Source organism: Podarcis erhardii (genome assembly GCF_964252035.2).
Source record: "Podarcis erhardii genome assembly, chromosome: 6".
Lineage (NCBI taxonomy): Eukaryota > Metazoa > Chordata > Lepidosauria > Squamata > Lacertidae > Podarcis > Podarcis erhardii.
Genome location: NC_138510.1, coordinates 41,619,268 through 41,732,647, shown reverse-complemented (window position 1 = coordinate 41,732,647; position 113,380 = coordinate 41,619,268). Strand labels below are relative to the sequence as shown.

The 113,380-nt window shown below is 43.4% G+C and overlaps 1 protein-coding gene and 1 long non-coding RNA gene across 6 annotated transcripts; one reads left to right on the top strand and one right to left on the bottom strand.

Annotated features, from left to right (window-relative positions):
• The first annotated feature begins 322 nt into the window (after window positions 1-322).
• Window positions 323-87,868, top strand: CDK18 (cyclin dependent kinase 18). Of its 5 annotated transcripts, none has more exons than XM_081865255.1 (17): window positions 323-373; window positions 28,406-28,530; window positions 57,307-57,461; window positions 68,906-69,003; window positions 70,848-70,973; window positions 73,415-73,471; window positions 74,207-74,321; window positions 74,844-74,938; window positions 75,807-75,869; window positions 76,704-76,827; window positions 77,829-77,949; window positions 78,471-78,568; window positions 79,331-79,436; window positions 79,962-80,004; window positions 83,217-83,307; window positions 84,421-84,498; window positions 87,265-87,868. In XM_081865255.1, exons 3-17 carry the CDS (start codon window positions 57,338-57,340, stop codon window positions 87,297-87,299), a joined length of 1,374 nt encoding a protein of 457 aa, XP_081721381.1. In that variant the 5' UTR covers window positions 323-373; window positions 28,406-28,530; window positions 57,307-57,337; the 3' UTR covers window positions 87,300-87,868. The 5 variants fall into 5 exon arrangements, with proteins under 5 accessions (XP_081721381.1, XP_081721380.1, XP_081721383.1 ...); XM_081865254.1 differs by having other exon boundaries at window positions 324-373; window positions 68,906-69,045; XM_081865257.1 differs by lacking the exons at window positions 323-373; window positions 28,406-28,530; window positions 57,307-57,461 and adding an exon at window positions 61,734-62,050 and having other exon boundaries at window positions 68,906-69,045.
• An 898-nt stretch (window positions 87,869-88,766) lies between these two features.
• LOC309343596 lies at window positions 88,767-95,300 on the bottom strand. Its single transcript, XR_014157347.1, has 2 exons — window positions 92,784-95,300; window positions 88,767-91,832 (listed from the first exon to the last, which is right to left on the bottom strand). It is a non-coding gene; the product is annotated as an uncharacterized lncRNA (long non-coding RNA).
• Between the last annotated feature and the right edge of the window lie 18,080 nt (window positions 95,301-113,380).

Below are 113,380 nucleotides of genomic sequence, written 5' to 3'. Positions count from 1 at the left end.
TTCCACGAAAAGCAGCACCTGTTGAATTTCCGCCTTGCGCGCCGTTTTGCCGCAGACAACGCAGAGCCGGGGGGGGGAGGCAGCCCCGCCCCCTCTGCAGCCTCAGCAAAAAACCCCAACACCCCAAAGCTCCCCACGCCCGATGCCACAGAGCGACGGGGGTGGGAGGAGCCAGCGCCGCGCGAAGTCGGATTGGTCGCTCCCTAGCCGTGGCTCCGCCTCCTCCTGCCTCAGGTTGTCGCTGGAAACCAGAAGCCGCCAGTTCTGCTTTCTGCTCTCGGCCGGCCGGTGAGGAAGACCCGGGAGTCCCAGCCGGGGCGTGGAAGCGGGGCTCGGGCACTTTTCGAAGGGGAGCCCCTCGAAGCCGGAGCCGGTAAGTCCTCGCCGGCTCGTGCCCTGCGTGGCGCGCTTCTCTCTTTCAGTTCGGCGGCGCGACAGTGTAAACAGAGCAAAGGTGGGGCGAGGAGGAGGCGGCTCCAGGAACAAGCGCCTTTTCTTCCAGCGCCCCCTTGGAGCTAAGCTCTCCAGCTTGCTCCTTCTCGGCTGCTCGCCTCTCAGGGGTGCGATCGTCGATGGCTGTGTGTTGTGGCTCTCGAAGGGAAGAAAGTTCAGACCCCGGAGGAGACTCGGGCAACTAATTCGGTTTTGGGGAGAAGGCAGCAGCCCAAACAGACCCTGGGATTTGAAGGTGAACCTCACCTCTGACCTCCCTGGGTCTAGGTTTTGACATGGCAGAAGGAAACTGTGAGCTCTCCCTCCATGAGGACTGGTGACAGATTCCTCCACACAGAAAGCTAGCCCGTTACTAAGGTAATACAAGGACCAGCCTTCTCTCTAATAGCTGGCTTTCTGTGTGCATGGAGTTATTTTGTAGGGAGCTTGCAATCTTGTGCAGGGCCCACTTGCATTTTGGAGCGTTCACAAGTTTATCCCCGTATCTTGTGTGTTTAAAAACCCAGGCCATGCCCTGTGTTTATCTTTAGGCGCATGCTGGTTTATCTGAAATCTTTGATGCCTGCAGACCATTCAGATAGTGAAGTTGGACATTATGTAACCTGAGGAGTCTTGTGTTCACCTGGAAGCCTCCCATATCTTTTAAACCATATTATCCTGGCCTCCAGACCCCTTGAGGTGAACTTGTCAGGTACAAGCATTGGCTTTTGTAGGAGAGGAGGAGGAGGAGGGAAGGGAAGGAACTCTGCTTTGGAAATCCAGCATGAGATTCTTCAAACCTGTTCTTCAGAGGTTTCTGTTTTTCTCTGCTACCTGATGTAATGTCCAATCAGGAGTTAATCTAAAAGATTAAGCACAATCTTTTGCTCATACAACATTTTGGATTCCTCCAGCATCTCCATTGTTTTTCTGAGTTCATGGAGCAACTGTCTTTAAAATACTTACTTAACATGGTTTTCTTCCATAGAGTTAAGAGATTCCCTAAGCAAGATGAGCTAATGCATAAGACTGGAGCCACCTGCCTTGCCAGACTAGAATTTGTGCCAGGGGTGTTTAAACTGACTGTTCTCTCTAAGAAAACAAAAGGGAGAGTGACTTTTGCAGATGGATGAGCACAATACTGGCATTAATTGTGAAGGGGAAGACCTAGTACCTTGATACTTCAGGCTTCTGGCATTGATTTTTAATTTTTAATTTCTTCCAGCCAAGTGAGTTGGAGTTGATTGGCATGTTGCTTTAGGGGTGATTAAATTGTTACTGTAAGGATGATGGGCTCTAATAAAGTTGAAGACAAGTATATAAGTATTAAGGAAGCTGGTGGAGCTGCTAGGCATTTTTAGCAGCTGACTTATAAAAGGACAGTGGGGGAAAAACCATGGGTGGCAGAACAGGAATTCTGTTCAAATGTGACCTTCCTTCCATCACAAAGGTTGTTTTTTTTAATAGTAATATTAGACTGCAAGCATTTTCTCCAGTGGACATTAGTATGTTCTGTTCTCATTTGTATTCATCATTCCCTTCAACTGGAAGTAGATCTAGAGGAGGAAGCTGTGCCATTCAGAGATGGGGATGGTTCCACTTTCGTATAATCTTGGAGCGAGCACTTCATATGAAAGTATTCTGTAAAGAGCCAAGCTGTGCTGTTGCAAGCAACACCTTTTTCACCACTGTTGCTATGCTACACAGGTTGTCTAAAAGACTGTCTCCATTCTATTCCATCCCTTTCGTACATTTATCACAAGTCCTGAAATGGGAAGGGAGACAGCAGGTGTTTTCAGTTTCTCCAAGCATTCTATGAAGCTCTGACCCTTCTCTTGGCTTGTGCCTCTTGCAAGAGCGCATATTGCACGACGTTCCCAATGCCTTTTATACGTCCTTAAACTTTTGACTAGTCGGCTATTCATAGTGCACCAGCGTTTTTGAAATTTTCCATGAGTAGGAGCAGCTGCGACATTTAGTGTCTGTGGGGAAGAATCCACTTTGAACCTGACTAACTTGAAGGAAGGAAGTTAAAAAAACAGAACCGGTGGCATTTGTTAGTACACTGGAGGAATGTTGTTAGTCAAGGCTTATTGACACAATCAAATAGCAAAGGTTGTTCCATCATAACTGATATCTTGGGGTGTTCATCCCTGCTTACTCATTCAAAGAATTCCAGGTTCTTTTAGGTGTATTACCCACAGAGCCACCTTTCTGACACTAGCATCATGGCTGCTTACCTAGACAGTGAGGAGTGAGGCAGGCCAACAGAGAGGTTGGTCCTATGGTGGCAGCACCAGTTTGGCTTTGCCAAGACTTCTGTTCTACCCTGACCTCGCCATTTGTACCATCCAATGACAGTGGTACCTCGGGTTACATACGCTTCAGGTTACAGACTCCGCTATTACCTCAGGTTAACAACTTTGCTTCAGGATGAGAACAGAAATCGTGCAGCAGCGGCACGGCAGCAGTGGGAGGCCCCATTAGCTAAAGTGGTGCTTCAGGTTAAGAACAGTTTCAGGTTAAGTATGAACCTCCGGAACGAATTAAGTACTTAACCCGAGGTACCACTGTACTTCAGGTTAAGAACAGTTTCAGGTTAAGAATGGACCTCCGGAACGAATTAAATACGTAACCAGAGGTACCACTGTAAATGCCAGTGGTGCCAGTGTCAGGACAAGGGCACCACAGCACTGTGTTGGCCACTCTTGGGTCACCCTGCTTCCTATTCTGACAGAATTGTTGATGCTACTGTGTTTTTCTGTGAATGCTACATGACGTGGAATCTCTCTTGTTAGAGATTATTGGGTGGCCACCTAGTCTCTGCTCATCAGATATCTCACATCGAATGTAACTGATCTGTAGAAAAGGCTCTACGGCCTGAAAATGCACATACTTCTGGAACCCAAGAAAATCTTTAATAATTTGTTTTTAAAAATACGCTGCAGTAGTAATAAGTTTCTTGAATTAGCAAGGGGTGGGACTAGATTAGCGTTTCCAAACCTGTGTCCATGAGCTTCTTTCAGGTGGTCTGCGATGTGTCTGTATTAAATATTCATAATGATTTTTAATTGAATTTTTATTGCTTCTTTTCTTTGCTGTAATACAATAAAATGCAATTTGAATTCAGGTTGTAGAACAACAAAATACAATATAAGAAATAAAAGAAGCAATAAAAATTCAATTTAAATCATGCGGCATCTATTACCGCACATTACAATTGCTACAGTAGGCAGGCAAATCATTAAGTGGTCTGCCAAGACGCTTAGCAATTTTCATGTTGCCATTGGAAGGGGGGAAAGTTTGGGTACCACTGGACTAAATGAACTTTAAGGTCCCCCCAACTATATTATATTATTATTGGTGTGGGTACAAAAGATCTTTCTGGGAATTATGGGCTTTCTGCCAATTTATTTCAATCTGCAATTCTTCTCTTGAACGTGGCAATAAAGAAACTGAAGTGAGGTGAGTCCAGAGACTTTTATATCCCAGGGTGGTTAATTCCATAAGATACTGTTCTTGGGGTATGCCTTTAAGAATGTGGATTTGAACCTGCAGCCCCTCACTGATAATCTGCATTGTAGAAGAGGCATTTTCCATGTATAATCTATCTGTGTGAGCAAAAGTAAGAGAAGGGCAAATTGGGGAGTTATCACTAGTTATGGGGGGGCAGATCGATATATTGGGTAGAGATGCAAATAGTGTGGGTTAAAGGTCCTAAGAGAGAATCCCTGTTCTTCTGAATAAATTCAGAATTGGACTACAGTGCATAATATATCAGCTGGCAGTCTTGCTCTTGCACATCTATTCAGGCAAGATTGAAAACTTACCCTGGGGGCTACTGTGCTACATCCAGTTACAGTGCTTTCCTTATATTAAGAGAGCTGTGGCTGCACATTCTTATGAGCAATTTAGAACATGGCAACCACTTGTGCCGCTTTAACTTATTTTAGAATCTGGATTGTTTCAGTTTCTGACATTTTAGCTGCCACAATGCAAATTTGATTGGTTTTAAGTATTGGTGGTAGCACCCTCTAGCAGCTAGCTCCAAGGTCCCTCATGCAAGGCAGCTCATCCACTCTAAACCACAAAGGGAAATTACTGCCCACAGAATAAAAACAGGGCCCTGAGGCATATGAATTTGCTTGAAGTTTCAAGTGGCGCTTCAGAATAGAGATAGAAGTCGAACGCTAACCTTGCCAGTCTTAGGGCAGTGTTGTGTCCTTCAAACTCTTTTTTTCCTTGTGGCCTGTGACCTTGGACCCTTTCCCTTTCTCTTTTGAAAAACTCCAAATGGCAAAACATTATGTACCCCTGATGAAAGAAAAACTTTGGTTGTTCCACTGAGTTTAATTTATAATCAATCTATGGAGGTGTACTTCAAAGCTTTAGCTGTAAAACCCGTGCTTGCAGTTTGAGAAAAGAATATTATCTTTTTCATGCAAAAAAATAATAATCTCATTTTTGTCATCTTCAATGTCATTTTGCCTTCCTGGAAACAGATATTTTAGCACGCAGGACACTATGGAAAAGCACATTTTCCTTCTGGCTTTGTTACACACATCAGACTTTGGTCAGCTAAAAGGCAGGACTTCCTGAAGTTCACAAAGCTCTCAGTGGAGCAAAATATCCCTATCATGGTCGAAGTTATTCTTGATACCTTCCAGGTGCAGTACTGTAATAACATTGTTCATAAGAACACTTGCTTGAGTTATGTGAAGAATTGTAGGGAGAAAGCTTCCCCTTGTCTCCTTCAGTACTTTCAAAAAAAATCCTATTGAGAGTCCCTTAAAAGTAGTTCCTGCTAGCCTGGCTTTCTTTCACAGTGCCAAAATTGAGTTATAGGGAGAAGTCAGAAGTAAAGCCAGGAAGTCAGACCCAAAAAGCAAGGCCTAGAGGAATGAACACAATGTGGCCTAGATCACACTAAGCCAAATCTTACTTAGTGCAAGTGTGCATGTCTCCAGAGAGGAGATAATGGATGCTTTGCTTCATCCTTGGCTGCCTTCCTGATATGCTGCCATGAGCTAAGCCAGGGGTCAGCGACCTTTTTCCGCCGTGGGCCGGTCCACCGTCCCTCAGACCATGTGGTGGGCCAGACTATATTTTTTTTTGGGGGGGGGGTGAACAAATTACTATGCCCCACAAATAACCCAGAGATGCATTTAAAATAAAAGGACACATTCTACTCAAAGCACGCTGATTCCTGGACCGTCCGCAGGCTGGATTGAGAAGGCAATTGGGCCGCATCCAGTCCACGGGCCTTAGGTTGCCTACCACTGAGCTAAGCCATGGTTTATTGAGTTGTCTGAGCAGATGCTCTCAGTTTGCTCCAGACAAACCTTGAGCTATAAAGAGCAAACCTTGGTCACAGCTCATGGTTTGTCTGGAACAGCAGCATTCTAAGTTAAGCCATGGCTTAGATCACAGTAACATCACAAGAGGAGGGCCAGAGAAGTAGCAAAACAACTGCAATCACCTCTCCAAGGACCACACACTTGCACATTTGTACTAAGGTTTGGCTTAGCATGGCTTGATTTGTGTGATTGTGATTGTGTGAACCAGACCAGTATAGATTCTTTATTAAGTGTGTTGGGCACCCAATACCATGTACTTGACCCCATTTTTCATCTAGTATCTATCTAGTAAAAAAAAAAGAGCAAATGATTGAAGTGCTCTTCTGGTTCCCCCCACCCCAGGAAATTGGAATCTGTTTGTGCAATCTGCCTACTGAATCTGTCCCTTATCCCCTTATTAATGTGCAGTGCCCTTTTTTTGCAAAGGGAAATGAGAAACAGAAAACTGCCTGGTGGCTGCTGTCGATGAAAGTGCCTGGATTTCAATCCTGCAAGCAATTAGGCTTTGCAGAACTGTAGGTAATCATCTAAAAATTCCAATCAAGATTCCTTTTTAAGGTGGCATTCCCCCCCCCCCTTGTCATGTCTGTTGCATCCTCCACTTGCTCCAACCCTACAGCCTTTGCTCTGGGAGAGCCAGTGTGGTGTAGTGGTTAAGAGCGGTAGTCTCGTAATCTGGGGAACCGGGTTCGCGTCTCCGCTCCTCCACATGCAGCTGCTGGGTGACCTTGGGCCAGTCACACTTCTTTGAAGTCTCTCAGCCCCACTCACCTCACAGAGTGTTTGTTGTGGGGGAGGAAGGGAAAGGAGATTGTTAGCCGCTTTGAGACTCCTGAAGGGGGAGTGAAAGGCGGGATATCAAATCCAAACTCTTCTTCTTCTTCTTCTTCTTCTGGGGGCATTGTGAAGCTGTTCTTACCGAAGTATAACATCGACATTGGATATTTGAAAGAAGAAATGCACTAGAAGCCTTATCATTTGTACCAGTTCCTTGCAATATCTCATTATCTGCATTAGACATCTACTTTTGGAATGTCTAACTGTTTTGAGACCCCAGTACTATGAATGATTCTGAGCAGACAAAGAGTAAAATTTGGCTTGGTAGTGAATGGCTGCATCATCACTCACATATTTGGCAATAGTCTGAGGGTGCTACTTTCAGAAGTCCCTGAGCCCTGAATTGGAAAGCTAAAGCCAATAGAAAGGAATTTGCTTAAGCCCTCCATATGAGCCTGAGCACTCTTGAGTCTCAGGGGGTATGTGGACCTTGTCCCAGAAATATGAAACCCAATTCAGATCTTAGGGGTATTTCTAGATGGTGGACTTGTCACATATCATGAATGCTCATTTGGTTTGTCTTGCCCTCACAAGTCACACAAGGATTATGCCAGTCGTCCTGCTGAGCCTTGCTACTTTGCTACTCCTAGTAGCAGAACACAGACTTGCAGAATTAGGTGGCACAATCCCAAACAGCACTAGTTGCTCCAAAACTCAGCAGGGATGAGTGCCTCTTTCTTTTTGCGCCTCTCCACAAACACACACACATATGCACATGTTGTTTGGGGGCACAGTCTAGGGACCCCAAATTCCAGGTCTTTTGCACTGAGCCCCATATTTTCTTTCTCACCACCTTTTTAAAAAAATGCTTACAGGGTTGCTGGGCATGACACAAAGTGCTGTGACCCCCAGCCACAGACACCCCAAATTAATTTTCTCAAGAGACCTAAATCTGCATCTATACATATAAGTTAGTACATGCATTTCCCCACCCCCACCCCATCTTCATATTTGTGTCATGGGCCTATGCTGTGAGACTTTTCAGTATCTAGCAATGGCTCTTTGTGTACACACACATGGACTCTCTGACTCTCTAACACACACACACACACACACACACACACACCAAGAGAGAGAGAGAGAGAGAGAGAGAGAGAGAGAGATTATTGCTTAGCAATACAGTTAATTTATTTTCTAGATTTCCACAAGTGAGTGGGAGAAACTGGTGTTCATAACTGTCTTATCTTCTTGGCTTCTACAGGGGCCAGAGGGCAGCAGATGCTTTCTTTCACTATCCCTGCATTCTGTAAACAATGAAGCAGTCAATATGCTTCTCTGCCACCTGCCTCCCTGCACAGACATTCATGTTGTATGGATTATTTCCAGAGCATGTCTGGAACTAAGCACACTCAGGCAGAGAGATGAGTAGGGCCAAAGTTGTGACAGTCTCTTTTTCAGATGTGGGGAGTGGGCATTGGAGGGCTTGTGAGGCAAAGCAAAGGATGCTGTGTCCTGGACTTGGCTGTTTCATATCTGCACACCTTGATGCACTCAATTCATTTCAGACAGACAGGGAAGTAAATCTAGATGTACAGTCAGGACTAAGGAATTAGGTAAGGTTTTGATCTAATCTTTCTGAAAAAAGCAGAAGTGAGAAAAGGCATGTGGATCTTGAAGACAGCAGCACATCAAAGGCATCCACTAGAGAAGCACAATAGAGAAATGTTCTTATGAAACAGGTGAGAGATTAGATAAAAGAGGAACAGAGGGAATTGTGATGGGTGCACAGAAAAGGCTAGCCTAAATCAGTCTAGCTATTACATACAATGTCAGCTGCCAGAGTATTGCCTGGTACAATTGAAATAGCTCCAGATGAGACATAAGGTCAAATGATATGTGATGGTGTAGTTAGGTTTGTTGTTCATGTGCCTGCTCTATTCATCTACAAAGCAGTGCACAGGGTCTATTTTTAATATAAAAATGGATATTTGGGTGAGGGGAATTTAATTTTCCTGTGCCTTAGCTGCTGTCTCCCCAGACACTCCCCCTGCCCACTAGATGTCAATATCATGTGCTTTTTGGAACATCAGCATTTGCATTATAGAAGCAAGGAGCTTTGTGTCCGGCATAGAGTCCAGCATCCTATGTTGCTCCATTTCATCTTTCTCCTCTTAATCCCTGTTTCAAACCTGTATTGCTGCATAGATAAGTTTGAAAACATGTCTGCAGAAGCCAATCTCAATTCACAAACTGCAAGGAGACTGAGCAAGACTTTTGATGGACTGGGCAGAAGGTGGAGCTCAAGTGCTCTGCTAGGTCCTCATTTCAGCAGAAGACTGCAGTGGTGGGGGTGTGAGGACACCCAATCAAACTCACTGGTGGAGGTGGTGAACTTTGGAATTTGCCATTCAGAGAACAATCCAAACCCCTGACCAGCAGAGGGATGGTTCAGTGAAGTGGTGGGTCCATGTCCACAGCCCTGCTGCAAGGCTGGTTGCAAGGAGGGGGGAATGTCTCTTTGCCACACCAACTCCCAGGCTGCTACAGTCTAGGGGCCCAAATCATAACAGAAGGATCCAGTGGATCCTATGCCAACCCCATAACACCTGGTTCCAGGTCTGTCTACTGGCTGCTGCCAGCAGGGATACCATCGGCAGTAGTTTCCACCCACCATTTGGATGGGTGCCTTCCTCTTCACCAGAATTTCTTCTCCAGCAGCAACAACAACAACAACAACAACAACAACATAGCCAGGCAGAGCCTAATCCAAACTCTCTCCAGTATGACAGGTTGTGGAGGTTTGAATACTTTGTCACCCAGTTCCGAATATTTTCTGCCTAGATGGGAAAACAGGAATTGGCTTAATATTTCCATCCTTTCTCGGGGAGTGGGGAACTGGATCTGGCCAGCAGTTCCCCCACTGTCGGTGGACCACTTTGTCAGGTGGGCAGGGCCAAGTTTAAGCAAAAGTATGTCTGGCCTGCTCTCGCACCTAATCTGACCCCAGCTGCTTCTGTAATCTGGGTGTCAAAGGATCCTACCTTATGCTTTGTCACCTTCTCTCAGGATTACTTGGAGCTTACTCAAGTGTTCAGGAAACACATGGGCATTCCTCCTCAAATCGTGCTGCCACTCAGAATGCATGTGGGAGATGACATGTTCAAATGTTTCCTTAACGCAAAACCATCACTTGCTTCCCCATATATGGAAAGCTTGCATGTCCAAGAAAAGGTAATCCAAGACCTTTATCCCAGTGTGTTAGCTTTCTACCTGCAGGGATTTCTTTATGCGGGAAAATCTGGCATTCTTAACTATGAAGTACCAGTGAGCTTCTTTCCCTGCTTTCCCCACCACTGCTGCTTGCATTGGAACCTCTCAGAAATAAACCAAGCTATTCCCCAGAAAATAGCTTGCCTTATTTCTGAGCTAATCCTCCTTCTACCTAACTCCATCCCTGTGAGCTTCGACATGCCCTCCCCTTTCCACTTAAATCTAGAAGCAGAAATGATTCTGGAGCAGAGGGAGGAGAGGCAGGCCTACAGCAATGACTCTGGGAGGAAATTACATTTCCTTAGGGCAGGGGTAGGCAATCTAAGGCCCAGGAGCCAGATGCGGCCCAATCGCCTTCTCAATCCGGTCTGCAGATGGTCTGGGAATCAGCATGTTTTTAAATGAGTAGAATGTGTCCTTTTATTTAAAATGCATCTCTGGGTTATTTGTGGGGCACAGGAATTGGTTGTTTTTTTCTTTCCTTTTTTTCAAAATATAGTCCGACCCACCACATCTTCTGAGGACGAGCCCACGGCTGGAAAAGGTTGCTGACCCCTGCCTTAGGGCTACTTCCTTAGAAGTAGAGGTAAAACAATTTCTCTAAGATGTGTGATAGGATCTTAGATGGAATTGTGTCTCTCAGTGCTCGGCTTCCAACAACCATCTCTGTGCCAGATCCACAGCTTGTCTTCCTTCCTTTGGAGATCTCCCCAAGCCCTAGCCTGAGTATCTTTCAGAAACAGTGTAAAATTATTCTCTTTGCTTTGGAGAGGGGATATATAAGCTGGTAAGAGGACTCTAGGTTTTGGCATTTGTTATTAGCGATGGTGGTGTTTGCTGATTTTTAATTCTGTTATAATGAACTAGCTTAATTTTTGTTGTTATTGATTATTGTCAGACAGTTTGTTCACAACTAGGGAACCACTTCACTATGCTGAAGATTATTGGGGGGGGGGGGACAACTAGTTAACGGATGTTTTCTCTAATTTAAAGAACGAGGAGTGCATTTTAACCAACTCTCTCAACATGAGTGGAAATATGTTCACATCTGAAAATATTTAATGCAGATTTCTCTTGGTGTGTTAGTTTTATACCTAACATTATAGTCTCTCTTATCCTTTTATGATCAAGGTAAATAGCATCTGGTGTGTGTGATTGTTCTTGCTAGGATGTTTTTGAGTGTGTGTGTGTGTGTGTGTGTGTGTGTGTGTGTTCGGGCTATTTCTGTACACTGGAAGTGATTTTGAATTTGCTGTGGCAAAAGACTCCTTCACACTTCATGCATATCCCTGGTATACACAGTTTATAGGTGTGTGTATCTCCTGTGTACCTCTCAGTGTGTTAGAGTCATACCATGGGTACACTGTGTATTCATGCCAAAGAAATCAGTGAATGATCCTGAATTTCCACAGCGTGTGTATGTAACACATAGATAAGGGTAAACAAAAAGGGTGTATGCCTCTTTCCACTTGAAATATACAGCATTACAGACATTTCACAAATTTATGTAACGTGGAGCATTCCTAATATTTGGTCAAAGCCAGGGGCGCAGCTGAATCTCTTGTTAAGTGATTAATAATTGTTGCACAGGACTAAGGAATTATTAACTGTGATTTGCTGAGCATGCCCAAAGCCCCCTTCCCACTGTAAGATGCATGTTACAGTATATTGACTTCTGCCAGAAATTGGTGTAATGGCTCTTATCAAACCCAGTTTGTACATTCAGTTTATGTTACAGTTTACATATAGGACTCCAAAGATTTCTCAAACTACTTAGGCTGGATTAGTCCTATTTTACTTTAGAAGAATTTTTTTCTTTACAAAGTCCCAACATCTTGTGTATCATCATACAATAGAGCAATTGTGCAATTTTGGTAATGGAATATAGCTTTTTGTGTGTTTGAGCTACGGAGAAAGGGGTGTGCGTGCTCACCAGTAATTGTACAGTTGTGTACAGTATTTGTAAATAGCATTGGTTTCAGTGGTCATTACTGCAAATAGAAAATTCAATGGGACCTAAGAAACTCATTTGTTTAGCTTTTGTGTTTCCCAGCTTGTGTATTAAAGACGTGTGTCAGGAAGCAGCTGCAATATGACCAAAGTCCATCATTGTAATGTTGAAAAAACTAGCTGCAAACCTTTATGCATTTATTCCTCTCTCCATGCCACCAACACTTGTGCTCCATCTTTCACTAATGAAAACTGAAAGCAGCTTGCAGTGCTTTTTGTAAAACTAAAATTACAGCTAAGACCAAGACCAAGAACAAATATAATAAAAACAGGCAATTAAACAACGTATCATTACAAGATCCTTGTAAATTTCAGTCCAAACAATCAAACATAACAAGAAGTCAAAAGATAACAGGAAAAGTATCCTGATCATTGAAGGATGGGTACAATGTAGCCAGAATGGTTGCAGAAGAATTGATACTTAGAATTTTTGCAGGGATGCGGTTTTCTGAAAATTTCCATGTTGAGCTTATCCTTAGCAATTCCCCCCGTAATTATCATTTTTCTCTTTGATCTGCACAAGAACTGGATTTTTTTATTATACCCCTAAAGTAAACAGCTGCATATAACAATACATATAAACTGTATACAAACACCTATTAATACTTACAAAATTACCGTCAGAAATATACAACCATGTAGGGCATTATTTTTTCATATGTATTATACTTCTAATATACATAATATATATATTTGTGCCTGTATGACAATAAGTGAGCAGCTCTTTCATAAGTGGGTGATTCAAACAAGGGGCAATTCAATCCAGTCAAAACTTGATTTCCATGTATAAATCCATGTAAAACAGATTCTTCTTCCATCCGTAACTTTAATGTATTATTATTAATGTAATGTAATTTATAATAAGATGGCAATATTATTATTGTGTTTAGACTCTGAGGAACAAACATGTTTTTACTTTATAGTGCACCAATTGCAATCTGAGAAGCACACACACACTGTGAAATTTAGTGATTTCTAAGCTGGGTGGAGTCTCCATGGAGACTGAAATGTTTCTGTACTGGTTTCTGTATGTTCCAGTCTTTCATGCCTCATTAGTGTCCATTTTGTTGAAGAGTAATTATGGCAGCAGAGATTCACACATGGTATTCAGCAGCGTTGAAAGTTATTTTAGGTTTATTTGAATGTTACATTGTGGTGGAAACTAGTGTTTATGTATGAAGCCGTGAATTGGTCATCAAATTTTTTTTTTTGTTTTTTGTTGTTGTTTTAAATAATATTTATTAAAGTTTCAAAAAAGTTACAAGAATAAGAAAAAACAAGAAAAAGAAGCAAAAAATACAAAATACAGAAAAGTAAAAACAATTAAAAACAAATCAACCTTTCCATGTCTTGTCTTTCATTTACTTGTTTCCCTGACCTCCTCATACCTCCCTTTTTTGTATTCTAGTTCAATTAGTTATTTCAGCAAATCCTTTCCATTTTTGCTTTTATCTTAATAGTTTATCTTAAACTATTCTCACCTATTAACAATCCATTTTTACATACTCCTTTGTAACATTACTGCTAAAACCACATAACTTCATTCCAACATCCTTCTAACATTCCTTAATTTTACAATATTTCTGTAGATAGTCTTTAAATTTCTTCCAATCTTCTTCTACCGACTCTTCTCCCAGGTCTCGGATTCTGCCAGTCATTTCCGCCAGTTCCATGTACTCCATCACCTTCATCTGCCATTCTTCCCGGGTGGGTAGATCTTGTGTCTTCCAATACTTTGCGATGAGTATTCTTGCTGCTGTTGTGGCATACATAAAAAAAGTTCTATCCTTCTTTGACACCAATTGGCCGACCATGCCCAGGAGAAAGGCCTCTGGTTTCTTCAAAAAGGTATATTTAAATACCTTTTTCATTTCATTATAAATCATCTCCCAGAAAGCCTTAATCCTTGGGCACGTCCACCAAAGGTGAAAGAATGTACCTTCGGTCTCTTTACATTTCCAGCATTTATTATCAGGCAAATGATATATTTTTGTGAGCTTGACTGGTGTCATGTACCACCTGTATATCATTTTCATAATATTCTCTCTTAAGGCATTACATGCCGTGAACTTCATACCTGTGGTCCATAACTGTTCCCAGTCAGCCAGCATAATGTTGTGTCCCACATCTTGTGCCCATTTTATCATAGCAGATTTCACCATTTCATCCTGAGTGTTCCATTTCAACAGCAAGTTATACATTCTTGACAGAATCTTAGTTTTGAGATCTAACAGTTCTGTTTCCAATTTTGATTTTTCCACCTGGAAGCCAATTTTCTTGTCCAAATTGTATGCCTCCATTATTTGATAATAATGAAGCCAATCTCGCACTTTGTCTTTTAGTTTTTCAAAGCTCTGCAATTTCAATCTCCCTCTTGTTCCAAAATTTCCCAATATTTCAGCCATTTGGCCTCCATATTGAGCTTTTTCTGAGCCTTCGCTTCCATCGGTGACAACCACCTTGGGGTTTTATTTTCAAGTAGGTCTTTATATCTTGTCCAAACATTAAACAATGCTTTCCTGACAATATGGTTTTTAAATGCTTTATGTGCTTTGACCTTGTCATACCACAGGTATGCATGCCACCCAAATACATTATTGAAACCTTCTAGGTCCAAAATGTCTGTGTTTTCAAGAAGCAGCCATTCTCTCAGCCAGCAAAATGCAGCTGATTCATAATAAAGTTTAAGGTCTGGCAGGGCAAATCCACCTCTTTCTTTTGCATCCGTTAGTATTTTAAATTTTATTCTGGGCTTTGGTCATCAAAATTTTGAAGGTGGGGGGAGGCCATAAGGGAAAGGAAGGTACAGTGCACCAGAAACCAAGTTACAGATAGGTAGCCGTGTTGGTCTGCCATAGTCAAAACAAAAAATACCTTCCAGTAGCACCTTAAAGACCAACTAAGTTAGTTCTAGGTATGAGCTTTCGTGTGCATGCACACTGGTATCTGAAGAAGTGTGCATGCACATGAAAGCTCATGCCTAGAACTAACTTAGTTGGTCTTTAAGGTGCTACTGGAAGGTATTTTTTGCAGAAACCAAGTGTCACCAAACCATGGTTGAACTCATGAAAGTGTGACTCTAACCACTACTTCCCTTGGCAAAAGTGTTATTTCTTCAAGCTTTGTCTGAAAGCATCAAAGGCAGATGCTTGATGCCCCTGTCTGATTGAAGGCAGTTTTTATCCCTGAGTGTCATCTCTACATTTCTCAGTGCATTTATCTTTTTTCCTGATTAGACACCTCATTTCCACAAACCTTTAGACATGATAGCAAATACCAGTTTAGAAGCTTTAATTTACAAAACTGTCATATAGGTCTAAAAACGATGTCTGTGTGTCCGAGTGAGTTCCCATGTCCCGGTCTGCTTTGCTTTCCTCATATATCTACTTCCATCTCTGTCACAAAACCTTCTAGTTCTCAGTTATCAAACAAGGTAAAGTTCCTGTTTTATTTTTCCACTAAGAAGTTTGTCCCTAATCATGAATGCTGCACCCGGATGAAAATGGTGAATATGCATAATTGTGTATTAAATACTTGGGATTGCTTCTCTGCTGGTGTGTAAAATTCTTGAATCTCGGTCTGAAACTTGAAGCATCCATGTTGCTATGGAGGCAGTCTGACATATCTTCCAAAGTCAGTGATGTTACCCAAACACCCAACCCAGGTATATGTGCTCCCACACGGATTCTGGTATGGTGAGCAGCACCCAGCATGAACTGAAAATGCACTCCAGAATCCTCTGTTCCTCATTAATAAGTTGCACGGCAAACAGACCCAACCAAAAGGCCTGATTTCCCTTTCTGCATTGTAGTAGGTTATGCTCTGAGTATATACAGTCATACACCACCTGGATTGCTCAGTTGGTTAGAGCATGGTGCTGATAATGCCAAGTTTGCAGGTTCGATCCTCGTATGGAACAGCTGCATTGCAGGGAGTTGGACTAGATGATCCTTAGGGTCCTTTTCAGCTCTACAATTCTATGATTAAATCTATAATTAAACCAATTAGACAGTGTAGCACATACATATGTGGCTCTAATGCATTGATGATTTAATAATTTTAGAACATCAGGCTCATGTCATCAGGAGTGTTCTTTACAATAATAAAAGTAGATTACACATTCTTCTGAAACTCTTTTACAGGCAATGAATGTTTTGAGTGGGGGTTGTGTTCCTGACACCTGCACACACTGGCAGAGCATGTGTATGCCTGCCCTGCCCCTTTATGACCCCGCCTCATCCCCTTTTCCAGTCACTTCTGGGTTGTGGCGATGCACACATGCACAACCACACATGCTTTGAACGCATGCAAAACGGTTGTTGCCTGTACTCAGAATACTCTAATGCAGTGTTCTTCAAACTTGAGTCCCCAGATGTTTTGGAACTGCAGCCAGTAGCAGATTTAGGGGAGCGCAATCAGTTTGGTTGCACTGAGCACAGAACCCAAAGGGATACCACAACTGTTATTAGGAATGGAGTGCAAGAGGTGGGGGGCACCAAATTTTGGCATTGCACAGAGCGCCGCTGAAATTATAGACCCCATGTGGGTTATCTTCCCTCTTCTAACTGGGGCAGAGAAGGCTCATTCAACCTGTTTATGTGGGCTCTAGGCTGCATAAGGAGACTCTAGGCCAGGGGTCAGCAACATTTTCCAGCCATGGGCTGGTCCACCATCCCTCAGACCACGTGGTGGGCCAGACTATATTTTTTTTGGGTGGGGGGGCAATGAATGAATTCCTATAAACCAGAGATGCATTTTAAATAAAGTACATATTCTACTCATGTAAAAACACGCTGATTCCCAGACCGTCCACAGGCCAGATTGAGAAGGTGATTGGGCCGCATCTGGCCCCCAGGCCTTAGGTTGCCTACCTTCTCTAGGCTGCTTTGGATGCAAATAAAACCAAGATCTTGAGTACTTACATAGAGGAGGTGATGACAGCAGGACAAAAACTTGACAGCCTTAGATGGAAACTGCAGAATCTGCCTTAATCCTGGACTTTTCAGTCAAGGGGGAAGCAAAGGCCCAGCAAATGTAAGGCTGGAAGCCTGGAAAGTTGAGTTTGAAGAGATCCCTCCAGCTCTGAGGGCAAACCCACACATGTGCACTCTGAAGGTAGTCATGTGTTTTGAAGGGGAAATACTTTTGAGCTTTTGAAAGAAGAAATCTGTTGCTCTTATGAAAAAGGAGTTTCTCTTTAGAGAAAGAAGAGCACCCCCATTTGCAAGCAGTACAGTGGTACCTCAGGTTACATACGCTTCAGGTTACACACTCCGCTAACCCAGAAATAGTGCTTCAGGTTAAGAACTTTGCTTCAGGATAAGAACAGAAATCGGGCTCCAGCGGCGCAGCAGCAGCAGGAGGCCCCATTAGCTAAAGTGGTGCTTCAGGTTAAGAACAGTTTCAGGTTAAGAACAGACCTCCGGAACGAATTAAATACTTTGCCTGAGGTACCACTGTATTATCCCTAGCATGAAAATAAATACCCCAGCCCAGCAAATTTCTACCTTAATTCCTCTCCTGACTCGTATCTAGACCTCCCTCCGTGCGTATCAATAAATCTCCTTGGGCCCCTGGGCAGGAACAATAGCAGCACTTTTCTGTGCTGCAGTGAGAATTTTCTTAGTGCTGTCCATGGGCTTTGTTGTTGCACAGTTTCTAAAGAGCTGTGGTTACTTTGTGACACTTTAAAGGCATTGGCTGTGCAAGCAATGTGCTGCCCCCCGCCCCCCCCCGGCCTCAAATTGGGACCCAGCACGGAATTATGCTGAGGTGGAAAGAAAGCCAGTGCAACACAGTGAAAGAGCTCTTTTTTAATGTTAAGCTCCCCTGCCTTCCTTCAGGAAAGGAGATCCCCTCAAAGTGTTTTCTGTTTGAGAACAGGCCATTGGGAAATGAACCACCCCAGCAGCCCACCTTCTGTTTTAAGCTCTTAATCCATCCTAGCCTCCTATTATGAATGATTAATTTATACAATTAGTAGTGTTATGGTAATGAGCTAATGGCATCTTTGTTGCCATCCTACGTGGGGATATAGCTAATTGCATGTTGCATGATTGCTCCCAGAGGCTTTTTTTAACACAAGAGGAGAGTGACTTCTACTTCTTGCCACTGAGGCAATGCCTATTACTGATCTGTAGGTGATTTATGTGCCTACTCAATTAGGTAGAGTATGGTGCTTGTAATGCCAAGGTCACGGGTTCGATCACCATATAGGCCGCCTGAATATTCCTACACCGCAGGGGGTTGGGCTGGATTCCTTTCAGCTCTGCAATTCTATGATTCTAAGTACATAGTAGAATTATGTGCTTCCCAGTAATGCACACTCAGGGGGCCCTAGAGGTACCCACAGATGCTAATGTTGCTCTATAATCTGGAGGCTGGATGCTTCTAAAGTGACTTTCAGGCATTTGATGCAACCAATAACCCAGACTCTACCCTGATTTCTGTGAAAACACTGAACCTTTGCATAATAGGTAGGCGCTTAGGAGGAAGGTGTTGATAGCTGGTGCTCCCGTCAGCCTTATGACACCTTCATGGCAGTTCAAAACACCTGAAGAGTACCACACATATGCCAGTTAATAGGGCAGGTTTCTGCCCTCTAATGGTGTATCCAGCACACACAAATTATTTTTCTAACTGTTCAATGGTTTGCATATTTCTTGTTTAGATGTATACTTTGCCCTTAAAATATCAGAGTGGCTTATGCTAAAATTAGTAAAAGCATAATTAAATAACTAATATATTAGTCATCTGCAAACAACAGCATTTTTGTAAATGCAGCATAAAACTAATCCTAGTAATATCATTCAAAATATATTCATCTGATGCCAGAAATGTATCTGAGCAAGGCTTTTTGGAGGAGAGTAGAGGAGAGCGCAAAATATGGTCTGAAGCTCAACATCAAAAAACCGAAGATCATGGCCACTGGTCCCATCACCTCCTGGCAAATAGAAGGGGAAGAAATGGAGGCAGTGAGAGATTTTACTTTCTTGGGCTCCATGATCACTGCAGATGGTGACAGCAGCCACGAAATAAAAAGACGCCTGCTTCTTGGGAGAAAAGCAATGACAAACCTAGACAGCATCTTTAAAAGTAGAGACATCACCTTGCCAACAAAGGTCCATATAGTAAAAGCTATGGTTTTCCCAGTAGTGATGTATGAAAGTGAAAGCTGGACCATAAAGAAGGCAGATCGCCGAAGAATTGATGCTTTTGAATTATGGTGCTGGAGGAGACTCTTGAGAGTCCCATGGACTGCAAGAAGATCAAACGTATCCATTCTTAAGGAAATCAGCCCTGAGTGCTCACTGGAAGGACAGATCCTGCAGCTGAGGCTCCAATACTTTGGCTACCTCATGAGAAGAGAAGACTCCCTGGGAAAGACCCTGATGTTGGGAAAGATGGAGGGCACAAGGAGAAGAGGACGACAGAGGACAAGATGGTTTGATAGTGTTCTCGAAGCTACCAGCATGAGTTTGACCAAACTGCGGGAGCCAGTGGAAGACAGGAGTGCCTGGCGTGCTCTGGTCCATGGGGTCACGAAGAGTCGGACACGACTAAATGACTAAACAACAACAACATTCCAAAACTGGGATACCACCACTGAAAAGGCCCTTTTCCAAATAGCCATCTATTACATCTTACTGGTTCTGATGTTCATTATTATAAACGTCACAAAACATAAGCCACCCCTCCCCACAAAGGGAACAGCGCTGAGAACCTGTAAGAGAAACAGAGTAAATTAAAATTTGTATTCTTCCCCACCTCAGATGTATTCAGATCTTGTTCCTGTGCTTAGTCTACTTCACTCACCCACTCTTCTTCCTCTTTGAAACTCTCCGATCTCTTGTTCTGAGGCAGCTGTTCAGTCTCCCACACAGGTTGAAGTTTTCTCTACATGCAAGTAACTCTGATTCTGGTGTCCTTGAGAAATTAGCAACACTTTCAAAAGAAAGAGAGGGAGAGAAAAGGGGGTGAACTTTGGGAGGCTGGGGAGATGACAGAACACAGCATGAGGTAGAGAGGGTGTTCAATCAATTCTGAGAAAGATGCACAGCAAGGTTTTGCTGCCCTTCTTGTTCTGCCCAGAAGTATTAGGTCCAACAAAGAATATGAGTAGGTTGCACTGATGGGCAGGTGACTCATATACACACTTTTTCTGTGTGTGGCTTTGGGCACATTATTCACTTGCTCTTCCCTGTCATGTGTAAATATGATAGTGATTCTGTGTTGTATCCCTAGTGTTCTTTAGGTTTTTTAAGGATAGGGAACTTTTCTGTGCTCTCCTGCTGCATATCAAGGCAGCAGCCATCTCTACCATCTCAGTGTGGTGTAGTGGTTAAGAGCGGTAGACTCGTAATCTGGGGAACCGGGTTCGCGTCTCCGCTCCTCCACATGCAGCTACTGGGTGACCTTGGGCCAGTCACACTTCTCTGAAGTCTCTTAGCCCCACTCACCTCACAGAGTGTTTGTTGTGGGGGAGGGAGGGAAAGGAGATTGTTAGCCGCTTTGAGACTCCTGAAGGGGAGTGAAAGGCGGGATATCAAATCCAAACTCCTCCTCCTCCCCTTCTTCTTCTACATGGAAGGAATTTTAAAAGTGCATGATAGCACTAGGCCTACTCAACAAGAGTCTTCTAATGTGGCCAGATCCCTGCTGCATGACCTAACTATCAACTCAGCTCCACTCACCTGATTTTGGATGGGGTAGCCCCCTCTCTTTCTCTTCAGTATGGCAGTGTAAGAATTGCCAAGTCACAAAGAGAACTCAAATTGTCAAAATTCAGACCTATCCCTAGAACATGAATATAGGCATATTCAGTAGGAGGTCACGAGATTCACACCTTTGTGTTGCCAGTTTCATTTGCTAGTTTTAATTTTTTTATTGCAGTTAGATTTCCATGAATTCAGTATTATTTCCCTAGCCCTGGCGATGATGGTGATAAGTAGTAGATACAGTATCTGCAGTAAGGATATCTGAATAAGCTACAGCTGCTGCTCAAATTATGAAGGGTGCTTTTCAAATGAATTTAAATGGTGTAAGTTTAGCATCAAAAGCTGACCTACTCAGGGAATTTGCAAAGAATTGCATACTGAGAAGTGATGTATGTATCTGTTTGGGAGGTACTGTGAAGGCCACAGGGGCAGAAACTGTGGTTTCTCTGAGTTTGTGAATATTTCCAGATTCTATGATAATTCTTAGCAGCTACTGGTCAGATTTTACAGGGATAGTATGAATGCTGGTTCAAAATCTATCAAACTGCAGAAAACTGTGACTCCGTAATTGCAGAATCCACAGGGCTTTGTTGTTGGTTGTTGTGTAATCCTGTACCTTTCTTTCTTTATTGGCACTTTTGGATGCAGTATTTTGTGGAAGCTGGTAAGAATGCCATGTATGCTACTCTTTATTAGGAAGCTAAGGCTTGCGTTGGGACTGAGCCTGCAGAAGCAATTTGTTTCATGTGTTATAGAAAAATGATAACAGAAAGGGAGCATCTTGCCCCCATTAGACTATGACAACCTGACCTGGATCAGGATGTTCAGAAGTTGGATCTGTACTACTTCTTCTTTTGTGGGAAAACCAAGTCAAGTACTCCATTCTCTGTGAAGCAAAGCTACAAGTAAGGCTATAAATTGGCAGAAAGGAGGTAGAGTGTTAGGATCCACGTCAGAGTTCTGCTCCTTCAAGGCCTTATCCTCGAGAAAGAATGGAAGTGATCTTCTGGGGTCATCCAGCCCTGGAGGAATAAAAGCCTTTAGTTCACTCATCACTTTGAGCTTGCCTTGCCTCATCTGGGTGGCCTTGGTAAGGGAGGGACTAGATACTGCAAAGCAAAGTTGTTTGGATGAAGGAGCTAGGGTTGTTATCCTACTGTTATCCGAAATGAGGCAGGGTGTCCTGATGTTTGGGGTGTCCTGATGCGGCAGTGAAGTGCTAAGTTATTTAATTTATTGTTGTACTTTAATAATAATAATAATAATTTATACCCTGCCCATCTGGCTGGGTTTTCCATGCCACTCTGGGTGGCTCCCAACAGAATTAAAAACACAATAAAACACCAGACATTAAAAACTTCCCTAAACAGGGCTGCCCTCAGATGTCTTCTAAAAGTCAGATAGTTGTTTATTTCCTTGACATCTGATGGGAGGGCGTTCCACAGAGTGGGTGCCACTACCAAGAAGGCCCTCTGCCTGGTTCCCTGTAACCTCACTTTTACTGCCAGAGAAAACCACATGCAGATTTTCTGCCTTGGCTGCCAAAATAATATGACCAGCTTCCCAGGAGATACAGTATGCAGCTTCCCTGGAGATGGGGAGAGACTTGTTTGCCCTGCCTCAGGTAGCAAAATGGCTTGGGCCTGTTCCAGAAGTAGTAGTAATAGAGCCTGGGACTGGAGAAGTGGATTGTTCACTTGTTTAAGATGTAGTACCAGCACCTTGCATGATATGCTGCAAAATGAAGGGCCCTCCCCTACAGACATACCACTGAATAATGGGACCTTATGGTGAAGGGTGGTTAATAAATCAAATTGATGAAAATGATGATGTGAGGAGAATACAATGAGACCTTCCTCATGTGGTGTGTGACCAAGAGACAGGTGCCTGGAACTCAGCTGCGATATAGTAACCCCCCTATTTTAGAATGTGTTTGTGTGTGTTTGCTAGTTAGATGTTAAAACTAGCCTCAAAGTTGCCATGGTAGCATATAGATTAGTTGCATCTTATATGTGCAGAGTTGAGTTCAGTCCCAGAGAGATACCAACTGTTTCTGGTCCCTAAAATGCTTCCTACACTTCTGGTGATTGCCTTGAAACGTGCCCACATGGATACTTACTGCATTGATGCTGTGGGTTTTTTTTCTTCTAAAATTTGCTGCTGAAATACTTTCATGTCTTGAACTGTTAGCTATATTCTTATTGAAATATTGTTTTTGAAACCACGTTTCAAAACCATGTTTTTGTTGTGATCTGCTTTGAACATAATTTATTTTGTGAAAAGGCAACACATAAATTAGACTAGTCTAGTCATAGGATAAACAGGGACATGTGTAGCTTTCTCCCTTGGCCCACTGTGAATGCATATGTATCACTGTTTAGGCTCAGGGGCAACTTAAGTTATTGTTTCTAATTTCCAGATTTGCACAGTAGTGATTGGCTAGCCCTCATGTCACTCGCAAAGCAAACGCACACACCCCTTTGAGAAATTTTTGAATTGTTTTTTGTCTGAACAAAGATTTTAAACAGATACTTGAATATGAACATATACAAAAATGTATTACCTCCTTGAAGTTTGGGAAGAAAGGGCAGGGAGGACTGAGCAGGTACAAAAGCAACTGTCTTTGCAAGAGGGAAGGTGTAGAAAAGCAAAGCTCATTCTGCAACGAAAGCCACCCACCCACTCCTGTTCACAAGTACATCTGTCTTCACAATTATGCATCTGTGCTGCCAACTTGCTTCCAGATACCAGCGGAGTCCCTAGCATAGCTAAATGCCAAAAGGCTGCTGCTTCCATTTTATAATGAACTACATGATTTGTACTGTTCTTGCAAATGAATATAGAGGGCTAGAAGGTGATTATACTGACTCTGAAAAGCAAGCATTTATTTTTCTTCACTTTCCTCAGCAATTTCAAATCAGCTGTATACAGGGACAATTTGATGTCAATTGCTGACTGGTCACTTCCTGGCGACCTGTTTATTCATCCTGATTTGCTTGCACAAAGTTTGCAGAGAGAGGCTTTGCAGGATCATATCAATATATTGTTACCCAGTGCATTTTCTCATCACTTCCCTTACTGCAAGAAGGCTGGGTGGAAGTTCAGGGTTTGGAAGCAGGATTGGTGCACATGGACCACACATCCACATTAATTGCCCAAACTGAACTTGTCAGTATGTGACTGGATCCCACCTGCAAAGGAGCAAGCCATTTGCGCAAGCGCCACACCTGAACCAGGAAATGCTAGTCAAACCCCCTTGAGCTCCATAGGACTTGTGTTAATTATATCCTGTTTATAGTAAAGGGACTTAAGCATGGTATGGCTTCTATCCTTTGCACATTTTATTTGAATTCAGTGGGACGTACTTCTTACTAAATATGCATTGTGTTGCTCTGTTACTGTCTTTGGATTGGCCCCTAGTATAAAGGTCAAATGTAGCTCACTTCAAATCGCTAATGGTGCTGCATGAAAGAAAGAGTTCAGCTAAGTGCAGAGTGGGCTGGTAAGACATCAAACCACAGAGACTCACGTAAAAGAATTTATAGGAATGTAGAGTTTTAGCAGCGTGTAATACTTTGCCTCCAATACAGAGTAGGGTGGGTCTTGCCAAGCTCCACCAAACCTGAGGAATGTCCACCCATTGAGGGCAAATGAGAACATTCAGGGAGTTCATTTGAGGAAACTGTTTGTTCTGCTGCAGTGATCTTTTCAGCCTGGCTTGGAAATAGGTACTTCATCTGAGCTCTTACCAAATGTGCGGCCTCAAATCAATCAGGCGTGCGTGAGATGTTGGAACATGATGCCTGTCTCACTCGCTTTCTGTGGTTTTTATTTCCCTTGCTGCCTACCAATTTGTTCTGGGAAGTAATGGGCACAACTCTCCTAATTTCTAATAACTTCTCACTACCTCCTTCTACCCCTCGGTAAGCCTGTAGCAATTATTCTCCCAGCTGAAGTAGAGCAAACCCACCCACACTGCATGCTTTCAACAAAGAATGGAAACTTCCCCAGAGACAATTGCAAATGATGCTCCAGGCATCCCACTGCCTGGAACAATGTGGGCTGTGTGTTGCAGGAGCTACTGGAAGGGACAAACTTTGGTAATATGGCGCCCTGACTGAGGACAAAATTGGGCACATGCCCCTAAATATTTCTTATTTTCACAATAATACCTTTTGGTACAGTTGCTTTTTGAATGGATCTTCTCAGTAGGTACCTGTATAAATATATGTTGTTGTTGTTGTTGTTGTTATACACCTTGGCTTAGCATCCTGTGCAGGAGAGCCACCTGCACCTCCCTAAATCCGGTGCTGCTACTGGGTAAGACTGATGAGGTAACTATTTGAAATAGAGTGATGGAAAAAGATTTCATCAAAAAGCGACACACATTATCAGCTTAGAGCTCCAAATTTTTGCTAGTGAGAGCAGTGATTTGGTGTGGGAGGGAATTAAATTTGTTTTGTTAACTGATATTGATTCTGTCATATTGAAGAGTTAGAAATGTGTGGAAATATTAATAAAACTATATCTGTTCTGATGACACAAGATTGGACTGTGATGAATGTGTCTTCTCAGCTCAGCTGATTATATAAACAAGCAACTCTTTTTCTGTATGCGTGCCTTATTTTGTTTTTGTGCATTGTTGTTTTTTTATTTTTAGTATGGCTAGAGGCCTCAACAGCTGGAGGTGGCCCAGGCCTCCCTGGACCTCTAATTTGCATATGCAAGATAACCACTGCAGAACAAATGCTACAGATAAACTGCTTCTCAATGGAAGTAGTTCACATGTCAGCTATAGGGAAACACTGTTAGATATTGTCTCTCTGAACTTGTACAGAGAAGGGGGTTGGGGATAGTGCCTGCTCATCCTGTTATTGATGCATGTTCATGATGCATGTTCTGAAAGGACCTGAATGCCTGTGAGTAACCTGGGACCCTTGAAATAGGCAGAGTCCTTATCGTGCAGACAGAGCCTACATAAGCACACTTGGTAAGCATATACGGTAGGCTCTTTCAGACATTGTGCTGAAATTGTATCAGGTTAGGGGACAGCAGTCACGAAATTAAAAGACGCCTGATTATTGGGAGAAAACCTAGACAGCATCTTTAAAAGCAGAGACATCACCTTGCCAACAAAGGTCTGTATAGTAAAAGCTATGGTTTTCCCAGTAGTGATGTATGGAAGTGAGAGCTGGACCATAAAGAAGGCTGATTGCCAAAGAATTGATGCTTTTGAATTATGGTGCTGGAAGAGACTCTTGAGAGTCCCATGGACTGCAAGAAGATCAAACCTCTCCATTCTTAAGGAAATCAGCCCTGAGTGCTCACTGGAAGGACAGATCGTGAAGCTGAGGCTCCAATACTTTGGCCACCTCATGAGAAGAGAAGACTCCCTGGAAAAGACCCTGATGTTGGGAAAGATGGAGGGCACAAGGAGAAGAGGACGACAGAGAACGAGATGGTTGGACAGTGTTCTTGAAGCTACCAGCATGAGTTTGACCAAACTGCGAGAGGCAGTGGAAGACAGGAGTGCCTGGCGTGCTCTGGTCCATGGGGTCATGAAGAGTCAGACACGACTAAACAACAACAGGACACAATCCTACCCCTCAGAGTTCAGAGTATGATTGAGCAAGGCTTAAATGATAAGTCATTTATTGACATTGAGTGGCATGTAGAGTCAATTGTGAATCAGACTGGTTTTTTTGTTTTTGTTGCTAAATAAAATAGAATCTGAATTCTAAATGCAGTTCCCACTGGGTTGCTACCGGTCATTTTATATTGCTTGGCAGAATAAGGAAACCAGAACTTCCAGATCTGAAAGTACAGAATATCTGAATAATCAAGTCCCATTGTATTTCTTTGTATGACTTTTTCAGAATTGGGAAGAGAACATAAGCAAGTTATTTAGATTGTAAATTGCTCAGAGGTGGAGGAGAATGTCTCCTATTCTATAACTTCCACACATAATCCTTAGTATGCTTAACAGAAATGACAATAACTATGTCTTCAATTACAGGTCTCCTACCTTTTTTGGAAATTATATCCATGAGTTCATAGTGAAACAAATATGCAGTGAAATGCATGAATGAAAGGGACACAACAAAACAATGGGAAATTTAAGGACTGAACATTCTAATTTTATTCTGCTGAAATTTTGTTCAGAATATATTTCCTTTTGATTCAAATGCAAAGTGATAACCTAATTTAAGAGGCAGTATGTGCCATAGTAATTTAATCAAATTAATAGTTGAAGTCTGTCATTCTCCAAAGTCTGCAGTTACATAGTTTACCCATGTCAGCAGATATTCAAATTATGTAAAATATATGTTAATCTTCAGAATATTACATAGTTGCCACATTTTGGCTTACACCTTAAATTTTCTGGTTGTTCCAGTCTAACACAAGAGATGGGATCCTCCCTCTTAATTTAGGACCATGATTGGTGTTCGTTCTCTCTCTCTCTCTCTCTCTCTATATATATATATATATGTATAACACACACACACATTTAACATTTTTAGGAGAAAATGGAAAGGGGTGAGTCAGGGTTGCTTCCCTTTCTGACCACACTCACACGCCCAGCGGACTACCTGGCAAGTCCTACAAAGGCACCTGGGACTGGTGAGGCAGGAGGTGCCCTCAGGAGACCAGTTTTGGCAGCCACCTGTTATTCTATAGCCTAGGGCTATGTTGTCTCTTAATCCACTTGTGAAAAAGTCCTTACAGACCTGAGACCTTCTGCAATGATGTGGACTTTCAGGTTTCATCATAGCAACCCCTAGAGCAGGGGTTTCCAGTGGGAGCCAGTACACCTACCAGTATATAAGTCACCCTTGAAAGGTCTCAGGAAATATGCCCTTAGAAATCCACAATACTCAAGAGACTATTCAATCTTCCTGCTCAGTTCCTGTTTGTAATGGCTCAGCCATTTCTACATCAAACACCCCCCTCGAATCTTCCCATTGTGTCACTAGATGCCAGAATTGGGCACCCTCCCTTTCATCCATTCTAAACAGGGAAGAGGTGCAATGAGCTTTTTTCTGTGAGCAAGTGCTGATGGAGGTGCCTTTCCCCCCATTGATTGGGGGGGGGGACATGCCTATACCATTTTGTAGTCCTCTATCCCCCCCCCCCCCGGCGCTCTTTTAGAGGTGGCAGCTATTTTCTGTTATGCAACTTTTGTGACTGGTGCCCAGAGCACTTTCCTCAAAATTCCATATGCGTCTACTGACCCCAAAGGGTTGGCAACCCCTTCAGTGATCCAATTTAGCATGTTTATATTACTCGTATTTATTTGAAAAAGCCAAATATCTTGAAGCTGCTAAGCTTGCCTAATATTGCATTTGCAATTAGCGTACATTCATTGTTACCAACAGACTTATGAAACAGAAGATTTTCAACTGAAAGTTTTTTGCCCCACATCACTGAGTAGACCTGAAATGTATCTCTTGGGAGGAAGGTTTTGAACTTGTCTGAAATCCAAAACATAATGTTCAACAGTGGAACGCACTCCCTCAGGAGGCTGTGGACTCTCCTTCACTGGAGGTTTTAAAGCAGAAGTTGGATGGTCCTATGCTTAGATTCCTTGCCCTGGACTCCTGCTTGCAATCCTGCCAATCCTTCCTTCACCCTGAAATAGCTTTCTCACAACCCTTTTCCAGACTAGCCTGCCTTATTATGGCACTTTATCAGCACAACCCAATTAAATACACCCGCCCACACTCATAGAGGCCCCCAAAGCAGTTTATGCACTTTTGAAAAAAGAAAACATTTTTAAAGAACTGAAATAAATGAATAAGAGCTGGCTATGACAGGCTGTTTGGTTTTTTGTCTTTTTAACAGAATGCAGTGCAGGTCTGGCTATTGTGCAGTAAAACAGCATACAGCATGCGTAGAGGAGAGCCTTTGGCAATAACTAATCAGAGGGAAAGGGCACTCCAGCAGTGATCCTTGGTGTGGCAGAAAAGGTAAGTACACAAGAGCACCCTTCTTTACAACACCCCTCTTTTGAGCTTCCTGTGAAGTCTTTGTAATTTTTAAAATTTCAGTAGAGATGTTAAGGAAGCTTATCTTATGGTTAAAATTAACCTAGAGCCTCTCCAGGCCTCCTTTTAACTGTTCTTTCGTGATCCTTTGTGATAATGGTGGCATTGGGGTGGTTATACACAATCCTGCTTTTAATATTGTTTGGACCTTCAAAAGCTTTGGGTTGGACATACTGCTTCGTTTCTAGTAGCGCATGTGCCATAGCTTCCTGCTGAAATCCTGTGACTCTGGGGGTGAACCCACTTTTGTTGTACTATACTGAAAGAGTGCCCACCTAGATGGCCATAATGGGGTAGCCTTAGTGAAGTATCACAAAACAACCAAAAGTGAAATGGTGTATGGATGTTCTATAATTCCACCTCTAATGCACTTTTGTTGTGTCAATGACATATTGCAGAACACCCCTCCTCAAAAACAATAGTCTGGAGGGGACCTGATTTTGGGGCTGTATGTCTATCGTATGCCACTTTGAAACTGTGGTATTAAGCAGTATTCAGCTTATTTCAACAAATGCCGAAATGCTGTGGTATTATAGAATAGGGATGACATCACAAAGACTCACATAAAACATTATCAAAACAGCATTAAAAAGACCAGCCTAAAACAAATGTTAAAATTGAATATGAAAATAGCAAAGAGAAAGCCATTTAGAATTTAGAAGAGAAAGCCATATCAGAATGCGATAAAACATATCATTCAAATTTAAAGGTCCTGGAAGAGTACAAAGGTCTGCACCTGGCATTGCAAAGACTATAACAAAGGCCCCAGGTGAACCTCTTGAAGGGAGGGGGCATAATCCACAACTGGGATGCATGCACCGTTGCTTTTGGTTTAGCCTTTGACAGGGGGGGCAAACTGTTTGGTTTCCTGGCTTTGTATGATGTGGCTCTGTAGCAGCTATAAGCAGCATAGATTTGGAGCCCCACGGCAGTGAGGCTTAGGCAGCTAGTGCTCTGCAGCAGCAGCACTGCTGCTACACCAGCCTCTGAGAGTAATCTATTATTTATTGCCCCTATTGCAAAACTGGTTCATTAAGCCAGGATAAGAAAGTGGGGTAACGGCCGTCTTTTATTACAGCTCCTGCTGCTGAGTTCTTACTACTAGGCGGAAAGTCCAGGGAATATTGAACCCTTTGGCCTTTAACCGGAGATCTGGCTTTCTTCTGCAAAAGCAGAAGAGGCTGCTAACCCCATGCTACTGGGGAAGGCAAAGTTGGGCTCCTCTCCCACCCACCCAAGTTTGTGGGAGCATTGGGCAAAATGCCAGGTCATCTGATAGAGAAATAAAGGCTGGACCATTGGGACGCTTCCTTGCGTGACAGATGGTTCATGCTAAAATTCACCGCCCTGCACAATTATTAAAGGTGCTGGGGCCCTATCATTTTTCATCTGACCAGCCTAACATTCATTTTAGTGGCTGCCCTGTTCTGGTCCCAAGGAGAAGCTCTTTGTGCATGGCAGCAAGGAGAATTAGCAATTTGCCTCTGCGGGGGCTGGTGATGAACTGAGGCCTACTGAGTACCTGCCTCCAGCCCAGCTGTTAGGCTCTACCCCCTTCCCACATTTCTCCTTCGCTCCATGATTTCCCATTTGATGCACTCCCTATGGTGTTGGAATGGGAAGGATGCCTTTGAGGGTGTCTGCCCTGGTTCTATGGACCTTGTTGCTGTGGGATCTGGTCCAGTGTGCCCCTGGTCACCAGCATCAGGCTCAGAACCCGAAGCTGCTCCATAAGATAGGATGCTAATGCCTGGATAGTCACGGCAGCCCCTTAGTTGTTCTATGTAGCTATTTCAGTTTCTGGTGTGGGTAATGAAAACAAAATAACAATGCTATGCATTATATTTCTACAAAAGAACTGCTATTGATTTCCCCCCTTTAAAAAATAAAGCATGCTTTCTGTTTGCTGCCTCCAGAAACAATCTTTTCTTAATGGCATTTTTGAAACTGAAGGAGTTGAGGGACTGATTTGTGTCAGAATAAGCTTCATAATTCTGCCTTTTAAAAACAATTGCAATATTTTCTCCATCATGTTTTCTGCTTGCTATGGACTGAGCTCCAAAACTATGAGTAATCCAAGATAGACCAAGAGATGATCCTGAAGCATAGGGTGCCAGTAGAAGAATAAGCAACCTTGAAAAGGTGCAGCAAGAATAGACCAGTTCAGGTTCATCTCACAAATTTGTTCATGGAATCATAGAGCTGAGGGTCATCAAGTATAACCCTCTACAATGCAGAAATCTCACCTTAAACATCCACGACAGATTGCCATTCAATCTCTACTTAAAAGGGAATCAGACAAACTTTGTGAATGTGTACGTTGCTTGAATGGTAACCTCTGGGAGGTGGCTTGTCACATCTGACTGCAAGAGAAGATGTCAAATTAGAACTGTGTGAACACACAGGGAGAACAGGGAGCACCAGCCCATTCTATTTCCTATTCCACCTGTATTATGTAACATCCAGAATTATCCTTTGCATCATTCCGGATCATATGTACAGGTAGGTCTGTGTGTTATCCACATGCGTGCAATTGCACCTTGAAAGCTTGAATTTTTGGTGCTGAGAAGATCTATGTTATGATTATGGGTACTTGATAACTTCTTATGAGGGGTGTGGGGACAGGTCTCCTTACATTTCTGAAAAGGTGGCTGGTTTTTCTTCAGAGTGGCAGTTTATAGCTTTGTGGGGACGCCAAGTTAAATTCTTCAGCACAGCAAATTTTCATTTGACAGAATGCCAAGTTTTAATAATTATTTTAACTGTGTAATGTATTTCATTCTGTGTTGTTTTCTAATGGCTAATGGCTTCAGCTACATTAAATAAATAAAAGATAACAATAACATGTTATGATTACGGTGGCCAGATGGAAAAGAGAACAGGATCCCGCACCTTTAATAGTTGTGCCGGATGCTGAAATTCCCACTTCTAAGGGTACAGCCCTGATTTGTTAGTTTTAAAAAATTTGGGGTTTTTTAATTTAAAAAAAACATGTTTCTAGTCCTTCTGACTGCAAAAATAGCTCCTTTCCTCCAGCCACTGGCACTTGCTTAACATTGCTAGCTGAAGCAGACATGTGCAAAGGCCTGTAAAATAATCTGGCATTTGTATACAAACTTGGGCAATGTATGCAGAGCGTAGAACTAGAGTTTATATTCAATTTTTGCTTTGCAAAGTAAGCCCATCTCTGAGAATCACTCATTCATTCACTTTTCCCTCCTCCTAGCCAAACACTTGCTCTTTCCTTTGAGCTGTGAACTGAGCCCAAGAGACCTGCTTCTCTTAATTGCTCTGTCTCGCTTTCTTTCCAAGCCAGGAATAGAAGCCTGATACCTTGGATCCCACCCCCTCTGCTTTAATCACTTGCTGCCACATGACACTAAGAAGAAATAATTAAGGGCAGCGCAGAGTAAAAGTAAGATGGCTAGTCTTAGCTGTCGCAAGTAGCAGGACCTCTTCTCACTAAAGGGCAGCATTCTTAACTTGTGGTCGTCTCTCCGCTATTTCCTTCTGAGGTTGGATTGATGGCAGGCTGAAATCTTGCATGTCTGAAGTGGAACAGCCATAGGCTTTTCAAGACTCTGGGGATCCTGGGAGCTCTGTGTGGACTGGAGCATGGCAAGGATGTAGAAATAATGAAACCACTAATTAAAAATAGGAAAGGGAAAGAAAGAAGTAGCCAGCCTACACCAACCCACAGTGTCTGTATGGGAACTTTTTATTGTAGTGTCAGTACCATGTCTGTGCTTCTCAGTGTTGACTCATTACCCGGGAAGAATATCCAAGTGATTTGGTTTGAGGATGTGTATAGATTTAGGCAAGATTGGGTCAATAAATGCCCTGCCGAGATCACCTTGTTTGATGTTGGAGAAGTCATTTTAAGGCTTTGCACAGGCATACAATTTGTGGTTTGTGAAGATGCACCTCAGTGTTCGGTTAACATATTCAGTTAACATAATGTGTTCAGTTAACATAATCCATAGTCTTTTGAATACTTCTTTAACTTTCCCCATTGGAGGATGATGTAGCAGTGGTTACAAGCAGTGGACCCAGGCAGGGTATGCTTGGGAGACTGAGTGAGTGGCTCCAACCAGTGATTGATTCACTGACATGCCTGAAAGTTCAGGTTTGAAGATGAGTTCAGAGAGCATATAATGAGCACTCTCTGGGCTGTCTTGATCTTATTTCTGTCTTCAGCCCTTCATAATTTGTTGACCTGGTCCATATGCACACTTGCAGTACATTAGGCTTGCATGTGAGTAGCTGTGCATAGCATCACTGCGCGCTTGCCCTTCCAGATGGATGGTTGGTTTTGTGCTCAGGGTAAGCAGAACAAGTTTAGAATGGGGGGTCAAGAGCTGAAAATGTTTGAGAAACACTGCCTCCAGCCTTGCTCCAGGCTGTCTCATCCCCATAGTCCATAAATGACATTTCATTTTTTAAAACATTATTTAGTCTCCCTGCTTGAGCCTGAAAGTAAACAAATAAAATAAAACCCTACGATATGGAAAGACTGAAGGATGGAAAATTTGAATAACATCTCCATGTGTAGCGGAGGAGTGGTGCTGCGACTTTATAAAAATCATCCCTCGATCCTCTCTTGATGGATGCTGCTGTAGTTCTGTGAACCTCTGTGGTGATAACACTGATTGACACTGGCTGAAGGCATGTGATCCTTTGAAAAGCAGGAGTGTACCATGCAAAATGCTGACACAACCAACTTCTTTACAGTTCAACAAGAACCCCTCTAGGAAAGCAGACAATATGGGTATTGAACAAGCCATGGGCACTGGGGTGTGACTTGACAAGCTGGCACATAGTAGCACGTTATCCGGCCAAGGGAAACACAAGATGCATTTTATCACGTCCAGTAAAAGAATTGATTCCTGGTGTAGATTCATTTAATGAGGTTAAAAAAAAAAAGTGACTGTCATTTTAGTGTCTTCTGTCTGAACTGCTCTGCTCTTGTCACGGTTGGAATGAAAGGCCTTAGACTGAGATAGCATCCACCCTGCACTATCTGTCGGTTTATCTATTTTTATGCAGAGGTGAATATACCAAAATGAAAGCAGCCCCCTCTGCTCTGCTATATAGTGCTGCTTCCATTACTGGGCGTTTCTAGGTCTTCAATGAAACCCAGGTGAAGCTCCTTCCTTTGCTTCTTATATGCACATCCTCATTGCAGATTAATGACTCTCATCTTCAAGGGCCTTGGGCATGCCTATACACCATCCCAGACTCAACACTTGCAAAGACACCAACCTTGATCACTCCCTTCTTAAAACAGCAAAAAGCCTAGAGTCTTCCTGCTGGGCAATTTACTGCACAAGGAAGGAACGCCCTTAAAACATCTGCAGACTGACTTGTTGCTGGTAAATCTCTTGAGCCGAAGAGAATAGGCTTAGATTCCCAGGTGGAGAGAAGTTGACACAAGTGATGAATCTGATTACAAGTGAGGAATGAAGGCCAGGGGATCTCTAAGGCAGGCGGAAGGTGTGTGTGCTTCTCATGCTTCAGTAGGAGCTGGTTCATACTTCTTGCCTTTGTTATACATTCCACAGAAGTGGACTGTTGCTCGTGGAAGATTATGCTGCAACATATTTCTTAGTCTTTAAGGTGTTGCTAGATTCTTGTTTATTTTGGGGGTAGATGTGACAGTCAACATGAGACTCAAAGTTTTACCTTTCATGGATCCTTTCATGATCCTTCTTTCTTCCCACCCTCCTTTACTTGTGTGATTCTGAAATTTCCAATATATACCACTTACTTTCCCTGCCTTCTTGGTTGTCTTGTGCTGACTGTTGTTTGCATGCACTGCATGGGGCAAAGGCTCAGAAGTCTGTGTTATGAAGTACCCCTGATATCCATCTTTTGCTGCAGTATCCTGTGCCTGATCAGGAAAGCTTTGTTTTGGTCTAGAGAGACAGTAAAAGAAGGTGACTCTAGGTGACCTTCATTCTGAGCATTTATTCTGATTTGTTTGCAGGCAGGTTAGATGACATTGGTGATACTTAATGAACATTCACTTGTGGGGAGGTATACAGTGTTGAATCAAAACAACTGTTGTCCCACACTTTCCAGTGCATTTTCGTGTCACTTTACTTGTTGCGAAAAGTCTGGTATTTGGCAAAAGTAAGTTTATTGCACAAGAGTTTCTCCAAAAAGTGCCTGCAGCTAGACTGCCACCACCCTCCTAAGTGCCTTACCTAAAAAATGAGTATTAGTGACTTTTCAATAGTTGTTACTCCGGGGAGGGTAACACTTCTTTAAGAGTGACCACACTCAAAGTCTCTGGCAAACTTGTCACAGCAGACCTCTTAGAGTCCCAGCACTCTGTTCCTGTGGACAGGCGTCAGCATTCCCTTCACCACATGGAAAAACTCTGCTGGTTGGCTGTTTGTGGATGTGATGGAGGCAGCAAAGTAAGCAAAGTTAATAACTAATGAATACGCAAATGCCCTTTTGATATTATCAAATGACTTGAGATTTATCTTTGTTGCCCTTGACTACATTACCCCTTGAAGTGCCAAATTCTGGAGCATGTTCAAGGTCAAAAGTTCCTAAAATAAGTGCCAGGCTTGCATGCATACTGTATGCTTCATAACATTTGGGTTCTTCTCTGTGCTGCTTGACTTGTGGTGAAGTATGTCACTTCCACTTACATGAAAGTAGAGGGGGGGGGTTAGCACTGGGAGATCTCAGATGCATCCAGAAGGCAACCCACCCTTCTACATATGTACTGAAATGCATGACCAGGCAAATGGGATGCTGCAAGTACATTCATTCCATGTAGCTGTGGCTGGGTGCTAATGGGAGTTGTTTTGATCCAACAACATCTGGGGCAGCAAGTTCCCTACCCTTGATATAGATAGGGTGGAAATAGTCCCATTTCTAACCATGCTGAAATAGGGCAGAAGACAAATTCTGCCATTTTGGTCAGCCTAGCAGAAAGCTACTGCAAAAGTTTTTCTTTCATGTAACCAGTGCTTTTTTTTCTGGGGGGATGCATACGCCCTAAACATTTAGTGAATCTTTGTACTTTTGTCCATTTACTGTATTTATTTTTCCCAATTTGAGCTATGAAATGGCAATTTTCTTGAGTCAAAATGAGAGTACTTTTTGAGCATTTGGGGGGGGGGGGAAGCACTGCATGGAACTCACATTGTTTTTGATCTCAGGCTTTAGCAGTTTGCTGTAAGAGAAATATTGATGAGCAGAATGCCAATTGACTTTTTGCAGACAAGAATGTGACCACCTGGCAGGGAAGCTTTGTTTCCTTTTTGTCAGTAAAATGTCAAGACCCTGACTGAGCAGCAGAATCCTGTGGAGAGAGATGAACAGGTAAGGCAGGGAGGTTGCTCTGTCCTCTCTGCTCTCAGGCACTGAGTAATGGGCTCAGCAGTCACCTAGAGTAGTACAGAGAAAGGCTTCTTACAGCTAACAAGTGATGTAACCCTTGCCCTTTCAAGTACATAGCAAGACATTGGGAAGGATTGTTTTCTGCTCAGGTGGAGAAAACAAAGATAGGTTCATCTCCATGTTTTTGCCTCAAATAGTGGCAAACACCATGCTCAGGTATGTGCTTCAACTTCAAGGGAGCTGATTTATTTGATACTTTTCCAAAGCCAGTTGTGCTTCCTTGGTTGGAGGGGTTCTCAGAAAGCCATCTTCTCACTGCTTTTTATAAGAAAGTACTTTCTGAAATAGGGATGCGGGTGATGCTATGGGTTAAACCACAGAGCCTAGGGCTTGCCGATCAGAAGGTCGGCGGTTCGAATCCCCGTGACGGGGTGAGCTCCCATTCCTCGCTCCCTGCTCCTGCCAACCTAGCAGTTCGAAAGCACGAAGTGCAAGTAGATAAATAGGTACCACTCTGGCAGGAAGGTAAACAGTGTTTTGTGCGCTGCTCTGGTTCACCAGAAGCGGCTTAGTCATGCTGGCCACATGAACCGGAAGCCATACGCCGGCTCCCTCGGCCAATAAAGCGATGTGAGCACCGCAACCCCAGAGTCGTCAGCGACTGGACCTAATGGTCTGCTAATTGTGAACTCTGCTTCTGAGAAATGACTGGAGAAATTATCTGCTGCCCTGTAGAAATTAGGTGAAAATAGCACCCCCAATTTCTCTGCCCACAAATTATGGCAGGGCATAAGAGAGCATTTGCACACAGTTCTAGTGTGGGATGAAGGCATGAATTGCAACTGACTTTCACTTTCCTGCACCACTGCAAGACTGAATGTTGTGGCTGGAAGAAACAGGGAGTGGAATGTTTGTGGGGAGCAGGTCCTGGGTGTGTGGGCAGAAGTGGGGATTACAGGATCAGCTGTGCAAAGGATATGAGTTGGTTCTAAACCACTGAAGAGGAACTAGGGCTTTCCAAACATTTTTTTGCTGGAAAATTTTCTAAAACAATTTTGTACTCTACCTGCAGTGTTGACAGAACCATGTTTCCTCACAATGACTGTGGTTGCAAGGAAGTGGAAATAAAGGACACCTTCAGTTCAGTCTCATATCACTGACTCACTTCTTACAACTGTTGTCCTTAATGAACATTTGGGCAGCCTTAAACATTTGTCAAATTAAGCACCAAAGGACTGCAGATTGCAAAATAACCTTGAGATTCTATCCTCCTGCAGTCCTCCTTTACCCACCAGCAGGGTTGACAAAAGTGTCCTTTCAGCATTTCCTGAGCTGGGAGAAATGGTGTGTTCAGTGGAGAAAGAATCTCACTAGATTCCTTTTTGCCTGCTGCCTTGTGTGTGTCTGTTGACTGCATTCTCTTTGCCACAATTCAAGTCAGTCATTTGATGGCATGGGATTCCTAAGGGCAAGGCTGAAATCACACGTGGTGACACCAGCTGCGTGTATGCTTCCCTTGACTTTTTAAAGACCCAGAGCAGCCTTGGGAGGTTGCAGGTTTAAAGGGGGCTGGAGGAGGACTGCTTAACCCTTTCCCTTCCACCCATTTTTCCCCCTGTTCAGTACCCTCCAAGCTGCTTTAACCCAACGATAGGAAATAATACAGTCACAGGGGGGAACCATTAATATATCCAATTCCAACTGATGGCAGTACATAATTTATCCAAGAGATGGAAAAATTGTGTTTTATGCTAGCAGGGGTATAAACACCTTCCTAGCCTAGCCTTGAACACATTCATGAAAGGGAGATATTTTCTACCCCACTTGGACTGCTTTCAGCTCCTAGATACTGCTGCAGTGGCGTATGCATTCAGGGAATAAGAAACGTGATATTCATGCAATAGCCATAGGTTGTCAGACTTCAAAGACCCTGTCTAGGTTATAAAAGTGTTTTTGGTTTTTTTGCATTTGCAATTGTTTGTTTGTTGCAGAAGATTCAGGCACTTTCCATGTTTCCTTTTCAGGCATGTCATGTTACATTTTCCCTCCAGCAATATTTTGTTCCCTGTGCAGCCGGTGATTCTTGCACAATTGGTACTCATGCGAACATATGATACAGCAGTTCTTAGAGAATGTAGGGAGTTTAAAGGCCAGTTGTTTGCACACATACCTCATGAGTCCCTAACAGTTTCAGTTAATTCCCTGTTATTTGTCTCGAGACTCCCCAGGATGCTCAAGAGAAAAGGAGAAAGCTGGAGGAATGAAAAAGGCAGGGGCTGTTAAAAAAAGAAAGGAGCATGAAGCAAAAGGATGGTTTGGCACACACACACATGCACACTTTGTTTCAAATCTTGTCTAGGATGTTGCCTTTGTCAGGAGCAAACCACAAAACTTTTCCCTGGCTAATTTCCCTATGAGCCACTTCCTTATGCTCAGAAGTCCGGCTACTGGCCGCCAACACAGTCTTTTCGATTCTCTGCTTCCCAAACCTCTTCTTCACAGCACAAGGGGAGTGTTCATTCAGCTGCATGTGTCCATGTTATAATGTCTGAGCTGACGCACTGTTTTCAGCTGCAGCAGCCTTTCTCATGTGGCTTCCTTCAGAGGCTTTGCTTCCCCTTCCTTCAGCTACAGCACACAATCTTTCTGTTGTTTGTGAAGCAGTGTGGCTATTCCTCCTCCACTCCACACCCCCCACTCAAGTAAAAGGCTATGTCCCTGGAGCAAAACTTGCTCCCTTCTCTCGCTATCCCATTTTCACAGAATAGACTCTCACTGCTTCTCCCAGCAACTGCACTTCCTTCTGGAACCTAGTAGAATTTGGTTAGGGCTGCCATACGTCTGGATTTTCCTGGACGTTACCGGGATTTCAAAGGTGGAATTGACATGGGGGGGGGGTTCCTAAAGACAGCACTTTGTCCTGGCAAGTCAATCGAATAATCGCAGGTTTTTGACGTTTTTGTAACAAAAGGCTCAACAACTTGGGGGTATCCTGGTTTTTACTTTTTGAAATATGTGTACCCTAAGTTTGGTCACTGTGGTCACTGTTCCCCCTTCCTCTGCACCAGTCATTGCTGGCCTCTGCTAGTCATTATGATCAGCATAGGGACCAGTATTGTCCCTGGGTAGTTTGCAGGTGTTTGTGCACTCTGATTCAGCACATCCAGCCATCTCATCCCTGTACATTGAAGAACTAGTACTTGATCATCCAGATAAACCAATATGCACTCCAATGTCATGCTCACTTCATTTAGTATTGGGAGCTATCAACAACAAGAACAAGAACAAGAACAAACAACAACAACAACAAAAGGCAGGGTAGTGCTCAGGGAGCAAATACGAAGTTGGGAGTGGGGTGAAGGAGAACACCATGCACATCACAAGCTGTCCACTGAAACATAAGGAATTGTTTGCCTTAATGAGCTTCTACCCCAGTAGTGGCTGTGAGTGTAAAACAAATTGTCCCCGCTTCAGGTTACATACGCTTCAGGTTACAGACTCCACTAACCCAGAAATAGTACCTCGGGTTAAGAACTTTGCTTCAGGATGAGAACAGAAATTGTGCTCTGGCGGCGCGGCAGCAGCAGGAGGCTCCATTAGCTAAAGTGGTGTGCTTCAGGTTAAGAACAGTTTCAGGTTAAGAACGGACCTCCAGAACGAATTAAGATCCGAGGTACCACTGTACTTACGGCATTTGTGTGCCACACCATAACATAAAGTTGTCAGAGCTAAACTGGCAGGAAACATTTTGATCCAGGACTCAATACTGGGCAAACCTTACCCCTTATTTTGTTTTGGCGTTTCGGAGCGCAAAACATTGTATGCAACTGAGTAATACTTGGAGTAAATCGATTAAAATAAGTGGAAATAACTAGCACCCATTGATTTCAATGGGTCTACTGTGAGTAGGGCTTAGTTGGCTACAAACCCAAAGATATGACATAAAATAAAGTTGCACTATTCTTCCCATGTAATTGCAGAAGCAAAGTTTAACATTTTGGGAAAGCATACGTTGAATGCTAGTTTGGGCTGTGGTTAGAAAGTGCACTTTTGGCAGTTGACTGTATGAAATCCATCCAGAGGGAGACAAGACTTTTTGTGGCTCATTAGTAGGTAACCTGTTCTATGCAGCTATAATGAAACCATCTGCCCCAAGTCGCATGCAGGCTGAGAGAAGAGTGAAACAAGTAGGTGGAAGGGAAATGCTGTCATAACCAGTGACAATGCTGATTGAGCACATGGAAAAAATGCTAAGGCTGCAATCCTGTGGCTTGACAGGTCTATTTCCAGTCTATGCCACTTTTTCCTGTGTTTGTTCCATTAGAATTTGCATTATTTTAAACAGCTGTTTTCCTCAAAGTATGCATTTTACCCTAAAATAAGCATTCTGGTGTTTTTTTGAGCTGTAAACTGGATTGCAAAATCTGTAGAATTGCAAAACCCAAAAGATTCAATCCACATAATAGTCTAGGAAGCATGAATCAGTTTGGCTTGCTGAAAAAATGTGGGCCAAACAAAAACCTTGAGCATCCCAGTGTGCACACTTCCTCCCATTGGGCCCTGTGGGGATCACATTGGATTAGGTTACATGGCAGAAACAGAACATGTGTCTATAGCATTTCCCCCATAAGTTTCATTTCATGAGCATATTCAGAAATGGACATAGAGCCTGACCCTTGAGCTCATTCATGTCAGTGCAGATCTTTCCATAAACATTAAGGGGTCTTCACTCAGGCTCTTGTAGCGTTCATTATGCATTGCTCTCTCAGGAAGCCCAGAGGTTCTTAGACTAGGTCCCTCTCACCCGGGGTAAAAAAAATCTCTGGCTGTTCTTCAGTTGATCGACCTCCAAAGAAGCATGGTTTTTCTGCTGCCTGTTGCAAATTAAGTCTGAGACGGAAATTCTCTGGTGAATTTCTTCAGCTTATGGAGTGGGAAAAGGCTTCACAACCTCACTCTCTGGTCATCTTTTTCACCAGCACCTGTTTCTGTTGTGAAAGTGGCAATTATATTATTATTATTATATTTATGTGCTGCCCATCTGACTGGTTTGCCAATCCACTCTGGGCAGCTTCCAACAAAATATAAAAAATCATAAAACGTCAAACTTAAAAACTTCCCTATTCAGGGCTACCTTCAGATGTCTTCCAAAAGTCATATAGCTGTTTATCTGACATCTGATGGGAGGGTGTTCCACAGGACAGGTGCCATTACCAAGAAGGCCTTGTTCCCTGTAACTTCACTTCTCACAGTGAGGGAACCACCAGAAGGCCCTCAGAGCTGGATCTAGGTGGCTGGACGATGGCGGTGGAGATGTACCTTCAGGTATAAGGGTCAAGGCAGTTTAGGGCTTTAAAGGTCAGCACTAACACTTTGAATTGTGCTCGCTTGGGGGTCACATAACTCGTGCTTCCCGTTGCAGCTGGCCACCATTTCACAAGGTGGCACTTGCTCAGATTTGTGTTCAGTTATCACATAACCATATCTCACCAGCTATGATGAGGCATCGCCATGACACCAAATCAGACTGAGGGCAATGGTTCCTGTCTTCATTCTGGGTTTTTTTTTAATGGTGCTGAACAACAGAAAGTGGTAAATTCATCTCTATATGTAGCCAACACCCCATATCAGGGAAATGCCCCTTGTGTATAAGGTAGCAAATTGAAGAGGGCGTGTCAACTCAAGCCTCTTTGGAATTCCAGCTGATGGAGAACTTTTGCTGAACCACAGGTACAAGCTCTGTGAGCTTGAGCGTCTTGTAGCTGAAAGACCTGAAGCAGACAAATCCTTTGGGTCAAGTATGTGAGGTGAAACCTGACCCTGACAAATGTTGGGCAGGCTTTTTAGCAACCAGGCAGCACCCCTAGCAAAAAGTTGGAAGGCTTTCTGATTTATTACAACTATTGGTTAGAAGAACAGACTGAAACAGGGTGAACACTTGTTCTTGCAGGAAGCAAATGAGCAGCAACAGCCCCATCCATCTCAACCTGTGGACACTTTAATTGGAGTTCCCCCTGAAAGTGGCAGAAATGTCCCTGTCTAGTTAAGAGAAGCAGCTCAAGTTCTTGAGTTCAGGGAGTCATAAAGATAATGAATGCGGAATAGCCATGCACACAGCAACAGCACCTAACAATATCCTGTGATTTCTCAGCAACTATTTATACCCCCACCTCACTTCCTCTTTGAGCAGAGTTATATTTTGTAGTACGTAACAAACAAGACATATGAAAAGAAATCTTTCACAGTCTGCAATTTCTGTGCTACCTTTGTTAGAAACCATTGATCCCTAGTACCTGTGGGCACAAAGAGGCAGAGCAAAGGGTCTTGTTTTTTAGTCAAAGCTTGTTTTAATCACTTAACTCCACTTTACCATGAAGTGTGCACTGTAGCAGCATATCAGTAACAATGTATGGTAAGCAATAGGAGTGAGGAACCTGGTGACCTCCAGATGTTGTTGGAGTCCAAATCCTGATTGACTCTGCTAGCTAAGGCTATGGAATACAGATGCTGAGAGTTGTTCAGTAGCATGTGGGGGACCATAGTATACTAGTTTTTTTCACTGCAGATGGTGGCAGCAGTCACGAAATTAAAAGATGCCTGCTTCTTGGGAGAAAAGCAATGACAAACCTAGACAGCATCTTAAAAAGCAGAGACATCATCTTGCCGACAAAGATCCATATAGTTAAAGCTATGGTTTTCCCAGTAGTGATGTATGGAAGTGAGAGCTGGACCATAAAGAAGGCTGATTGCCGAAGAATTGATGCTTTGAATTATGGTGCTGGAGGAGACTCTTGAGAGTCCCATGGACTGCAAGAAGATCAAACCTATCCATTCTGAAGGAAATCAGCCCTGAGTGCTCACTGGAAGGACAGATCCTGAAGCTGAGGCTCCATTACTTTGGCCACCTCATGAGAAGAGAAGACTCCCTGGAAAAGACCCTGATGTTGGGAAAGATGGAGGGCACAAGGAGAAGGGGACGACAGAGGACAAGATGGTTGGATAGTGTCTTCGAAGCTACAAACATGAGTCTGACCAAACTGCGGGAGGCAGTGGAAGACAGAAGTGCCTGGCGTGGTCTGGTCCATGGGGTCATGAAGAGTCGGACACGACTAAACGACTAAACAACAACAAAGTATACTAGTTTTAAGAAGTGTTGCAAGATTTAGACTGGAAAGTGCTCTAAACTATGTATGGAAGCAAAATGTTTCAAGAAAAGCAGCTCAGACACAGCCCTTCTGCAGGTGTTTACATTGCAGCTGAAACAAAGAGTGCTTTGGGTAGGAGTCATTCAGCTCCAGTTTTCCTATGTGCATTACTGGCATGTTGGCTTCTGCACATTCCCACTTTTTCAGTCATGGCTGTCCATTGCTATTGTGCTGCTTGCCATCCGCACCAGTAATGGTGTGTCCAGAGGTGTTTTGTGCGAGTTTGTCACTCCCTGTAGTCACTTCTCCTCCACCCTCTACTCCCTTCTTTTGTTCTTGGCAGAGGTTTTTCTTTACCTGTATGTGCACAACTTAAAAAAAAATCCCAGGAAGTGTGCCAGAGCAAACTAAAGTTGTCAGCTTTAGTTATCATATTTCACAATGCAAGATGGAGGCTTGCGCTTTTAGGGGGTGGGCAATGTAAATTTCCAGTTGTGTTGCTTTTAATTTTTAATGCTGAGGTGTTGCACAACTAGAGTGACATTTACCTGACTAAGGCTTGCACAAGAGTGAGAAAGAGGTTATGCAAGACCTTTGTAATAACACACACAGTGTCTCTCTCTCTCTCTCTCTCTCTCTCTCACACACACACACACACACACATACACACTTATACTTAAAGCCAGATTTATGAAGTGCAGTTCATAAGGTAATCTCTGTTGAGAGCTTGAGAGAACAGCTCTTCCTCACCATGTTGAAACTGAATGTGCATTCAGTATCTAGCAGTTAGTGGAAGTAGCCAGTCTCATCACAAACAAAATGACTGAGGTGTGCTCAGGTGAGTGTAGCATTAGAGGCCACCCAATGACACAAAACCACATGTGTCCAAAAAAAAAACCACTGACAAGCTTCGACACCTGTAGTAACTACAGATGGATTTTTATTTATAGGTTATTTTTTCTTGCTGAGCTTTCTGTGGTTAAGGGGAAATCCAGATTAAATTTGTAAAAAAAAAAAAAAAAGCATGGACTTGCATTTTGAAGATGACATCATGTGGACACTGCAAAAACCTTCCATGCATGAGCCGGACTGACTGCATAATAAACTCTGATTTGGAAGTTTCCAAAGTGACTATTTTGTAGAGATGCTGGTCCAAGCCAGTGCTATTTTTCTAGGAAAAGATGTGCCGGAACTCACCACAAACGCCTCTCTTGTTCTCTTATAATGGCAGTGGCACCTACCTGAGAGGTGCCAGAACTGAGTTCTGGTGATTTCCGGCTGAAAAAAAGCCCTGGTCCAAACCATTCTGAAGTCTATGCAATCTAGGCAGACTTTTGTCTGCCCGGATTGCAGGAGCCCATTATGAACAGGTAGGTAATTGTTATGAATGCCTGAGGACAGACCTTTCTGTTGTAGCCATAATATGCTGTGTATCTGCCTAGATCTAAAACATAATTCCCCAAATGCTACATATATTGATGCTGATTCCTGCCAAGAGCCTTTAGCTTTACGTGAAATGGTCAAAATTGTGCATGAGGAATGCAATGCAATACAATACAACCTTTTCTCTACTGAGAGACGACATAGGATAAAATATATAGCATGTAGAGGTGTGGAAATCACAATTGCTGTCACGCTGTGTCTGCTAAGCTGCCAGTGTGAGACTCAAAATGCCAAGCATGCAAATCTAAATGAATCTTCTCTGAACTTCCCTTGTCTTTCATTGCACCTTCACCACTACTTGACCGGTCGTGGCTCCACCCCTTATCACTCCTTGTTTCCCCCCTCCACTTGCCATACCAGTCACAGGGACGTAAGAACCCGCCTTCCACTGAGACGGACCACAGGTCCACGAAGCTCAGCATTATCTATTCTGAGTGGCAGGGGCTCTCTAGGGTCTGGGACAGGGTTTCCTAGTCCCATGCAGAGATGCCAGGGAACTGCATGCTGTGGCCCTTCTCCTAGAATCATTCCTTGAATGGTTTCAAGACACATGATGCAGCAGGACTGGACAGTGCCTGAATGGGAAGGCGCTGGGGAACCCTTCCTTCCATGGAAGGAAAGTGAGGTATATATGTAATAAATAATAAGCCTCTGGGTATGGACTCAGATGAGAAGCTGAGTTGGCAAAACCCCAAAGTGCAGGTCATTCCGAGGATTGCAGTGGCCTACTAGTACCAGTGGTGGAATTGCTGTACTGTAATGGTAAGTCGCAGGTGGCGCTGTGGTCTAAACCACAGAGCCTCGGGATTGCTGATCAGAAGGTTGGCGGTTCGAATCCCCGCAACAGGGTGAGCTCCCGAGCGGTCCCTGCTCCTGCCAACCTAGCAGTTCAAAAGAACATCAGAGTGCAAGTAGATAAATCCCTTTACCTTTACCTTACCTTTACCTTTACCTAATGGTAAATCAGGAAGTCATCTGTTTGTTTGTTTATTCTGTTCCTGTCCCATTGTCCCTCCAAGGAGCTCAAGGTGGTGCATGGTTCTCCCCATTTCATCCTCACAGCAGGGACACTGACTCCTGGGGACCAAGCCCTTTCAAGCACCCCCAGTATTTGGGGGGGCAGACCCCAATGTCCAAAGAAATCAGTGGGTAGAGGAGGCCAAGTGCAGAGCTAAGCACAGAGCTGAGCACAGCATGGCTTCAGTGGCAGGCTTCTCCTTCTGCTGCCATGTAGGGGAAGGAGGGTAAAAGCAGACCCTTGCTGGTGGCGGTGGCGGTAGCATCAGCAGCAGAAGGAGCTGCTGGCCATTGAAGCTGCGCTGCTGCTGCTGCTGCTGCTGCTGAGTTCATCTCCACCCTCAACTCCTCCTGATGTTGCCCCCCACAATTGCCCTCTCAAGCTGGCACCTCTGCCTCTTGTAACCCTGTGAGGTAGGGTAGGCTGGGAGAGAGTGACTGTCCCAAGGCACCTGGTGAGCTTTGTGGCTGAGATGGGGAGTCTAGACTTTGGTCCCCCAGGTCCCAGTCCAAGTACTCTGATGCTGGTTCTCGGCATTTGGCGCAGACATGTCAGTGCATAAATGGTAGTCACTGTGTAGATTTCACCACCTTGTGCATTGTTCTGAATGTTGTTCTGGGTTGAGCCATAATCTGAATTGTTTACATGCGTAATAAATATTGACCAAAAGCAACTAAACTTTTAGTTGGGATGGCAACTTTTGGTTCTGTGAACTGGCTTTGAACTACATATTTTGGTAGTTGTGGACTTTTGTGATACTCCTTGAACCATCTTGCTTTTGCAGTGACCGCATGCCCTCGTTTGCAGGGTCACTTGCCAGGTGAAGGACTATATTATTTTTACTGGCTGGCTGTGTGACGCTAATTCATATGTCATGGCTTCTGAGAGGCATTCCTTCCATGCGTGTCAGCTTGAGCTTGCTGCCTGTGCTAGATCAAACAACTTTGTGCTCTGCACAGCCGTGCAGAACTTGACCTGAGTGCTAACTTGGCTGAGCTCCAGTCTCCCACTGGCTGAGTCGGGTGGTGGAATGGGTAATGATGGGCAATGAAGCAGAACTAGTGTGGAGCAAGGTCCTGCCTCTGTGTAGGGGGAAAAAGAGAAAATAACTCAAATCCTGTGGGAAACACACACACTAAGCCCCAGGGCCAGAGTAAAGGATCTGCCCTCCTTAATTTGTCAGTCATGTGCTCAGGGAGGAGGCCTGGGGACAGGCTGGGTGGGGTGGAAATCACCTCAGGGCAGCTTTTGCAGGGTGAATTTCACACTGTCTGTTAGGGTAATGCTGAGGAATTTGGTACAGCTGTGTTTCCTTCTTGATGCACAGAGAAAAGCCTGCTTGCCAAGCCTCTTGTCAGTCTACCGTCATTCATTAGCATTTAAAGCAAGGTAATTGTGGGTGTTTGCTAATGCTAGAGCATCATCTTTCTAAACATGTTGTTATGCATAATAATAGAGTTATCCTACTGTGTGTTCACATCCAACCTTGGCACTTGACACATAATGCCGTGCTGAAATGTTAGGTGCCTGTGTGTTGAGGAGTGCTGAGGTGCAGGTGTTGCCTGCAAAGCAAGCAGAGCTGTGTGTGAGATTGTTGAGGCTGATACTGATTGGGGATATTGACATTTCAGGACCAGATGAATACAGGATTAAATTTCTGCCTCTAAAAAAATTGATGAGCCTGGGTATTGTAAGACTGAACAGGAAGAAACTGGTGTGGTTCAGTATTAATAGTTAAAATTCCATTCCTATCATAGACAGCTTCAGCCCGTTATTTGTGAAATATGAACAATAATCCTACTTCACAATGAAAGCAATCAAGTTTGCAGACCAGTTTGCAAATTAATGCCTCAGGAGGAGCCCAGTTTGGTATTCAGGATTCATGCAAAACATAAGAGCATGCTCATAGTAACCAGATGCCTTTGGGAAGCCCACAGCCAAGGCATGAAGGCAATACCCTTCCATGTTGCTTGACTTATGCATGCCCCACCCCCACCATCTGAGGCTGCATATATATTACCAGCTTAAAACTAAACTAGGTCATTCTTTTTCTCAATTTGGATTAAAGCTGTTGGACGGGGAATGGTGGGTGGGAATGCATCAAAACCAGGACCGGCCCATCCATCAGGCAAGGTAAGGTGGCACGATTCACAGGGGCAGCAGATCTGGCCTACAAGGAATGCATCACCCGCTGTTGCTGTGGTGGCAGCAATGGTTGCAGCACTCTCCTTGGAGACCAGATCTGCCACCTTCTCAGCAGCCCCCGCTATGCCTTCTCTAAGAGTGGCCTCTAGGCAAACAGCAGGTTCTGCTTGTCTCCTCCCACCCTTGTTTCCAATGTAGATCTTTTTTTCTCCCCTTGTTTGCTTACCCATTCTTCCCTGGTGGGATGAGGTGCCATTTTGTGGTTCACCTCAGGTGCCAAAATGTGTTGGGCCAGCCCTGCTCAAACTCTGCATTTTCTAATAAATGACAGGTTAGATATGGATTTTGGCTAGCTTCATGTGCACGAAACTTTCCAGTTCAGCAGTGGGAGCACACTGGATGCAGAGTTAACAGAGGTGTGTACACAGCCTGTTTCAGATGCCTCTGAAACGAGAGATTCCATTTAGCTATGCAGCTAATAGCAATTGAATGACCTTTGCTCCATGAATTTGTCCAACCCATTTTTTAAGCCATCTGGATTAGTAACCATTTCACCTTGTGGCAGTTGTATGAAAAAGTGCTTTATTCTGTTAAAGTTGCATAATAAGTAGTTTAACTGGCAATGAGGCATCAATTGCTTGAAGAAAGGACCTGTTGCCTGTTGCCTGTTAGTAGTTGTGAAAGGCAAAATTTCCTTTGTGAGTTTAGGGGTGTGTGCATTGTAGGAGCTGATCCTGGGCTTCTGGCTTTAAAAGAAACCAAAGAGGAAAATCTCTTCCACCTTTAACACAGTTTACATTTATTTAAACCTGGGATTGTTAAAAGCTAGCACTATTCATTACATTTCAGATGGCTTAACAAGAACACCATAAAAAAAAACAAGTAGAAATTTGATTTCACTTAATAGCATCCATGATAGCAGTGGTGCCAAGAAGCTCATTTTGGTCCTCCATGTGCATTATATGCATACAATTTCTAACTACGTAAGCAAGCCAGCAACTGGTTGCCACAGTGGCTTGATGCTATTTGTGATGCTCCATTCAGATTGCAAAAGAACCATTTCCTTTCATTCTGCTTCCTTGCTGGTATGTGAGGGATGCTTTCTCCAATCAGCAGCTACAAGAATGATACATTTTAGAACGTAATTTTCCAAGCAGCCTCTTAGTTCCCAGTTCTATAATTTAGCAGCTTGAATTACTAGGACCTTTGTCATTCCCTTCTAATAATTTGCCCATGTGTGGAGATGGAGGTGTGCTAAAAAGTAATAGCACAGTATAGATATCACGTTTTTGAAGTGCCATTGTGTTTTCTGTTATATCCTTCCTTCAAATCTTCTGTTCCTCCTCACCTTACCCTCATTTTGTGACATGATTGTCTTGACAGAGGCAGGTGAAGGGGAGAGGAAAAAAGTATTTGCTAAGCAACCCTAATATCTGATCCTAAACTTGCCCCTTGGACATGGCACTCACATTCACAGGCGCAGCAAAGGCAACTGTCCCACTCTGGTCTCATCCTGACTGAGCAAGGGTTGCACAGTGTAAACTGTGAAGCCCAAAGCAAATGTTCTGAACTCAGGGCACAGCAAGTAAAGGGCTGGCCATGTAATGTCCCCAGAACATCAGTAAATTAGGCTGTATGTTTGTGTCATTGATAGATAATCTTTTAAGCTTTTGGGATACATGTATATAAACCCATGTGTTCTCTTGCCATGGTGAGGCAATGTATTAGCTTTGGATACTGCATTTGACCACATCAGACTGGAATGCCATCATCATTTGTGCATGTATCCCATCGTGGGACTGGCCAGGGAACAAATTGCACCTTGGCCCAGTCCTTAGTTCTGCCTTGCACAGCATACTTGAGTAATAAGAACTGTCCTCTCTGCTTGGTTCACTGGAAGTTCTGGCTAGTATTTCAAAGCTCATCCTGTCTTGCAGGATGGGAATAGTCTTTGGAAGAAAGTTCTGTGTTTAATGGGAATCTGTTGTCTGTGTGCACGTTAAGACTGAGGAAAGCAACTGTCCACTGATGAGGAGTCATCCGTAAATGCATTTCCCCCCATCTTTTGCAAGGTTTTGTTTCAACCTCTTTTAAACAGTGCCTGCTATATTAACTCTGTTGTCCTAGTTGGCAGAGGGAAAGTGTGTTTGGTACAGGGCTCAGCCTCCACTGCAGCTCAGAGACAGGCTGTTCAGGTTCATCAGAGGGCTGTCAAGTCATTAGAATAAAAGCATTTATGGATTGGAAATGGTATTTTCCCACCACAAACTCCTCCCAGTGCTTCCATAAACCACACAGCGGCTAGCAAGGCTTTTTTGGATCTACATGGTTGCTTAAGACTGCAAAGGCTGGTGAGTTACAAGGCAAAATTGCAAGGTAGAATGACTGAATTGAATATGCATGATATGAGGAAGGAAGATATTGAAATAAGAAAAATAAAAGTGGTAAGCTGGGGTTGAAGGAGCCATGTTTTGTGTGCATGTGTGCACATCTGCATAGCCTGGGAAAGTGCTGTGCGGACTTTAGCTCAGTGCAAAAACTGCTGAGGATTTACTGAACTGTGTGCAAGTTTACCTTGGGAGAAAGGCAGAGAACAGCAGAGAGGGTAGTAAATCATATGTATGGCAGAAGGACATGCTAGATATCAAAGCAAAGACTAAAGGTAGCAAAGGGCTTGTGGATTATGATTGAAAATGGATTTGGGAATTGGCTGGGCTATTCTAGGACTGGGATGTTGATAGTGGCACGTGGCTGGCATTGGGAGAGTCCTTCAAATAGCCTTAGGACAAGAACTGAAGGGCCAGCTCCGATCTGCCTGACTGCTATGCCTCAACATATGTGCATGTTTAGCTAGCTAGCTATTTGCTAAATCTGCCACTGTAGAGCATTGATTTTTCTGCTAGTTTAGGCTGCAGTCCAAACCTCCTCTTCCCAACAGCAATGACTTTACAGAGAGGTGGGGCCCCATTCACAGAGAGGACCTGAATGTGGCAGGGGGCAGTAAGATCTCTGTGCCAGCCTAGAGCTGCTACAGGGATTGGTCCACACCATAATATGAGAGCAGTGAAACTGGCTTGGGATCCAATGGCTCTGGCTCATCCTCACCCTGTCTCTGGAATGTCCTGTTCTGGGGCCTTCCACTGGCTACCATTGACACACCCAGTCTGTGATGATCCAGCCCACCCACACGTTCAGAGGGTGAAAGCGGGAGTACCATTTCCAATGGGAAGGAGGGCTGTGCAGGACCTTGGGGGCCCCAGAAACCCTCTGGCTTCTTCTCTTTCCTTTATTATTTATTTTCTTTACAACAACAATTTATATACCGTGTAACACAATGGTCTCGGTGCACTATAAAGTAAGGTTTAAAAGATGCAATGAAGATAGACTTTATTGGTTTCAGCTGTGGAGCGAGTTTGACAGAATTGGGCCCACGGTACTGAGCACATGGCTGCTGGAAGATATGAACCCTATGTCCAAGCCATGGAGGACCACGAACAGTGATTCCCCAACAAACCTCAGGGTTCAGGCAGGGATGTAAGGAATCTGATAGTCCCTTAGGTGTCCTAGACCCAAGTTGCTATGGACTTTGCATGTCAGTACAAAAACCCTGAACTTGGTCTTGCAGCATATGAGCACCCATTGCCCACACACTTTCACGCTCATCTCCCCAGCCTAAAGGACTCGAGTCATGTTTCTTCCTCCACCCCCAAACCTCCCCTCAAGCATGTAAGCAGCACTGGTCCTGGGTCCTGGATTATGTCTATTCTCAACTTTTATGTTTTAGTCTAGGTGTAGTTCTTTATTCTAGTATTATTGTTATTGGTGTTTTTTTAAAAAATGTTGTTTTCACATGCTGCAAGGGCTATGACAGAACCATTTCCATCACAGGTTGCAAGAAGGGAGTATTAAAGAATAATTAAACTGGAAATGGCGGCAGTATAAGGATGAAACTGAAGCAAAGAGATCACCGCAGGAATAAAATTGGATCTAATTTATCCAGGAGACAGAGAAGGAAACAAGTGAAATGTACTTTTAAGAAAAAGCCAAATGAAGTGAATCTTCATACAGTTCTGTCAACAGCTCCCTAAGGGTAGGTTCTGTCTAGTTGCATCTACAGTGCTGAGCAGCTGCAAGAACCAGCAAAGTGAGGGAAGGTAATCACATTGGAAATAAACAGCGTTGCATGCATACCACAGGTGTGTGTGTTTTAGCAGTTGGATTGATAGGGCTAGCCCTTGGGGCTAAAATGGTTTTAGCATTAATACTGTCTTGGAAACAAGCGGGAACTGTTAATGAACCACATGCTCCAAATCTGTGCAGGCACTTTGAAATTTAAAATCTAACAATGCAGTATGAAGCAAAAGTAGAAGGAGCCTCTAATAAATGCTAAAGAAGGAAAGAAGATCAGTTATTGCTTCACCCAAGGAGGGCTGATCCTTAGCACACCACAGTGTTCTATTTCTTTATTTTGCTTGGAAAGCCTATCAGAGTAATCTTATGCAAGTTTCACACATTATGCCCAAAGTCCAGGATTCCGTTTCCCAAAGTGGCTAGAAAGCCTTTAAGTAGGGTGGAGAGACAATAGCTCTCTTGAACCATAGTGTTTATAATTGTATACACTGTTTTCCTGGGACATTGCAGCGAAAAGCTGGTTAGAAATATGGTAAATAAATTCCCCCTTCAGCAACTGACATTGAACTGTAGCCTGTTGCTGCGAAACCTTAGTATCTAGTATATCCGAATAGACATTCTCCATGAATTTGTTTGAATTCTTTCCAAAGCTAGCTAAGCTAGTGACTTTGCCACATTTCACAGCAGCAAATTCCATAAATCTGTTATGATCTGTGTGAAGAAGTGCTTCCTTTTGCATGTCCTGAATGTACTGCCAACCGGCTTCATTGGGTAAATCCATGGCTGGCTTCCTGCTTTGGATGTATTTATAGAAATGTCTGCTGTTTTGCCCCTGTAATCTTAACGATGGGTTCCTCACGTATTGTTCTTCTTGTTATTTTCTTGCTCTATTGTTAAATTGCATTTGTTTTGCCAGGATTTGTTCTTATTTGAGTGACACTTCCACATCTTTAAGGAAGCCTTCTTGTTTTTTATAGCTTCCTTGGTTCTGCTCTTGCTGGCAAGCTGCTCAGCTATCTTTTCTAAAGTATGGTGTGCATTCTAGCTCAGCTTCTACTGCTACAGCTTTAAATAACCTCCAGATACCCTGAAGACATTTAGAGACATAGAATCGTGGAGTTGGAAGGGATTTCGAGGGTCATCTAGTCCAACACCCTGTAATTGAGGATTCCTAACTAAAGCACCTATGACAGATGGCCATCCAACCTCTGCTTAAAAACCTCCAAGGAAAGAAGGAGAGTCCTTCCAAGGGACTGGGAACTCTTACTGGCAGAAAGTTCTTCCCCATGTTATCGTAATCTCCTTTCTTTTAACTTGAAGCCATTGGTATGGGTCCTATGTTCCAGAGCAGGAGAAAACAAGCTTGCTCCATCTTCCATGTGACAGCACTTGAGATATTTGAAGATAGCTATCATACCTCCTCTCAGTCTCCTCATTTACAGGCTAAGCACACCCAGATTCTTCAACCGTTCCTCATAAGGCTTGGTTTCCAGACCCATCATCTTGGTTACCCTATTCTGTACATGTTCCAGCTTGTCAATATCCATCTTAAATTGTAGTTCCCAGAACTGGACACAGTATTCCAGGTGTGGTCTGAAAGCAGAATAGAGTGGGACTATTACTTCCCTTGATCTGGACTTCTGTTGATACAGCCTAGACTAGCATTAGCTTTTTTTTTTTTTTTCTCTTTTTTTTTTTTTTTTGCTGCTGCAGCATACTGTTGATTCATGTGAAGCTTGTGGTCTACTAAGATCCCCAGGTCCTTTTCACATGTACTACGGGCAAGCCCAATATCCCCCATCTTATCCATCTTTGTCCTACTTGGCTTTCCTTTTAACTCATTTGTATATTTTATTTTTTAGAAGTTTCGTCATTTGAAATTGAATGCATGTGGATGGAAATTGGAAATTTTCCTTTTACATATACTGTATACCTTATTTGATAGCCCTGTATTCACAAAGCCCTTGCTTTGCCAACACTTATTTCTTGCCCTGGGCACTGCTCAGCATTAAGTCCATGGTCACTTTCTCTCTCACACACTTATTTATTTTATTTATTTATTTATTTATTTAAATACTTACAAGCCACACTTTCATAGAAAATAAACTACATCTCCCATCAGCCAGATTGGCTGGGGCTGATGGGAGCTGTAGTCCAAAACATTTGGAGGGCACCAGGTTAGCAAAGCAAGAACATGTCTAGAAGAGCAGCAATGCTAGAAACTGCAGCCAGACTGGCCTTCGTGCCCTGGGTGCATATGTGCTAATTAACAATTGAAATGTCCCTGTGGAAGCAAAGTTAATTAATGGGAGCACAAGATGTACAATTTCTGTTGCTGTGTTTTGACAATCTCTCTCCTCTGAGAGGCTGCAAATTCCTAACTGTATGTGAGCTGAAATAAAGGAGACCTGAGTCTGCCCCAGCTAAGGCACTGTTATTCCCTGGGCCCCAGATGTACAGCCCAACCAATGACACATATTTTACATTGAAATCTAAGTCTTAAACTGAGATGATTCTCTGAGAAGAATCCTAGTCTTGCCATCTAGCTGCTCCAAACAGCTGATAATCTATCATGCTTATTAGTTTTGTTGTGGGGTGGGGGTGGGGAACCCCAAGGGGAAAGCAAAGCTGGTTTGAGGCAGCTGCAGGCAGCAACCATCTGCTAATGTTTTTAGAATGAATCATTTCTCAGGTAAAGGCCAAGGAAAGGTGGCCTGACTAGAATGCAGGCAGCCTGAGAGGAAGCTGAGTGATGAGCTCATTGTTGCTTTTAATAGATTGTGTTTATAATTTGAAGATAATGTCTCTCTAGCTTTCAAGGATGCTTTCACAAAACCACAAAATTGGCCCCAAGTGATCTTGAATCTGAGGCTTCCTGAAGCAGCCATAAACTAGAGGCAAAGTGACAACTGAGTTTCATTATGGGTGGTCAACTTCAGTGTGCTTGAAGTGTGTATTTGGAGGCTGATGTTGGGGACATAGATGTATCCAAATTGCATTTGCAATTGCTTCTTTCAGATTAGGAAGCAGTCACTTCGTGTGGTGGCATTTTGTGCGATTCTAAATCATTATGTAGTAGTTGTTTTCATGGCATTTGTATGCTACCCATCTGGGCAGCTTCCAATAAACAAGACTTATTTTCATTTAAATGCAAAATGAGACATAAAACCAAAGCCTTGCATAAATAAAACAAAAACAAAAGTTTCCACAACCCAAAAAGTTAAAACTCAGGTTTAAGAACTGAGAGGCCCAGACTGCAAGTTGTTTGAGTGAATGAGAAGACCACACAGATGGTCTCATGTAAGCCTCCCTGGAGAGGTGTACCACTACTGAGGTGCCACAACCAAAAAGGTCCTCCTCCTGCCCTGGTCTCATTCAGTGGGACCACCTGGAGCAAGGCCTCTGAAGATGATCTTAAGGTTTGGTTGGGTACATGTAGGACACATTAGTTTTTAAGTAACCTGATCCCAAGCCATTTAGGGCTTTAAAGAATTCGAGAATTTACCCTCTAGCCCTGGGATGGGGAAACTGCAACTCTTTACCCAATTTCCCTTGGCTCACACTGATGGGGTAATTAGAAGGATGGAGAGAACTATACAATCTTGCAATGCTGCAAACCCCACCCACTTTTGACTGTGGCTCCACCCACCATCTGTGCTGACTCTGCCCACCATTGGCTATGGCCCAGATTGACTTGTCCTATGGGTCAATGGCCCATCGTAGGAAAAAGGTGGGAATATTGTTCTCAGCTTTGGGGATGAGTAACCTATGATTGTTCAGTTTTTGCTTTGCCATATGGGATTTAGGTAACCTTGGGCAAAATGTCTGAATGTAGCTCCTTTCTCCAGATACTTTTCTTCCAGTCAGCAGTAATAATAAAATCATATTATAATAATTTATTATTTATATCCCACCCATCTGGCTGGGTTTCCCTAGCCACTCTGGGCGGCTCCCAACAGAATATTAAAAATACAACGAAACATCAAACATTCAAAACTTCCCTGGGCTGCCTTCAGATGTCTTCGAAAAGTCAGATAGTTGTTTATTTCTTTGACATCTGATGGGAGGGCATTCCACAGGGTGGGTGCCACTACCGAGAAGGCCATCTGCCTGGTTCACTGTAGCTTCAATTGTTGCAGTGTGGGAGCCACCAGAAGGCCCTCAGTGCTGGATCTCAGTGTCAGGGCTGAACAATTGGGGTGGAGATGCACCTTCAGATATACAGGGCCAAAACTGTTTAGGACTTTGAAGGTCAGCACCAGTACTTTGAATTGTGCTCAGAAACGTACTGGGAGCCAATGTAGGTCTTTCAGGACTGGTGTTATATGGTCTCAGCAGCCACTCCCAGTCACCAGTCTAGCTGCCACATTCTGGATTAGTTGTAGTTTCCGGGTCACCTTCAAAGGTAGCCCCACATAGAACGCATTGAAGTACAGTCGTACCTTGGAGGTCAAACAGAATCCATTCCGAAAGTACGATTGACTTCCAAAATGTTTGAAAACCAAAACACGGCTTCTGATTGACTGCAGGAAGCAGAATCTGTGGAAGCCTCGTCGGAGGTTCAGGTTCCAAAAGAACGTTCGCAAACCGGAACAATCGCTTCCGGGTTTGTGGCGTTCAGGAGCCAAAACGTCCAAGTTCCAGGGCATTCGGGATCCAAGGTATGACAGTATCCCTATCGGGAGATAACCAGAGCATGCACCACTCTGGCGAGACAGTCTGCGGGCAGGTAGGGTCTTAGCTAGCATATCAGATAGAGCTGGTAGACGGATGCCCTGGACACAGAATTGACCTGTGCAGGGTCAGTATTGGGCTATCATTATCAGGCACATGCCAAGGCCCAAACCTTACTTATCATGAGGTCTATTGCTAACCAACTCTGGCCATGCTCCTCATCCTCCTTATTGCTGCTGCTCCCTGTTTACCTGTCATCTACCAGCCTGCAAGCCATAGGAAGAACCAAAAGAAGGTTCAACAGTTTATCCTTGCTCTGCCCTCTCCTTTTGAGCAGACATAAATCAAAGTCAATGAGCAGTGGTGTGGAGGTGGGTGCTCTGAGAGCATATTTCCCAAGCCCCACCCATGCCCACCTAAATCTGGAGCTGGCACTACCAGCCAGGGTCCAATACCAGAAATTGAAAGCACATACACTTTTCTGTATAATCAAAACTCTGCATTTAAGCACATGGAACTGCTGCTGTTGTGTTACATTGGACCCTAAAAGTCCGTTCCAGGCCTGCTAAATATAGATCCATCTCATCAGATGGCAAATAAGCTCTAACCCAAAGTTGGATGAACTGCTCCTGAATGGAACACTGGATATTTTTTTGAAAATATCTGTCATTGCAATGGGGTTTGGATTTCCTCCTCTTGGTTTGGATTGCTGTGCCCAGGTACACTGCTCTCTAATCTGGCTGAGTTGCTCAATGGACTGTTTTTCCTTCCTTCCCAATCCAGATCCTGTTGTCACCTTGCTACAGAAGGTACAATGAACAAGATGAAAACTTTCAAGCGGCGTTTTTCCCTTTCGGTTCCCCGGACAGAAACGATTGAGGAGTCACTGGCAGAGTTCACCGAGCAGTTTAACCAGCTCAACAACAGGAAGAATGAAGGTAAAAAAATAACAGGGGTGAGCAGCACTGAATGGGAGGTGATGGCTAGCAGGTGCCAAAACCCATCGCAGGCTGCTGAAGTTCCCAGAGACAATAGGTGTCCATAAAATTGGAAGTAGTGCATGCTTGGTGGTGATTATGGTTCCATTTCATTTAGTTTACATGAATAAATAAATAAATCTCTCTGTTTCTGAGGTACAGAGGTGGGTGTGGATCCTTATATAGGCAAAATGGCACTGTCCACACAAAAATAATATTGGCATTAATCCACTATACAGGTAGCAGAGCCTAGGGCTTGCCAATCGGAAGGTCGGCGGTTCGAATCCCTGCGAGGGGGTGAGCTCCCGTTGCTCGGCCCCTGCTCCTGCCAACCTAGCAGTTTGAAAGCACATCAAAAAGTGCAAGTAGATAAATAGGTACCGCTCCGGCAGGAAGGTAAACGGCATTTCTGTGCGCTGCTCTGGTTCGGCAGAAGCGGCTTAGTCATGCTGGCCACATGACCTGGAAAAACTGTCTGTGGACAAACGCCAGCTCCCTCGGCCAGGAAAGCGAGATGAGCGCCGCAACACCAGAGTCGTCCGCGACTGGACTTAATGGTCTGGGGTCCCTTTACCTTTACATCTTCTAGAAACATAAGTTGTACAAAACAGAATGTTGAGAGGCAAAATAATTTAGAACCATCAAGCAGAGGAAGTGAGTTTTCCATTCCATTGCTTTGCATGAATTTATTCAGATTTTTGCAACTGGAAGGAAAGCCACTGCCAGAGTAAAAAAAAATTACTCTACCTTCTAGCAGGTAAATTATAGAGATTTTACTGTCATTTACTAAGAGAGGAAGCACGGGTTTTCTAACTTCCTCATAAGGCAATTAGTAATGAGGAAGATCCTCTGTCTCACCCATAACATTAACAGGGACCCAGACTTTTCCCTCTGGATGCAAATGGGTTTTCAAAATGACAGTACAATAAAACAACAATTTATAGACCCTCTTATTTGTCTTGTGCCTGGAACCATTAGCAGTAAGAGAGCTCCGGATGATTCAGGGTATAAAAGTGAAAAACAATGAATACAAACTAAGTCTATACATAGATGGCATTGTGGTGACCTTAACTGATGCGGTCTGTGAAATTAATGGAGCTAGAGGTAGCTGAAAATGGAAAATTAGCTAGTTACAAATAAAGACAGTGAAACGCAAACAATTGGAATTAATCTGCAGAAGAGACATCTGGTGTCCTCCAGATCACTTGGACTACAACTCCCATGCTGCCTGCAGCTGATGAGAGCCAACATTGCCCTGGTTGGAGCTGATGGGAGTTGTAGTCCAAAACATCTGGAGGGCACCAGGCTGGTAAAAACAGGGCTAGCCTATCATTTAAACAACAGGCAAAGTAAGGTACTTTGAGACACACTTGAATGGTAGAAAAGAAGAACTATGTACAAATAGAAGGAATGTGTTTTGATGTCAAATCCCTAACAGGACAATAGCTACAGTTGCATCTGCCATTTTCAATATGGTTTTCTTCTGTAAATATGGTTTTATTATTCTCAGATTAGCTTATTGTTTCAAGTGCTGCCCACACAGCTGGAAGATAACCACATAAAGAAATAGCAGGAGCTTTCTCTCCAATGTTTATAGGAAAGAATGAGAAACATAAACCAAAGGAAACAATAGCACAATATGCGAAGAAAGGAAAAGGAATGGAAAACTTTGATCTTCAGTTGTGTTATCAGAGCAGTTCTTTACAGACAGTTATGGATTGGATCTTGATGTGTTTATTTATTAGACTGGGTTTTGTTTTATTTGTTTATTTGTTTCCACATTAGTGTGTAAGGCACCCTACAAAGATAGAAAGATATACAAGACAAAATAATATGTATTTTTAAAAAAAAAAAAAAACAGATAAAATCATTCCAAGTACAATAAAAACAGAGTGGCAGATGGTTATGCCCAGTTAAAATCCCCATAAGGCTGAGTACTCATATTATAGGCCAAAAGCCTCCTCTTAAAAAAGGTCTTTGCCTGACAGTAGAAGGTTAATCAATGAAGGGGCAAGACCAGCTTTCCTGGGTAGGGGATTTCGGCGGGGGGATACTGAAAAGGACCTCTCTTAACCCTTCCAGATGGGCCTCAGATGGGCCTCAGATGGGCCCCAGAATATCCTAAAGCCAGGGTGGACTTATGTGGAAAACAGTAGTTCTTCAGCTGCCCTGGTCTGTGTGTGTCCTAACAAGTCATAACCAGCACTTTGAATTGTGACCAGAAACTGACCAGCAGCCAAGAACATAAGAAGAGACTTCTGGATAAAGCCAGTGGCCCATTTTGTCCAGCATCCTATTCTTCATGAGGTGGCCCAATCCATTTTATTGCCTGAGGCAAAGGACAAGGTGGTACATTCCCCATTCTGTGCCAAAAATCTCCCTAGACTGGTAACTGAATCTTACTTCAGCACTGGTCTCAACCCTTGAGGGACTCCACTTTCTATCTATCTCCATCAGAGAACTGTCCATTTATTCCTACTCTCTGCTTTCTGCTATTTCTCCAGTTCCTGATCCACGTCTGGATCTCTCCTCTTATTCCATGACTACTAAGCTTACTCAAGAGTCTTTGGTAAGGTGCCTAGTTGAAAGCTTTTTGAAAGTCCAATTATGCTATGGCAACCAGACCACTTCTGTTTAACTCATACAGATACAAGAGACAGGACTTGCCTTGCAGAAGTCATTGAGAGCCAGTGTGGTGTAGTGGTTAAGAGCGGTGGACTCGTAATCTGGGGAACCGGGTTCGCGTCTCCGCTCCTCCACATGCAGCTGCTGGGTGACCTTGGGCCAGTCACACTTCTCTGAAGTCTCTCAGCCTCACTCACCTCACAGAGTGTTTGTTGTGGGGGAGGAAGGGAAAGGAGATTGTTAGCTGCTTTGAGACTCCTTAGGGTAGTGATAAAGTGGGATATCAAATCCAAACTCTTCATTCTGGCTCTGCTTCTTCTATATGCTTGGCTATTTGATCTTTAACGATGCCACCCATTTAAGCAGAACAGACATTAAGCTAACCAGCCTGTAATTTCCAATTTAAAAATTGGTGTGTCATTAGCTACTTTTGACATTGTCAAAATTTATGAGCTATATTTGCATAATAGAGAGAAGACAAACTCTAGCTTTGTTCAGAACTGGTCAATTAAATACTATAAAACCAATCACACTCCTCAGTGAATAGAATATATGCTTTTGAATTGTTCTTGTTTGATTATAGTGGAATCTAACTGTTGAGAGGCTAATCTTGCATGTTTTACAGATTTCTTAAGCTGCATATCTATGCACAGTTACCTGAGAGTAAGTCCATTTAACTTAGTGGGGCTTACATTTGAGTAGATATGATTGCACTATTAATATATTGATTTTTAAAATTTTGTATTAAAATGCAGTGCCCATTATTTAAGAACATGGATTGTCTCCTGTTTCCTGGCTAAAACATCCTGCTCAAGTTTATGGTTTAGTCTACAGTAAGCCTGTAATGTTGTGTTCTGGGCATCACACCTAAAGCCAAAATTGTATATAGTCAAAACCCACTGGGTTCAATGGCAAGTGGGATTGCCAACATCATTTCCCACAGAATCCTATCCCTTTTCATATATATTTTTCCACAAACGTAAAGCTGAATGTGTACAAGTTAAATGTGCCTAAGTTGCGGGCTTATTGTATTTGCAAACAACAAGAGAAGAGTGGAGTTTGGCTAAACTTGGACTATATACAGCATTACAAAGTAGTAGCTTTGGACTCTATGCAAGAAGCTTAGTGCCAAATGATTTCACTTCCAGGTACCAGCACCATATTTCTGTTACTTTTATTTTTATTTTTTATTTTATTTTTTTTAAAAGCTTTTATTGCAATTCTGAGCCTTTGTCAGCTGTTTTGGAAACTTATTGAAGGGCAGCATAGAAATCCATAAAACAACCTAATAATTTCCGTCATATGAGTTCACTGCTGTCAAGGACCAAGGACAATGGCCCTTGACTCCTCTCTCTCTGTGTCTCTCTGTCTCCCTCTCTCCCTCTCCCTCTCCCCCCGCCCCCTCTCTCTTTCACACACACACACACACACACACACACCCCTCACCTGGGCAGAGGGAACAATAAATCTTGCACAGGAAAACCTAGGTCTACGATCAGAAAAGCAAACAATTACCTAACTGGGCACAAGGAGTTCCAGGCAGTGCCACCTTTGGGCTTGGCGTAGTCTGATGGTACAAAGCTGGCATTTTTCAAAGTCCCCAGCAGCCCAAGAGGCACCTTATGCTCCTCCACCTATACTGACCTCCTGTTGTGCCAGTCCCATTTGGAAAAACGAGGGATGTCATTTCCCTACCTCTGATTTACAGCTATTGGAGACCACTGAGGTCCTTCTAAGAACAACAGCAGAGTTGCAATTGGACTAGCCCTGGATTACAGTTCATTCTATTCCTCTTCTCTACAAAATCTCAGAGCGAATGTGGAGCAAGTCAGGAAGATTATCTAGGCTCTCAGCCTATACAATGGATACAGTACCGTAATTGTTTTCTCTTTCTCTTCCTCCCACTCCACAGAAGAGCTGTAAAGGTAAATGCAATAAATTTTGTGCATACAGACAGACTAGCAAATGCTACAGACAGAAACAGATTGAGGGGGATGTCTGGTTTTTCATCGGGTGGCAGATTGGGGTGTAAGAAATAAAAGATTAATGGAAAGAATAGACCATATAAAACAGATTTTTGTGGAGATTGGCCCTTAGGACTGAGCAGAAATGTTAACGCTTAGCAAAGTAATTAAAAGTTTGCAATTCAAGTAGAGCAAAGAGAGATTCTGGCCTCTTTCCCCAGGAGATCAAAGCTTGTTTTTGGCAGAGGCAGTGTTTAAATATATTTATAAAAGGATCGAGACTTGTCAAAGGCAGCGGCAGTGTCTGCAGTTTCTCTTTTAATTTGCTTTGATATTGTATGCACCCTCATTATGCTCTGGCTGTCGAATCCTGCTGTAATCCTCATAAAAAAAAAGTGGAACAGAATCAAACAGGTCTCTGCAGTGTTCACCCAGAGTCTGCCTACATCTCTAGTAAATACCTTGGCCAAGGCAGTTACAGGGCTGCAGCCCAGTAGGATTCCTGCTATGGAACTCTTCCTGCTTGGCACTGTCTTTCACTTCCCTGCTGACTGAGTGGGATCATTGGCTTTTCTTCATCGGGAAAATACTCTAGCCCCTTTCTCTTTTCCACCTACTCCATGGGACAACCTGAATTCTGCACAGCATTCAAAACATGGCTGTATGACAGCTTTTTTATTATTGTGGTGTTATTATACTTGCTTCTTCTTTTCATCACATTTTCTCCTGCCTAATAATCATTTAAATTGGATTAGCCATTTTGATCAATAGCTGCCAGCATACTAGCTAGTGAATCTTCCACGCGCACACTTATTGGGAGCTTGGCAAAGCATGAGACTCTTAATCTCAGGGTTGTGGGTTCGAGCCCCATGTTGGGCAAAATATTCCTGCATTGTAGGGGGTTGGACTAAATGACCCTCATGTACCTTCCAACTCTACAGTTTGGAATAATAGAGTTGGAAGAGATGTTGAAGATCATGCAGTCCAACCCCCAGCTTGGTACAAGCTCTACTGTGCAATCTGGAGTCAGATCTTGTTCCACTGTGTATTGTAATGCACTCATATTTTTAACGAAGTAGTTTTACAGGGTAGTCTTCTACAAAATATTGTGTGAAGTTGGCATGACACACACCTCATGTTTTGCAAGCCTTTACTCCTATTTGATGTGTTAATTCTGAGTTTATTTCTTTATCCATCTGAATGCCTGTATGTCATTAAACATCCCTACAATAGATTTGCACTAGGGCAGAAATGAAATGGCTCTCCCAAATTTTCTCCCCATTTGCAAATCTATAAGGTCCATATGGGAGACCATTTTGGGGAAGCATTTTGGGCCACACCAAACCAGTATTCGGGAAAGGGTTCACTTATCAATGATGGCCAGGAAATATTGACGCTTTGAAGAAGTTCCATCTGCAGTTTTTCATCCCTGCAATTGTTCAATACAGGCAGCTGTTTTGATCCATGCAGCGTGTACAAGTTCATTGGTTAGTGAGCAAATCGTACAACTGTCCAAGTAGACTGAAATGAACGCAGTGAAATCAATGTTTGCCATGTAGGGTAGTTCTCAGCTGGTGAGACTGTCAGCTGTAACCCAGCAGTAAGTGGGGAAGAGTGCGAGGGAACATGCCTTGGGCAGCTCAACATTGTATTTTAGTTTGCTTAGAAGTCCACCTGCTGATATTTGGCCTTTTCATGCTCATAGACTGCATTTCCTGTGATGAATAAAGCACACAGAGCAGATGCAGCTGGAAGGGGGTTTGGGTACATAAGAGATTTCCAGTTTGGACTAGTGATCAATTCTGCTTTTCTGTTCCTGGCAGTGATCCCATCCCTATCCATTTCATCTGTCCTTCTGATTATGTTATCATTGCAGGAATGGTGAGAAGTGTTCTCACTGCCCTACTTCCCACTGCTTTGTGGCAAAATGACCAGGACAGCCTTTTGCAAGTGAACATCTTTCAGAGCAGTGAGCACACGGGAGGCCTAGATTAATTTTCATGGTAACGTCATACTTTGAAATGCTTGGTAGTGAAACAGCAGTTAGTATTGACTGTAATGTTTCTCAAAGCAGCCTTGGCATATGCCCCAGAAGCTAGCAAATTCACAGTCTACCCCTACCACCAAAGTATATGTCTGTTAAGTAACTTCATTATATAGTTTCCATCCTTTGCTGTAGACACACCGCTTTATCCTAGCCCTTTATGGTTAAGTCTTTTATGAAACCACCACAATTGCCTGATGTGCACTCCTGGGTTTGTTTTCAAGTGTTTCATTGGCTTTTAATATGGTATAATTATAATGGTTGTAACATGCCTCGGGACCTTGTGGTGAAGGGTGAGTAAGAAATCCCTTAAATAAATAAATACTCCCCTACCTTTTAGCCCTGCCTCTCCTGCTTCTTTTGAGAGTTTACAAAATTTGGGTTTTTTTAGAAGGAATGGAAGAAGCAGCACAATCTCAACAGGTTCCTGCTTCTCTTCTGTCTCTTTTTGAGAAGCATGGCTTTGATGTGTGCAGTCATGTTTCAGGCAATTGAATCGTATCACCATGCCACTTCAACACACCTTTTTCCCTGTTGGCAGCATTTCTGCAGCATACTTGTTTGTTTGCTTTTATAATAATAGTCAGCATTTAAATTTGCACTAGAATGCTTTTTCATCTATATATAAAAACATTTGCACGATAGCTTTTAAACAAGAAGGGTTTTAACACGATAGCTTTTTAACACGACAGCTTTTTAACACGAATTTTATAAAATGATTAAAAAATATTTTTAAAAAAGCTAAAATGGTGTGCTTTATCATAGAAGTGTAGAGTTGGAAAGGACCACAAGGATCATCTCTTCCGATCCCCTGCCATGCAGGAATCACAGCTAAAGAATCCTTAAGAGATGGCTTAGGTGCATGATTACGGTACTTTCCTGCTCAACAGAACTTCAGCTGTCAGGGAAAAGGCTAAGCTTTCTTATGCCCACTAGTGTGGACGGAATATGGCAGGATGCATATGCAAAAGTCCACGTGCAGCTCCATATACAGCTTACAGGGAGAGAGAACTGAAGTGCAGAAATTGGAAGGAGCCATTTAGCAGTGTCACTTGGCAGATCAGAAACAAGGGGATGATTTGCATCTTTCTGCCATGCTGGCTCCTAACTGTGTTTGAAATCTGACTTAGGTTAAAATTATGTAGGTAATTTCTTTTTCCATTTTTCCCATGACCATTTTTTCAGCATGGACAACGTTGCCTACCTCCGCAAAGGGCTTATGTAATCAGTTCACACTGCCAAATTCAGTCTTGTTTGATTGTGTTTCATGCATGATGCTTCTGCATCCATCTTTTGTATCCTTTGTCAAAAGAGCCCAGTTTCTGCCATATGGAAGGGCGAAGGAAATGGGCAGGAAGCAGGGCTGAGTTCTCATTAAATGCTACATCTCTGTCCAGAAAGATGATAATTAGCAAACAGTTCATTTATTTGCATGCCTATCCTAGAAATAATGCCTCTGCAAATTCACAGGGTTTTATTTCATGGGTTTCTGGGTGACCTGCACTGAACTTGTGAACCGCTGTCCTGGGCCTTTGAGCTCCAGAGCCTCCAAGCAACCTGTCATTCATCACAAGCCCTATCAAGCTTAAGTGCGGAGCATAGAACCACAAGCCAGAGAGAAGTAGCTTTCCACAGAGGACTTCTGAACCTTCTTTGTTCATATTTCATTTTCCATTTGTGACTCAACAACACTTCAGAGCTGTGCTCTCAAGAGAAGAGGTCATTTAAATGTTTTACAGCACTATCCTATGCATGCCTACTCAGAAATAAGTCCTATTGAGTTAAATGGGGTTTACGGGTTACAGGATTGTAGTCTTAAAGGGTCGTTTCTCAAAGCAGCAGAACCAGTTGAAAGCTTAAGGGTAGGCACTATATATATATAATATTTAATATATTAATATAATATATATAATATAATATATATAATATTTCCCCCACCTTTATGCCAAGAGGCTGAAAGTGGTGTATGTGGCTCTCCCACTCCCTATTTTGTCCTCACTAAGCTGATTATTATTATTGTTATTATTATTATACCCCATCCATTTGGCTGGGTTTCCCCAGCCACTCTGGGTGGCTTACAGCATATATAAAAAATTGTAAAATATCAGACATCAAAAAATTCCTGATACAGGGCTGCCTTCAGGTGTCTTCTAAAAGTCAGATAGTTGTTTATTTCCATGACATCTGATGGGAGAGCATTCCACAGGGTGGGCACCACAACCGAGAAGGCCCGCTGCCTGGTTCCCTGTAATCTCACTTCTTGCAGTGAGGGGGCCACCAGAAGGCTCTTGGTGCTGGACCTCAGAGTCTGAGCTGAACGATGGGGATGGAGACGCTCCTTCAGGTATACTGAGCCAAGGCCATTTAGGAATTAAAGGTCAGCACCAACACTTTGAATGGTGCTTGTACTGGGAGCCAATGTAGGTCTTTCATGACCGGGGTCATATGGTCTCGGTGGCTGCTCCCAGTCTCCAGTCTAGCTGCTGCATTCTCAATTAGTTGTAGTTTGAGTCACCTTCAAAGGCAGCCCCATGTAGAGCGCATTGCAGTAGTCCAAGTAGGAGATAACCAGAGCATGCACCACTTTGGCGAGAGTGTCCACAGGCAGGTAGGGTCTCAGCCAGCGTACCAGGTGGAGCTGGTAGACAGCTGCCCTGGACACAGAATTGACCTGTGCCTCCATGGACAGCTGAGAGTCCAAAATGACTCCCAGGCTGCGCACCTGGTCCTTCAGGGACACAGTTACACCATTTAGGAACAGGGAGTCCCCCACACCCGCTCGCCCCCTGTACCCCCAAAACAGTACTTCTGTCTTGTCAGGATTCAGCCTCAATTCATTAGCCACCATCCATCCTCCAACCGCCTCCAGACACTCACATGGGACATTCACCACCTTCACTGATATATGTTAGGCTGAGAGATGGTGACTAGTGCAAGGGTGGGTCCTTGTCCAACACTCCAACCACTACACCACACTGCATCCTCCCCAAAGGTCTCTTTTCACAGCTGCCATATTTTGCCGTAGCTGCCGACTAGAATTAGGGACCTTTGATATGACAAATGTCACTCTCAATAGCCTGGGGGGGGGGAATCAAACCTGGGGAAAACACAAGCATTATCTAGACCAGTTCCCTCATGCACAGCAGTTTGCGACCATCTTCTTCTGGGGAGAAGGCTTGTGACAATCCTTCCTGTTTGGTGTGGCACATTAAAATACATTTGGGCCTTCACACCATCATTGCTACTGGCTAGTGTGCTCTATGTGGGAGGTTTAGTGGAAGTTTTTAGGACACTTTCAATGAGCCTGGGTCCTTAAGTTAACACCTGGATAGAACACACACCCCACTTATAGTGGATGGAGCAGTTCTGAAACTGGGACATTGGTGTGCCACTCCTTCAAAGTGTACCCCCGAATGGTTATGGCATTTCTAGGTCACCCAGAAAAATGGAACGGGGTGTGCATATAGCCTAAGATTCACTAATCAGTAGGGAAATTGGAGAATTGAACACTTTGGCACTTAGCACTCATAACATGAGGCATGATGTTTACTTCATAATAGTTGCCAACATTCCAGCACGAAACAGAATGTGGGGCTGTGGGGATTCTATCCTGGCCTCTTTTAGTCTTGGGTTGGGTAGGGGGAACTCCATGTAGCACAGCAACCAGAAACAGATCTGTGCTTTCGGAATAGCAGCTTAATTTACTAGTATGCCATATACAAAAAATTATAAAATAAAATTGGTAAGAGCTGCGTTAAGCTACAAACATGGGGAATTTTTTATAAAATGTTTCAGGCTTCTCTGCCACTCAAAGCCTTTTGAGTCCCTCTTTCAGTTATGTCTGAGGGCTGCTTCACTCCTATAGTTTCTTAAAGCTAAAGGTAAAGGGACCCCTGACCATTAGGTCCAGTTGTGACCGACTCTGGGGTTGCGGCGCTCATCTCGCTTTATTGGCCAAGGGAGCCAGTGTACAGCTTCCAGGTCATGTGGCCAGCATGACTAAGCCGCTTCTGGTGAACCAGAGCAGCGCACGGAAACACAGTTTACCTTCCCGCCGGAGTGGTACCTATTTATCTACTTGCACTTTGACGTTCTTTCGAACTGCTAGGTGGGCAGGAGCAGGGACCGAGCAACGGGAGCTCACCCCGTCGTGGGGATTCGAACTGCCGACCTTCTGATTGGCAAGTCCTAGGCTCTGTGGTTTAACCCACAGCGCCACCCGCGTCCCGCATGGTTTCTTATATGGGCATTATTTTTTGCTTTGGGAGACCATGTGTGCAGTCACCTCTGATGAGTATAGAATATGGGTGTCTGTTTGCTGAAACAACGTATGATAGGAAATGGCAATTGGTTGTTGCTTCATGTGTGTGCTCATTGAAATGGAAGCAGCAGGTGAAGACTTCTGGCAAGTTTGGGGCTGTCCTTTCTTACGGGTGCCATTTGGGAACTAATAAAAGTGCTAGAAGGTCATGTAAATGACCAAGTCTCTGTGAGCTGCAGTATCCAGATGCAAGGTAGTGCTTAACCTGGAAGATGGATTTAACTAGTTAAGTTTTTTTCCAGCTGTAAATTTCTTAAATAATGTATAGTGTTAAGTCGAAAGTATAGTTAAGTGTCCTAAGTGCTCAGGATAGAACGGATTAAAAAGGTTAGAGCAAAAAGGTCACTTTGTTTGCCTTCATTCCTCTCAGCAGTGACTCCAAACTGTCCAAAGTGTTGACAGTCTGTGGAATCATCTGATCAATTGCTATCTGCTTTTCTATTCTCATCAGATATGGCACAAGGGCGCCTGCATCTGAGTCATCTGAACAGGGACATCCAGACGCAGCCCAGCTCCACTTCGCCTTTGGAAGGCCCGTCCCCAACCGCTGTGCGTTACCGAAATGGCAACCAGCGTCGGTTTTCAATGGAGGTGATACGCAGTTGCAGAGTGCCACAGGGAATCTGTATGGAATGTTAGAAATTAGACTTGTGTACAAATGGCCTCTTGAAATTCTCCACCCTATTTGTGGGCACAGAAACTGAGTAGGTGGGGTGCCATTTCACACAGTTTCTCCAGAGGGAAAAGAAATTCTCCAGCAGTTTCCCGGGCATGGCACTCACCGTTAGCAATGACAAGTTGCATAGACTCTTTCCTCTTTTTTTGTCGTAGTGGCAGCCTGGCCATCATTCTACATCCCCCACAATGCCAGTGTTCCAGGACATTGTGGAGCTGAGATGGCAGCTGCCACAAAAAATAATAATGGGGCAGGGGGGAATTACGCAAAGTGGCCTTCTTTTTCTAGGAGGCTGAGAAAAAGGAAAAGAATTCTTGAAATGCTTTATGAAATGTCATCAGGTGTATTCTCAGAAAAATTTGGAAAAAAATTGGCTCTAGCTGTAATAGATATTATGTTTATGGTCCCCTTTTAAATGCAACAGGATGCTGACTGTTTGAGAATCAGAGTCAACCAAGAATCTGCCTTTGAGAATGAGTGGTCTGTTCATATCAGAAAAGAACTAGTGTTGCAATTGAAATTTATTTTATTTATTTTAATATACTTATACCCTACTTTTCAGCTCCCAAAAGATTTGGGCGATATACAAATCTAATATATAACAATAACAACAACAACAACAACAACAACAACAACAACAACAACAACAACACTGGAACAAAGTTGATGGCCCCTTCCCCCATCTTTGTGTACTTCCCCAGATTAGTGTATTCAATTAGTCTTCAAGATGTGTGTGCTTTACTCAGTGTAGGGATTCTTCTTACGAAACTTTGAAATAGCTTTGAAATGGCTGCATGAGTGCCTGTTCAAGGATGTTCCCGTAAAGTGGTCAGCGTTGGCAAAGTACATTATGTGACCTTGGGGAACTTGGGAGTTACTTTTCCGGGGAACATGTCTCTGCCAGTAGAGGCTAGTGACTTCTTGAATTTGCAAGCTACAATTCCGCCCCCCCCCCCCAGCATCAGAATTTGAATTCGATTTGTACACAAAAGTGTGCCTTTAAAGCATATGCAAAATGCCATGGTCTGCCTACTGAGAAGCAACAATTATTTCTCCTACACCCATAGATGGGGGAATCACTTCTTTGTGAGAGGACATGAGCATTAGCTCCAGACAAAGTTGAGACCCAGTACAGTGGTACCTCGGGTTAAGTACTTAATTCGTTCTGGAGGTCTGTTCTTAACCTGAAGCACCACCTTAGCTAATGGGGCCTCCTGCTGCTGCTGCCGCGCCGCCGGAGCATGATTTCTGTTCTCATCCTGAAGCAAAGTTCTTAACCCGAGGTATTATTTCTGGGTTAGCGGAGTCTGTAACCTGAAGCGTATGTAACCTGAAGCGTATGTAACCTGAGGTACCACTGTATTTAGAGATTAAGTCACACCACATGGCAGAAATGCTTGAATTCATGCATTTTTAAGAGAACACACATACCACTTGCTCAAAATTAAAGCCTTGCTCTCCTGCCTCATCTTCACTATCAGTTTGAGGCTAGAGAATGGTTTGAAGAAGTGAAACAGATAAACAGGGCAATGTAGTTGCCTTTAATTGTATTTCTCCCACCCTTCAAATGCTAGCGCTACAACGGTTATATGCGTCCGAATGATCAGAAGATGAAAGGGTTGTTGTGGGACATACAGCATTAGGGCTGTGACCACCAGAATTCTTTTGGATGGCTAGGAGGCCTTGGGAACTAATTCTGTGCTGCTCTTCTCCACAGGACGTCAGCAAGCGCCTCTCTCTGCCCATGGATATTCGCCTTCCCCCAGAGTTCCTCCAGAAACTAGAGATGGAAAGTCCAGAGATTTCAAAGCCTCTTAGCAGGATGTCTCGACGGGCTTCTCTTGTGAGTCCCACTATTTGACAGGGGTTCAGAACATGCAAGTTCATGCAACGCAGCAGAACTTTGCCCTCGTGCACTTGCACATATGAAACAGCTCAAGTGTGATGGGCCTAAACCAGGGCAAACACCTACTTCAGTACTGAAACTGCATTGGAAATGTGTGCTGTTCAATTATTCCAATTTCTCTGGGCAACTAAGGCCAGCAAGTAGCTCTTTATTTTCCCCCAAGAAGAGGTGGGGTTGGAACTCAGAACTCTAAGGAGGAAAGAAGAACGAAACCTTATATCTCAGGGCTTCCCATTTACTTGTGCAGTGTTGTTTGTCTCTTGAATAAAATATATGCAGCTGAAGCAAATGTCCCATAAATATCAATAACCTCATAAATTAACAATGTGTGCTTCTTTGAAACTCACAAATGTAGGGCTGTTACTTTTGTGAAACATTGGATCATGTTAAAGCCTCTTTGCTTTGTCTGCAGCCTTATTATCATTTTCACACACAAATAGAAGTATTCCTGCTTAAAATATGGAAAACGTTTGGTTTTTTTCCTCTCCACCTCACTCCACCTCTGGCCAGTCCTGCCTGGGTTATGGCTGTGCAGGTTGCAACCTGTTTTCAGAGTTTGTGTGTGGTTGACCCTTTAGATCCAGCAGGAATCATAGTTGTAAGATTCATTTTAAACCTGCAACTGATCAGGCCAAGAAGCTTGTTGAGCTGGAGGCAGAAAAGCAGGGAGAGGGGCGCTTTTTGTGTGGGGATCATGTAACATCTCCAAGGTTTCTAAAATGCATTGCAACCCAGTCCTAAGCATTACTTGGAGGTGTTTAGGAGTGCCAGAGAAGTATGTCAGAAGTGCATTGTGTTGAAATACTGGTAGCTGATTCCAGGAAAAGGGACAAGCTATGTGTCGCTTTAAGCACACACTTTAAAAGCGTGCTTACCACCCTGTTTCTTTAGCAAAAGCAGCTCCCCTGAATTGCTTTCTTTCTCTGCTTTCCACACTCACAGCCGCTGTGTGTTTTAAGTTGCAGTGTGATCGATCGATCTAAATCCCATGGCTAGAATCTTGTTCACGTTCCCTGCCCCCAGTATTTAGGCGCTGAGCTTGAAGAAAACACCTGAAATACTGAGCGAGAACCGCTGATTAATTCATGATCCTAAATTGCTTCAGATGCAGCCCATTCACAAGTTTTCCCTATTGAGCTGCAAATGAAATATTTATTGAATCCCATGGGTCCTTTTCTGCAAAGGTGGCTGTCTCTTTACCACCACCTAGTGCTGAATAATATCATGCTTAAAAGGCAAGACATGACCTAAGTAGCATTAATACTTGCTTTGAAAAGCCTCTTATCACCACAGAAGGTTTAATCCTGTTACTCCATCATGTTTACAAATGGTATGTACATTCAAACGCCATGTTCACACAGTAAAATGCAGGCCAAATATGCAACGTTTAACAGGAGGCATTATTAGCCCTATTGATATTCAGCAAGAATAGAGTACATGGGATGTGAACAACATTTGACTGCTTATTCAGGGCCATATGAGGTGTTGGTGGAAGAGGTTGGGGGTATTGACCTGGTTCTCCTGACCCCGGGTCAATGCTGAGCCAGGATCGAAAGGCATTACACAAGGGAATCTTGTATAATGGGAAGGGAAGACCCAATTAGGCAGCTTAAACAGCTCTCTGAACAGAACAATCTGGCAGACTGATGGAGAAGTGTGAGAAATGAAAGCAATTGGAAGTTTTCCTTTTGCAACACACCCCAAGTGAAGAAAGCGATTTCACTGAATATATTATGTACCAGCACTATGGGGAGAGAAGCAAGAATCCTTCGGTTTCTTCAGACCCCCAGCCCTCTTCAGCCCTGGGCAAAAGGGTGTAGAGGGGATGGAGGCTGACCCTGCCTGCAACGTCTCCAGTGTGCCCACTCCACTCCAACCACTGTGCTGAAGGGAGGTTGTGAGCACATTTCGCCTGAATGTGTTTAGGTGTCTCCTCATGATTGGGTTATCAGGATTCCTAGTCACAAGGAGGCTTGTAAACCTGTTCAGGCAAACAAACATACAAGCCTCCTTCAGACATTTGCACTAATCAACCAAGGGTTGGAAGTGTAGGGGGAGACACCAGGAAATGTTGAGGACAAGGCCATGGTGCATTCTCTGCCCCCATCCCTCACCACACTTTTGTCCTTGTGTGTCCAGGAGTAACAACTGAGGAGGACTGTTCCCAGTGACTGGCCGATGATTTCACTTTTGCAAAAAGTAGCTCATACAAGGTGTTTAACTGTGTGTTCAAGGACCTGCCTTGATTTTTTTGTCCCCTTCCTCTCCACCAAATGTATTGCAGGCAAGAACTGCTTTGCCGAATGTGACCATCAGTAAGTTTCCTAAGGAAGAGAATGTGATCTTTTGTATTGACACTTCTTCCTTTTTCATGACAGTCAGACATTGGGTTTGGAAAGATGGAAACCTATGTTAAACTGGAGAAGCTAGGGGAGGTAAGAATAAGTTCTGTCATCATTCTACTCTCATGTTGTGTCTTTGTGATAGATTTTTAACTGTTGTCATCCACTTTGGGAGCCAGTCTTGATGTGTTAAGGGCTTTATAGATTTAAAATGGAGCTAGGGGACCTTTTGCTCTCCAGATGTTCCTGGGCCTTGACTCCTATCATCCCTGAACCTTGACCTTGCTTGCTGAGGCTGATGGGAGTTGGAGTCCAATAATATCAGGAGAGACACCAGGTTCCTTACCTGCATTTAAACTTGCTCCTTGAGTTGTGAATAGAATTTTTTAAAAGTTTTGCAAGGGATCAACAGCATAAGGAAACAATTTGGTTCTGTTCAGTGTCCTATAATACGGACTAGGATGAATGCTTCCTCCGTGCTGAAATAAACCTCTTCTTTTTTAAAACTAATTTCAGATCATTTGATGCAGATTATTAAGCATATATTTACCAGCAAATGCTTCTCAAAGAAGCATGACAAGAAATAAATCTAGTTTGACAACCCAAAAGAGACAAAGTTTTAAATCAGATGAAGCCCATCTGAAGATTATTGTTTGGAAGAAGACTGCAAAGGAGTCATTTTTAATCCAAATTAAGCAGGGGTGCTACAGAGATCTAATCTAGTTCAACAGAACCAGAATAATGCTGTTTTATGTAGGGAGTAATGAGTGGGGTTTGTTGTGGGGTTTGTTAGTGAGCTGCTTACTTTTCTTGGCTTCTTCCTCTCAGGGCACCTATGCCACTGTCTTTAAAGGGCGCAGCAAGCTCACCAAAAACTTGGTTGCCCTGAAGGAGATCCGATTAGAGCACGAGGAAGGGGCCCCCTGCACAGCTATACGGGAAGGTGAGGAGCAGGGTTCATTTTCCAAAATGTAAACATACGGAGAAACATCAGGCAATGCTATTTCCACACACACTTGCCTTGCTTATACACAAACATGATAAGGAATGGAAACATCCGATCATGTGAACCTGCAATAGTAGCAATGGAAATACTGACAGTGGGGGCCACATGCCGGGGGGGGTGCCTAAGCCAGATGCCAGAGTGGGTGAGGTAACAAATGTAAATTTTACCTTGCACAATAGGGTACTTTCTACCCACACTCACAGACCCCCGCCCTCCATCCAGGCAAGCAAGAAACATTATCAGAGTTCAAGGGCACATTCCAGGCAGACAGACACACTCACTGAGTGTGAGAAACAGGGCTGGAGTGGGGTCTGGCTAGGGAGTTGTGGCCTGAGGGGAGGCTTGAGGGCCACAGAGAGAGGCCTAGTAGTCTGCCTTCAGTCCCCAGGCCTGAGATTTTAGCGCATGGTGTACACCCCACCCACACACCCTTGTGACTGATGTCTCTCTGCCTTGCAGTTTCCTTGCTGAAGAACCTCAAGCATGCGAACATTGTGACCCTCCATGATATCATTCACACGAAATGCTCCCTAACTCTTGTCTTTGAGTTTCTGGTGAGTCAGGACCTTCTGTCTTACGGAGAGGCTGGCTGGTCCAGGCTTGTCTGCAGCGCAAGTGTTATTTGGGCAGTAAGGGAAGGGCTGTAGTTCAGTGGTAGAGCATCTGGTTCACATGCAGAAGATCACAGGTTCTATTTCTGGCATCTCCAGGTAGGGCCAGGTATCTCCTTAACTTGAAACCCTGGGGAGCTGCTGCCAGTCAATGCAGGCAGTACTGAGATAGTTTGACCAAAGGTAAAAGGCAGCCTCCTATGTTCAGGGTCATTGGTTAGTCTGAAGGTTCCCCGCCCCCCAACAGCAGCATCTTGCAGAAAATGTGGTCTCCATGTAACACACTGGTTAAAAAAAAAAAATGTTCTGCGGCCACAATTGCTTACCAATATTCCAGGTGGAACACCATGCAGGTCCCATTGGATTTGGTGGGGCTTGCCCCTAGCTAGGTGTGAAGAGGATTTTCCTTAACTTGCAATAGAAAAGTGTGTGTGTTTTCTCAGAACAAAATGTGGTTTGAGTTCAGGAAACCTGGAAATTCTCCACAACATACGTGCCAGTTAAGGGACAAAATACTTGGACTGAATCTGACCTAGCTATGTTGATTAGGATAGTGACTTCGAATCTCTTGCTGTAGCAATCTACTAGTATGCATTCATAGAATAAAACAGATACATCTGGAAAGGTTGTGTAGTTTTGATCTGTGTATGAGCCAGAGGAGACAGTTCACTTCGAGCGTCCACCCTGCTTCAAAACTGCTGGGAAATACTATTTGACTTGCATTTTTTTGTTGCCACTACATGTTTGGTCACTTCGGGGGCCTTGGTCTTCAAGGCAACTGGGGCCTCTCAGGACATGCTTGTCTTTGCAGGACAGTGACCTGAAGCAGTACCTGGATAACTGTGGGAATCTGATGAGCATGCACAATGTGAAGGTGAGTGAACAGGGTGGATGGGTGCAGGGCTTCCTCTTCTGTAAAATGATTGGTAGGCTCTCAAGTCAGAGCAGGGGTAGGAATCCCCTTGAAGTGCCAACCCCTCATGGGCCCCATTGGTAAGTGGGCAGGGTTGCCCACCCTTTAGTCACATGGTGACCTATGTCAGGCGCAGGAAAGGAACAATTGAGGGTACACAATTGAGGATGTGTTTCTGCTTGTTCCTCTGTAGTCACAGCTTTACCTGTCCCACACCTGATGGCAGTTGAGTGGCAGGTGTGTGTGACTTGCCCAGAATGTCCTTGTGGGCTAGACCAGACTCGGACAGCCCAAGGTGTTTCGGCACCTCCAGTGAAACGCCCTGCTGTCACCCCCATGATGGGGGGCGTGTGCATGCTCCATAATGAATCTCCACTGCCAGGTCCTTTCCAGATCCCCTCCTCCCTTAAGCAGAAGCTGGTGCAAAGCCCCCCCAACCAGGTGGCAAAGCTGAGTGGCAGAACACTTCCCCTCTCACTGACTCAGCAGGAGGGGAGGCATTCCACAGAGCTTTGCCACTAGTCCTTCTTGGCCCCTAGAGGCAGCAGAACAAGGGTGACACCCCAAGAGGGATGCTGCCTGAGGTGGCTGCCTCACCTAGCCTCATGGGTGAGCCAGCTCTGAGACTGGAGGTCTGGTGGGCCAAATTATGCAGGTTCCCCCACTGCCAAGTTAGAGGATTTTCCATCTCTTTCAGGAATGGTATCTCATGCCTTAATTCCCCACAGAGCAGAGTCTACCATTAAAGTATCTCTAACTGCTTTCTCTCCCCTCTTCTTTCACTGTGGTTCCAAGATCTTCATGTTCCAGCTGCTGCGTGGTTTGTCCTACTGCCACCAGCTTAAGATCCTACACAGAGATCTCAAACCACAGAATCTGCTCATTAATGGGAAAGGGGAACTGAAACTTGCAGATTTTGGTAAGTTAGGAGGTAAGCTGGGGAAATGCCAGCACAAATTTCAGCTCTGTTTTGAATAGGAGGGTACTATGTCAGGGAGGAGAAGGACCAACCTGTGGCCTGCCAGATGTTTTTGGACTGCAGCTTCCATCTGCCCCAGCCAGCATGGCCAATGGTCTTGGGAGGAAGGGAGCTGTGATTCGGCAACCTCTGGAGGACACCAAGTTCCCTATCCCTGGCTTAGGTGCTCCTACATTTTCAGATTGTGGGGAAATTATATTGGGGGACTTCTACCACTACTGCCCCCCACCCCACTTCTAATTTACATGCAACAAGTTTTAAATGGAGTGAAGATGTTTGCCAAACACAGACTTTCAATTATTTGTTCATGTGGTGCTTTATACATTATGGCTTAGAAACCATATGAAACTCCACACACACACACACACACACACACACACACACACAAAAAGCATCTTTAGGCTGCAATCCTATACATAGTCACCTCAGCGTAAGCTCAGCTCAACTCAGTGAGACCCCCTTTTTATTAGACTTGTCTAGGATTGTGCTACTGGCAACTTGTTTTCCAAATATTCTGATCCTTCATGCTTTGCCCCTCTGTGCAGCTCTCAACAGCGCTTGTGGAATATATGACCAACATTAGCAAAGCATTGCAATTTGTGATGCTCCATGAATCCTGTTGGACTGCTGTGTTTACTTTCCAAATCCAAGGAACAATTTCCATTATTGCTCTTATAGGTTATACAATTATGCAATGCCTGCTCAGCAATCACGAAATTGATTTTTCCGAGCTCAGCCCATTGTATTTTTCTCTTGATTCTTTAATAAAATACTCCCAGCCACTCTCTAGGGCCACTGTTGGAATCATGGTAGATAGTGTGGTACCTGCTAAAGCCCACGCCTTTTCTGGGGACTCACTGTCCCTCACACATACTGTTAGGATGAAACTGGTAGTCGCAAACCACAGGATTGCATCTCACTGACTTCCCTTCCACCCTTAGGTCTAGCCAGAGCCAAATCTGTCCCAACAAAAACATATTCCAATGAAGTGGTCACATTGTGGTATCGGCCTCCTGATGTCCTACTAGGATCCACAGAATACTCCACTCCCATTGACATGTGGTGAGCCAAGGGGTCTGTGTTTGGGAAAGGGTGGGTACAATAATTCTCTCCATTGTGACTTTTTTCTCCCAGTTTGCCTTCTCCATATTGCTTCCAGAGCCTTTTCAGTGTTTAACACTATTCAGGAGGAATGTGGGACCTGGTACTTTACAGATGTTTGGCTGGATGCCAGCACTCATCATTCCTGACCATTGGCCATGCTGGCTGGGTCTGGTGGGAGTTGGTCTCCAGTATCATTTAGAGAGCTATAGGTTCTCCATCCCAGTTACAGACAGTTTCTCATGGCTTGTTCCTTCATGTTCCTGAAGTCCTTCTTTTCTCTACTGATTAGTTTAGTGGGAAAGGTGATGGGGGGAAGAAACAGTTCCTGCCTCTCATATTGTCTTCTACAAAACATCTTAGTGGTCCTCCTGCTTTTTCTGCAGAGACTGAAGCAATGAGAGGAAAACTTGGCAGAGAATAGGATGTTCTGAAGGACCTGATTGCTTCATGTTCTTGTATCTCTTTTTGGTCTGTGGTAGGGGTGTGGGTTGCATACACTATGAAATGGTCACAGGACGCCCCATGTTTCCAGGATCGACCGTGAAAGAAGAGCTGCATTTAATATTCAGGACATTGGGTGAGTCCTTTGTAATTCTCTATTTCTTGATGTGGACTGGTGAGGAGGGTGGAATGAATAGAAGAGTACAAAAAAAACTGTAGCCTTTTACAGCTACGTGTGAACTAGCAGGGTTATTTGGCTGGTGAAAGAATGCACAGCCCCCAAAACAAATCTCTGTCAATGATGTTTTCATAATTTAAATATGCATCCAATGTTTTATTTTGTTTTGTTCTGATTTCGTTTAAGAGCACATCCAGGGAGACCAGGGTTCAGATTTCCACTCAGCCATGAAGCTCACTGGATGACCTTGGTCAAATCACCTCACAAGGTTGTCCTGGTGATAAAATGTGGAGGGAGAGAAGTGTGTGAAACACCTTTAGCTCCTAGGAAAGGTGGGGTATAAATGCCCAAAGTCTCAAGTTTCTTACCCATCATTTTCAGTTTAAAAGGGTCTGAGACAGCAGGGCTAGAGAAGCCCAGTCAGATTATACAACAGTGGGCTAAATAAGCTCAGTGACTCAGCATCAGGCATCCTCCTGTGTTCTAACAGCCCAACACTCCATTTGGTTTCTGAGTCTTTTAACAGCAAGTGTGTTTCTCAGTGTTCTTCTACCGTGAAAAGGGCTTTGTGTCTGTGGGTGGATGGATTTCCCTCCCTCTGTGTTCAGCTAAAGTTGAGTTTTTCATGATTCTAAATTCTAAATGCCAGATATTGGATTCCATCTTGTGCAATGCTCCATGTGGATACAGTAAATGTGCAACTAAGCCTATTTCCTGCAGGAACCCCTACAGAAGAATCTTGGCCGGGCATCACATCCAATGAGGAATTCAAGGCATATAATTTCACACAGTATCGAGCCCAGCCATTGATAAACCATGCACCAAGGTAGGACAATGGCCTTAAAAGGCAGGACAGACTTCTTAATGGGCTTCTGCTGCTGGAAAATACTAGGGGAAGGAAAGCACCAGTTCTTGTTTTTCACTGGATAAACATGCACACAAAACAAGCAAGGGTGACTGAACAATCTCTGTTAATTGTGTGGAATAGTATATCAATAATCTGCATTACGATCAACATATGATCAACAGTTCTTCTTTTTCTCAGTATACACCATCCCCATCTTCTTTATTTTAGGGAAGTGGGGAGGTCCATGAAATCTTTGCCTGCATCCTTCTTTGTTTTGGTCTTTCTGGGGCTGCCACTAGGTGGCATCAGCATTCTGCAAGCAGCATCTATGTCCAACTTGTTGAGTTGCCTCTTCCCCAGGAAAGAACTTAAATTGCCAGCTGTGGACTAGTATTTTCTAGACGTTCCACAGCTTTTCTTCATATGTTCTGGTGTACACGTGTCCCAAGTGTACTGCCCTTGACAATAGCCAATTGCCTCCCAAGCTCCTTTCTTCTCTTGCAGACTGGACACAGAAGGAATCGACCTTCTGATGAGTCTCCTCCTGGTAGGTGGCTTCAGTTGCTGAGCCAGATACCAAAGATTCCATGCTTCATCCAACATATACTTTGCTGCTGCAGCTGCTTATTGTCCAGGATGGTGGTGATGGCTAAGTACCAATTTTAGTGGTTCTCCCACTTAATGGCTTAACAGGGAGTATCTAGGTGCACAGGGCAGAACCTCCCAATGACAGCTGCAAACATTCTACTGAGGGAATTGTTTCAAGTGTCCATCTGCTTCTATGAGTCTTGATATTTCTGACAAAGGCATATTGTGCCTGCTTCTTTTCAAGGGTATAAAAGGTTACATGGGGATGGTTTTTAAAAAGCTTTAAGATACAGATTATGTCCCCTTTCTTACCTCATACAGACAATGGCTTGGAGTGCCATAGATAAATGAATGAAGTTTCACATCAAAGTGTGGATATCTTTGCCAGTGTAAATAATAATATTTTTGATGATTTGTGAGAGAGATGTATTTACTTATTTGTTTGTTTATATGGCCATCTGTCATGGATGCTTCAGCTGAGATTCCTGCATTGCAGGAGGTTGGACTAGATGACCCTTGGGTCCCTTCCAACTCTAAGATTCTATAGTACTTTTATACCATGAGACTCTTAATCTCATGGTCCTGGGTTTGAGCCCTACGTTGGGCAAAATGATTCCTGCATTGCAGGGGCTTAGACTAGATGACCCTTATTGCCCCTTCCAGCTCTATAATTCTTTGATGCTATTATTGTGTCTCTTTTGCATTTAAAACCCAAGTGAAAATCCATATACAGTTACTTGTTTTATCACAAAATACAATGTGTTTTCTCTCAATGTACACATTTCTAAATGTATTGTATCCTAAATTGGTGTGCATTTTGCGGCGCATTTTTTGGGCAGGGAATCATACACCAAAATTTGAGCAAGTGCAGAATCATACTCACACACTCAAATGAGCACCTGGGCCCATGATGTAAATGCTGATACTTGCCTGTACATGGACACTTATGTATAATCATATTTTGATCCGTGTATTGTCCTTAGCTTAAAATGAGGCTGATTAGCTTTACAATGCTGACAGAACTAAATTCTCATCCCTCTCCAGGTGAGAAACAAACCCAACTAGTAAGCAAAAGCCAAGGAAACAGCCATTGGAAGGACAATTCATAGCACGGAGACCTGGGAATAGTTGGACAGCCCAGACCTCATCAAGTTAAAAAATAGAAGACCCTGATCAAACCTATCAGACCATTTAAATTATCCCAAACTGGCTGACATCACTGAATCAGTTTCAGAGGCTCCCTCTGGGAGACAGGGAGCTGCCTGGTATTATGATCGCTGCCCACCCACAAGTTAGTTGTGGGGGGAGCCTACTGAGGGCACCCCGCCCTAGCCACCCTAGGGTCAGGCACTCAGAGATCAAAACTATGTCAATACCTGTTATCTGTTATGTATGATGTACTGCCACTTCACAGACACAGAAATGACCAAAGTGGAAATTAGTATGTAAGCCAGTCCTCAGAAAAGGATTTGCTCAAGGAAATGCAAGATGTCTGGTCATAATGGGGAACTGAGACAATGGTTCCTCCATTCTTGACCTGAACTTTGATCTTTCCAAGCTTCCGTAATCGAAATCAATGGAACTCCAGAGCATTGTTGATTGTTCTGGTGGCTTGGCCCTCCCTCTCCTGCCAAGATTCTTTTGCTCCTGTTCAAGCTCTCCTAGGAGAGACATTGTTTTGCTCTGCAGCAGCTGCTTGACCTATCCTAGCTGAGCCAAAACTAAAGTACAAAACGTAGAGTTCCTCAGGTACAATTGCATTTATCTTGGTCAGTGGGATATGAAGTGGCAGGGAATATTTCACTCAGGTTTGGCCTTGAAAGCCAAGGAAGCTTTCTCCTCCCCTGCTCAACTTTGATTACTGGCCTTGCTTTCCTGTATGTGGATATTTCAAAGGGGAAGCCTGCGTCATCACCTATTCTTTCCATAATCATTGAGACCATTAAAGTTCAGTCATTCTTTCCAGGTGCATTATAGCTACACACAATGATAATGCAAACTCTACAATGAAGAAACAAAACAAATTCCTTCCAGTAGCACCTTAAAGACCAACTAAGTCAGTTCTTGGTATGAGCTTTCGTGTGCATGCACACTTCTTCAGATACACTGAAACAGAAGTTTCCAGACCCTTCTATATAGTGAGAAGGTGGGGAGGGGTATTACTCAGAAGGGTGGTGGGAATGGGTGATTGGCAGATAGCTGTGATGAGCCTGTTGACGACTCTTAACGACTGCAATAGGTCTTACAGGAAAAAGCAAGGGGTGAAAAGGTGAAAAATGGCTTTGTCATGTATTTTTCACCTTTTCACCCCTTGCTTTTTCCTGTAAGACCTATTGCAGTCGTTAAGAGTCGTCAACAGGCTCATCACAGCTATCTGCCAATCACCCATTCCCACCACCCTTCTGAGTAATACCCCTCCCCACCTTCTCACTATATAGAAGGGTCTGGAAACTTCTGTTTCAGTGTATCTGAAGAAGTGTGCATGCACACGAAAGCTCATACCAAGAACTGACTTAGTTGGTCTTTAAGGTGCTACTGGAAGGAATTTGTTTTGTTTTGACTATGGCAGACCAACACGGCTACCTATCTGTAATTCTACAATGAAGATCATATTTATCCTTCAAGGAGCTTGCGATTGTAATCTTCTGCACACTTACCTGGGAATAAGCCCCACTGAACGCAATAGGTCTTGCTTCTGAGTCTGCATGCATATGGCTGTGCTTTAAAGGAATGTTGTATAGCATCAGAACAGCCTTGCAAAGCAGGGTAGGCTGAAAGAGGTGGACTTGTCCAAGATCACCCAGTGCTTCCCACTTGCTTCACTATGCTGTCTGTGTGTACAGGCAGGAAAGTATAACTGCCACATAACAAGAAATGCCACATATTATCCAGAAAGATAGAATGGCTGTGTGCAGCCTGGACAGCAAAAAGAAAACATGCACAGCACAGCTGCACAGGGGAGTTGAGTATTTTGCTGAATCAGTTGACCTCCATGAGCCACATAGCACCCATACTGAGCTGCACAGGAATATAGGAGGGTTCAGGAATCAGGCATGCCTAGCATACATACTCACACACTCAAATAAGCACCTGGGCACATGAGATAAATGCCCATACTTGCATGCATATGGACACTTATGTGTAAACCTTTCTGCCTCTCTCTCTTGCTAGTATGAAGCCAAAAGACGCATTTCTGCAGAATCTGCCCTGCGGCACCCTTACTTTACGGCACTCGGTGAACAAGTGCACCTCCTTCCTGAGAGTAAGTGTGTGACCACTGCTGCATGGAGCAGCTATATTCTTCTCCCCTGCTTTGACTGTACAGGTGACTCACTAAATCTACCGTATTTTTCGCTCTATAAGACACACTTTTCCCCCTCCAAAAATTAAGAGGAGATGTGTGTGTGTCTTATGGAGCGAATGCAGGCTCCATGGCTTCAGCGATAGCAACGCGAAGCCTCCGAAGCTCAGTGGGGCTCCCTCCGGAGGCTTCACGTTGCTTTTGCTGAAGCCTGGAGAGCGAGAGGGGTCGGTTTGCACCAATCCCTCTCGTTCTCCTGGCTTTGCTTTGCTGGAGGGGCGCTGCGCAGCTTTCCCTCTCTGCGCAGTGCCCCTTCAGCGAAGTGGGAGGAGAAATGGAAGGGGTTCCGTTTCTCCTGCCGCTTCGCTGAAGGGGTGCTGCACAGAGAGGGAGAGAATTTTTTTTTCTTGTTCTCTAAAACAAGGTGCATCCTATGGTCGGGTGCGTCCTATAGAGTGAAAAATACGGTAGTTCAAGTAGCACAGCCTGTTTTCCTTATTGCTGGCTTAAAAGAAAGGGGATGGGGAGTTTGAGTGCAAGGAGAGAGATAGTTCCCAGAAAATGAACTGCTGCCGGGATGAACCACCACTGACATTTTTGGTAAAACTTAGTACAGTAGTCTCTTTGCACAGACAACACTACTTGGAAAGATTAGAAGCAGTTCTAAGAGAGTCATACAGCATCAAGGACTTTACTGGAAACCTAAGGCTTATGCTGAGACCTTTATTCCCTTCCTGCCACCCTCACACACTGGTATACCAGACAGACATTTCATAAGTCTCCTGCAATCCTTGTTTTCTGTAGTATAAAAATGGGGCTGATTGCTGCTCTCCTATACACACTTACCTGAGAGCAATTCCTATTAAACTTAGTGGTCCTTGCTTCTAACTAAATCTGCATAGGATCAGAATGGCAAGTGAACTGTGAGCAATACAGTCCATATTCTCTGCCCTTCATCTTCAACATCTTCTTCCTGTCTCTATGCTTCTGTCTCAGTTTTCTGCAGACATTTTTTGAGGTACAGTAATTCTCATCCCCTCTGTCCTTGTCTCCTCACCCACCCTTTTCCTCCAGCTGCCTCCATCTTTTCTCTGAAAGAAATACAACTTCAAAAGGACCCTGGCTATCGAGGCTCAAGCTTCCAGCATTCTGGTAGGTACCTGATGCTTTTTTGGTCTTATTGTCTTGTGGGGTGGGAGATGAGCGAGTTTCAGGGCCTTTCAGAAACATGTTGTCTTCTGTGCTACTGAGCCACTCAGTTGTAAGTCTCCCAAGTGTAAAGCAGCCATGTTGCAACTTGATCTCATAGCACACTTCTCTGTGTGTGCTAAAGCATTATTGAAGCCTGATTTTGCTGCCACATAGTTATAGCCATTTCAACCCAAAGTCCATCTTGTAAGTACCCTGGTGTAGTTAGCAAAATGGAAAGGGGGAGGGTAGTGTCCATCAAATCTTTTGCCCTGCTAATAGTAGGATCCCAGTAGGCCAAACTTCCTTCCCACTTGTTCTTATGACATTCCCTGGACAAAAGATCTGACAGTGCTTCTTTACAATAGACAATCCCACTCATATGTACACCTTGAATGGGAAGCTTTTAATGTTCCTGTCCCTTGCTGTTCCTGTCCCTGTATCTTGCTGTGTGCACTTGCCCAATTTCCAAGTCCGTTTGTTCTGAATGTAGCCTTAGTTATGGTGACAAAGTTGATCTATAAGCATTACCCAGGTTCCTGGGCTCTATTGGCTGGCTGTCCTTTTTGAAGACTGTTTGAAATACATATTTTAACTATTATTATTATTATTATTATTATTATTATTATTATTATTATTATTGATTACTACTACATCCCACCTTTCCTGCAAGAGGCTGAAGGTGCTGGTGTACATGGTTCCTGTCCTCCCCCTCTTATTTTATCCTCACAACAAGGCATGAAGCCAGAGAGCAGTATTTGAAGTATTAGCTAGCGTGCAGCGCAGCATGGCCTAACTGCTTCTGAGCGATAAACTTCAATAAACCTTACAATGTCCAGAGCCACTCTCTGGCACTTGTTGTGACTGCTGTGATAATTTAAATCATTATAAACCTTTAGAGGCTGAGGAAGAAGGGACTGAGCAGCTTTCTCTCTCACGCACTCCGTCTTATCCAAATATCCATCTTCACACGGCACCCTTCCTCATGTGCAATTCAGCATGATGCCCACACTTGAGGGTTCTGTGAGAACAAAAGAATTGCACAAATCAAAGGGGAAAGCCAGAAGTCTCAAATTTGGGTATTAGGATACATTGTGCAAATGTATATTTTTTTCGCATTTATATGATTTAGGGGATCGTGACTTCAGATTTTGCCTCACCTTGGCATAGAAGCTGTCAGCGCCCCCCCCCCCACATCGTTTTCCCATGCTACAGATTGTTAGAAAAAAATGTTAATCAAATACTGTGTACATTTCTGGTTCTAAAAGGATATTGTGGAGCTAGAAAAGGAACAGAAAGGGTCTTGTGCTCTTAAGTTCCTCGGGATTTATAAGGGCACCTTTATCTGCCCTTCCCCCTGGAATAATGTACCCCTAAAGAGAGTAAGCTGCCTTATACTAAATCAGAGCATTGATCCATCTAGCTCGACTGCTTCAGTTTGCAGAATTGGCACTATTGCAGGTGCCACATAATACTTGTTCCGCATTTGTAAGAACTTAATCATTTAGTGCAGGCATTTAGTGTTTTTGCTGCTACTAAACCAGGCATAGGCAAACTCGGCCCTCCAGATGTTTTGAGACTGCAGTTCCCATCATCCCTGACCACTGGTCCTGTTAGCTAGGGATAATGGGAGATGTAGTCCCAAAACATCTGGAGGGCCGAGTTTGCCTATGCCTGGTTTAGTAGCAGCAAAAACACTTTGAAACCCCTTGCCTATTGATATCAAGCAGGCACCTTCACTGTATTCTTTTCAGTGCCTGCTAAATATATTCTTGTTTAGACAAGCCTTCCCAGATGCTTAGAAATACTGGAGTGACTTTTAATCTATTTTAGTATATTTTAACTGTTGTATGTTTTAAAGAATGACTGCAATTTTTTCTTGATTTCTTTTTTTTTCCTGTTTGTAAACTGCTTTGAGGGTTGTTGTTTTTTACAACCAAGCGATGCATAATTTTTAAGAAATAAATGAATGAATAGCTCAACATTGCCTACACTGACTGGCAGCAGCTCTCCAAGTATTCAGACAGGATTTTCTCCCAGTTCTACCTGGATATGCCAGGGATTGAACCTGGGATCTCCTGCATGCAAAGTCCTGTGGAACTACAGCTCCAAGCCATGTGGGAAATCTGTGGCAGAGAAGAAATTGCATTCTGAGTTCCACCTTAGCCACTTAGAGCGATGCTCAGTATCTTGAGCATGAATCCTCCTCTAAAACTGGAGAAATGTAATGAACAAGGCAACCTTTAGGAATCATCACATTCCTGTGATGATGTGGCTCTGTGAACAATGAAGCTCTTGATTGCTGAAGTGTCACAGTCCATTATGCTAGACCATACCCTATGGGCAAAAGCTCAGGGGACAAAAGATTCCTTGTGAAGGTAGACTGTGTGTTTGAACTGATAATTCAGGTGTATGGTTTGGAAATTGCACTTACATCACCTTCTGTGCAAAGGGATCGAGCTACATTATGTTATAATTATCCCTCAAAATGTGAGTCAATGGACAATTGGAGATAAAACTGGGCTTGGGAGGCTGGTTCAGTGACCGAACCCCAATATTGTGCCAGAGATCCCTATGCAGAGGCTTTGTCCTTGCGTGCCTCAGTTCCCCGTATGTTGCCACCCTGTTCTGTGGAGGAAAACTCCTCTTTCAAATACCCTTTGCTGTGTAATCTTCCAGGCTTTGACCCATCGTTCTCAGGCCTTTTTAACATTTCTCATTTCCCCCCAGCTCGAGGAAAGAACAGGAGGCAGAGCATATTTTAAACCTGGTTTAACTCATTCATTGCATCACTGGGGAGATCAAAGCACTGAGAAGGGAGAGGACCACACAGATCCCATGGAGGCCACGCTCAGAATGATGAAGGCCGGTATCGATACAACCAAAGCTGCCCTGCATTACAAAACTGCTGCATGACTGCTTTCCAGGATTCCACAACTTTCAGCAGTCCCCCACCCACAACACCCCAAAAAGACCTGGTGCCTGGCCCAGCCCCCATCCATCACACAGCAATTGGCATAATCCTACTCTCTGGATGAGGATCAAGCAATTAACTGCCCCAAGTACGCTTGCTGCTGCTTTAGAGGGAAGCAACATGGAGGCAGCAAGCCAGGGCCAAGATCTCGCTGCAGAGTCAACACCTGCTTTGCTTCTTAGATGACGTGTCATGATGAATGTGCAGAATTCCATTCTTTGTTTCTCCCCCCACCCCCATCACCAGGCGACTCCTAGGACAACATGATGAGTATGATGTTAACAGCAGGAAAGCCCTTTGATCCACTTTTATGCAGAGTTCTCTGGCTTTGAACTGAAAAGGAAACCTGTTTTCTTTTGAGTTGCTTCTGCTCTCTTTATCGCGAATGAATCTCAATTCCAAATGGTACAAACATTTAAGAGCGAGGATGGGAGTGGGGAGGCCTTTTGCTGGATTTTCTTTGCCCTCTCGCTCCCTGCCTCATTCTGTTTCCCAGTGTTTGTTTTCTGAACTGAAGCTGCTATACAAGGAATCGTGATTTCTTACATTTCTACCCAGTGTTTCTGAGAATCTCTCTGTAGCTTGTCCTGAGAATCATTCATCAGAAACCTAAATAAATAGGTGCACTTTCACTACGAAAGAGATCCAGGATCCCAATAATTCAGGAATTGCAGAAACAGCTGAGTCCCTATAAAATGTGTCACAGTAAAATGTGAAAGAACTCAAGCCATCCTTCCATTTGCTATTCCAAGTTTCTTTTGTGGATTCTGCCTTTGTGACCAGAGTTCAAACATATTCTGTCCCATTACTTTTTGCCCATATCACCAGGGAAAGAAACCTTATTTAATAACCAGTAAATGTTTTCAAAGGACACACATGCACACAAACTGAAATCCATGCATGTTTACTCAGAAGTATATCCTGTTATATCAGTAGGGCTTACTTCCAGGTACGGTAAGTTTGCAAAGGCCTGCAGCCATATGAGCCCAGTGAAATCTATAGGACCTAAGTGTGCTCTTAGGTTCCAGAGCAGGCAGTTTGTTTTTGCTGCATCAGCAGCAGTTGCTGTTCAGGCAAGTCAAACAAGGTTCTTTGGGGAACATGTCTCCAAAAGGGCAGGCCATTTCTGAAAATGTCTTGATTGTGAACGTTAAAAAACAGAATCTGAACTTCTGTCACTTTTCCTGTATTGGTCTATTTTTATTTCAACTGTCAGCTAACCACCAGCGGGGTGTGTGTGTGGACAGAAATGTCATGAGAAAATAGCACATTCTTATAATCAGATATGGTTTCTTGCCTGCCTGTTCTGAGGTCTTATCCTGATTATAAGATTCAATCGGTACAGCCTCATGAGAGAAATAACCCCTCAGAGTTCCAGTCACTAAAGGGAGACATTTGACTGAGTGATATTTCTGAATACTGGCAGAACCATACAGGGATCTGTATGGTGCAGTAAACCAAGCACACAGCTGAACTTACCAAGAAGCAGATTCCATAAGGAGCCCCAAGTGAACTGCCTCCTCTCTTTATCCCTCTGTGATTTATCTTTTTTCAAATAAACTGGCCAGGCAGGGTTTAGAGACAGAGATGGTGGCATTGCTGCCCTTTAAGTTGAAAACTTAGGTAAATAAGTTAGCATTGTAGTTCCCCTTCTTAAGGCGAGGTGTTTGGGACCAGGAAAGATTTTACTGCAAATATTGCATGTATTTCTATCTAAGGCAAATAATTGGGTGTCTAATACAAATCAATATGTGAAATTCAGCCTCTTCCCTCCTGCTGCTTTTTACCCAGCGATGCTGCCGGGACAGTGGGATCTACAACTGACAGAATTCCCCTTCTCTGCAACTCTTAAGGGCATGACTGGGTCTGGACTCAAGATGGAGCGATCCTATGACCTCTTGACATCTTGAGCCCTTCAGACTTCCCTTGCCTGTCCACTCCTTCCTGATCACAATGCACAACCCTTCCTGCTGCGCTCTGTGTGATGTTTTACCCCAGACTTTCTTTTCTCATCCTATCTTCATGCTGTGTCACCTGCAGCTCTTGTTTCCTCAAGCCACTGCTTTTCAACCCACTTCCTGCTTTCATCCATTTGCTTTAACCATCCTTTCTCTTGGTCTACCTGTGCAGCATTCCTCATAACATAGCTCCCTAATAGTGGCTACCTTGGGGTTCATTCAAAATCCCTCTTGCAAGAAGCTGCTTGGTTTTTTGTTTCTTTTCCTCAGGCGTCCTTAATCCCTTCAAGTTCTTGTTTCTCAGTTCACAGGCTACTTTGTACCCTTCCTTTAACCACCTTGCCTCTGGATCCTCTGTTGTTTAAGCTTCCCTACCTCCTGGAGCTTTGCACTGCCCCACAAAGTTGTTCCTATCTCTACAGCTTCCATTCAGCCTTAAACTTCAGCCAGACTGCCATCTTTCCCTTCCCTCACAGAAGTTGAACAGAAAATATTCTGACGACTTTAGTTTCCTGAACCTGCAGATAAACACATTTTACATTGACACACCATTTCAGCCAAACTGTTTGGAACAAATTGGGCCTCTCAAAATAAGGTGGTCCAGGCATATTCAGAGGATGCTTATGTGTGCCAAAGTATTTTCATCTGTAGATTAAGAGGTAAATAAATGTTTAGAATAAGTTTAACAGCCTGTCAAGGAGCTATGTACATGGACCTCCAAGATCTATGGACTGCAGAGGGCAGCTGGGCCAGGTAATGTTGAGTGTGTCAGTTGAAGTGGGAGAAGAAAAATGGGCAGGCGGATTTGCCTGCTTGAGTTTCTTAAGAATATTATTGGGGTGGGGGGAGGCTAGGGTTAACTGGGTGCATCCCATAAGTTAAAAAAAAAACACTCCTCAACATGCTGCATTTTCCCCCCTCACTTTCTTACTCACACTCAGATTGAGGGCTGGCATCCAGCCTCAAAACTCCATCCTTAAAGCTCTGTCTTTAAAGTTTTCAGGTGGAGGGCACCTTCTCTGCCACTCTACCAACCCTGAACAGTACTACAGTGGTCCTGTTCCAACCTAGAACAGGCCCTTTTCCCACCACGATGTTTTGTTACAGGTGCCTTGTAGATTTTGCAAGAGTAAACTGTAACTGGAGGCAGGGAATGTGCATTTCAGCATGCAACTGTGCTCTTAGAGATGCAGATTTCCATTTTTGAGTCAGGTCCTGCTGTTGCTTCCACAGGAAAACATCATGTGAGGCCCACTCATTTTGGTGGTGCTTCTTTATTAGTACCTCAGAGGTTGGATTATATATCAGGCCTTATGACTACATACATATTTACATTTCAGAACTCTTTACATGCTTCTGTTTCTAAGTCTAAACCTTCAGTCTTATACTTGCTTACGTGAGAGTAAGCCCCATTGAACTCAGTGGGTTCATTTCTGAATAGACATGTGTAGGGTTGCCCTATTAGTGTGGTGCAGGAAAAAGCAAAGCACTTCTCTAATCAATGGAAGTAAATAACCAAGCACAGCTCACCAGCTTTTCTCTTCACCATATGCAAATGAAGCAAATTTTGAATGTTTTTGTGAAGTCGGGTTATTAGACTAATAACATATGTCCCAATAAACACTCTGTTGAGCTGAGCTTATAATGGTATTGTTTACCTCATTCCATGCTCAGATTGGGTGCTTCAAATAATTGACTGCATGTGAATGCTTAATAGTCACTTAGTATTGACTGAGCTTCGCTGGCTATAGTGGCTCAACTGACAGTCCTATTTATGAGTTAACAGCTCAGCTGCCTGTTTGATCCTTAGATGAAATTGCTCCCACAAGACACCGACTAAGCAAAGCATTTAATCGTATGCTAATGCTCAGCACCTAGGTTGCCTTATGGAGATCAATACGTTAAGAATTAGGCTTGTGCCTAAGTACCTTGGTAGCTTGCTGTAATAAATATCTTCCAAGGTAATAGGATGATAATCCATATTTCTGCTTTAAAATAATGGGTTGGGGGCATATGCCCCTTTCCATAAAACTTACAGATAGATTTGTACACCGGAAAGCTGCCTTTGGCTTTTATCTTGCCCTTACGTAATAACGCTTGATTCAGTTGCAGGGCAATCCTAAGCAACCTTATTCACAATGAAGTCCCAATGAGTTCAGTTTTGCTTCATCCCTATTGGGTTTGTATTTAGGATTGCAGCATACGAACATATATTTTGGCATAGTGGGGCTTACTTCTGAGTAAACACGCGTAGCATGTTAACCATCTTTAGTCCAAATTTTTGCAGATTCTAGCTTCAACACTTTTATTATTATTCTCCCTTGGTGTTTGAAAGTCCCATTCAGGAATCTGGCAGGATTTTCTGCCTCCCCTCAGGTGGTGGCCCAACATGGAGTTCTGAGCACCTGAAGCAAAATAAACTCTATAAATTCAAAGCCTGCTGATGTCATGCTGGAGGAGGGGAGGCATCAACATAACCATACTATCAGAAGCTCTAACAAAGGTTTCCAGACCTAAACAAATATACATGCCTGTGAAAAAGCATCGGCTTTAATACAATGCTTTCCTAGAGAGAGATAAGAGCAGTGTAACATCTATCCTTTTGGGGATGATGGGGGAATAACAAAATTAATATAGTGCAGTGCATATTGGGGCCAAAGTCAAATTAGTACAGTATTCCCCAACCATATAATCATAGGATTGTAGAGTTGGAAGGGACCCTGAGGATCGTCTAGTTCAGGCTTCCTCAACCTCGGCCCTCCAGATGTTTTTGGCCTACAACTCCCATGATCCCAACTAGCAGGACCAGTGGTCAGGGATGATGGGACTTGTAGTCTCAAAACACCTGGAGGGCCAAGGTTGAGGAAGCCTGATCTAGTTCAACTAATCTCAACTAAATCATCCATGACAGACAGCCATCCAACCTCTGCTTAAAAACCTCCAATGAAGAAGAGTCCACAACCTTCCTAGGGAGTCTGTTCCACTGTCAAACAGCTCTTGCTGTCAGAAAGTTCTTCCTAATGTTTAGTCGGAATCTCCTTTCTTGTAAGGAGTAGCAGTCAGTGCCACCCGGATGAAATCAGTACATCCCTCTTGACTTCTTTGAGTGTCTTCATCTACACATCTTCTAATGGCTTTGAACAAAATCCCAGAGCTTGCTTAATTGAGACTATGAAAGCGACTCTCATCTTGACCCAGCGATTTCATTGCACATGTACACCAGCAGCTTACTAGTGCTGTTCCATAATTCTTATTCACTTCAGTGGGATTTTCCTGTGAAAAGAATCCCAGTGTCCTCAGTTTAAATGCCACAGAACCTCAGCAGAACTTGTGCCTAGAACTTAATGCAATGTCGTTGCAGCTGATGCATGTAACCTCCTCCTACAAAACCTGACCTAAGGGATACTATAGCTGTGTCTGCAAAGTCCTTGAACAGCAGGGAAAGGTTATCCTGGCATTTATATGCAATTATGCAAAAAAAACTCCTGCTGAACTTCCTCTTGCCAGTCTGCTGTTAAAGATCTAGGAGTTTTGCTGCAGGGGGAGGGGACGCTGGCAATCCTACATAAAACTTGGGGGTACTATATGTAGTTTTTCTGCAAGGGTGCAAACGTGTGTCAGGATTCAGCAGAGGGAGTAATACACAACTCTTTTGTTTCTACTGACCAAAAAAGAGTGAAAAGAAACAAAACAATGCACTGTAAAACATGTAGAAGTTAAAATCACATGCTTTAAAAGTTCAGTATTCACAACTAACAAAGAAACCGTTTAAACTACATGGTGATTCATAGCTACAGACATTAAATCTTATTCAGAATGTTCTTCAGTCAACAATAAATAAAAGATATCTATCTTTAAGCATCCTAGATGTTGGTGCTGACCTTTAAAGCCCTAAACGGCCTCGGCCCAGTGTATCTGAAGGAGCATCTCCATCCGCATCATTCAACCCGGATAGTGCCAAGGGCCTTCTGGCGGTTCCCTCACTGTGAGAAGTGAAGTTACAGGGAACTAGGCAGAGGGCCTTCTCGGTAGTGGCACTCACCTTGTGGAATGCCCTCCCATCAGATGTCAAAGAAATAAACAACCATTTGACGTTTAGAAGATATCTGAAGGCAGCCCTGTTTATGGAAGTTGTTAATTACTGGTGTTTTAATGTATTTTTAATCTTTTCTTGGAAGCCACCCAGAGTGGCTGGCGAAACCCAACCAGATGAGCAGGGTATAAATAATAAATTATTATTATTGTTATAGCTGTTTTGCACATTCACATGCCCAACTTTTCTATTCAAATTTTGCTTCAGCCTCACTCTCTGCAATCCTTGCATGGCCAAAACTTTGCGTGACCGTGGATTTGGGGCAGCTGGTCCAATAAATTTTGCTACTTGTGGGAGAGCAGCAGAAAAGGTGTTCGACCTCCCTGGCTGTAAAAATACAACAAAAAGTAAATGTAAAAACCTAACAATTTTCTGCTCTTTCATGACGTCCCAAATTTGCTACCTGAGGCAGCTGCCTCACTCTGCCCAACGCCAGCGTTGGCCTCAGGAGACCTGGACAATGGTGGCTAACAAGTGATTTAATATATCAGCAGGTTCTGTTTGATGCAAGACCTGTAAAGGGAAGCAGGAGAATGTGCCGACATTGTGTAGCATGGAATGTGACCATTCTGTAGCTCCACCGAGTACATGGTGAGCTATAGCATGCTGTAATAGAGAACCAGTACAATCTAAATCTTGCCATTCCCATTAACATAAATCCTTCACCTCTTGGCTTTGTTAGTACAGAGCAGATCCAGGGTCTGAAATGCAAGGAAATGTCTGAGCAAAAGACCAGAGCTGAAAAGTGGTTTCCTATGGCTATTGGGGAGAGCGGAATTAGGAACCTTCTCTGAAGCTGAAAGCCTGTTCCCGTAACTTGTTCCTCTGCCCACTATTGAATAATTTAGCCAGGTTTCCCCCACAGCTCCTTCCTGAAGGATTTCTCATTGTCAGGACCCTGTTATTTATTAGGTCATGTCTGGCTATCGGTGTGAGTATGAGATAACCCCTTTTGTTCCAGTGCAGTTCAATGGCTCTTTACTCCTATTCAACTAAGTGATAATTGTGTGCAAATATTTGGCTCTAGGCTGTGTGAGCCTTGATTTATAATCCTGCTTTGCTTGCCCACTCATGTGGCTTGGCAGACTCTGTTCCAGTCGGTGGCTGTGTTTGTGTGCAGACGCACACACTGCCTGTATGAGTTTTCCTTTTTCCCTTGTGTCTGAGTAAGCACTTGCAAGTCAGTAAGTCTGCGTAGGTATCATTCTAGCAGAGGCAGTAACAACACTGGCATGTTCCCTTTTGTAAAGTCACCTAGTCCCTCTGATTGTTTATATGCACTATCTCTATTCTCTTCACTGGAGATGACCAGACTGTTATTAGAGCGCAGTGGTAAGTGGCTGACCTAATTATTTTGAGACATTCGACTCCTCTGTATACACTACCTGTGTCCACTGCAAAGGAATCCAGCTACTTGGGCAACTTGTGGTTCTTCAGGTGTTGTTGATCTCCAACTTCCACCAGCCCCAGGCAGCATGGCCAATGGTCAGGGGTGATGGCACTTGTAGACCAGCAATGTCTGAAGGGTCAAAGCAGCCCCAGCCCTGAGCTGCAGTCCTATACATATTTTCTCTCTCCCTCTTCCTCTCCCTCTCTCTCTCCCTATATATGTACAGTCATACCTTGGGCTGAAGTAGCTTCGGGATGAATATTTTGGGGTTGCGCTCCATGGTGACCCGGAAGTAATGGAGCACATTACTTCCGGGTTTCACCGTTCACACATGCGCAGACACTTAAAATGACGTCATGCACGGAACCAGCGAATCATGACCTGCGGACACAGGTTGCATTTGCTTCAGGATGTGAACGGGGCTCTGGAATGAATCCCGTTCGCATCCAGAGGTACCAGTGTGTGTGTGTGTGTGTGTGTGTGTGTGTGTGTGTGTGTAATATATATATATATATATTTCTTGTACTCATGCCAATTTTCCCTTTCCTTTCTTCATCCTAAAGAATTCAGTTCCTAATAACTATATTGATTCAACAAAAAACCTGTAATCTGAGGGAGCTAGATGGGACCCATTTTCCAACACAGAGCTTTGCCTTCTCCACCTTCAGCCTGAAATCTTGAACTCATACCTGGGAGTAAGACCTGTTGAACTCAAAGGGGCTTACTTCTGAGTTGACATGCATGGGATTATGTGGCCAACTACCTTGCCTTCTCAGATCTTGGCAAAAACTTGAAGTGGGGAAAATACATTATTAATGGATAATAGAAATTTTTGATTATGTTATTATTACATTTAAATCCTCCAGGGAACTCAAAGTTGCATGCATAGCTCCCTCTCTGCAGAGAGCTAGTGCACTGTGATGGGTAGAGTGTTGAACTATGACCTGGGAGACCAGGGTTCAAATCTCTAATCTGTCAACTATTCTGCTTCTCATGGGGTTGTTCTGAGGATGAATGTGTTTGTTTTGTTTATTACATTTTCTCTGAAGAGCTCAAGGTGGAGGTACATACTTCTCCTTTCCCCTTTTATCCCCACAACACCCTTGCAAGGTAGGTTAGGCTGAGAGTAATTGACTGGCCCAAGGTCACCCAGTGAGCTTCATGGCTGTGACTGAGAGGGGATTTGAACTCAGTTCTCTTGAGTCTGTCCAACAATTTAACCGTTATGCTATGCTGACTCTCTCCCTTTCCTCCAGCATATACTGGGAAACTGTTGCATATTTTCTCCACCCCATCACTTCATTTCATCCCTCTCTCCCTCCCTCTTTCTCTCTCCCTCTCTCCCTCTCACGCATTGCTTTCACTTTAAAAGCAAAACAAGACTGAGTTAGAACATGACCTTGAGGTGTGCTTTTTTATTTTAAAAAATTGTTTACTTATTTAATTTAACACAGATGTGAAGGCAGTATAGGCAAGCAGGCAAATATCATGTGTTTCCAGCAGGTGCTAAGATCAGCTGATGGCAGGTTAGGAGCACAGGGCCCTGCAATGTCATGTTTTGAAGGTCCCCTTTGAAAACGCTTTCACTGTCCAACTCAGGCTCACTGGCGCCTGCCTCATGGTCTCTTTCTGAGCCCCAGCCTGTGGTCCTGCTTTCATAATTGCTGAGACCTGGGATGGGTTCACTTTTGGTCCTTTTCCTTCCCTTGTCTGGTTATGGGTATGAATCCACGTGGCCCATTTACACTACATACTGGGTTTAAGTACAAAATCAGTGCACCGTACTTCATGTGCACCGTACTTCTTTTCCTGATGAGGCCAGGATGTGAAACAGATGAGGCGTTGGAAACCAATAGCCACAGGCTGATGCCTGATCCATACTACTCTGGCTGTGCCTGTATCTACCTTAGTTCCTGTGTTGTAGAGTAATATGTGGAATGTGCCCAGATGCTCCCTTTCTTGTCTCTTGCTTACTGGTGCCCTGCAGCAAAGCGGCCCAAATGTAGCCCTGAGGTCAGAAATGCCTCCTTTGGTTTCTGCCTCACCCTCCACATCAAGTAGAGGAGGAAACTTGTGTATTCAAGACGGCACAATATATCCTACTGTGAACATTCTCTTGTGCGATTCATACTGAAAATACAGATAATATATTTAAGTTTATTGTTATTGTACAAACAAAAGACATGTTTAAAGGGGAGATGATTGTATAAGATTTATTCCAAGTGAAGCAATGATGTTTTTAATGGAGAGTTTTGGAATAAATGGAAAAGTTACCAATATAAAAACTGTATTCATTTATCAGCGCAGTGTCTGAGTGTTTTATAAAGAATGGGTGGGTGTGGGTGTTTTGTATTGCAGACGTGACATGGATTATTGTGAATGTTGATAATTTTCTCACAGAGGCTTGTACTGCAAATATATCATAAATGCCACCAACGCTGGAAATAAACTTTGCTGAGTACCAGGTTGTTCTGATCACAGATTTTATTTTGGAAAATAGAAAGATGAAATGCCAATCTCCGTGTGGGTTTTTTTTTTTTTTTTGCTTTTAACTGCAAAGGCTGGCTATTCCAAATCCCTCCCACATGGTGTGGATAGAATCATTTTTAAAAGGAAGGTGCATTTTATGATAAAAGAACAGTTGCACAGCTTAAATTTGTTGTTGTTTAGTCGTGTCCAACTCTTTGTGACCCCATGGACCAGATCACGGCAAGCACTCCTGTCTTCCACTGTCTCCTGCAGTTTGGTTAAACTCATGTTCATAGCTTAAATTAAATTGACAGTTTAATGTATTGCTTTATGGTAATTATATGCCACATTTCAGGACAAAGCCATCCTGAAGTGGCTTGCAGAAAAGTACAAAGAGATGTGCCTGATACACATTGATGACATCTGTATCATCTGGACTCATGGAAGGGAGGCATTTGAGCAGTTGCACAAGGATTTCAATAAGCTTTACTGCAATATTGACCTAGAACAGCCCATATAAGAGATTCACATAATGAGCATGAAAACCACTACCTTATAGAGGAAGCTATGCTACGCATCCTTACATGCTTCTAGCTCCCACCACAAAACCCACTGTCTCCAGCCAAGCCATACAATGCAACCACATTTGTTCAGATTCACCAGCCAGTGATTCACAATGTAAGAATTCCTCAAAGTACAACACTTGCCCAGTAAATGGGGGGAAACAACAGATCAGCAAAGCAGGATTTGTACTCAGGAACCATCATCTACAGGGCAGACAGACTTAGAGAAGAAAGCAACAGAATACCATATGTCATGGTTTGCAATTAAAACCACTTCAGCATATTAGTGATCTGCAACTTCTCTTGACCAGTGACACTTTGCACAGGCCTTGGGTGGAAGGGCTATACAGTGGTACCTCTGGTTACATACTTAATTCGTTCCAGAGGTCCATTCTTAACCTGGAACTGTTCTTAACCTGAAGCACCACTTTAGCTAATGGGGCCTCCTGCTGCTGCCGCGCCGCTGCTGTGCGATTTCTGTTCTCATCCTGAAGCAAAGTTCTTAACCCGAGGTACTATTTCTGGGTTAGCAGAGTCTGCAACCTGAAGCGTATGTAACCTACAGCATCTGTAACCCGAGGTACAACTGTACTTGCTCACTCTCTCTCTACTCAGCAGCAACAGACCACACATAACAACGATGCAGACACAGGGACCAGCCCCTGTGGCATGCCCAGATGCCAACACTGTCCCGGTATATGCTCTGGCAACATTATTACAAGAACTAATGCCATCTACAACATTGAGCTCATTCACCTGCTTGACTTCCAATTTGATATCTGCCAGCAGTGCCTTTCTGCAGCCCATGTAGCAAAAACAGGCCAGTCTCTGTACCAGGGGTGGGGAACCTCCAGCCCACAATAATAATTAGGCCTAGCAGGCCATTTTGGCACAAGCCATGCCCACCTGCCATTCACCTGGTGTCAAGTGGCAGGCAAAAAGGTTGGCTGGCTTGGGTCAACAGGGTGCACCATGCAGGGCTCTTTGCAAGGGGCAAAAATGCTTTGGAGTCCCCCAATTGGCACCTTCAAAGCATTATGAAAGGCTCTGTTGCTCAAAGTTCCAGGTCACTTTATGTCATTGTGATGTCAAGTGCTGGACCTGTCAAAATTTACCCACTGGGCAACTCAAGTTCCACCCACTTGCTCTACACAAAAGAATGACAAATATATATATATATATATATATATATATATATATATATATATATACTGAAGAAGCAATTTTCGAAAGCTAGAGGGAGAATATTTCAACCTCCCAGGGCACTCTGTGACATTAGAGTGACCTTCCTAAGGCAAAGGAGTTTCAATGGGAAACTATCGCTTGTGGTCTGAAGCAAGAAACAGGGAATTTTAGCACATTAATCATGTTAACTGGCTTACCAAGACCAGGATGCCTTTGTTATCAACACCTGCTTTGTGAATTACCAGTTAATTATGTTGTTATCATTCTCTGCATTTTTCTGCAATTCACTTCCCTCTAATCCCACTGTTCACATTCCCCGCCCTAAAAAAACCAAACCCACCAGGTATACTTGCAATTTAGGAGGACACTTCACGCGTATGATGAAGTGGCCTGTAGTCCACCGAAGCTTATGATGTTTGTGAGTCTTTATAGTGCAACAGGACTTGCATGCTTACCCCCCTGGGCATATCCAGGATTTTGTTTGGGGGGGGGCAGCCAAAGTTCTGCTTCTGTCGGGAGGGCAGGCTTCCGCTGGGGGGGGGGGGTGGACCTCAGATAACTGAGTAATTTCAATGCCTCTCAATAATCTTTGTGGATATTGAATATTTGTGAAAATCCGTGCCCCGCCCCCGGTCCCCGCTAACCCATGGTTACCCCATGAAAGTAGTTACATCATAATTAGCTTCATAGGCAGAACAGAATAACAGTGTCATACACAGAAAAATAATCTCTCAAAGGACCTGTTGATGGCATTTTACCATTATACTGTTGAGAGTGTATTAACTTATGGTCTGTGTGTGTGGTTTAGGAGCTGCACAGTCAGGGAAAAAGCAATGCTGTCCAGGGTTGTAAAGACTGTGGAGAGAATAACTGGGTGCACTCTTCCCACCTTGGATCAAATCTATGCTTCCAGGTGCTATAAGAAAGCTGCAGGGATAGCGCAGGATAATGATCTCTTTCAGCTTCTGCCTTCTGGAAAAAGGTACAGGGTTACAAAGACTAGGACTAGCCGCCTGAGAAACAGTTTCTATCCAAATGCAATTTTGGTTTCAAACGCAGTGTAAGGAGTCTCTATGGGAGTATACTGTATTTTTAAAATGGGGTATCAGAGTTTTTAGGGGGCTAACCAGGTTGGGATAGCTGGGATAGCAGGCTTGTTGGTTTTGAATGTCTTATGTAGATTTTTTTTCCCAATTCCGTTGTTCTGTATGGGACAATGACAATAAAGATTATTGTATCGTATCGTATCGAGCAGGAACATTGTACTGTTTACAACTTGCTATGCTTCTATTCCTGTCCCCCTTCCTTTTGCCCATTGGCATGTGTAATCCAGAAAACCTGCACATCCCTTTAACATTTTTTAGTCACTTCTAGCCTCTTTGGTTCTCTCCCTTTCCCCCAAATGTCTCTGGGCCCCTCCTTCTCCTAGGCCTGCCTGTTGAAGATTCACCCTGCAGATAGGAAAGAAGGCTTGCCAAAGGAATTGAGGGGAATACAGAGAAAGGCAGAGAAGCTCCCAGTTAACTCAAAATGTTTAACAGCTCTCTGGCTTGCAGCACAGCAGTAAGAATGTGTTTTGACTGATAGCCCCTTAAAAAATCTAAGCACTGTTCCGAAGTTAAGAAAAAAGAAACCTTGCCCACAGGCTCACAATCTAATAAAAAGAACCCCTATATATATTTGGGACAAGTTCACTACCACTTACTTCCTGACATCCCTGCTGATGAACACCAATACAATTTTATAGATGCTGTGTGCCATCAACAGAGAAGAAACCAGTTTATTGGGCTTGCACTCACTCCATCATCTCTTGGTGTCATTATGCCTGCTATCCAAATACTGAAATAGGAACTAGCAACAGCTGTATTTGGCAATATGTTTCTCCTCTGAGACACTGCACAAGCCACAAGCCAATCACAAACTGGGCCCATCTGTTGGGAGATGCAGCTCAGCTCAGAAGAAGACTTGAAGCCTGGGAGAGAACCATGCAAAAGCAATAGGTGAAATATGAGCACTGCATGTTATTATGCAATGGTTGGAGTTGCCACCAAAACTAATTAAAACAAAGTGTGCAGTTTTGTCAAAAGCACCGCAGTGTTTCATGTTTACAGCGCTCTCACTGAATCTGCTGCATGAAGCGCACTAGTATTTTTGACATCAAACCAACAAGTATTAATGGGTGCAAGTGGCTGAGTTGGCTCAGTACTGTGTGAACCCCACACAAGGGGGACCCAGACTACATGCAATGCAACCCTAAGCATGTCAATTCATCAATGGAGATTGATGGATTGGATCCAGACTAAGCAAGGTCCCTGGGGGGGTGGGGGAGACAAGGTGAAAAGTTGGCCACAGCTAACTTTAAAGTCCCATTGATTTCAATGGGAACAAAATAGCATAGTCTGGATCCAACCCAATGAAACTAACTCCCAGTATGTTTGCAGCCTTAGGCCCATCACTTTACCTGGTTTTAGAAGGCAAATCAGATTACCGGAATCAGAAAAGTGTTTTAAAATGGCCACAACATGGACACACATTTCTACAGCTGCTTGAAGAGCACCCCTGCCTCCCACATTTCAAGGTGGGAAAGACTGATGCTCAGTGGCAGAGCAAGTGCTTTTCATGCAGCAGGTCTTGGGTTCAATCTCCAGCATATATATTATATATATATATATATATATATATATATATATATATATATATATATGTATATGTATGTATATATATTATTAAATATATATTTTTATATATATGGGGTGTGTGTATTGTTGGCATCCATCTGTCTCTTTTTTGTTTTTGTATATTTATTGAATTTTATAACAATTAACGATACAAATCTCATTCATCATGTTATTTACAATTTATTCTCCCTCCTCTGGATTCCCCCAACTCCCCCTCTGCTGAGTTATTTAGTTTTATTTATCGTATCCTGCTTTTCCTACACAAAAAATAAAATCCCTTATCATTTCTCTGAAATATCTGTTGCTCAAATGAAATTGTGAAAGTTTATTCAAATCCTGCCAGTGAATCCAGTCCATTCTGTTGTTTCTGCAAATTAACTGTAAATGGTTCCCAGACTCCTTTGAAGTCCTTTTTGTCCTTCTCTCGTAGTTTGTCTGTTAGTTTAGCCAATTCTGCATAGTTCATCAGCTTTTCTTGCCATTGTTCCTTTGATGGTATTTCTTCCATCTTCCAATATTGTGCAATCAAGATTCTTGCCACTGTTGTAGCATACATAAATAATGTCCATTTTTCTTTTGGTAGCTCTTGATTTGAGATACCTAACAAAAAGGCTTCAGGGTGTTTAACAAAATTCATTTTAAACATTTTTTTCAATTCAATGTATATCATTTCCCAATATTTTTAATGCATTTGCATTCCCACCACATATGATAAAATGTTCCTTCCTTTTCCTTACATCTCCAACATCTGTTATTTTCTTTCCTAAACATCTTTGCCATTTTCACTGGTGTGATATACCATATATACATCATTTTCATGTAATTCTCTCTTAATAGTATGCAATCTGTGAATTTTATATCAACTTTCCATAATTTGTCCCAACTTTCAAATTGGATTTTGTGTCCCACATCCTGAGCCCATTTCATCATAACTGATTTAATCTCTGCCTCTTTGGTTTCCCACTCTAATAAAATACTATATGCTTTTTTAACAATTTAAAATTCTCTTCCACTATTTCTTTTTGAAATCTGGAGATTGTATAACTGAACCCTTTTTATTGTCTTCCTTGAAAATTTCATTTAATTGCCAATGATGTAACCAACTTTGTAAATAACCTTTCAGCTCATCATACTCTTTTAGTTTGAGTTTAACTTCTTCTTCTTTTAACAACTCTCTATATGTCAACCAGCTTACTTTTTTGGTCGACTTAAGTGAAAATGCTTCAGTGGGTGACAGCCACCATGGTGTTTTCCACTCTAACAGTTCTTTATATTTTTCCCACACGCTTAATAATGACTTTCTTCTTATATGGTTTGAAAAGCCTTTGTGTATTTTCCCTTTCCCATACCATAAATATGAGTGCCAGCCAAATCTATTGTCGTGTCCTTCTAGTTCTAACTCTTCTTCTTTTTCTAATTTTATCCAATCCCGTATCCAAACAAGACATGCTGCTTCAAAATACAATTTCAAATCTGGGAGAGAAAAGCCTCCTCTATCTCTTAAGTCTGTTAGTATCTTATGTTTTATCCTTGGTCTTTTCCCATTCCAGATAAATTTTGAAATACCTTTTTGCCATTTTTTGAAGAATATATTGTTATTTATCATCCGGATCTTCTGAAATAGAAATAGTATATTTGGCAAAGAACTCATCTTTATTGCTGCAATTTTCCCTGACAGGGAAAGATTCATCCTTCCCCAGATTTCTAGGTTTCTTTTAATTTCATTCCATATTTTCTCATAATTATCTTTATATATATTTATGTTTCTCGTTGTTAACCATATTCCTAGGTACTTTACTTTTTTATGAATTTCTATTCCTAACTATTGGGATAGTTCTTTCTTCTCTTCTTCTTTTTGATTTTTAAGAAGTAGCTTAGTTTTCTTCTTGTTAACTTAACTTGGCATCCATCTGTCTCGAGAGACAATGGAGTGCACCTCCAGGGGTGAAATCAAACTGTGTGTTAGGAGCTACGGATGAGAGCTGAGTGTAGGGTAGGGACCAAAGGTGGACAAAGTATCCCAGAAGTACCACATAGCCAAGTACCTTGCACTCTCTGAAAGTAATAATTTGATACCTGGGCTGCCATGTTTACACTGAGAGACTCTATGACAAAGGTTGGAGCAGACTGCAAGCTTCCAACATTGCAGGCTGGGTTTAATATGTAACGTGAACTTCCACTGAATGTTGGAAGGAATGTTGGTGTCTTGCCAGCTGTGCTCATGTTCAAACAAGGATGCAGCCTGGAACAGGTATGAGTCACACATACGAATGAAATGTGGGTGACAATTTTTCACCAAACAGGTTTCCTCCGTTTGCCATTCCTTTAATATTGCTTCAGACTTGGCACCCTGGCATGGCACCTGCAACATTCCCATGGAGAACCAAAGGGAGCAGAGATGTTACCAAGTCCAAAGGCAGGGGTAATCTAGGCTTAGAGGTGTCGAGGGCAGTCTCCCATACACCCAGTCAACTTAATGGATGAGTCACCCACTTATGTTCATCATGCAGCTGTCATAGGACAGCAGATTTCCAAAATCATGAAAGTGGAGATTCACAAGATAAGAGCTCTCTTATCTTGTGAATATATTTTATCCTATCAATGGGAGGCATGCTTATTGCTGCCACGTTGGTCATTCATACCCCTCAGCCTGTTGTGACCACTCTTGGCTGAACCATCTCTTTACAAAGCTTCAGCTTCTAACGGCAGCCAAAAACACCAACAATTCTTATAGCTGCTGCCTTGTCAGGATTGAAGGGAGTTTTATGTTGCTCATCTGAGTTTTTAACTTAACCTCATTTCTAGCCGATGAGTCATTTCAAAGTGTGCAAAATAAGCTGCCTGTTCTCCCAGCTCTGTCGCATCACTTGGAAAATGGATGTGCTGCATAGGACTTAATGGGGAATGGGGGCAGTCAGGACAGGATAGGACAGGAAAGACTCTGGCTTTGCAGTAAGATAACCTTCTGCCTCCCCAAACTGTCTGAGGTAGACACACACACACTTTCTTTCAGCAGTGAGGGAATGCCCCCTTCACTGCTGAAAGGATGCGGGGTGGCAATCAGCTGCTGACATGCATCCTTCAAGGCCAGTTCTAACCAGATTGGTTAGAATTTGTTAGTAAAACAAAAAACAAGACCAAATGATCAGTTAATGGGTTGTAGAAGGGATAGTAACCCTCCTGCCTCTTCACCAAAAGGATGGGAGGTAATTGGACTCTCTCTGTTACTCAAAGGGATCTGGGGAGATTTCTCTAGATCAGGGATGGGGAACATGTGGTCCTCCAGATGTTGTTGGATTTTAACTCCTTTCACCCATGATGTCCACTGGCCATGCTAGGTGGGACTGAGGGGAGCTGGAGCCCAAATACATCTGAAGAGCCACAGGTTCCCCAACATGAAAATGTTACTGCTCTTCATAAAAAAAACACACACCTAGAGGTGCTGGTGTTAAAAATGTCCTGACCCGAAACCATTGATCTGCCCGGTGATGAACCAAGAACACACAATCTACTTTTTCCAGCTGCTGGCTCCTTCTTAATGTGTTCAGCTTTTTACGATCAGCGGGATTTAAAAGCGGAGCTTCTTTCAAATAACCAGGCCCCTATGTGCTGGTGCAGGCATTTCAAAAGATATACCATGTTCCCCCTCCATTACATTTGAATCAATCCTTTGGCTGCCATGCACAGGCGATTTTCAGGTGAGCCACAGCTCTTTGGTCCTTTGGCGGTGTGTTCACTTCTGACGAGAAGCCATCCTCTAAACAAAAAAATCCTCTCACTGTGCCATCCAGAATCCCCAGCTCTTTCGCTCTTTCACAGCTGACTCACTGAAAAGAACTACCTGGTTTGTGGTGTGGGGCTTTTGTAAGCATTGTTGCTGCCTCATACCCTTAACAAGTTCCTGCTTTCTCTTTGCTTTGGGCATATGTGCAAGCATACAAACACACACCGAGTGTGACCTAGAAAATGCTTATTAATTATCCACAGGGTGGAGATAGCAGGGAAATGAGGCAGGCAGTTGCTCAGAGTTGTTTGTGTGAAATAGTTACGTAATATCTCCCTCTTGACTCCACAGAAGTTCCAGAGACCATTAACTAAATTCTCTGCTATGAGAGAGAGAGAGAGAGAGAGAGAGAGAGAGAGAGAGAGAGAGAGAGAGGGAGGGAGAAAAATAGCATAATTTGTCCAGTGCCATAGGTTTGTGATAGAGATGGGGACAAGCGTTTGAAGCTGAGATGCTCAACTATACAAGCATCCCTGCTTGATTGATTGCAAATGGACTATTGTGGCTGCCTTGAGCAGGTCCCCTGCCTTGATTCTGCTTACACCTCATCTCTGGCTAAGTGGTCCAGACTGCTTTTTGCAGCCCAACACCATAGCTATTGTCAGTGGTGCAACTAACACTGGACCTTGGGGCCAAAGTCCAGAGCCTCGCAGTGCAGGGAGCCCCCAAAGGACATCCATAGAGTGCCTATGGCAGTGGCAAACAGGCTTCACATCACCAGCTGGGCTGGCCTAGGAATGTCAGAGCCCATTAGGTATGATGCTTGTCACTGGAGCATCATTTTTTATTTTTTTAGAAAAGATATATAGTCAGGAGGACAACTAGGTAGGCATCTACAGGGTTTCAGGTGCTCATTTTATTACTTCTACATTATATAAATACTACCCTTTTCTGCAACAAAATGGAGCTTATTCCCTAGTAAATGTGTGCATCAGGGCAGCAGAAGCAGACCCCATTTTAATTCTGTAATGATGGTGCTATGGTTTTAAGTGGGTTTAAAATGCTCAGAATATATACACTTGTTTAATTGGGACTTGGCAACTGTGTTTGCTTGTTTGTTTTTTCTCTAACATATCAGGAATTAGAAGCAGATGTAAAGCATGGAACAGCAGAGAAAAGTCCCCTTGAGTGTGTGCTTCTCATCTGCATCAATACACATGGCTATCTAAAGGGTCCAGGGTCTAAATTACCTAGCTGCATCACCGGCTGCTAGGAGCATCCATGATCTTGGGTTGTGAAGCTTGCAGCTCCGAAAATGGCTGCAGCAGGATGAAAAGCTTAAGATCCACTACTGAAGATCCTCTTGGCCCATGGAGGAGGCTGAGTTAAGCCCTACTCCAGCCATTGTTGGAGCTGCAGCATTTTTAACTCTACCCATTCAAGTAAATTGAGACATGAAGCTTAAATTATCCAAATTCATTTTAATAGGCAGAGTTAATAGGCAGAGAGTGTTGTGGGGTTTTTTTTTAAAGTCAAATTTGCCCATATTTGTGCATCCCTGCTTTGTGGAGACCATTACTGGATGGCCAGATATTCTGCTACAAATCCTTTACTACATTTATACCATACCTTTTGACTCCAGGTGGGTCCACAAAGAAATTTACAACAACTAAAAATAATAAGGAAGTTATTTGCATTGTTAAAGCAAATATAAACAATGAAACCCAAGAGTCTGGCAAAAGCAGCAGCAGCAGCTAACATAAATCCGTAGCTCAATCGATCCTGAAAGCTCTCTAAAACTAAATTGCCATGATCAGATGTCTAAAACTTACCAAAGAAGGAGCAAGGTAAGCTATCCTGTGGAACAAGTTTCATAAGCTTGGTGTCACAGGCAAAAAGGACCAATTTTGCATGTTCATCCTTTGCACCACCATCAGAGAAGAAACAAAGAGCAGTAGCATTTGTATGATATAGTGGTATACAGTTGTACCTTGGTTCTTGAACAGAATGCATTCCGGGAGTCCATTCAACTCCTGGAACTGTTCGAAAACCAAGGCGTGGCTTCCAAATTGGCTTCCAAAAATCATTCGAAAACATTTGGCTTCCAAAAATCATTCGAAAACCGGAACACTCACTTCCTGTTTTCAATCGTTTGGGAGCCAAAACGTACAAGTTCCAAGGCGTTTGGCAACCAAGGTACTACTGTATAATGTTTTTTTTTATAACTAACTAACTAAATAAGAAAACCATAGGCACATAAGAAGAGGTGTGCTAGATCATACCAAGGGCCTATCTGGTCTAGCATCAACCAGATGATACTACCTTGAGTTGGGATGGAAAACCTCCTGAAAGCCATTGCGGTTGTTTTGAAATTGAAGATAGATGTTACATGTAGTTTGTCCCTAGCAGCCAGGGCCAGCTGCAGTTTTAGGGCATAAGAAAAAGAAATGTTGTCAACATCAATGAGCTGAGGAAATAACAGCAAGACCTTTTTTTTCAAAGGAGGGGGGTGCCCACTACCCTTTGCTGCCATTAAGTAACACCTCTGTTGTCAGACATCCTGGCTGTGGTTTCTAACGCCTCAGAATGTGTGTGGGAATGGATGGTTTCTACCACCTCAGAATGTGTGTGGGAATTTGCTTGTTTAAAAAACCCGCCCCTGCATCAGGTTAAACTATGGAACTCTCTCCCACAGGAGGCAGCGATGGCCATCAAATTAGATGCCTTTAAAAAAGTATTGGACCAATTCATGGAGGATAACTCTATCCGTGGCTACTAGCCCCAATGGCTATACTTCAGGGACAGTAACATTTCTGAATTGCTGGAAACCACTGTGAGAATAGGATTCCCGACTAGATGGCCCATTGGCCTGATCTTCTTATATTCTTATGTAATTCTCTCTGCATAAGAAAGCTTAGCACCTCATGTTTAGATCCTGAGATAGAAGTACCTCAGAACACGTAAGTATGACGGTGCAGCAGTGATTCAGGGAGAAGGCTGCTTCTTTGGTCAAGGTTGCATAAGAAGTCTGAGGAAAACAGAAACCCAAATTCAACCTTTCCCAGCCAACACCCTTACTCTCAGGCCAATACTGCTCCTTAGCTGTTGAAGTGGAACACCTCACTGTCAACTGTAAAGGTTTCTGAGGTTGAGGCATTTTTATTTGGCCAACCAACTGGGCCTTTGAGCCCAAGGTTCAGGATCTGGAACAAATCCTGACTTTCTAGACAGGGTGTGTTCAGAGTGCATTTCAAGTACAGGCAGTTTCCATTTCCACACCAACTTGTTAAGTGAGTCTTAGCCTAGCCACAAATGTTGAAAGGCTTTGATTTTGAAGTTCACACCCCTAAGTAGGAAAAGCAGAAGCTTAGGCATCTATTGTGTAAATAGTCCCATTGTATAAAGATATCCGTCTGTTGCCTCAAGTAGGAAAAACTGATTTATTTTTGTGGCTATACTGGACTAGATGGAGCAAGAAGACTTCCCCTTCAGCAATGCATTCCCCCTGGCTGGAAATCTCTTGAGTGCTCAAAGGAAGCACCAAATTAATAATTTTCAGGAGGGCGGTCACCCCCCCCCCCGAATGTCTTGCCTTGAACACTCAGAAATGTAAGTGTCCTTGTCACCGAGTAAATGAACCTATCACAAAACAAGGAGTAATAACTTCCCACTACTCCAGACAGACCTGTTATTTTCCCTTTTGCTGCCCCTAAGCGTTTAGAAGTACCTCAGATTCTCAAATAAAATCAAAATATACATTTATCAGTAAGGCACAGCACACAGAGCAGGGAGCAGTTAAATGTGAGTGGGTGTGCTATAAATATAGGGAACACAGTACAGATTCAGAAGAAAACAGGGATCATAATTGAAATTCATATAATGTGGATTCTGCTCTATAATAAATATGTAGCTGCTACCTGTGATGTCTGAACATGTTATCAGATAATATCTCCGAAGTTCCCCTGCTCCAAAATTCCTCTTCTGTCTTCCAAGGTGAGTTATCCTCAATGGTGGAGAATTCTTATTCTGTAGCATTGCAAGGTCCTAATTCATTTTCTTTTAAAGCTACCATTTCCTTTCTCCTTTAGAAAATGGTCCGGTGAGAGAGGTAGCAACAGAACCACACCATAATCACATTATGCTGAATGCGAGCATCTGGCTTCCTGCTGAGAGCACTATTAAAATGCAGTCATTGTAAGTCACATCCCATTACATTAAACAGGCTTTGGCTTGCGCCAACTGCGAAAAAGGCAACCATCTTGCAATAATGAGAGACGTTTAATAAGAAAGAGAGACTTTTGTGCTCTTGCAGAAGAAAGGCTCATGTTCTGGGTAGTAGGAGGTGTAATTGCAATACCCACCTGAATGTATCAGACAGGTCCTGGTGACTCCCTGTGAAATGGGGAGCTGGGTGATTTTTAGCATTTAACATGGGAGAAGAGGAGGAGAAAGCTGATCCCTTCCTATCTGTCCTGTTCTCTGACTATCCACCATCTCCATGTTCAGCACTTACAGAATAAGGCAGTGGACCTTTAAAAGAGCAGACTGCTCCTCAGAGGGGGCGGGGCCAATCGGAGGGTTCAAGCCAGCCTTTAGAAAGCTTCAGCATACTGCTGAGGCAACAGCTCCCTCTGAGTGAGTGCTAGGCTTCTGTGAGCTCTCCGGGGTGCTGATAAGGTATTTTATGCTCTGCCTGGCCCTGTCTGAGCTGTGGTAGCATCTAGTCTTACTGGAGTTGCCTTGCTGTGATTCCTGCTCTTTGGGATGTTACCTCTGTTCTATGAGTAAATGCCCTGCTCCCCTTGCCAGGGAGAAAGCAGGACACCACAGTGCTTTCCCTCCCCAAACCACTATTTCAGTCTCATTTTCTTTCAACTGGGATTATGTCTGCCAGAGCAGAAAATGGCTTAAATGTAGGTTTGGGGGAGAAGTGCAGGTGTACCTTTGCTGCTTCATGGGGTTCAGGAGCAGACCTGACCCTTCATATCTAGTTTAGTCCCAGTGGTGCTAATCTCAAACCCACTGAAGTATATAGCAGCTTAGATTATCTTGATTTTGTGAACAGAGAAGCAGGCACAGTAAGGTTCCATTAGCTAGTCCATGTTGTTTTAAACATCAATAAGAGTTTCAGCAGTTAGAGATAGGCCTTTTCAATGCCTTAGTCCAGTCCTGGCATCAGCTCCTGACATCCTACAGCTGCTGCCAGGGCCCCAGTAGGGTCCACCTCCAATGGCATCTTGTCCTAGGCTTTGTATGTTATGCCTGTGAGCTTCATGATGTCCCAGAGTGACACTATGTTGGGACACTGCTGGAAATGTAAATGGCAGCTTCCAGCCTCCCTTGGGCAATGTTGTTGCTGCTGCCACTACTGCCATGTAAGCCTGAGGGGACTCACCAGTGTAAGAGGGGGCCCTCCAGAGTACATGTACTCCAGAAGTCCCTCAGACTTAGCTACCCTGGTCACCAAAAGTAGCATTTCCCTACTTTTTTTGCTTATCAATGGTGCAGCGATTCTAATTTGCAATGAGAATCTTACAATCTTACAATTCTGTTAATTAACCTGGAGTAAATGGATAAGATCTGACGAATGTGCCTTCTGGGTTTCCAGTCACTTGACATTAAATTGCCAAAAAGGCCTGAGTGACATGGCAATCTATAATTTTCAAAAGTGATACATGATATCATTGATACCCCACTTAAAACTTGCATGCTGTTCAGTCCTTCAAGGACTTCAGTGTCACTGAGGCTACTGAAACAGCAAGGGTGAACCATATTATTGTTTGTCAGTTGCAGCTTTATACATTGTTAGATAGATTTGCACCACAAGCATACTGAGGGAGAGAAGCTGCTTTTAAGGGGAACTGAAATGTTCTTCCCCACCCCTCTCCATTCCAAATGTTCATCTTTTTCATTCCTGTTTGCAGCCTAATCTGCTACTATTTTGGCACAATTCCCACCTGCCCCTTGGTTAGGGAACTTACCTACAACCTTCAACTTACCTGCCCCTTGGTTAGGGAACTTACCCGCAAGAAATGTGATGGCATCGTAGTGTGAAGTAGCCAATCCTCTCTGGCTCTGTGATGCTGTAATGGGGGCAAATGAAGCCGGTTGAGAATAGGGTCAAAGAATGAGGTTGCACAGAGAACTCCAGGGAATCAGAACCATCCCTTGCCTTTATTCTAAAGCAGCTTCATGGAGAAATGCATCTGCAGCCTTTTGAAACATACCCAAAGGGTTTAAAGGGTGACAGGATGATCAGTACATTAACTAATAATACTTTGCTCTGCTTCGCTTCATCCTTTAAAAATTGCTGTTAAAACAACAAGGCTAAGCACTAAAGTAACCCTGCTCAAAGGATGCCTATAAAGAACGATACACATTGCAAGTAGATACAGGAATGGGACTATTTGGTATCTGTTTCCATTCTTTAAGCTGCCTGCAATAGTAGCACAGGCAAAAGGTTCCAGGTTCAATCCCTGATGTCTCTAGGTAGGACTGGGAAAGGCTCCTCTCTGAAACCCTGGAGAGAAACTACAGCCAGTGTAGACCAGTCTTATCCAGCCTGACACTCTCCAGATGTTTTGGGCTATAGAGGCCATGCTGACAGGGTCTGCTGGGGAGCTGTAGTTCAAAGCATCTAAAGGCACCAGCTGGGGGAAAGCTTGTGTAGACGATGCTGAGGTCTGGCTCAGTATAAGGCAACTTCCTATGCTCCTATCTGCAAACTGCATCTAGTAGCAATTCTCACTATTGGCTTAGATTGATCAAATACCAGTTGCTGATTGGTGGCGAGAAAAATTCATAAAACTTCTGACTGAATCCCGTACTCTGCTTGGAATATCTCAACAACATTTCAGCTTGAGACTGCCCTGTCGTCTCTTTCCCTTTGGCTCTGCTTGGTTAAGTCCATTGAACCTTCTACTGCTTTGCTTTTAAAGATAAATTTCTATCTTTTCCGATTTTGAATCTGGCCTTCATCCTCCCTGGGAGAAAACAAGCCAGAGATAGTTTTGTTACCTGGAGATGAGAGGGTACTTGGAAGGCTGAATGTTGCGGATGTATTCTCTGCGGACAGATTGTTCTTAATTAGGCCAGATGGTGTATGACAAAGCACATTTTCATGCTTGTACTCGTTTTCATGCAGTGATCTGTTCTGTGCAGCAAAGCATGTTAGTGACTTAGGGATATGGTGCGAAAAGAGCTGGACAAGGGCGGCTCACAAACATTTGGACTTCAACCTGTGATGGGTTATATAAAAACCAATATAAAATCAGCAGACACATTGGTTCAGTTACAAAGTGCCTCATCCATCAAGTCTTGGTTCTCCCAGCCAGGTGCCTCTGGGAAGCCCACAAGTGATTGTTCCTCCTGCAACTGATATACAGTGGCATGCCACCTCTGAACACTAAGCCATCTTTCAAAGTGGGCTTCCCTTGCTTTTTGGAAGTCTGATTTTCCAGGGAATCTCCAGAACTCATTCAGGGCAACAGGAATAGCAATGGGAAGTGGAGCTAGCTAACATGATTCTCCCCATGCACACACACAAACACACACCCTTGCAGATTTACAAAATGAAATGAAGAACAACTCTAGAGGGCCACACCTCTCTTCTGAAATGATAATGTCCCATGAGGCAATTGAAAGGCATCAAGGTCATGGGTGAACAGGAGAGAGAGAGAGAGAGAGGTATTTCTGACTGTGTCATTAATGTATAAAGGACTTGCCCAAGGCTGTCATTCTGCTCCAGCCATTATTCCTCTAGCAACTTGGTAGATGACTTATGATCTAATGGTGCTGAGATATTTCCTCAGT

What these genes read in the sequence shown, in the direction of transcription:
- CDK18 (XM_081865254.1), top strand. Translation starts at nt 57,338, where the DNA reads ATGAACAAGATGAAAACTTTCAAGCGGCGTTTTTCCCTTTCGGTTCCC. An exon ending in TGAGCATGCACAATGTGAAG is followed by an intron (nt 75,870 to 76,703) that starts GTGAGTGAACAG and finishes TGTGGTTCCAAG; the next exon opens with ATCTTCATGTTCCAGCTGCT. An exon ending in TTGATAAACCATGCACCAAG is followed by an intron (nt 79,437 to 79,961) that starts GTAGGACAATGG and finishes CTTCTCTTGCAG; the next exon opens with ACTGGACACAGAAGGAATCG.